This window comes from Lynx rufus, unplaced genomic scaffold (assembly GCF_022079265.1).
Source record: "Lynx rufus isolate CCGP_SWC_20201006 ecotype Redwood Valley unplaced genomic scaffold, mLynRuf1.p SCAF_26, whole genome shotgun sequence".
Classification (NCBI taxonomy): domain Eukaryota; kingdom Metazoa; phylum Chordata; class Mammalia; order Carnivora; family Felidae; genus Lynx; species Lynx rufus.
Window position 1 is genome coordinate 12,241,744 of NW_025814841.1, and position 144,179 is coordinate 12,385,922.

The 144,179-nt window shown below is 42.4% G+C and overlaps 1 protein-coding gene and 1 pseudogene across 1 annotated transcript; both read left to right on the top strand.

The window, feature by feature from the left end:
• Positions 1-11,130: 11,130 nt before the first annotated feature.
• Positions 11,131-73,482, top strand: CDH17 (cadherin 17). Its single transcript, XM_047089023.1, has 17 exons — positions 11,131-11,178; positions 16,430-16,528; positions 30,950-31,084; positions 32,011-32,149; positions 34,555-34,713; positions 34,817-35,016; positions 37,783-37,914; positions 38,223-38,373; positions 44,209-44,424; positions 48,224-48,300; positions 50,205-50,396; positions 59,955-60,199; positions 63,677-63,807; positions 66,681-66,920; positions 70,760-70,876; positions 71,014-71,127; positions 73,301-73,482. Exons 1-17 carry the CDS (start codon positions 11,131-11,133, stop codon positions 73,399-73,401), a joined length of 2,496 nt encoding a protein of 831 aa, XP_046944979.1. The 3' UTR covers positions 73,402-73,482.
• On the top strand, positions 21,988-22,084 carry LOC124519090 (uncharacterized; annotated as a pseudogene).
• Positions 73,483-144,179: the final 70,697 nt, after the last annotated feature.

The following is a 144,179-nucleotide window of genomic DNA, read 5'->3' on the forward strand; positions in this document are numbered from 1 at the left end:
TAACTATGTTGATAATGTACTTCTTCAAGAATGACAAAATAGATGGTGGAGGGAGAGTACTTAAGTTGCTGGACAAATTTATTCCTTGAAGAATGCTATGTAGCTGGGAAGGGAAGGGAAGCTTATTTCTGGTGTGACAAGTTTTGCTTAGGGAGCATAATTTCTTTCTCAGTTTCTTTTAATTAGCCTCTATTTTATAAATTTAATGAAATAGCTTTGGTTGAATCAAGCTTGGCAGTGTAAACAAAGAAAATATGGAGTTTCGGGATGTTTAAATGAGTATTATACCCATTCTTTCTGATTAAAATATAAGAGTGCCTAGACCTAAGATGCTCTGGAGCTCTTGTATTCCAGAAATTAGAATTGGAATCTCATTCTTAAAAAGTGTTCTCTCTCAGATGTGGTCTTCAAAAAATGAGCATTCTATCTACTTCTCAGAGACTGAGATTAAACTTAGGATTCTTGGGACTGTCTGGGACACAGTGGGGGACGGGAAATGCATAGGAGAAAAGAAACCCTTTTCTTAAAAGTATTGGATATAAGAATTGAAAACAACCAAAAAACAAAACAAAAACAAACAAATAAACAAACAAAGAGTTGGAAACAGACAGACCTGCAAGCAAGTCTTGGGAAAGCAAGACTTATTGTATGTGTTGGTCAGCTTTTGGTGTTTCTTTCCACCTCATTGGTAGATGTACCATCTGCTAACAAGTGATTATTTTGAGATGTCAAGTTGTGTACAGCCTATTGTGTCTTCAAAGGTCCAGTCTCTGCCTCTGTCTTGTTTTTTTCTTTATTATGGGTGACTTTTGCGGGACAGATGCTGTCTCTGATGGGGGATGCTGAACAGGAGATTAGAAGAGCAATACATTCTCTGATATTTTCTTGTTTTTACTTTTCTCCAAAAACTTAGATAGCAAGTGAAAAATCATTTCAAAGAGAAAGAAAGCACATGTTTAGGTGACAAGAAAAATGGATGACATTTAGCTCTCACCAGGAAAAAAAAGAACCACTGAGTAAGGGTTTATCGCAGATTGCAGGGTATATAGTTTATGAGTCTTCAGGGTTGGGCAGATGGGTTAGGCCAGTTTCATCATTTACCAGCCAGCAGGCATTGAGCACATTGCTTAAGCTCCCTGGACCTTAATTTTCTCATCTATAAAATGGAGATACTTGCCTAACCAAGCAGTTGTGAGAATAAATTAGATAAGCTTGTAAAGAATTTGGTACATTGCTTGCCATGTGGTAGCTGTTCAATGAAAGTTGGCTCTCCTGTCCATTAAAAAGGTCAAGTAGATGATTCAGGTCAAGCTGAAAAGTTGTTGTTTCATTTCCTAGGGAAAAACAACAGTAATGTTACAGTAATGGCATTTTGGGCAAGAGAGCAACAGATTCTATTCTAAGGACATGAAATCCAAAGATATAACAGAATGATGAAACAATTGGGCTTTGTTTTTTTGTTTGTATGTTTTTATGAGAGGCATTTAAAAGCCCCTCTGATGTTTTGTATATAGTTGACGCTTGAACAACATGGGTTTGAACTCTGTGGGTTCTCTTAGGAACAAATATTTTCAATAAATACAGCAGAGTCCTATAAATGTATTTTCTCTTCTTTACAAGTTTCTTTATATTTTCTTTCCCCAACTTATTTTGCTATAAGAGTACAGTATCTAATAAAACATAGAAAATATGTATTAATTGACTGGTTTTGTTATCATAAGGCTTCCAGTCAACAGTAGGCTATTAGTAGTTAAGGTTTTGGGGAGTCAGAAGTTGTATGCAGATTTTTGACTGCACGGGGGTTTAGTGCCCCTAACCCCTGAGTTGTTTAAGGGTCAACTGTGTGAGTTTTTCAGTGGGTGTGGCATCCTTTGAAACTTGCCTCAGTGACCCCTGGGAAAAGTCATTGTTGTTCAAGATGAAGGTTACCTTTCCTATGCCTCCTCCCTTCTTTTATGAAAAGCAAAATCTATGCTGGCAGGAACTCAACTTAGAAGTCCCTGGAAAGGAGAATGCACCCCCACTTTTCTTCCATGTTAAGAGAGGTGACTCTGAGAAGGAAAGCTGAGCACGAATCATCCTGCTTCTTTTTCCAAAGGCTCACAAATAAGTGCTTTTATGGGTGTTAGTTTACATGGATAAAAATCTATAGATTTAACTGTTGGCATAAAATTGCATTCATTCAGAAATCCTTGGTCTCCAGCCTAGACTGGGGCTCATTCTGTGGTCTACTCAATGATTCAACACGGAAAAAGTACTTCAGTTTGTTACGGGAGTATCTATCTACCTATTTGTTACTTGTGACAACAAATAGCAATGTTTACTGAGGTACAGTAAATATGAATGTAATAAAAACAGATATTTACTTAGTGGTTGAAGTAATAAAAAAAAAAGTTGATTTTTCACTTAAGCTTGTATAGCAGCCCAAGCTATCCTCGGTTAGTGTATGTGGCACAAAGAAAACTTAATTTTTCTTAAAAGATTCTCTAAGACTGACATATTGAATTTTCTCATCCATGATATTCTGAATCAATAATTTCTTACCATATTTTAATTATTTTTAAATATTAAGACTTGTGTTCTTGACAAAGAGATACAGAGAAGTCAAAATGGTAGATTTGTAGTTTTAAAGAATGTTCAAACTAAGGATGAACACCTCTTCTGTTCATCCTAGGGAGGGTTCTGTGCTTGATCTGTGGAACCAGATTGGTGCCCCTTCCTCAACCTCTCTGAGCTTAGTTTCCTTCCCTATAGGATGACAACAGGACCTACCTTATAGGATTGTTGTGCTATTTATTTTTTTAATTTATTATTACTATTTTTTAATATTTATTTATTTTTGAGAGACAGAGAACAAGTGGGGGAGGGGCAGAGAGAGAGGGAGACCCAGAATCAGAAGCAGCCTCCAGGCTCTGAGCTGTCAGCACAGAGCCTGACGTGGGGCTTGAACCTGTGAACCGTGAGATCATGACCTGAGCCAAAGTCCAACCCTTAACTGACAGAGCCACCCAGGTGCCCCGGATTGTTGTGCTATTTAAATGAAATAAGGTATCCAAAGTGTTTGACTTAGTAAATGCTCATAAAATGTTAGCTGATTAAAAAAAATTTTTTTTCAACTATAAAAAAATGAGAGATTTCACAGTGGCATGGTATTCTTTATTAAGATAGAATTAAATTCATTTTTCTTTTACTCTCTGACTCATCCCAGCTGCCAATTATGATTTAATTCAGGGATTGGAAAGTGAACCTGCTATAGTTGAGCATGTCTGTACATTTTTGTCGTGAGAACCCTTGCCTCGGGGCTACTTTATAAATGAGCTAGTATTACAAGTGTTTTAGGGATTTTTGTTTTGTTTTGTTTTGTTTTAATCTCTGTGTCCAAACCCATTGGGATGAAATCTAATTTAGATTTACCTCACAAGGAATTTCTAAGGCCAGAATGTGTGATTTTATTATACTGGCAAATGCTTGTCTGTGTCCTTTATAATACACAAGTCACTGTTGTATCATGAGAAAGCACTTTGTCAAAAGCAATTCAGCCATCTTTTATGAGAAATAATGATTCCTAGCCTCCTCTTTAGGCCAGGGAAGGCCCTTACGATGTTCTGACAGATACGGAGGAAAGCACATCTTTCCCTTGTGGCCTCCCAGGGTTTCTGAGGTGTCAACCTGCACATCGCAGGGAAAGCAACACTGACGTCTTACGGCCAACCTGCCTGACATGTCAGGCAAGCACCATGACTAGGCATCCATCTATGCCCATTGGGGCCCTCCCTTCCCTTTGACCTCCCCTGACCACCTTCTCATTCAGGGATGGGGCATCCTGTGCGACTCTGAGGAGAGGTCTCCTCACTCCTGCTGCCCTTCCCTTACTCCCTTCCTGGGAGTGTTGGGTGGAATAAAGCTAGGCAGGAATAGGCATAAGCACATGTCTCAAAATGTTTCTTAGAGCTCATTTCTTCTTTAATACGACTGATTCCAGTAGTCATTTGTATTTAAATTGATCACATAAATTAAAAACATTTTAAGTCCTGGGGGAGGCCGTCTATCTTTCGTGAGCCCATTTATCTTGACCACGAACCTATTGATACAAATAATCACTCTCAGTTTTGTAGATGTGTAAATCCAGATTTTCATACACTGAAATATTGGCATATCTACGTTACAAAGCTTAGCGAGAGAACAAAGTGCTTCTATTTGTGTGCCCGGGGGTGGGCGTCCATCCCTCATTTTCTTCTTTCCTTCCTCCTAAATCAGTCTGAAGGATGAGGCAGCGGCCCTGCTTTTATGCCTGCCTGTTTACTTCTAGCTTATTAATGGCCGCTTTAATTGGGTCCCTAATTTGTCAAGAGTGCAAATTGGTCAGATCTTCCTGTGATTTTTCTAGACCTTTAGAGATGTAATTGGTGCCAGAGATTTGTGAGCAAGACCGACAAGATGGGCATGATTGATCTGAACATCACTTGATGAACAATGGTGTGAGCAGGCTTTTAATCTGATCTTTATTCATATCTGGCCTTGCTTTATAATTTATGGGGCTCTTAGCAATATACAGTGCAGAGATGAAAGAAATGGTACACAGGATATATGGTGCTGTTGGGTCCTGGCAGTATTATGAAGTCCAGTCACATCCTTTCCTGCCCACATCACCTATGAAAACAAATTTTCTAGTCCTTCCCTCCTGCACCTCCTTTGTTCTTTAGAAATGCATAGTTCAACCTTTGAGCAGGGTAAATTATTTGAATTCAAAGCCCTTAATGCTTCTTTTTTTTTTTTTCTTTTTTTTCTGTGAAGGATGAGCGATGACTAACTCTATTTAAGGTTTGCCTTTCTAGCTTTTTGCAAGGGGGAGAAAATCAATGCTTGTGTGTTGAGTTACTTGAAGGTTTGGAGACTTGGGATCTAGAAATTCCACGTCCTTACTCAGATAAAGGGGGAAATGACAAGAGTGTCTAAAAATGCCTCTTGGAGGAATTGGCGCCCAGCAGGAGAATCAATCAAGATTCGAACGGAGCCCTGAGAGGCCTGCCAGGGGCACTGCATGTATAATAACTGAAGACAGCCCTTTCTGAGGCCACCTCTGTCCTGGAATGGCAGTGCCTTTCTTAGTCAAAAGCAGAGTTCCTTGGTATATTAGTTTGGTAGGACTGCCAAAGCAAAGCACCACGGATGGGGTGGCTTAAACAACAGACATTTATTATCTCACAGTTCTGGAGTCTGGACATCCAAAATCAAGGTGTCAGCAGGGGTTGGTTCCTTCAGAGGGCCATGAGAGTCTGTTTTTGGCCCCTCCTTTCTGCTTCTGGATGCTCATCTTCTTCTTATGTCTCTTCACATTGTCTTCCCTCTCTGTGTGTTTGTGTGTCCAAATTTCCCCTTTTTATGAGGACACCAGTCAGATTGGATGAAGGCCTACCCTAAAGACCTCATTTTAAGCGCATTACCTCTGTAAAGACCCTATCTCCAAATAACATCACATTCTGAGGTCCTTGGGAGATAGGACTCCAACATACGAATTGGGTGTGGGCACTATCCAACACGTAACACCTGGCTTGGCTAAAAAATGGGAGACTGCTGGGGCACCGGGGCGGCTCGGTCAGCTAAGTGCCGAGTTTGACTCAGGTCATGATCTCGCAGTTTGTGGGTTCAAGCCCGGCGTGAGGGTCTGTGCTGACAGCTCGGAGCCTGCAGCCTGCTTCAGATTGTCTCCCTCTCTCTGTCCCTCCCTCGCTCTTGCTCTGTCTCTCAAAAATAAATGTTAAAAAAAAATTTAATGGGGCGCCTGGGTGGCGCAGTCGGTTAAGCGTCCGACTTCAGCCAGGTCACGATCTCGCGGTCCGGGAGTTCGAGCCCCGCGTCAGGCTCTGGGCTGATGGCTCGGAGCCTGGAGCCTGTTTCCGATTCTGTGTCTCCCTCTCTCTCTCTGCCCCTCCCCCGTTCATGCTCTGTCTCTCTCTGTCCCAAAAATAAATAAACGTTGAAAAAAAAAATTTAAAAAAGGAGACTGCTAAGGCGAAGGTCAGCGGGGAAATGAGGAGAGATGGTATGATACGGAATACGTGTTCTGTAGGAACTAGATCTCCTAGGCTAATGTTCCTCTGAGCAGGGGGCATCATATCAGTTTCTGACAAGGAAGAGCAGCAGAGTTTAAAAAAAAAAAAGGAAAAAGAAAAAGTTTTTTGAATTTTTGGGAAGATGTGTAATGGATTAAGTGATACTAGATGTCTCATTATGTTTATGAAAAGAACATGGGTGTAGAATTAGCCAGGCAGTGTGATCTCGGGCATGTCTCTTAACCTCTTTAACCCTCACCTTTAGATTTTTGATCTTTAAAAGGCAGATTTTAACAGTACCTGCTTCAGAGGGTTCCTATGAGAAATCAATAAGGTAACGCATATAGAAGTCTTAGCCTGTGCATGGCAAATGGTTTTCAGTAAGTGTTAGCTGCCTTCGTGCTATTCTTCCGGCTGGACACAGATTCAGGACGCAGAGGGATTTGTGTTTTGTGGGCTGTGGTGAATCAAGGCATTAGCCGTAAACAGCAAGGCCAGCAGCCCTGATTCTGTATTTGCCGATGGTCCATGGTTAAAGCAAGTGGTGGTGGCTTTTCAAAATCCCCCTTTCCCACAAAACCTTTGACCTGTGTTGCTAAGGATGTGCTTGGCCTCACAGATAGTTGCCATAGAAACTGTCTGAATTTAGTCTTTGTGCCTGAGGGGAACCCCAACAAATAGCAAAAATTCTAAGCAGATCTTTGGATCAACCATTTCAGGTAGGGCAGCTAAAATGTCATTGAATTATCTAGAAATACACTCCAATCCTTTTCTAAGGAGCGTTTGTGAGGAAATCTACCAAGTGTGTGTGGCGTGGTGGTTTTAGGCAGTTGCGGTTATAAACTATGGTTTCCCTCCAGCAATATTATGATCCAGGATGTGATATTCATTAGTGGAATTACGTCCATGCACAGAGGAAATATAGGCAAGATTTGTTTGAGGGGCTAAAGTCCTCCTCTGGCATAATCCCAGCATTAGTGCCTTTTGCCTTGATGCATTCAGATAAAGGCTTTGTCTCACGGCTTCGCTTGGTTGTGAAGGCTGCTTCTTGAGTATTATGGGGGCCTCCAAACGCCAGGGATGATGAAAGGAGACGTTCTACAGGACAGTGCTGAAAGCTCTGACTAAGGGAACGAAGTGGCAGAATGAATTTTTATGTGACGAACACTGTTCAAACTATTAACTCATTGAACCCCATAAATCTCAAAGGTAAGTACTATGATCATCCCTGCTTTACAGAGGAATACAGACAGGTTGCTGGAGGAGCCAGGATCCAAACCAACCAGTCTAACTCCGGGGTCCGTGTTCCCAACAACCGCACTGTGGGGTATATTTGTCTGCAAATAAATCATGGAACCCTAGGCACGGCAGCAGAGAGCAATTACTTCTCTTGCTCACTGGAAACCTTTCTGTGCTGTGACTGACAAAATAAGGGATAAGTGCATTGCTACTTTTACGTTTTAGATTCCTTAAAGCATCCCAGATGGTGGCCTGTCTGAGCAACTGACTAAAATAAGGCATTTATTTTATTTTCATTTGCTTTTCTATCATTCAATTTATATGTCTTTGGGAGATTAAAAGCACTAAAGAAATCAGTTCAAGGAAGAGGTGATGTGTATTGGCCAGTCCTTAACCTATTTACTGAGCAGAAATCTGTTAGTGTATTTAAAAGAGAAGCAAGCCTTTTCACCAACAATAAAAATGTATTACTTTGCATCAAAACAAATCTTTAAATTCCAAATTAACTTCCTTTAACAATTTGTGTTTATTCTGAAAGCTCTTATAGATTGGACAAAATTCATAGGATATCAGTGTTAGACAATTAAAATGTTTTAGAATTTAACAAACATCTGTTGAGGGCTTAATATATGCAAGGCATAGTATGACAAGCTGTGAGAGGTAAAAAAAAAAAAAAAATTTTTTTTAATTAGGCCTCATGGCGCCTGGGTGACTCAGTTGGTTGAGCGTCAGACTTCGGCTCAGGTCACGATCTGGCCGCTTGTGGATTCGAGCCCCGCCTCGGGCTATATGCCAACAGCTCAGAGCCTGGAGCCTGCTTTGGATCTGTGTCTCCCTCTCTCTCTGCCCCTCCCCTGCTTGCGCGCACTTTCTCTCTCTCTCTCTCTCTTAAAATAAATAAACATAATAAAATTTTTTTAAATAAAAAAATAAAATTAGGCCTCTGTCTTGAAAGATTGTGCTTCCTAGTAGAGGAAATAACACGGATATATAAATAAATGATAAAAAAATAAAATGCAGGAGGGTTTTCAAGAGGAAGATACATCTGGCTGGAAATCACTGACGATCTCATGAAGGAAGTAGGATTTTGGTTCTAGCTCCGTGAGGTACCCCTTATTTGCGTATCTCAGTTCTTAGCATGGTATCTGGCATATGAGAAGCTTTTTATAATAATTCAGTGCTTTTGAAATAAATGAACAAGTTGAACTAGAGGTAAGGTATGACAAGTAGTATGAATAGAGGTCAGGAAGGACAATCTTAATCCAACTTCCTGATGCAAATATTATCTGTCCCTTTATTGCAGCTGGCCTTGTGCTGGGTGGGGAGGACAGCAAGCCCCGAAGCATGGAGACAGGAAATCTCAGGTGCAGAGTCCATCCTGGTAGACAGCTTTACTGAGGGTGGGAAGGGAGTTGGAGATAAGGCTGGAAGAGTAAGTTGGGACCAGTATTTGAAAGCTCTTGAATGCTGTGGAGCTTGAGGAGAATGATCCCCAAGTGTGCCATTATCATGTATATTTTCACTTCTCTTACAAGTATTTTTTATAATAATTATTATTTTTTGTTACTTTTTTTTTGAGAGAGAGAGCGAGCGAGCGAGAGAGAGAGCGCACGCACACAAGTGGGCAAGGAGCAGAGAGAAAGGAAAAGAGAGAGAATCTCAAGCAGGCTCCACACTGTCAGTCTGGAGTGCAACGTGGGGCTTGAACCGACAAACCATGAGATCATGATCTGAGCTGAAACCAAGAGTTGGACACTCAACTGAATGAGCCACCCAGGCACCCCTTCTCTTAAAAACATTGGTGACAGCTGATCATGTGAATTTTTCCAATGTGAAAAAAACAAACAAACCTAGTTAGATTTAATAATTGATATATATATATATATATATTTAATATTGCAATATGCTTCAGCCTGGCATTGTTATTTATTTCCATGTGTTTCCAAACCACATAAGCAGTCTAAAGCAGTAGAAAAATGTCTTGTTTGTGTTTAAGATAATGAGCCAATTCTAAAATGATGTTTGAACACAACGACCAAATTAATTCTGTTGCAAAAGCTCATTTCTAAACATTCATAGAATTTATGAATCTGATTTTCCTGAAGGGTTTTGATTCTAGCTCTTCCTTAACATAGCTGTAGAACCTTGGGAATAGTTGCTTCATTGATTTAGCATGTAGAAACAATATATACATTTTATATATCTCCATACCTCTATTCCTAGTTCTGTATCTCTGCAGCTCCCACATTATATACAGTACAGTAGAAAGAGTTGAAAGAGGTTTAGGTCTTTGGGATCTGACAGATCTGGCTGGAAGCAATGCAATGTCCCTTTCTAGCTATGTGTTAGGCAAATCACTTAACTTTGAACTTCCATTTCCTCATATATAAAACAAGTATAACATTTCCTAACTCATTATGTCTGTGAGAAACTCACAGGCTTTCTGACTCGGAATCCACTGTCTACATCACTGTTACACTGTTTGTAAAGGCTCCTCCCAAATCTACCTCCTAGATGTTGCTTAATAAATGCTTATTTCCATCTTTATCTCCTAAGGCATTTGCGAGGCTAAAATTGTGTAGTACATTTACCTTTTTATTTAAAAAAAAAATTTTTTTTTTCAACATTTATTTATTTTTGGGACAGAGAGAGACAGAGCATGAACGGGGGAGGGGCAGAGAGAGAGGGAGACACAGAATCGGAAACAGGCTCCAGGCTCCGAGCCATCAGCCCAGAGCCTGACGCGGGGCTCGAACCCCTGGACCGCGAGATCGTGACCTGGCTGAAGTCGGACGCTTAACCGACTGCGCCACCCAGGCGCCCCACATTTACCTTTTTCAAGTTCAAATATGGGAGCTCCAGTGGCACAATCGGTTAGCGTGTGGTACTTATAAAGTTCAAATATAAGCTATCCAAATGTAAGAAATTTAAAATGTCAGGGACTACATTTTTAGAGTGGTTAGAATTTCAATAACCATATTTTCATGGTGACTATATTAGTGATATAAGTTCATTGGAATTTTGGTGAAATGGGTACATGTTCCATTTTACCAATTTTTTTGGTTTTGTTTTAGCAGTCCAGTATTATGATAGGCAACAACCCTGCTTTATAGTCCATGTGGAAAATTTATATCAGATCTTAAAAATCAGTTCGTCATGATGTGTCTCAGAGTGAAAGTTATAATGTTGAAAAAATGTGAAGCCACAAGAAAGAAAGGAATAATGCTGAACAGAAGAGAGTAAGGGCAGAGTTTGGATTCTTATTTGGTTGCTTTTGGAGTAATAAGAAATATACTCTTCCCTTAGGCATATTGCCTAGTTAGCAACAGTGTTTAGAAGACCGAAGTGTGGCTGGTGAAGTCTTTGAATGAAGGATGATGAACGTTCTTGGGTTCTTTCTGCTCGAGGAAGCTCATGTCTTTGCAACTTTGAATCAGAATCACTAAAATTTTAGTATCTGTTATCCTGGCATTTGCCAAAACATATCTTTCCCATGCATACAATAAAAGTGAAAACTATACTTATTTTCTACCATTTATGACCCTTAAATGGAGAAGATTATAATAAAGTGAAACAGGTAAAGAAATGGAATTACTATGAGCTTCTTTGGGGATTTTGACTTGTGTGTTGCTATGGATGAGGCATCATAAAGCTTCTGGAAGGCTGGGTGGTTCCGAAACGAGAAGAAGCTGGCCTTTAGAAATCCCATTCTACTAGGTTTATAATTGGATATTGTTCCATGATCCTTTCTGGTTGGAAATACGTGATTTTAACCGACTGGTAACTAATCACTTTTATCTCTGGTTTATTCACAGAAGTTTCAGTACAGAAAACCACAATGATGCGAGCCCAACTCCATGGCTTGTGTCTCCTTACACTTTATTTGGTAAGAGAAGAGGATGTTCTTTATTTATTTGCCAGAATATTTTCTGCCATTTTCTACCTCATACCAAGGAAACGATGATTATCATCACCTAAAAAAAAAAATCTATCAAAATTAAATTGTATACAAAGGACACGTAGTTTGCCCCACTGTGATATTTTTGATGAAATGGCTACAAGTCAAATGTCTACTCTTCAACCAGGGAGGTACTTTCTCCTCAACTCTTAAGAACCAATACCACTTAACAGGCAAGGTTTAAAACAAATCTGTCTATTCATGTTTAGATCTCCATGTATAGCTCAGGGACTCTGGAAAGAAAAGTATACTGTACATATATTAATGTCTATATATACTAAATATATTTATGTGTATGTAGTGTGTGTGTGTGTATATGTGTGTATATATATATATATATATATATATATATATGTATACTTTAGTCTATGTCCCTTAATCTTGACTTTATTTTTTTACTTTGACCATGAAAAATTACCATGGGAATACTAAGGAAAGCAATTTCTCTATTTTCAACCCTGCTCTGTTTTGTACTTTTATCCCCTATATATGGTTTGTAGTTTTCTGATCAAAGTTGTCTTTAGCCATTTGTTGAGTCAACCCTGTTGACTAACAGGCTTCTAGAAATTAGAGCTGGATGGACTCTGGAGAGACCCAGCCCTCAATCTTGGGTAGATAGTGGGGTGTCATCGTTGTTTTATTCATGAGTCTCATAAAGGTCATACACTTGCCCAACAGTCTGTTGTATTAGGAGGCAAGATTATGGGGAAGCATCTGTTTTCTCTTTAGAAGGAAGTTGCTAGACCCTCACATTTCAAATCTTGTTTTTTTTTCTTCTGGGACCCAAAAATAGCATCAAATTCTAAGTTCCTGAGAGCCTCCTAGAGTCCTCAAAGTTCAGAATATTGACATAATGAAACAGAGCCAAACTTGTAAACCTACCAGAGCCTTCCTCCTGGGGGAGGGAAGGAAGCTGCGGTTCCAACTTTAGGAGCAATGTGCCTCCTCATAGACTGGGAGCTCAAAGCCAGACACAAGGGCTGCTTGGAGTATGTCAAACATCCCCTCTTAACCTGTCTCCTCTTCTTACCCTATTGAATGCCCTTTGCTATCTGTCTTATCACAGGGTGGTAGTGAAGTCAGACCTAGGTACAAAAGTGGCAGTGCCACTTACTAATGATAGGAGCTTGGGTGAGATAGTTAAGTTCTGAACCTCAGTTTCCTGCCCCATGAAATGGGTCTTAAAAGAGTACTTGCCTTATTGGTTGTTGTGGCCATTAAATGAGTTAGTGCATTTATATAAAGCCCGTTGGTCAGTGACCGGCCCAGTCTAAGTACTAGATAAATATTGGCTATTATTATTACTACAGCATTTTAAATATTCAGTGTCTACATTCATATGGACCTTGACTTCCATGAGGAGAACTATCTTTTAGTCATCTTTGCAACCTCAGCACGCAGCACTATGCCAGGAACAGGGTAGAAAGTAAGTACATAATCATGGACTTATATTAGGAGACAGCAAGATCTAAGACAAGATTCTATCATGATAACTTGATAATAGTGGGCTTATCTTGTCTGAGAAGGAGACATGCATTTTTTTTTCCTGGATAAAACGTTGGATATAAGTTTTCCTTCTCTCTACTCTCAGGCCAGTGGGATTTCTACCTAGAGTAAGAAATAGTGCCCAAACCATTGCTGGCAGCAAGAGCCTTGCCCAGGAGATAGACACATGCACAGCTGTGTCAGGTGAAGGAAGGGAGTTGCTACCATCCACCCCACCACCCCCTGTCATTTAAAAAAATTTTTTAATGCTTATTTATTTTATTGAGAGAGAGAGAGAGAATGAATAAGTGGGGGAAGAACAGAGAGAGAGAGAGAAAAAAAAGAGAATCGTAAGCAGGCTTCATGTTCAGCCTGAGGTGGGGCTTGATCTCCCAACTGTGAGATCATGACCTGAGCCAAAATCAAGAATCAGACGCTTGACTGACTGAGCCCCCCAGGCGCCCCTCACCCTCAGTCATTTGTTCAGCAAGTGGCTCTCCTGTTCTCTCCTGAGCACTGGTTTCCGTCGGGGGCACGAAACATTGCATGAATATATTGCAAGGGCCCTGAAGAGAAAGCAAGTAAGTGACCAGGGTTTGGGAAGGGGTGCTGCATAGTTAGGTAGGGAAATCAAGGAGAAGCCACCTGTTTTAGAGTTTTGCCTGGGATTGTACTTCTTCTAGAAGTAAGGAGGGTTTGGCATAAATACTATGTAATTACTGCAGAAAACTCTTGCTGGGAAGTACAAGGAGGGTGGCTACACGGTAGGCAGACCTAGCAGTCCCATGTATCCTTTGCTGGTCTGGAAGGGTGTGGCAACGTGGCTCAGAGTTGGGGCTCGGTGGTGCCACAGAGCTGGCTTCATCCCCCATTATCTGTGTCTCCGCTGTGGCACTTTTCTGGACGTACTTTCCTGATCTTGTTGAGGAACAGAAAAAATGATACGTGTGGAGGGTCTAGTCCCACAGCTGCTGCACAGGAAACATTTAAAAAATGACAGTTCTATTCTCTTCCCTTCCTTTTACTTCGTGCAGGATGGTAGGTGTTACCTCTCCAACTCCTGCATGAACCCTCTTTTCTTTCTCGTTTCCCCCACACCACCTTTCCCAGTTCGGGCAATGTGGCTTGATGACTCAGAACACACACACGCATTTTGAAATCTTTATAGCCCAAATAGAAATGTTAATGGGCATGTAGGGAGATTTGCTGCCCTGTTATGAGAACCCAACTTTGAACCTTGCAACTGAGATATACCCTCCTGTCCCGATAGGTGAGCCAGCTTGTCCTCGCAGGAAGAACACAGTCTTGTTTGTGAGGTTTGCTCGACTAATGGGAGTTTCTTCTGGATGCCATTACTAGTGTGAGCTGCTGAAAGACTGGCCACTTGCTGACATGAGCAGAAAGTTGATGAAGGCAGTTTGCTGTTAAATCATGATCCCACAGAAACCACTGCTCTTCTCTTGTACCAACCATGGTGGTGCCTGGACATTTGCACCCAGTTCTTGTGTCCTGCCCTCCAGAGGATATGTGGAAAAGGAGTGCAGGGGAGAAAGAGCCCCCAGAGGAAGATATTCCCTTAAAGGAATTGATGAGCTAGAAGTCTATAACGTTATTGTGTCAGTTAAGGATGCTTTTAGTATAGGCAATAGAAAGTTCAACTTTGGAGTGGCTCTAGTAAGTCGAGGTTTATTTCCTCAGATAACGAGAAGCCTGAAGTGGACAGCCCAAGGCAGGTTTTGCATTTCTGTGATATTATCAGAGACTTGGGCATCATTCTCTTCGCTCCACCATTATTTGAGCTGATTTGTTCCCTTGTGGTTTCATGATGGCCACCACAGCCATAGACATGCGGTGCATGGTCTGAGCAAGAACAACGGGGAAGGGAGGTGACAATGCTGGCCACATCTGTCCTTTTTCATTGGAAAATAAAAGCTTGACCAGAAACCCTCCAGTAGACTTCACCTTTTGTTTCAGGAGCCAGAACTAAGTCACTCAGCTCCCTGCTAGCTGCAGAGGAGTCTGGGAAAGAGACCTCTTGGCTTCCCGAAAGAGAGAGGTTGCTGATGGCTGGGGGCAGCTAGTCCATGGGCCTTCCACAATCTGAGGGAGTGGAGACCAAATTCCAAAGCCCTCTGTGTTTTCATCTGACAGACAACCAGTATCAAGTTAATCGAAATTCAGTGAACCAAGGGATATAGTGGAAGGCCTTCCCCCAAACTCTCATACTGATTGTTCTCGGTTTATTCTCAGCATGTCCATCCCAAGAGTGTACTTGCTCTCCCTGAAGAAGTGGCAAACAATTCTCTTCCCCCGAGTTCTTCACCTCTCCAGCTCCCCAACCATCAACTCCTCATATTATACTTCTGATCCTAACCTATCCCACCCATGATTTCTACACAAGTAGACCTGAAGAACCACACAAGAAGCATTGGGTACGGGTGCTAAATCCCTCATTCCAGAGGGCGCCCTCTGTGGATGGGTTGATGGCTGGCTGTCCCCCTGTGTGCCACCTGTCATGCTCTGTCTCACTTTAGAAGGATAGTTGTGGTGGGACATGGAGGGATGGCAGGGGTTGCCACTGGATGTTCCCCATCCTCCTGGGTTGGGAATGGTGGGAGTCATACCCTCCTGTACATCCTTGATGTCACCTGTTTTCCTGTCAGATTGTCTTGGTCCTTTTTTGTTTGCTCTGGTAGGTAGTGGGGCATAGCAGCTGAGGGCAGCCATTGCAGAGTTGCAATGGGTTAGAATCCTGCTTCCCGTCAGCACCTGGGCAAGCTGCTTACCCTCTCAGCATCTTAGTCTCATTGCCCGTAGAACGGAGCTGGCAGTAATAATTTGTCCCCAGGTGGTTGTCAGGATTAACTGTTTTTAGGGCTGAGTTCGGCACATAACTAATTTCTCTTCTTACTGTCCCAGCCACCACATACTGCTATTCCAGCCTGAATTTGGGTGTCTGCAGAGGTTTCTTGCCTGTCAAATTCAAGGTCTTTTGGCTTTAGAAATGTCTTAGTTACTTGAAGTAAACATTTTGTTCTTTTTTTTTTCCTGTATGAGCATGGATTGCTAATCAAACGTTAAAATAGTAAGCTTTTCTTGAAGTTACAGTTGTACCAAGTAAGCACTGTACTCAACACATCTAAATATTTTTTTCCCTTATAAATTTAGTTGTCCTTGAAGTGACCATGAACTCTAGGGTGCTGGGAATCTTCCATAAATGTCCTTCTAAATGAATAGGAGTGGAGGAAAGGTGTTTTAAGAAGCTGATTTAACACTGTGTTGTGTTTAGAAGACAGAGTGGCATTGTGGGCAGATAGAAGCTTTTGTTCAGTTAGATCTTAGTGTGTGTGCCCTGACAACCACTTAAGGCATTTACTCTGGGCAAGTAGCTTCACCTCTGTGAGCCTCATTTGTAACATGGGAGTGTTAATATTCTCTCTACAGGGGGATTGCTTGAATGGTTAAAGGAGAAAAATAGCACAAGACTCATGGCAAGCCATTTTGATATAGTGAAACTCAACAATATCAGATCTCTTTCCATCTGTTTTGACTATACTTTGCATTGTTTTGACTAGGTTAGAATGTTGTGTCTTCTATATCAGTCCTAGAAGCCATAATAAAATTAGCAAGTGGCATGTATGTATTCATAATGATGGGTATGCCAATTTTCTTTTTTTATTTCCTTTTTTAACAGACAGCTGGATATGGCCAGGAGAGGAAGTTTAGTGGACCCCTGAAACCCATGACATTTTCTATTTTTGAAGGCCAAGAACCAAGTCAAGTCATATTCCAGGTAATGGCTACTCTTGATTACTGTCACCTTCATTTTACAGGCTCTCACAGTGGACTTTACTCCTTAATCTACTGTACAGCAGGAAATAAAATAGAGGCATGGCAGATCTCATTATCAAGAATGATTTCAGAAGCTAAGTTAAACAGAGAGATGGGTGGCCTCAGTATTGTAAGGGGTTGTACGTGACATTCTCATTCAGACTTCTTCAACCATGTCTGGGGGAAATGCTCCCATCCCTGGGGGTGCGCAGCTTGGTGCCTATAGGCACTGCCTCTTCCTCAAGGTGGGAAGGGAACAAGTCCCTGGAGTGGGATGGCCATCTGACTATCCATCCAATGAGCATGCTGCTTGAAGCATTTGAAGATGCAGATTCTCTGGAGTAGCACTGGCATGGTGTGCTTTTCCTTACTATCTTCTCTGAACCCATCCCTGGGCCCTGGCCGGTGGGTTGGCCGTGCTGGGAGGTGGTCATCTCATGTAGTTAGATAACTGAGAAAAGCATCAGATTGAGGGTGGACTGTAGATGGAAGTAAGAGACTCCAGCTATAAAGGGGACCGAAAAAAGGCAGCAGCATGGACACCTGCCCTTTGCTGCCAGAGGAAAAAGCATGTACCGAGGACTGGCAGTAGAGAGTAGGTATTCCGTGGGCATCTATTGAACTTTCTATTGAACAGAATCAGGACCCCATAGAGGCAATCCCCAACTTACAAACTTCACAGACCTGGAAACTGGCTTGGTAAGATGATTCTAGTCTCTGAGTATCCCAGTCAGTGGAATCATTTCTTGGGTTGCTCCACCTCTTTTTCTGTTCTTTTTCCATTAGCCAGCCACCCTACAAAGCCCATCTCTTCTTGGCCAGAAATGATAGTCCAGTTGTCATGGCTGAATGTTTCTTACTTATGGGTGAGTGTGTTGGAGGAGAGGAGTAGGAGATGAAGGGGATTTCCTTCCTGGGATCTCAGAATCTTTGTGTTAGAAAAGACCTTGGAGACTTTTGGTACCAACCACTTGTTTTACAGATAAGGAAACTGAGGCTTAAATAAGTTATTGGCAGAGTTGAGATTAGAAAACAGATCTCCTGATACCTGTTTGGAGATGGAGATACCCTAGTCTCTCCATTTTGTATAAATTTAAGTAAGTTAACAACAACACTGAGATTAGAAAACAGGTCTCCTGATACCTGTTTGGAGATGGAGATACCATACTCTCTCCATCTTTGTATATGGAGAGAATGCAGCAAACCCAGTTATGGTAGGATGTGCTTTGAACTCTTTATTGCAGTGGTGTGGAGGTGTTGCACAGATACTTTTATTTGGTACCACTGGAAATATTCTTGCCTGGAGTTTGGGAGACACAAAGCGAGCTCAGTGCCCCATGAGGCTGATCCTTGGGTTGGTAACATATCTCAAAACAAAAAAGAACTAAACAGCCACAGACTTCTTTCACTGAGGATTTTCAACTAGCTCCAGTTCAGTACTCGAGGGGCTTCTAGAACATCAGATAATGTAATACAAATCTAAGATAGGTCATTTTTTTCCTTGTAATGAGATTTAGCTTACACACCATAAAACCTACCATTTAGAATGTGCAAATCATTGATTTTTAATATATCACAGAGATGTGCAACCATCACCACTAATTCCAGAACATTTTCATCAGCCTCAAAATGAACCCTGTACTCATTAGTAGTCCTCATTCTCTTCTCTTCCGAGCTCCTGGCAAACACACATCTACTTGCCGTCTCTATTTGCCTATGTAGACATTTAATATAAATAGAATCATACGTGTGGCCTTTTGCATATGGTTTCTTTTACTTAGCATGTTTTCCAAATTTATCCATACTCTAGCAGATATTAATACTTATTCCCTTTTTATAGCTGATTAATATTCCACTGTATGGATATATACCACATTTTGAATGTCCATTTTTCAACTGATGGACATTTATGCCTATTATGAATAATGCTATTATGGACAGTCATATACAACTTTTTGTGAGGACATGTATTTTCAATTTTCTTGGATATATACCTAGGAGTAGAATTGCTGGATCATAGTTAATTCAATGTTTAACTTCTGAGGAACTGTAAAACTATTCTCAAACCAACTGAACTATTTTACATTCTTACCAGCATTGCTTATAGGTTCTGATTTCTCCACATCCTTGCCAATGCATGTATTTATCTGTTTTTATTACAGCTATCCTCATGGGGGTGGAATGGTACTTTTTGTGGTTTGGGTCTACATTTCCATAATGACTAATGATGTTGAATATCTTCTCATGTGCTTATTGGCTGTTTGTATATCTTCTTTTTTTTTAAATGTTTTTTTTTTTTTTTTTTTTTTCCTGAGAGAGAGAGAGAGAGAGAGAAACAGAGCACGTGTAGGGGAGGGGCAGAGAGAGAGGGAGACAGAATCCAAAGCAGGCTCTGGGCTCTAAGCTGTCAGCACAGAGCCTGATGCGGGGCTCAAACTCATAAGCTGTGAGATCATGAATTGAGCCAAAGTCGGACGCTTAACTGACTGAGCCACCCAGGCGCCCCTGTATATCTTCCTTGGAGAAATATTTTGCCTATTTTTAAACTGGGTTATCTTGTATTGTTCTAAGAGCTCTTTATATATTCTATATTACAAGTTCCTTATCAGATATATGATTTGCAAATATTTTCTCACATTCTATGGGTTATTGTCTCACTTTTTGATAGTGTCATTTGAAGCACAAAAGCCTTTAATTTGATGGGATGTTTTCCATTTATTCAGATCTTCTTTAATTTCTTTCTTTTTAAAAAAAATTTTTTTTAACGTTTATTTATTTTTTTGAGACAGAGAGAGACAGAGCATGAACGGGGGAGGGTCAGAGAGAGGGAGACACAGAATCGGAAACAGGCTCCAGGCTCTGAGCTGTCAGCACAGAGCCCGACGTGGGGCTCGAGCTCATGGACCGCGAGATCATGACCTGAGCCGAAGTCGGCCGCCCAACCGACTGAGCCACCCAGGCGCCCCTTCTTTAATTTCTTTCAACCGTGTTTTATAGTTTTCACTTTACCAATATTGTATTTCTTTTTTAAATTTATCTTGAAGTATGTTATTCTTTTTGCTCCTATTGTAGATGTAATTATTTTCTTAATATCCTTTTCAGATTATGCTTTGCTAGCATGTAGATATACAATTGATTTTTTTATACTGATATTTTATTCGGCAACCTTATTGGACTTGTTTATTAGCTGTAATACGTTTTTCAGATTCTGTATGATTTTCCATATATAAGATCATGCCGTCTTTGATTAGTTTTACTTCTTTCTTTCCAATCTGGATGTTTTTTTATTTCTTTTTCTTGCCTAGACCTTGAATAAAGCCTAAATAGAAGTGGCAAGATTGGGCATTTTTTTTTTCTTGTTTCTAATATTTTGGGGAAAGCTTTTAGTCTTTCATCATTAGTTATAAGGTTAGCTGTGGGTTTTTCTTAGATGGCCTTTATCAGGTTGAGGAAATTACCTTCTATTCCTGGTTTGTTGAGTATTTTTTTTTTCATGAAAGAATATTGGATTTTGTCAAATGATTTTCTGCCTCTGTTGAGATATTAATTTGGATTTGTCCTTTATTCTATGAACATGGGGTATTAAATTAATTGATTTTCATATTTTGAACTAGTCTTATATTCTGGTATAAATTCCACTTGATCATGGTATATAATCATGTCAGGATGATACTGTCCTCTTAGAATGAGTTGGGAAGTATTCCTTACTCTACTTTTGGGCTGCATTTGTGAAGATTTGGTTTTATTTTTTCTTTATGTGTCAGGTAGAATTTACCAGTGAAGTCAACTGGTCCTGGGGTTTCCTTTGTGGGAAGTTTTTTGATTACAAATTCAGTCTCTTTACTTGCTATAGGTTTATTCAGATTTCCTGTTTATTTTTTAGTCAGTTTTGATAGTTTTCATCTAAGAATTCATCCATTTCACCAAGGTTGTCTAATTGATGGGTAAATAATTACTTATCATATTCTCATTAATCCTTGTTATCTCTGAAGGTTGGTAGTGATGTCTGCTTTTACATTCCTGATTTCAGTTATTTGAATCTTGTTTTTTTTTTTTCTTGATAAGCCCAGCTAAAGATTTCCCAATTTTGTTGATCTTTAAAAAAAACCAAATTCCAATTTTGTTGCTTTTTTTTCTCCTTTGCTTTGTTTGGTATTCTCCATTTTATTAATTTCCATTCTAAAAAAATTTTTTTTTAATGCTTATTTATTTTTGAGAGAGAAATAGACAGAGGACAAGCAGGGGAGGTGAAGAGAGAGTGGGAGACACAGAATCCAAAGCAGACTCCAGGCTCTGAGCTATCAGCACAGAGCTCAAGGTGTGGCTCGAACCCATGAACTGTGAGATCATGACCTGAGCTAAAGTTGGATGCCCAACTGACTGAGCCACCCAGGCGCCCCTCACTAATTTCCATTCTAATCTTTATTTTCTTCTGCTTGCTTTGGGGTTAGTTTATTTATCTTTTCCTAGTTTCCCTTTATTCATCTTTTTCTAGTTTCTCAAAGTAAAAGATGACTGACTTGAGATCTTTCTTCTTTTATAAACATTTACAGCTAAAGATTTAGCTCGAAGTACTGCTTAATCTGCATCTCATGAGGTTTGGTCTGCTCTGTCTTCATTTTAATTCATCTAAAAGTATTTTATAATTTCCTTAAAAAATTTTTTTATGTTTTTATTTTATTTTATTATTTTATTTTATTTTAGTTTTTAACTTTACATTCAAGTTAGTTATCATATAGTGCAACAATGATTTTAGGAGTAGATTCCTTAATGCCCTTTACCCATTTAGCCCATCCCCCCTCCCACAACCCCTTCAGTAATCCTTTGTTTGTTTTCCATATTTAAGAGTCTCTTATGTTTCTGTCCCCCTCTCTGTTTTTATATTATTTTTGTTTCCCTTCCCTTATGTTCATCTGTTTTGTATCTTAAAGTTCTCATATGAGTGAAGACATATGATATTTGTCTTTCTCTGACTAATTTCACTTAGCATAATACCCTCTAGTTCCATCCACGTAGTTGCAAATGGCAAGATGTCATTCTCTTTGATTGTCTAGTAATACTCCATTGTATATATATATACCACATCTTCTTTATCCATTCATCCATCGATGGACATTTGGGCTCTTTCCATACTTTGGCTATTGTTGATAATGCTGCTGTAAACATTGGGGTGCTTGTTTCCCTTTGAAACAGCACACCTGTATACCTTGGATAAATACGTAGTAGTGCAATGGCTGGGTTGGGGGGTATTTATAATTTCCTTTTTGATTTCCTCTTTGACCTGTTGGTTATAGGGTGTGTTATTTCCACATATTTGTGATTTCTCCAAATTTCCTACTGTTTGGTTTCTAATTTTCTTCTGTTGTGGTCAGAGAATATATTTTGTATGATTTCAGTGTTTAAAAATGTATTGAGATGTGGTTGCTTCAGCAGCACATATACTAAAATTGGAACGATACAGAGAAGATTGGCCCCTGCACAAGATGGCATGCAAATCCACAAAGCGTTCCATACTTAAAAATAAAAAAATAAAAATGTATTGAGACTTGTTTTATGGCCTAACATATGGTCTATCCTGGAGAATTTCCATGTGCATTTGAGAAGAATGTGTATTAGGGTTTTGTTGGATGGAGTGTATTTTGAGTGTATTTTGGGGTCTGTCGGTAGGTGATCTTTGTCTGTAATTGTTATAGTTTCTTGATGGATTGGCCCTTTATAGAATGTCCTCCTTTGTCTCAACTAACAATTTATGTTTTAAAGTCTGTTTTTCTTCTAAAAGCAGTCAGGCTTAATTTCACTCGCATTTAGAAATGTAGTTTTGTTGGATATACAATTTTTAATTGGCAGGTTTTTTTCTTTCAGCATAGTCTCCATGAGAAACCAGGTGTTCATTTCATTGAGGATGCCCTTATGTAATGAGTCTTTGCATTTTCAGCATTCTCCCTTTGTCTTTCACATGTTTGATGATGTGTCTAATTTTGAGTCTCTTTGAGTTTGCTGTAGTTGGACTTAATCCAACTTTGTGGATGTATCATATTTTTCTTGAACTTGGGAGGCTTTTGGTCATTCTTTCTTCAAATAATCTTTTGGCCTCTTTTGTTCTTTCGTTTCCTTTTTTGACTTTCACTACGCATGTGTTTGCTTGATGGTTCTTCATTGGTCTCTAGGATTCTGTTAATATTTCTTCATTCCTTTTTTTCTCTCTGTTTTTCACAGTAGATAATCTCAATTGATCGAATATCGAGTTCACTTATTTTTTCTTCTGCTATGTCAGATCTACTGTTGAACTTTCTATGAATTTTTTATTTCAGTTCTTATACTTGTCAACTCCAGAATTCCTATTTTTAAAAAATAATTTCTATGGGGTGCCTGGGTGGCTCAGTCAGTTAAGCATCTGACTTCAGCTCAGGTCATGATCTCACAGTCCGTGAGTTTGAGTCCCACATTGGGCTCTGTGCTGACAGCTTGGAGCCTGGAGCCTGCTTTGGATTCTGTGTCTCCCTCTCTCTCTGCCCCTCCCCTGCTCATGCTCTGTCTCTCTCTGTCTCAAAAATAAATAAAACATTAAAAAAATTTTTAAAAAATAATCTCGGGGCGCCTGGGTGGCGCAGTCGGTTAAGCGTCCGACTTCAGCCAGGTCACGATCTCGCGGTCTGTGAGTTCGAGCCCCGCGTCGGGCTCTGGGCTGATGGCTCGGAGCCTGGAGCCTGTTTCCGATTCTGTGTCTCCCTCTCTCTCTGTCCCTCCCCCGTTCATGCTCTGTCTCTCTCTGTCCCAAAAATAAATAAAAAACATTGAAAAAAATTTTAAAAAAATGATTAAAAAAAATAAAAATAAAAATAATCTCTATGTCTTTACTGATATTCTCTCTTTGGTGAGATATCATTTTAATACTTCCCTTCAGTTCTTTAGAAATAGTTTTATTTAGTTTTTGAGCCTATTTAAAATAATTTAAAATCTTTATCTAGTAAATGTAACATCTAGCCTTCCTCAGAGGCTATTTCTACTGACTGCTTCTTTTCCTGTATATGGGCCTTACATTCTTTTTATTAGCATGTCTCATAATCATTTGTTGAAAATTAGACATTTTAAAGAATATGATATGGAAATTCTAGAAATTGTATATCCTCCTCTTTCCAGTGTTTGTTGCTATTTGTTTGTTTAATGACTTTCCTGAATTAATTTTGTAAAGTGTATATTTTTTGTCATGTGTGGCCATTGATATCACGAAGTGATTGAACTGAAATTTCATTTGCCAGGGAGTTCTGTGTGCATGTTGGACACACCTTCAAGAATGTGGTAAACAGTTTACAACTCTGCCTTAGCCTTCACTTTTTGCTTGCACAAAGCCTCAAGGTCAGCCAGAGGTGAGATATTAGGGCCTTCTCAGGTCTTTCTTGAGTAGGTACACAGCCCTACTTGTGAATGTGGCTTTCTACACTCCCAGGAATATATGGAAGATTTTCAATGCCCCCTAGGGTCATCTTATTTCCCAGATTAACCTTTTAAGTATTTTGGTCAGCTTCTTGTTTATATTAACTATTATCACTGCCTCAGGTAGCTGCAAAGTTGAATAATTGCTGATAATTATTTTTGACAAATTCCCCAAGAGAAAAATTGTTTGCAGTGAGTGAACTCCCAAATTCCTCACACTATATTTCCAGGAAACTTCCAGATAGGTCAGATAACAGCATTTCTCTGGGGGTGGGGCTTTTGGGAAACTCCAAACGCTTTCTCCCTTCTCCATGGTACTGTGGTTGTGAGGCTGTTGGATTTCAAGACTACTGTATATCTTTTTTTTTTAATTTTATTTTTTTAAATTTACATCCAAATTAGTTAGCATATAGTGCAACAATGATTTCAGGAGTAGATTCCTTAGTGCCCCTTACCCATTTAACCCATCCCCCCTCCCACAACCCCTCCAGTAACCCTCAGTTTGTTCTCCATATTTATGAGTCTCTTCTGTTTTGTCCCCCTCCCTGTTTTTCTTGAATAAGGGACAATGGAATTTGGGCAATTCAATGTAATCACAAAGCTTGGTTCTTATTGACAGTAATTTTCTTAAATAAACACTCCTTGGATTTTGCAAGTTTTTGGTTAATTTCCAAGGTTCTGATAAAGTTTATATTTATTTACATTTTTTTTCCAGTTTCTCATTGCTTTTATGGAGGAAAAGTTTTGTTTTTTTTCCAGATCATTACTCTACCTTTCCCATTGACATCTAAGACTTTTCCTTAAAACACAAAATAGTAACACTTTCATTTAGTAGGTAAATAGCATAATATCAACAAGCAAACACTCACAGAAAAGTATTCACCCACAGTTCTACCCACTTAACACATCAAATATATATTTTTTCCATTTCTTGCCCAGTGACATGAATACTTTTGGTACTATTACAACCATAGTCTAGATTTACTCTTATATTCTCCTTTTGTTATTTTTCATAAATCCACTTTTTCCTTGTGCTGCTTCATACTTTATAGAATGAACATTTTAATTATTAACATTCTATCAACTTTATTATGTACAGTAGTAATTTTATCATCTTTAGTTTTTGATCATTTAGGAATTTTCAACTTTCCAATATTGTCAATAAGGCTACTTATACTATAAACATGTAGCTTACTGTTTAAAAAATATTTCTTTATGATAAATTCTGTTTGGTGATGTTTTCTATCAAAGGCTACATTTTATGCCTCAAGTTATTTTCAAAAAGATTGTGCTAACTTAAATTTCCACCAATAATATATGTGTTTCTTTACATCCTTTACAACATTGGCCGTTATTAGTTTTTAATGTTAATAAATAATATAAAAATGTATTAAAATTATTAATGAGGTTGAACAAACTTTTATGTTTGCTTCATTTTATGTGAATTTTCTTTTTTTTTAATTTTATTTAAATCCAAGTTAGTTAATATATAGTGTAATAATGGTTTCAGGAGTAGAATTTAGTGATTCATCACTTACATTTAGCACCCTGTGCTCATCCCATCAGGTGCCTTCCTTAATGCCTGTCACCCATTTAGTCCATGCCACAACCCAACACCCCTCCAGCAACCCTCAGTTTGTTTTCTGTATTTAAGAGCTCCTTCTCTGTTTTTATCTTATTCTTCCTTTTCTTGCACTATGTTCATCTGTTTTGTTTCTTAAATTTTATACAGGAGTGAAATCATAGGATGCATCTTTCTCTGACTTATTTTGCTTAGCATAAGACATTCTACTTTGATCCACATTGTTGAAAATGGCAAGATTTCATTCTTTTTGATCCTTGAGTAATATTCCAGTGTGTGTGTGTGTGTGTGTGTGTGTATCTTTATCCATTTATCAGTCAATGGACATTTTGGCTCTTTCCATAATTTGGCTATTGTTGATAGCACTGCTCTACACATTGGGGTGCATGTGCCCCTTTGAATCAGCATTTTTGTATCCTTTGGATAAATACCTAGTAGTACAATTACTGGGTTGTAGGTTAGCTCTATTTTTAACTTTTTGAGGAAACTCCATACTGTTTTCCAGAGTGGTCGTACCTGTTTGCATTCCCAGCAGCAGTGCAAAAGTGTTCCCTTTTCTCCGAATCCTCACCAATATCTGTTGTTTCCTGTGTTGTTAATTTTAGCCATCTGACAGGTGTGAGGTGGTATCTCAATTGTGGTTTTGATTTGTATTTCCCTGATGATGAATGATGTTGAGCATCTTTTCATGTGTTTGTTGGCCATCTGGATGTCTTCTTTGGAAAACTGTTCATGTCTTCTGCCCATGTTTTCACTGGATTATGTGTTTTTTGGATGTTGAGTTTGATAAGTTCTTTATGGATTTTGGATACTAATCCTTTATCTGATATGTCATTTGCAAATATTTTCTCCCATTCTGTCGGTTGCCTTTTAGTTTTGTTGGTTGTTTCCTTCACCTTGCAGAAGCTTTTTATCTTGATGAGGTCTCAGTAGTTCATTTTTGCTTTTGTTTCCCTTGCCTCGGGAGACATGTCTAGTAAGAAGTTGCTGTAACCAAGGTCAAAGAGCTTGCTGCTGGTTTTCTCTTCCAGGATTTTGGTGGCTTCCTGTCTTGCATTTAGGTCTTTCATCCATTTTGAGTTTATTTTGTGTATGGTGTAAGAAAGTGGTCCGGGTTCATTTTTCTGTATGTTGCTGTCCAGTTCTCCCAACACCATTTGCTGGAGAGACTGTCTTTATTCCATTGGATATTCTTCCCTGCTTTGTCAGAGAAGAGTTGGCTATAGATTTGTGGGTCCTTTTATGGCTTCTGTATTCTATTACTTTGATCTATGTGTCTGTTTTTGTGCCAGTACCACACTGTCTTGATGATTACAGCTTTGTACTACAGTTTGAAGTCTGGAACTGTGATGCCGCCAGCTTTGGTTTTCTTTTTCAACATTACTTTTGCTATTTGGGGTATTTTCTGGTTCCATACAAATTTTAGAATGGTTTGTTCTAGCTCTGCTAAGAATGTTAGTGTTATTTTGACAGGGATTTCATTGAATGTGTGATTGCTTTGGGTGGTATCAACATTTTAACAATATTTGTTCTTTTGATCCATGAGCATGGAATGTTTTTCCATTTCTTTGTGTCTTCTTTATTTCTTTCATAAGCTTTCTATAGTTTTCAGTGTATAGTTCTTTTATCTCTTTGGTTAGGTTTATTCCTGAGTATTTTATGGTTTTAGGTGCAATTGTAAATGGGATGGATTCCTTGATTTTCTGCCGCTTCATTATTGGTGTATGGAAATGCAACTGATTTCTGTACATTGATTTTATATCCCGCAGCTTTGCTGAACTCATGGATCAGTTCTAGCAGCTTTGGGCAGAGCCTTTCAGGTTTTCCATGTAGTGTATCATCATATCATCTGCGAAGAGTGAAAGTTTGACTTCTTCCTTGCCAATTTGGATGATGCCTTATTTCTTTATGTTGTTTGATTTACTGAGGCTAGAACATCCAACACTATGTTGAGTAACAGTGGTAATAGTGGACACCCTTTTCATGTTCCTGACCTTAAGGGGAAAGCTCTCAGTTTTTCCCCATTGAGGATAATATTAGCTGTGGGTTTTCATATATGGCCTTTGTGATCTTGAGGTGTGTTCCTTCTACCCTGACTTTCTTGAGGGTTTTTATCAAGAAAGGATGCTATATTTTGTCAAATGCTTTTTCTGCATCTATTGAGAGGATCATGTGGTTCTTACCCTTTCTTTTATTAATGTGATGTATCATGTTAATTGATTTGTGGATATTGAACCACCACCACAGCCAAGGAATAAATCCCACTTGATCATGGTGAATAATGCTTTTAATGTGTTGTTGGATTTGGTGGGCTAGTATCATGTTGAGAATTTTTGCATCCATGTTCATCAGGGAGATTGGTCTGTAATTCTTCTTTTTAGTGGGGTCTTTGTTGGGTTTTGGAATACCAAGGTAATGCTGGCCTCATAGAATGAGTTTGGAAGTTTTCCTTCCATTTCTTTTCTTTTCTTTTTTTTTTTTTTTTTTAGAATAGCTTCAAAAGAATAGGTATTAACTCTTCCTTGAATGTTCGGTAGAATTCCCCTGGGAAGTCATCCAGCCCTGGACTCTTGTTTGTTGGGAGATTTTTAATTACTGGTTCAGTTAGTTTACTGATTATGGGTCTGTTCAAATTTTCTTTAAATTTTTTTTAATGTTTATTTATTTTTGAGAGAAAGAGAGATAGAGAGGGAGACAGAGGATCTGAAGCAGGCTCTGTGCTGACAGCAGACAGTCTGATGCTGGGCTCGAACTCACAAACCATGAGATCATGACATGTGCCAAAGTTAGGCGCTTAACTGACTGAGTCACCTAAGTGCCCCCTCAAATTTTCTACTTCTTCCTGTTTCAGTTTTGGTAGTTTATGTTTCTAGGAATATGTCCGTTTCTTCCATATTGACAATTTGTTGGCATATTAATTGCTCATAATGTTCTTTTTTATTGTTTGTATTTCTACAGTGTTGATTGTAATCCTTCCTCTTTCATTCATTATTTGGGTCCTTTTTCTTTTTGATAAATCTGGCTAGAGGTTTATCAATTCTGTTAATTTTTTCAAGGAAACAGCTCCTAGTTTTGTTGATCTGTTCTATTGTTTTTTCGATTTCCATATCATTGATTTCTGCTCTAATCTTTATTATTTCCCTTCTTCTGCTGGTTTTGGGCTTCATTTGCTATTGTTTTCCCAGATCTTTCAGTTGTGTGGCTAGGTTGTGTTTTTGAGACCTTTCTTCCTTCTTTAGGAAGGCCTGGATTGCTATATACTTCCTCCTTAGACTGCCTTTGCTGCTTCCAGAGGTTTTGGACTGTTGTGTTTTCATTTTCATTGGCTTCCATATACTTTTTAATTTCCTTTTTAATTTCTTGGTTAAGCCATTCATTCTTCAGTAGGATGTTCTTTAACCTCCAAGAATTTGTGGTCTTTCCAAATTTTTTCTTGTGATTGATTTCAAGTTTCATAGTTTTGTGGTCTGAAAATATGCGTGATATGATATTGATCTTTCTGTACTTGTTGGGGGCTGATTTGTGACCTAGTATGTGATCTATTCTGGAGAGTATTCCATGTGTACTGGGAAGAATGTGAATTCTACTTTAGGATGAAATGTTCTGAATATATCTACTAAGTCCATCAGGTGCAGTGTGTCATTAAAAGCCATTGTTTCCTTGTTGATTTTCTGCTTAGATGATCTGTCCATTGCTATAAGTGGGATGTTAAAGTCCCCTGCTGTTATGGTATTATTATCAATGAGTTTCTTTCTGTTTGTGATAATTAATTTATATATTTGGGTGTTCCAAGTTGGGGTCATATATATTTACAATTGTTAGATCTTCTTGGTGGAGAGACCCCTTAATTATGACATAATACACTTCATCTCTTGTTACAGGCTTTGTTTTAATATCTAGTTTGTCTGATGAAATATGGCTCCTCTGGCTTTCCTTTGACATCCATTATATTATACGTGAATTTTCAATTTTTTTAAATTTAATTCTTTAAAAAAATTTTTATTTATTTATTTTTTTTAATGTTTATTTATTTTTGAGACAGAGAGAGACAGAGCATGCGCTGAGCATGGGAGGGGCAGAGAGAGAGGGAGACACAGAATCGGAAGCGGGCTCCAGGCTCTGAGCTGTCAGCACAGTCTGATGTGGGGCTCAAACCCATGAATCATAAGATCATGACCTGAACCAAAGGTGGACTCCTAACTGACTGAGCAACCCAGGGATCCCATGAAATTTCTATTCTTGTGGTCCTAAAAGTGCTATAACTATTCCATGAGTAATTACTGATATTTTCTTCATTTCTGAAAAATCAATTAAGATTGTCATATAGAATTTTATCAAGTTGAAGCCACTTTTAAATTGCTTTCTTAACATTAAAATGTCTCTTAATCTTTGTCATAATGTTTAGAAGAACCAAATGACATCTTTTTTTTATCTTAGAAATCACGTTATCCCTTTTAATGTTTCTTTTCTTTTTTTAGTATAATTTATCGCCAAATTGGCTAACATACAGTGTGTGCAGTGTGCTCTTGGTTTTGGGGGTAGATTCCCGTGGTTCACCGCTTACATACAACACCCAGTGCTCATCCCAACAAGTGCTCTCCTCAGTGCCCATCACCCATTTAGAAGCCGATAATGTTAGGGCACCTGGGTGGCTCAGTTGGTTAAGTGTCTGACTTTGGCTCAGGTCATGATCTCACAGTTTGTGGGTTTGAGCCCTGTGTCAGGCTCTGCACTGGTGGTGAAAAGTCTGCTTGGGATTTTCTCTCTCTCCCTCTCTCTGCCCCTTACCCACTTGTGCTCTCTCTCCCTCTCAAAAAAATGAATAAACTTAAAAAAAAAAGAAGCTGGTAATGTTATAGCTTTCAGATATTCTCAGAAAAATCTCATCTAACTACAGCCACAATTTAAAGCATCAATTTGCTTTTATCAATGTGTTAAATTATATTATACATTGTTTCTTGAGGAAATGTATTTTAAAAGATAAATAGTTAATATTCAAGCGGACATTTATTTATTTATTTATTTATTTTAATGTTTATTTTTGAGAGAGAGAGAGAGAGAAACAGAGTGTAAGCCAGGAAGGCACAGAGAGTGAGGGAGACACGGAACTGGAAGCAGGCTCTAGGCTCTGAGCTCTCAGCGCAGAACCTAACATGGGGCTCAAACCCATGAACCACAAGATCATGACTTGATCCCAAGTTTGATGCCTAACCAACTGAGCCACCCAGAGCAAACTTTTGGAATGCACCACTTTAAAAGCTCAGATCTTATTTAGTGATTGTACAAATGAAAACGTTACCTTTTCTACAAATTCTACAACATTGTTTTTTCCTTACAACCTAATCTGATTTTTGCTTTCTTCCCCAGTTTAAGGCCAGTCCTCCTGCTGTGACTTTCAAACTAACTGGAGAGACAGATGGCATATTTCAGATACAACCAGATGGACTTTTGTATCATAACAAAGCCCTGGATAGAGAAACAAGAGCTGTTCACAAACTCCAGGTGAATTGAAACCAGATAAAGGAATCTAACTCCAACCTCTCTGAACATCTTTTATCTTAGAAGAATCACTGGCACCTGCATTTCTTTCACAGAATCCTGTTACGGCTCTCTTGACATTAATGTCATGCTTTGCAAACCTCATTTGTCAATTTTTTACCAACTACAAAGGGATACCCCTTTGGGTATGGCAAAGATACCCTTTTCTTCAGGCTTTTTAACCAGAGTAACCCAATTTAAATTGCCAAGGCCCTCAGAAAGCATTGCTTGCCCAAGCATGGCCATGCTCAAGTACCTGGATCAAAACCAAGCCAACCCTTCTCTGATATTCCACTGGTATCTTCCTTTGGTTGTTGTGTGGGTTCTGGATCCACAGAGAAGGCAGCATCGGTGCTAGGACAGACCTCCTGTGGGCCTTGCAAGAAGCAGAAGTAACCAGTGGTCAGAGGATCTGACTAAAGATAACTTCTCCCTCTTTGTCCTCCTTAGTTTTTCATGGTTTGTAGCTGAATACATGGGAATGGCAGAGAGCTAATTGTAGGAAAAAAAAGAACAAGCAAAAGCTTCCTGTCTGGTAACTTCTATTGGCTTTGCAGGTTGACCACTAAAGTGCTCTGTAAGAGGACATGGCACTTCCACAGCCTTAAGGGTCAAAGTGTTCTTATCTAACTGACTCCAACTATTTAGAAAAGAAGCACGTCCAGTGTCCAGTATACCCTACTGCTGGAAGAACAGTCATGATTAGCCAGATTTAACTGATAGGGTCCCTGTTTTAGTACCTCCCAATATAGGGCTTTTATGGGTGTCTTTCACCCCTATAGTCACAAGGCTATTGGATCTTTGACGTCCAATTTCCTTCAACTGACTTTTGAGTGTGTCATATGAAGTTCAGACTCATCGCGGTGGTTTCCTTTTCCTTTCTACATCAGGTCTCCACCCTGGATGCTTATGGAGCCACAGTGGAGGGCCCAGTTCCCATCACCATAGAAGTGAAGGACATCAATGACAATCGACCCACGTTTCTCCAGCCAAACTATGAAGGCTCAGTAAGACAGAATTCTCGTCCAGGTAAAAGGCAGGCGTCTGGAGATATTTATGGAAAGGTAGAAGAATACCAGGCAGAAGGAGCAGATTTGTATGGCTAACAGCTGCGGCTATCACTCATTAAGCACTTCCTGTCATATTTAAATTTCACAACAGTCATCTAGGAGTTAGTTTATTATCTCCATTGCTCTAAGACATGGTTTCTCAGCTTCGGCACTACTGACATCTTGGACCTGACAATTCTCTTTTTGTCAGGGGCTGTTCTGTCCATGTTAGGATGTTTAGCAGCATCCCTGCCATCTACTCACCAGATGCTGTTAGCAACCCCTCTCCCCAAGCTGTGACAATAAAGATGCCTTCAGACATTGCCAAATGTCACCTGGGGGACAAAATCTCTCCAGTTGAGAACTATGATTCTAGAATGAGCTTTAGAACACCTTAGAGCTGGAAGCACCTGGGTGACTCAGTTGGTTGAGCATCTGACTCCTGGTTTTGGCTCGGGTCATGAGTTCATGGTTCGTGGGTTCAAGCCCCATGTTGGGTTCTGCACTGGCAGTGCAGGAGCCTGCTTGGGACTCTCTCTCTGCCCCTTTCTGTCTACCCCTCCCCCACTTGCTAGAGAGCAAAATAAATAAATAAATAAACAAACAAAAAACTATATAAAAAAAACAATACCTTAGAGCTCTAAGACACTCAAGAATACTCTAGGGAAGTGAGCTCAGTCTCTTACATTCTCCCAGAAATCTACACGCTTATGGTCACTACTGGCTCCCAGTTCTTTTTCTTCTCTTACTTGCAACTCCTGCTTACAGTCCATCCCTTCACTATGCTTCTACCCTTCATTTACGTTAAAGCCCCTCATCAAGGCATTATTGAAGATTTGGGGAGATGAAGGAGCATTATATCATAATATGAATATGAAGAAAACAAATGTGAATATTAGACTTCTGAGTTTTCATAAAGACTCTTGGCCATTTCCACCAACTCAATGTCAAGTTTCCCTCTGTGTTACTTAATCTTGTATCTCTTTCTTCAGTGCCACTTCTAGTAACTCAGGTAGAACATTTCTTCCACTTTATCATGTGCAGCAATTTCACTTTCTGTCCCTGAGACCACAACCAAAGACTCACTTATGAATTCTGCTAAGTAAGAATCTTCTTTTTTTTTAATTAAAAAAATTTTTTTTAATGTTTTATTTATTTTTGAGACAGAGAGAGACAGAGCATGAGCAGGGGAGGGACAGAGAGAGAGGGAGACACAGAATCGGAAGCAGGCTCCAGGCTCTGAGCTGTCAGCACAGAGCCCGATGCGGGGCTTGAACCCACAAACTGTGAGATCATGACCTGAGCCAAAGTCGGACGCTTAACCAAATGAGCCACCCAGGCACCCCAAGAATCTTCTAAGTCTTACCCTTTCTCTCTTCACCAATAGGGTCTTCTAGATCAGTGGTTCCCAAACTTTTTGGTCTCAGGGCTCCTGTGTTCTTTTAAAAATTATTAACAACTCCAAAAATCTTTTGAATATGTGGATTATATCCAGTGATGTGCCGGTAAATGTTTAATAGCTATCTTTCTGAGGGGAGAAGCCCTGATTTGTAACATTTTCCAATTTCTGTGGTATAAATACTCCCAACATGGCTTATTTTAAGCTACCAGTGGTGTTAATAATTGGTTCACAAAGTTTCTGGAAATTCAACCATTGGCTTTCAAGAGCTGGCTCTAGGACATCACTGATTATCAATATTTACCATATTAGAAATTTAAAAAATTAATTCATTGTAAGTAATAATAAACACATTTTAATGAAAGTATTTTTAAGGACAAAAGGAATTATTAAGAATAGCTTTGTTTTAATCTTTGCACATCTTTTTAATAACTGGATTAATTAACTGAAAGCAGTTGGATTCTTGTGTCCTTTTCTGCACCCATTCTGTTGCTATAGGCTGTTTTAGTTGAAGCATATGAAGAAAAACTGGCCCCACACAGATATGCAGTTGGAGAAGGGAGGAGTATTGTAATAGCATCCTCAGATAACTGTGGATATTCTTTGATACTACACCAGAACTCAACAAGTGGTGGTTTCTTAAAGGCTGGTGACAATGTGAAATCTGAAACTATACCAAAGCCTTTTTTTTGATACTCCTTTATGCTAAAATCCATCAAATTATCTTGTGCTTGACTGGATCTTTTACATGTGTATGACTCCATCAAACCTAAAATAATCTCAAAGACCCCTACAAGTCCCTGGACCATACTTCAAGAAACCCCATCCTAGGGGAAGGAAGCAGAGTAAAGATTTATTTCCCCACTGGTATAAATTATGGTACCTTCCCCCATCCTATCTCTGCCTCTTAGAAGATAAAAGTGGCTATGGTTGGTTTGGATTTCAATTAACATGTTTTTCCTCTCTGGATATGTTTTGTTAAACAGGAAAACCCTTCATGTATGTCAATGCTACAGACCTGGATGACCCAACTACTCCCAATGGTCAGCTTATTTATGAAATTATCATCCAGCTTCCCAAGATCAATGATGTCATGTACTTTCAGATCAACAACAAAACAGGGGCAATTTCCCTTACCCTAGAAGGTAAGTCAAATGATGCCCTCATAAGACTGAGTCAGGAAGAGGGACCTAGAGCTATGTTACCCTTGGAGACATTTCCTTTTCTCTTCTCTCCTACTTCTTATAGGATCTCGGGAATTGGATCCCATTAAGAATCCTTCCTACAGACTGGTGGTCTCAGTGAAGGACATGGGAGGCCAGAATGATCATTCCTTCAGTGACAGCACATCTGTGAACATTATGGTGAAGGAGAATATTTGGAAAGCACCAGAGCCTGTGGAGATTGTAGAAAACTCAACTGATCCTCACCCCATCAAAATCACTCAGGTAGTGCCCAAGGAATGTCTCCAGACTACGAGATAACTTTTTTTTTTAGTTTATTTATTTATTTTTGAGAGGGAGAGGGAGAGAGGGAGAGAGAGAGAGCACAAGCAAGGGACACAGACACAGACACGGACACAGAATCTGAAGCAGGCTCCAGGCTCTGAGCTGTCAGCGCAGAGCCTGACACAGGGCTTGAACCCACAAACTGCAAGATCATGACTTGAGCCGAAGTCGGATGCTCAACCAACTGAGCCACCCAGGCGCCCCTCAAGACAATGAGATAAATGGCCTCACTTTGTAGAGACCCTCTGTCATGGTCTTCACTGATATATTTATTGGGTACATTTTTACATAGCATAATTATAAAACAAACTAAATAGACAAAGTCTCTGGCCCTGAGTCTCTGGAGTTTATTAGTTTATTATCATGGGTAAACCCTGGACTTTACCAACTTGGATTCAGATACACACACATACACACACACACACAAGCTTTAAAAAAGAATTGTACTCACCTTCCCTTCCAAGTAGATACTACTAATATACATGATTTGAATAACAGTTGCAAATATTTTTGAAAGACTGCTTCTTATTCTTGTGAGAAAATCTCTATCCAATAGACTCATCCCATCAGAGACTGAGGGAAAGACACAGGACTGGCCAAGAGTAGGAGTCAAGTAGGCAACCTGTACTCTTGGAGACCACCCTCCTGCGACTCCATCTCCTATATGTGCCTCTACTCTTCATTCAAATGTCCCCCCTCTTCCCACCTCTGTGGTTGGTGCTCTTACCCTGGGTCCCCTCCTACCTTAGATCCTGGAAATCTACCTTCAGGTCCACCCAGATCTGATATTTTCTGTAAGATCAGGGGGTTCCTTGACGTGAAAACTGTGGGTTAGTGAGAGAGCACTAGATTTTGAAGCAGATAACCAAAACCACATGCCTCCTCCATTATTTTAATGACTGATCACGAATAAGCCATTTAACTCCTCTGAGCCCCAGCTCCTCTTCAATAAAATGGGGATAATAATACCTCTCTTGTTGTTGTGAAGAGTAACTCAGCAACAGTATTTGTGAACATGGATAAAAGGTTTTAATATTATGAGTCTCAGTCTGTAGTTCCCCTAAGATATTTTTCTGAATGATGTTGTTAAGAGGTCCTGGAATGGCCCATCCCATCATACCTATTGTCAATCTTTTTTAAAATTTTTTTTTCAACGTTTATTTATTTTTGGGACAGAGAGAGACAGAGCATGAATGGGGGAGGGGCAGAGAGAGAGGGAGACACAGAATCGGAAACAGGCTCCAGGCTCTGAGCCATCAGCCCAGAGCCTGACGCGGGGCTCGAACTCACGGACCGCGAGATCGTGACCTGGCTGAAGTCGGACGCTTAACCGACTGCGCCACCCAGGCACCCCATACCTATTGTCAATCTTAAAAGGATTTTTATTTATTGAAATACTGAATTAATGAACTTCACCTTCGGGATGAAAAAAAAGAATGAAAGCAAGAGATATTCTGCTTTATCAGCTAAGAAAATGTGTCAGGACTCACAGCCATGCAAATTTCAGACTTGGGGCCTTTACTAAAGTCTTATTTATTATGTAGGTTATCCCCACAAGGACTTAGAAATGCTAAAAAGAGCACACGTGTTTGTTCATTCTCAGGGCTGTCAATGTAAAGAAATTCGAGGTGCTGCACCTAATACCCAGGCCTGGGGAAAGTGCTTTGGGTGTCTTGAGACCCAGGAAGAAGAGTAGAGGGAACAGCTCAAGAGAAAAGAAGTCAGACTGAATTTTTAGGACACGAGGGGAGCTCTCTTAGAACCAAGAACATGGTCTTTGGCTTGACAGGAGGGTGGTGTTTAAACAGCTAACAAGGGGCAAGGGTGGTTCCTTGATACCCTTCCCAAGCTGGTCTGAGAGGATAGTTTAGTCTGGAAATTTCTCATAGCCATAGAGAAATTTCTCATAGCCATAGACATTGTGCCCTGGTTTCCTCACTTATAAAATGGGTATAATAGTCTCTACCTCTCCACCTCATGGGGCTCTTTGAAAATTTAATGAAATCGTACATAAGAGTGTTTAGAATTGTGTCTGGCATGTGGCAGATCCTCTGTAGGTGTTATTATAAGTATTAGAATGTCAGAGAGGCCAGGCTGTGTCTCTAGCAAGTTGACTGATCTTACCATTCAGTTTATTTTTTGCCAAGTTGTTTACGAACAACACTAGGAGTTGGCAGTTATTCTTGTCTTTGGAGTCTCTAAGACTAAATATTTAGGGGATGAATGTGCTTTATTTATGTACTATTTGTCTTACTTAAATAATGGCATGGAGAAGAGTTTAGAGTGTCTCCTACTGCTTTTATCATTGCCATTGTTGAGTTTCAGAAACTTGTCCTATGTCATGGATTTGTTCTCAGATAGTACCAGCTGCAAAGTACTTTTTGTTTCTTGAACTAATGTTTCATGGATATGAAGTCTCCATGGTCAGACCTCCAAAGGAGCAACCCACAAATTCTTTAAAGATTCACAAAGACCTGCTTTAGAGAAGAAAAACACCCCTGTGTGCTTTTTTTGAGCAATGTAACTTGGTAAAACAAGAAAACAAAAGGCTTAATTTTGGTTGAGTATGAAGTAGTTCTAGGAAAACACAGACATAAAAACAAGATCGTCAGAAATTTCAAATTGAAAACCGGAAAATTGTTTATTCCTTTCCGGTTCTCTTGGTCCTGATCTATCTTTTCTCGCAATTCACCCTGGGCCCTGTAGGTGCAGTGGAATGAGCCAGGTGCACAATACTCCTTAGTTGAAAAGGAGAAGCCGTCAACTTTACCGTTTTCAATTGACCAGGAAGGAGGTATTTATGTGACTCAGCCCTTGGACCGTGAAGAAAAGGATTCGGTGAGTAAGTCTGGGAGGAGTTTCACAGATAGCAAGACGGAGTCCAGTGCCTACAGACAACTAAATGCAGAATCGATTCTACATAAAAACAACAACGACAACCAGAGCCCCAAACCGTGTTCTGGACCCCAGTATATTATTTCTCTCAAAGACATGAGAGCACGCCCACAGATCCAACTCATTTCATTTTTTCTCGTCTTCCAGCTCTAAGTAAATTGAAAATAAAGGGGTAAATCCAAGCTGTTTCCTCTGCCTTTTAAAGGGGATGATGGAGGAGTCCTGTCTTAACACTGATCTTCCTGTTGTAGTATGTTTTTTATGCCGTGGCAAAGGATGAGATTGGAAAACTGCTTGCCCTCCCACTGCAAATTCGTGTAAAAGTGAAAGACATTAATGATAATCCACCTACATGTCCATCTGCGGTGACCGTATTTGAGGTCCAGGAGAATGAAGATATAGGTAAGAAAAGAGAGCTGTTCGAAGCTGTGTAACTCTCCACCATATATTACCTCTGTAAGCCCTTTCTCCTCTCTACCAGGTGGTGGGTGGGCAGGTAAGCCTGGTCGGGGATCGGTTGTCCGTGTCTAGCACAGCGCAGAGATTGAATACACTTTGGACTCCCATAGGTACAGTATTTTGGCTCAAACGTATGTGGGTGGTGCTCTGAAACTGGAGCTTTTATGACTACGACCACCACTATATTGCTACTACTACTACCCATTTACTACTACCAACTACCCCGATTATCATAACCATTTATGGATGCCAGGATCCTGTATACATATATAAGGTTATCTCATGTACAAGGTTGTCCCATCAATTCTTATTTGCCCTTCTAACAATCCGATAAAATCTCGTCAAACTTGCTAAATGATTTAAATGATCATTTACATCCAATGTCAGATACCTTACAATAAGTAAGCACTATGAATGCAAGTTGGCTTTTGACCCTTGATTCTCCCTCTCTAGGAATCAAATAATTGTTGAGGAAGATGGTAGATGAAGCTCAAGTCCTACCTATTTTTGTCCTTTCGTTCTCAATTTGCTTTGTTTCTTTTCACTGTGTTGAATGATGGCTTTGGTTCTGTACAGAGGACAACTGCTAGGAGAACATTATGATGTCTGGGAGGTTTTTTTTAGCTTTATTTATTTTTAGAGAGGAAGAGAAAGAGCACATGCATGGGAGGGGCAGAGAAAGAGGGGGAGAGAATCCCAAGCAGGCTCTGTGCTGTCAGCATGGAACCCAATGCAGAGCTCAAATTCACAAACCACAAGATCATGACCTGAGCTGAAACCAAGAGTTGGATGCTTAACTGACTGAGCCACCCCGGTACCCCTGATTTCTAGGAGTTTTAGGACTTCCCTGGATTTGGCACAATGCTTGTCTATTACCCCTTGGTAATGAGCCCATTGGTTGAACAGGCTGGCATTTCTTCCTTCCTTCCTTCCTTCCTTCCTTCCTTCCTTCCTTCCTTTCTCTCTCTTTCTTTCTTTCTTTCTTTCTTTCTTTCTTTCTTTCTTTCTTTCTTTTTCTTTCTTCCTTTCTTTTTAATTTTATTTTTTTAATTTACATGCAAATTAGTTAGCATCTAGTGCAACAATGATTTCAGGAGTAGATTCCTTAATGCCCCTTACCCATTTAGCCCATCCCCCCTCCCCCAACCCATCCAGTAACCCACAGTTTGTTCTCCATATTTAAAAGTCTCTTATGTTTTTGTCCCCCTCCCTGTTTTTATATTATTTTTGCTCCCCTTCCCTTATGTTCATCTGTTCTGTGTCTTAAAGTCCTCATATGAGTGAAGTCATATGATTTTTATCTTTCTCTGACTAATTTCACTTAGCATAATACCCTCTAGTTTCATCCACATAGTTGCAAATGGCAATATTTCATTCTTTTTGATTGCTGAGTAATACTCCATTGTATATATATACCACATCTTCTTTATCCACTCATCCATCAATGGACATTTGGGCTCTTTCCATACTTTGGCTATTGTTGATAGTGCTGCCATAAACATTGGGGTGCCTGTGTCCCTTCGAAACAGCACACCTGTATCCCTTGGATAAATACCTAGTAGTGCAATTGCTGGGTCAGAGGGTAGTTCTATGTTTAATTTTTTGAGGAACCTTCACTGTTTTCCAGAGTGAGTGCACCAGTTTGCATTCCCACCAGCAGTGCAAAAGAGATCCTCTTTCTCGCATCTTTGCCAAAATCTGTTGTTGCCTGAGTTGTTAATGTTAGCCATTCTGACAGATGTAAGGTGGTATCTCATTGTGGTTTTGAATTGTATTTCCCTAAAAGATACTTTCTTTAAATTTTATTTATTGAAATAAAATTGTTGTTGCCTGAGTTGTTAATGTTAGCCATTCTGACAGGTGTAAGGTTTTATCTCATGGTGGTTTTGATTTGTATTTCCCTGATGATGAATGATGTTGAGCAGTTTTTCATGTGTTGGTTGCCATCTGGATGTCTTCTTTGGAGAAGTGTCTATTCATGTCTTTTGCCCGTTTCTTCACTAGATTATTTGTTTTTTGGGTGTTGAGTTTGATAAGTTCTGTATAGATTTTGGATACTAACCCTTTATCCAATATGTCGTTTGCAAATATCTTCTCCCATTCCATCAGTTGCCTTTTGATTTTGCTGATTGTTTCCTTTGCCGTGCAGAAGGTTTTTATTTTGATGAAGTCCCAATAGTTCATTTTTGCTTTTGTTCCCCTGCCTCTGGAGAAATGTTGAGTAAGAAGTTGCTGCAGCCGAGGTCAAAGACGTTTTTGCTTGCTTTCTTCTTGAGGATTTGGATGACTTCTTGTCTTACGTTTAGGTCTTTCATCCATTTTGAGTTTATTTTTGTGTATGGTGTAAGATAGTGGTCCAGGTTCATTTTTCTGCATGTCGCTCTCCAGTTTTCCCAGCACCATTTGCTGAAGAGACCATCTTTATCCCATTGGATATTCTTTCCTGCTTTGTCAAAGATTAGTTGGCCATACGTTTGTGGGTCCATTTCTGGGTTCTCTATTCTGTTCCATTGATCTGAGTGTCTATTTTTTGTGCCACAGGCTGGCATTTCTTGAAATGTCTTTGTCTGTTGTTTTGTGCAAGATTAGACTGCCCCTCCTAGGGCCTTGCTGTCCTTGTAAGCAGACCCTCCTATACCTTGTGGACCTTCTTACCATTTTCTTTTGATCTCTCTACTCTTCTTGCTACACATTTTTGGCACAGTGGGTGCCGTTCTGGCAGCTTGATGAGTACTGCTCCTGTGGCTCATTTGCTCAATGCTCACAGTTTTGTTTTGTTTTTTTCTTTTCTTGCTGTCAGGAGTCCTATACAGGTTACCTATTGTCTGCGTGTTCTGCTCAGGTCCTCTTTTTTTCATTTATTCTAATTCTTGCTGCAGTAGGAAAGGTCAAATGACAGCTTGAAGGATTGTAGTTGATTATAAGGAAGAATCTTCCAACAGTGACAGTTGTGTAAGAACGAAATGTATTACAATAGCCAAGAAATACTTGTGGCATCACCCTTTTTGAAAACCTCCCAAATTTCTGGTCTGTGATGCTAAATGAAGGTAGAGGATCTTTGAAGAACTTTCCAGCTGATCACTCAAGTTTTTTTGTTTAGGGCCTAACATTTAGTGTATTAGTTGTCTATTGCTACATAACAAATGTCCCCCAAACTTCACAGTTTCAAACAAATATTTATTATATCAAAGTTTCTGTGAGTCAGGAATCAGAGTGTAGCTCAGTTGGGTACCTTTGATTCAGAGGGGAAGCTTGGGTGTGGGGGGCAGTGAGAGCTCGAAAAATGGTGACCAAGATGAAAGTCAGTATTTTTATAATCTAATCCCTGAGGTGCCATCCATCATTTTACCATATTCCATTCATTAGAAGTGAGTCACTAGGCCCAACCCACATTCAAGAGGTGGGGGTTATTCCAGGGCATTAATATGGGAGAGGTCATTGGGAACAATTTTAAAAGCTGCCTACCTTTGGGAAGAGGATAGTACTAGCTTTCTGAGACTGGTGAAGAACTCATTGTTGGTAGAATAAACTGTTCAGGGACCCAGGGGATATTTGCTTCTCTAAAGGTGAGAATTTATTTTGTAGCTATATTTCACAAGGTGTCAAATGGTGGATGTAATGGGCCAGGAATTCTTATAAATCAGCACAGATTGAGTCTGTTCTCTATATTTAGCCTAAACAAAGATTTAGTATCTTTAGTGTCTTTTATTAGCCAAAATCTCGTAGGACTCATGTCCCCAAGTTTTAGCAATGCCAATATTAATTCTGAAATCCCACTCGTTACCAAGTTCTATGTGCTCATACAGGAAATTTCGTTTCTCGTAAAAGGCCCACCTCCCTGCCCCACCTGCCTAAACTATTTCTGAGTGTCCCAAGATATGCTGTATATACCTCTGAATCAATTCAGGCTGCCACCTGCTCCTGGCCTTTGTCACTCAGAGACATGGCCCTCCGTTTACTTCTGGCCCACCCAAAACATTCTCTGCTCCCACTAAGTAGCATCCTCTACTGGAATTTCCCCAGCCATTGATGTTGATAGTCCTCATGGTGACTCTGACAGCTGGAATTTTCCTGTGGGGTGGGAGAAGAACAGTGTCCTCTGTGTTACACTTACTTGCTGAGAGGAAAGGTCCAAGGGCTGCTCAGACCACAAAGGATCACAGAATTTAGTAAGATACTCTTTCATTCCAACACACATATTTTTAAGGGCAGATGTATGCCACAGAGGTGACTTGGTTATAATGGACTCAGAACCATATTAGATAAATATTTGCCTATGCCCTGTAGATCATAATGCCCCCTCCCCAGCCCATGAGACACATCTACATGTGTCTGGTTCCATTATAGACAAAACATGCATACTTCTCTACCTCTCCTGTCAAAAAAAAAAAATCTCTAAATTTCCATGTAAGTCAGTTGATGCAAATTGATTGGGGAAGGGGTGAAACTTAACTCCACAACTGGGATGTATTCAAATTTTAGCCCCAAGGTGGAACTTTTACTGCATGTTGAGAAACCCACAGTTCTCGTTTCACAGAGCAAGACGATCCAGAACCTATTAGAACTCACTCAGAACTAGAGGGAGCAGTGAGTCATAGCCTCTGACTTCTGGAACTCCCTGGACCAAAACACTTACCAGCATAAAATACATGGGGCTATAAACTGCACCAAGGTGGGGGATGTGTGCCTGTTCTTTGCCCTGTGTTATCTTTGGGGTGGGGTCAGTCTCTGCAACCAGTGCATAAAGTTGCTTAGAAGCAAGCCACAGTTGGCTCAGCCTTGTTTCGTTACACCATTTGTCTTGTCTATCAGTGTCCAAGGGGGGCCATAACAAATGACCACAAAGTTGGTGCCTTCAAACAACAGAAATGTATTCTCTCTCAGTCCCGGAGGCTAGAAGTCTAAAATCAAGGTGCCAGCCATGAGAGAATTCTTTCTTGCCTCTTCTAGCTTCTGGTGGTTCCTGGCATTCCTTGACTGCTTAAGGCGTCACTCTAGTCTTTGCCTCCTCCTTCACGTGGCCACCTCCTCTGTGTGTGTCTTGTGTCTTCCCTTCTTCTAATAAGAACAGCAATCACTGGATTTAGCCTACTCTAAATTTAGGATGATTTCATCTCAAGATCCCTAACTAATTACATCTGCAAAGACTCTATTTCCAAATAAGGTCACATTTTAGGTTTCAGGTGGACATGAATTTTGTAGGACACTATTTGCTATGGGCTGAATTGTGTCCCCTCTAAAACACATATGGTGAAATCCTCAGTATGTCAAAGGAGAAATATTATTTAGAACTAGGTTCGTTAAAGAGGTAGTTAAGTTGAAATGCTTCCATTAGTGTGGGTCTTAATCTAATATGAATGGTGTCATTCTAAGAAGAGAAAATCTGGACTCGGACATGTACAGAGGACTGGCTATGTGAAGACATGGGAAGACAGCCATCTGGAAACCAAGGAGAGAAGTCTTAGAACCAACCAACACTGCTAACATCTTGATCTCAGATCTTTAGCTTTCAGAAACTGTGAGAAAATAAAGTTCTGTTGCTAAATCTATCCAACCTGTGGTACTTTGTTATGCTGGCCCTGTCAGACTAATATACTGCTCGATGTACTACACTATGGAAAGAGTGAGAAGAACCAAATAAATCTAAGAACTTTAGTCTGCTACTCAAAGTTATTTACAGCACTTTCTAGGAAACTGCTTATCCAGTGAAACCCTTTTTAATACAGTAGATTAAATAGAGCCTGTAATGGATGGATTCCCTTTATTCCTTCTCCACAGGTAGCAATATTGGGACTTTTATTGGCCATGACATGGATGAAGAAAATACTGCCAACAGTGTTTTAGTATACAAAATTGTGGATCAAATTCCCAAACTTCCCAAGGAAGGACTCTTCCTGGTCCAAACCTACTCGGGAGTGGTCCAGTTGGCTGGGCAGTCCTTGAAGAAGCAAGACACTCCGCAGTACAATTTGACAATAGAGGTGTCTGACAAAGGTTAGTGTCATGTTCACTGTCAAAAGTGAAATACTGTTTTACTTCCAGTTGCGATTTGTTAAGCTGCTCTAATGCCTGGGTGTATTACAGAATGCCATTTGAGAGTTCTTCCTTCCTTTATTAAAACACACATGGAACATAGAGGGAGTTGGCCCAACATGGTAAAGGCCAGAGTTACATACAGTTCAGGCATCAGAACCATTAGACCACAATACAAACCTAACCTTGAATGGAGGAGAGAAGGAAAGAAGGCTGGTGGGAGTACCATAGATCATTAAGAGAAAAAAAAAAAAAAAGGAAAAAATGAAAAGTTGGCCAAGGTCATTGAGGAGTCCAAGGTTAGCCATCAAAAGAGTCTATGATCTCCTTGAACATGCCTGCCTTGGCATGCCTGCCTTCCTCGGTCACTGGCTGGGGCAGCCCATGGGAAGTGAGGCCTCAGTGCAAATGTGCTGATGGATTTCAAAGCACAGCAGCGGGGCCATTGTCAATTAAGTTCCCTGTTGTTGGAAGTCAGCAAGGCACGTTCTCATGGCTGCTGTGATCACGAACCAGCCTGTTAATTGTATTTTTCTATTCTCCCTTTCAGACTCCAAGGACTCTATTGTATGAAAGTGGGGGAGCAATACACTTGGGGGAGTTCTGTTTTCTCTCAGCTTCCAGTTGGCCATGTAACATCACCAGGAGACATTGTTCCTTATTCCCGTACAATTTCAAAGCAAGTGGTTCTTAATCTTTGTCGGTCCCAGGACCCTTTGAAACTCTGATGAAAACGGTGCATTCTCTAAGAAACGCACACATTTTCAGACAAGTGTGCATAGACATACAAAAACACATGTATTCATAGCCAGATTTATTTGAGGGGCACACACACTCCTAGGTTAAGAATCTTTCTTTGAGTTAACTAGCACCGAATGTCACACGACCAATAGTTCAGTAACTGTTGAGCTAGGAGTCATAGATTATATAGGTACAGAGAAGAAGAGAGCATCATTTGACACCACTCTTCACCTTTCCCCCTTTATATGGATATTGATATACTGAAGAGAATTAGGGTTTAATAGGCCTCTACTACAGACTTTTTGGAAGTTAGTAATTTGGCAAATATTGAGGGCCTGATATATGCCTAGCATTACGTTAAGAGGTACAACAGAAGTCAGTATAATAAATCATCCCTTCCTATGATGAATTAACAGTTTCATGCCTTTAGCCATCCGTTCTTTTGGCAAATAGTTATTGAGCGCTTACCTTGCATAAGATACCATTCAAGGTACTGAAGATACATAGATGAATAAGACCCAGTGTCTGTCCTCAAGGAGCATTTCATGATAAAGGAGATGGACATGTGAATAAATAAATTACAAGAAACATGTACAAGGTAGCCCATGAAGGAAATGAGTGACTCAGTGGAGGGAGAGGGCAGGTAAGGCTTTCTGGAAGGGGTTTCATTGAACTGAGTTTTGAAGGATGAATATGACAAGTTATAAAATAGTGCAGGGCTTATAGAGAAGAAATTCCATCTGCAAATGCATTGAGACCTGAAGCAATTTGAGACTACAAGAGCATAAGGTGGAAATCAGATTACAAATTCTCTATGTTCGTGAGTACATCTATATAGAAAATGTGGACCAGATCATGAAATATATTTATTCATAAATATATACGTGTGTATGTGTATTGTTGGAATGAAACATTCAATTGTACACTACTCTAGCCTAGAGACTAGGCTTAATTAACATAGTTGTACATAAAATCCTGGCTCACTGTTGGCCCAACTTGAGGTTTGTGCAGAGCGAGGAGCCAGCAAGTTCAGGTCCTGAGACCACCTCTCCTCCATCCTCCCTGCACCAGCCCCGCCCCCCACCACAATGTTAGCTATTCTTGTTGTCTGCAAATATTCCAGGGACTGACCCCAGCTTTAATCAGCATCCATTATTATAATTCGAATGTTATTAGATCACAAGCCTGGCCTCATGTCCGGTGCTTTGAACACCATTCATGCCTGAGTATGTTTGTCAGGATCCTAGCAGCAAACAGTTCCTCAAAAGGAATAACCAAGAAGAGTTTAAAGAAGGGGTTATTTGCAAAGGTTGAAGGCAAGGTTAAGGGAAAGCAATGGGAGGTGTGAAGCATAATAGACGGCCTGCCTTCCACGGAGGCGGAGGCGGGGTGGGAAGGGGCAAGGGAAGGGAACATTCCCGGAAGGAGCAAGACCTGTACTTGTACCTATAGGAGAGGCTGCTGGCAAAGGGGAACTGCCCCCGACTTCTGTCCTCCCACCCCTCCTCCCATCTCCTGTCACTGCTGCCATTGGCAGCACCCAGGGTGTCCGCCATGTAGTTAGTTTCTGAGGTCAGCCTCCCAGGGCACAGAGCAGGGTGAAGGGTGGAGAGCAGACAGAGAGAGCAAAGGGAGCACATGGATTTGAATCCTGGCTCAACCACTAGTTAGTGTGTGACCTCGGTAAGCTTATCTAGCATTTCTATCCTGTGGTGTCCTCATTCGTGAACTAAATGAGAATGATGATAGTACTTACGTCATGAAATTAGCCTGAAGATGAAATGAGTAATGCTGGTAAAGCACTGATACAATGCTGAAGATTTGCGTTGGGATAAGAACCTCAGTTCTGTTGTTATTGACATTTCATTCATTCGTTCATTCATTCATTCATTCATTCGTTTATATTTAAGAGAGAGAGTGCTCTCTAGTGCAAGTGGGGGAGAGGGGCAGAGGAAGAGAGAGAATCCCAAGCAGCCTCCATGCTCAGTGCAGAGCCTGACACGTGGCTCGATCCCATAACCCTGGGATCATGACTTGAGCCAAAATCAAGTTGGATGTTCAACTGACTGAGCCACTCAGGTGCCCAGTTATCAACATTTTATAGAAAACCTAACTGAGGCACAGAGTCCTTGAGTGACACACACCAAGCTCTTACACATCTGGTAAGTGACAGAGTCAGATTTTAACAGTGGGACTCCAGAGCCCTGAGTCTTAGCCATTATACAACATAATATATCATGGCTTAGAACCATGGGGACCCCAGAAAAGAAACTGTCACGTTGTTCCTCACTCTGGATATTTCCCTGGGCACCCCATTCCCATCTGTATTCTGTGTCCCTCTTGGACCTAGGTTGAACCTGCTCTCTCTTGACCAGATATTTGAATAGTCAAACCCACCCTCAAAGCCTGTGTTATTTCCCAAAGGGTTCCAAAGGGTCAGCTACCTCTGACCCCCTCTCACCTCCTACAGGCTGGATAGCCAGGCTTTTTGAAGAGGGCTAACTGTAACACTTCCTCCCTCATTTGGAGGAAAGGGAACAGGTACCTGACTTTCCCACCATAGAGGACAGAGAAGCAGGATGGTAAGTACTGGAAGTGTTCAGAGAAGGAAAGACAGCTAGCTGGGCTATTCAGGGAAGGCTTTCTGGAAAGATAGTTTTGCACTAGGCTTTGAAGGCTACAAAAGTTTCACTAGTTAGAAAAGAGAGGTTGGTTGCTTCACAGGAAAAAAACCCAAACTGCCTTGATCAGGACAAGCCTTACCGAGGAAGGGGCATGTGTTCCATGTGCCTGGAGCGCCCAGAGGAATTTCTTCCAGGGCTTTCTCCAGCCTCCTTTTGGTGACCTGCTTGTGGGTACAGGTGGCGAGCAGAGAATTCTGTTTCCCCAAAAACTGCATGTCAGTAGCAGAATTCTGGCTGTGGCTGTCACTTGCCTTGCCAATGTTTTTCTTGCAGATTTCTAATTTTAATGCATGATTTCTAACGAAAAATTATTGTCATATGACTTTGCCTTTCAGATTTCAAAACCCTCTGTCACGTGGAGATCAATGTTATTGATATCAATGATCAGATCCCCATCTTTGAAAAATCAGATGTGAGTAGTTTTCATCTGTTTTTTTCTTTATTTTGTTCATATTACTTGACCCTTACTTCTGCGATAAAGACACTGTAAGTAGTTAGGAAAAATTCCAGACTTTAAAGGTAGCTTTAGGCAAACTGGTAACAAACCCAGACACCATCTTCAGTGGAAATCTTCAGGGAACAATAGCATTCACTGTTATAGTATATAACCGCGTTTATAAACAGAATTTTATAAACTTCTACCAATGGCTCATTTCTTCCAAGGGCTTGCTTAAAAGCTGCACCCGCAATCTTTGTCAAATGGAATGGAGTTGAATGGCTAATTGCAATTTGTCATTATATATTGTGTGACAATAAATGGTCTCAGACCAGCATTTTTAGTAAAAAATGTGATGTTTGGAATATTGGCACTTTCCACTCCTTTTGCAATAATTGGGTAAGAGAAAGGAGAAGAAAAACTAACCTCTCGGTTAAGCTCAAGAAGGATGTGCTTAAGACATTTGCAAGAATTACGAAAATTGGTCAGAAAAAGCAGGAGAAAAAGGATCAGTAGAGAACGTCAAGAAAAATATTTCACATATTTTGATTTGGGCTTTAAACTTGGGGTGGTTTTACCACTGCTTCCCTTAAAAGGGATGTCTCTCTTTATTCTAGAGCAGAGGGAAGCCCATTTGACTAGATTGTTAGGTCATGTTTGAAGTCAGTTATGGGACGGTCCAGAGCCCTGTGATGATGATCACAAATCAAAATAGGGACAAGGCTGTGACAAGGAAAGGGAATTGATGTATGAGAGGGTTTGGGGCGGCAAGAGGTGTGACTGAATATAACTTGTGTAGCAGGCACTGGGGCTACACAAGCATGGGGTAAGGAACCCCTTCCTTCTCAGTCTCCAGGAGCCCTTCCTTGTGTTGTGGTTTCCTTCTGGTCCATCTGGACAGTGCTTTCACACTGAGGACAAGAACACCCTTCTTTGAGAGTTGGAAATACAAACTGGGCTCTTGAGAGAGTGAGTGGGCTTCTGTCATTGCCCCAGTCCTCCTCCTGGGCTCTGCCTATTACCATCTTTAAGATCATGATGCCGAGAGAGATGATCGGGGGATTTTCAGTGGAGATGGTCTAGGACAGTGAATAAGAACACAGGCTTTGGAACTGGACAAGCATGGGCTTGAGTCCCAATTCTGTGACTCACTAGCTGTGTGCTCTTGGGTGGGGTTTACCCTTCCAATCTTTTGTTTTTCTGTCAAATGGAAATGATAATATAGCTACTCAATGGAGTGTTTTATTGCTTATCTTTATTGAGTACTTATGTGCCAGGCATTCAGGGGGTTTACATGCTTTATCTCTCTCAATCCCCACAGCAAGCAGGAAGTAGGTCCTACTATTATTTTCATTAGACAGATGATCACCTGAGACGTAAGGAAATTAGATGACTTGCTTCCAGTCACCTGGCTCCTGAGTGGCAAGCCTAGGATTCATCCCCAGGCTGTTTGACTCCAAAGTTCAGGCTCTTACCCTCTATTCCTTGGTGGATTACAGATGAACTAAAATAATGTATGTAAAGTGCCTGCCACAATTTAGGTACTCAACACATAGTAGCTATTTATTTATATGATCACTAGTATAATAATTTCAGTTAGTAAACATATTGGATGTGAGAAGGGGAATCTATTTTAGAGTCCTACCAGTAGCTCTGAGACCTGTTTCTTGGTGCAGTGGATATCAGTCTACAAGTATGAATGAAGTCAAAATCAACCGCACCAAATTTATCAGTAGGAAAACATGCTCGGTAAGTATTGATACAAACTATGACGTGTGTTCATTGTGAAACCAAAGAGACAAATTTGCCCTTTGGCAATTGTGCTTGATGACAGAGGACGTTCTTGTTTTCTTCTCCTATTTTTTTTTTGTTGTTGTTAGTATGGAAACCTGACTCTTGCTGAAGACACAGCCGTTGGGTCCACCATCTTGACCATCCGGGCCACAGACACTGATGAGCCATTTACTGGGAGTTCTAAAATCCTGTATCGTATTATACAGGGAGACAGTGAGGGGCGACTGGGGATTGACACAGATCCCCATACCAACGCTGGATATGTCATAATTAAAAAGGTAAATAGCCCCATTAGTGGAAGTTTTCTTTTTGATAAATCAAGTTACTTGGGACGGTGTAAGGATCTATGAGCAGAGGTAATGGATTAGCAGTGACCTTGCAGGTGTAGTGAGGGACTCCTAGAGCACTCAGTCATTCTCATCCACCGGAAAGACAGAAGGCCAAGATTCTAGTTCTGCGTCTGTCACTAACTCAGCAAGTAACCTTTGTGGAGGGAGGGAGGGTTGCCATAGAAGATATATAAAATATAGGATAAATAATATTTTAGAATAAGGGTATCCCATGCAATATTTGGGACCTATTCATACTAAAAATAATGTTTGTTGTTTACCTGATATTCGAATTTAACTAGGTGTTCTATATGTTTATTTATTAAATCTTGGGAGTGGGGAGGTTTTGCTTAGGGTTTTACTTTGCAAGTGTGAGATGTTAGACTGGATGAGCCCTATGAGCCCTTTAGTCCGTAGACCCTCTATTCTAATGTGTCATCCATAGATTCTTCTTTTTTTTTTTTTTTTTTTTTCAACGTTTATTTATTTTTGGGACAGAGAGAGACAGAGCATGAACGGGGGAGGGGCAGAGAGAGAGGGAGTCACAGAGTCGGAAACAGGCTCCAGGCTCTGAGCCATCAGCCCAGAGCCCGACGCGGGGCTCGAACTCACGGACCGCGAGATCGTGACCTGGCTGAAGTCGGACGCTTAACCGACTGCGCCACCCAGGCGCCCTGATTCTTCTTTAATAATGACTGAAAATTGGTATATCTCCTTCCAAGGTTTAATAGACAAGTTTATCCTTTCCTCCTATCCTTCCTGCCAACCCCCTACTTTCATCTTTTATGATATTGCTGAACTCAGTGGCTCTCACTTTATCCTTCCTTCTGTAAGGACTGGGAAGTCTAGAGCCAAAGTCTAATTACCATAGTAGCTACTTCCTTGCACAGGATCTTCCCATCCCTTCTTCATTCTATTCCCATCTCACAACTGACCTTTTTTCTCTATGGCTGCCTCATCTATGCTTTAGAGCATGTAAATAGTCTACCAGATGACTCAATAGGAAGCAGTACTCAGTGTCATCCAATATATTTGGAAATAAAAGGGATAAGAGTTACAGTGATAGTCTCTGTAGGTGTGGTTGAGTGTTGAAGGTTTGCAGTGCAGTGTGCTAGAGGCTGCAAAAAAAAAAGGTGCTGGAGGAAAGTTTTGGACCAGAATAAAGGAAAGCTGAAGAGGAGGACAGAATAGAATGATGTCACAGAAAATGGATAGAAGCATGGGGAAGAAAGTGCTAGTGTTGAAGGGAGCCCTAGGGCAGAGTGTCAGGATTCTGATCCTATTATTACCATATACTTCACTTCTGACAAAGGGCCTCGTTGGGATCGAGCGGCGAGGTTTGTGTTTGGACCAACTCAAACCATTAGCATCCTGTATCAGTCTGACATTTGGAAAAGATGATGTTATAACTACCCACCCCCCTCCTTCTTCATGGCTGTCTATGTGGAGAAGAACCACAGAAGGAACAGGCAAATGAAAGGACAGTTTTCAGAGTTGGCAGTGGGTGCTCCAGGAAGCATGCTGACAGGGACAAACAGCTCCCAGTTTGTCCAGGACCAGAGCTCTTTGGAGATCTATGAGAAGATAGAGGCCTGTCCATCTCAGTACGGATAATTTCCACGTGTCAACATTTCTTTGTGGTGGCTTTTGTGAACCAGCTTAAGTTAACTTGACCATTTGTGGCTATTGGGCACCTTTAGGGAGGTGTTGGTGACCCTGAATGATCAGTGGTGGGTGCAAGCTGTGAGTATCCTCCCACACAACCCTGGCGTGAGGAGGTACGTTACAATCACGCAGGCCTCTGACCTAAATCTTTGTCACATCCTTATTGTGTTTGTGGTTGTATTCCAAGTGTCTGGAATATTGCATGGCGCATCGTAGAGTCTGATAAATATTGGTTGACTGAATAAATAACTGAATTCTGCACTATATACACAAAAAGAATCATCCAGCTTGTGCTGTAGTCCTGTGAAGTCCCAGCTCTCCGTCCCTCAGGCACTGTGATGACAGTATTCTCGTGAGAGGATTTGTCTGACTGTCCAAAGAAAGAGGATCCTAGACAGAACAGAACTGGAGTTCTAGAACTCGGAAGGGTATAGGCTGCTAGCCTAGCCAGATGCTCGCACTGTTGTTCATGTGATCACTGAGAGATTATACCACATCTTAAACCAGACTACATGTCTTGGAGACCACTAATATCACCCCATCTCTTTGTAAGATCACTCTGCCAATTAACGAACCTTCTAGGGCTGCTTGAGGTAGTTGTGGCTCAAGGCCTGCAGTAGCTGCAGCGTGTATCTCTGATTAAGATCTTTTAAATGCTAAGCAACAGCTCACCCTAAGGTGTAGATTCTGGGTTTAGGATACACCAAATGTTAACCAATAGCCCTTAGGATGTATGTATTCACTATGACAGATGTGTGTATTTATACTGTTCTTAGTGTTTTAAGTAAATTAGACCCTGTAATGTGGTTACTTGTGTGTGTCTTAGGCTTCTAATTCCATATCCGTTAAGCTGCTAGGGGAGTACCATTGCTTTTGAACCATCGTGTCAATCATCTTTCAACGTTTAAAACTAGTTGAAAAAACGGGGCGCCTGGGTGGCTCAGTCAGTTAAGCGTCCGGCTTCAGCTCAGGTCACGATCTCGCGGTCCGTGAGTTCGAGCCCCGCGTCGGGCTCTGGGCTGATGGCTCAGAGCCTGGAGCCTGCTTCCAATTCTGTGTCTCCCTCTCTCTCTGCCCCTTCCCCTATTCATGCTCTGTCTCTCTCTGTCTCAAAAATAAATAAACTTAAAAAAAAAAAAAGCTGCTGAGGATTCAACTCAGTTAAAAAAAAAAACTAGTTGAAAAAATTATGGTCAAAAATACATCGCATAAAATCTATCCTTTAAAATTTTATAGTGCACCTTACCTATATGCACACGGTTGTATAGCATATCTCTAGATCTCTTTCATCGTGCGTGAATGGAACTGTGCATTCCTTGAACAGGAGCTCCCCATTTCCCCAACCCTCTGGCTCCTGGCAACCACCATTCTACTTTCCATTTCTGTAAATTTGACTATTCCAGGTAGCTCCTTTAAGCGAAATCATATAGTATGTGTCCTTCTGTGACTGGCTTAGTTCCCTTAGCTTAATGTTCTCAGGGTTCTTCCATGCTGTAGCATATGACAGGATTTTCCTCTTTTTTAAAAAGGCTGCATAATTTTTCATTGTATGTATATACATTTTCTTTATCCATTCACTTGTCAGTCCACATTTTGGTTATGTCCCGTCCGTAGCTAGTGTGAATGATGCGTCATGATCATGGGAATGCAAATTTCCTGCTTTCAGTTCTTTTGGGTAAATGTCCAGAAGTGGATTCCTGGATTATATAGCTGCTCTAGTGTTAATTTTTTGAGGAAACTCCATGCTATTTTCCATAGCAGTTGTACCATTTTACATTCCCACCAACAGTGCGTGAGGGTTCCAATTTCTCCACATCCTCACCAACACTCGTTACTTTCTTTTCTTTTTTTAAAGTTTTTAAAAAATGTTTGATCTATTTATGAGAGACAGAGAGACAGAGTGCAGCGAGGGAGGGGCAGAGAGAGGGAGGCACAGAATTTGAAGCAGGCTCCAGGCTCTCATCTGTCAGCACAGAGCCTGACGCGGGGCTTGAACTCACGAACTGTGAGATCATGACTTGAGCCGAAGTCAGATGCTTAACTCACTGAGCCACCCAGGTGCCCCTTGTTATTTTCTTTTCTTAAATTTTATAATGGCCATTCTAACAGATGTGGTTTTGATTTGCATTTCCTTGATGATTTGCGATGTTGGCCATCTTTCAATATACCTGTTGGCTACCTGTATATCTTCTTTGGAGAAATGTCTATTTTAAGTCCTTTGCCCGTCTCAAAATCGGATTATTTTAATTTTTTCAGTTTTTTGCTGTTGAACTGCAGAAGTTTCTTCTTACATGATGCATATAACCTCTCATCAGAGATGCAGTTTGTAAAGTCTTTTATTCTGTAGGTAGGTAGGTAGGCTTTTCATGCTGTTGCTGGTTTCCTTTGCTCTGCAGAAGCTTTTCACTTTGATGTAGTCCCACTGGTGTATTTTTGCTTTTATTGCCTGTGCTTTTGGTGTCATATCCGAAAACTAAGTTCTTAATCACATTTCTATCAGCACCTGTTCATCTGAATGGCAAATGTGCTAATGTCTCACACGGACTCCAGTGGACTGGAACTAAGCTCCACTGCATGCATGTGGTTCAGGTCCCCCAGTGATGGCAGAGCTGGGAACTCGACCCCCAACCTCTGGCTCCTCTAACAAAACGTTTCTGTTGAGGCCTGGTATTGCCACTTACCAGCTCTGTGACTTCAACCAACTGCTGTCAGCTCCCACAGTCTTGGTTTTCTAATCTGTAGAGATCGGTAAAATGGAGGTACCTTCTTGTTGAGGCTGTTGGAGGATTAAATGAGAAAATACATTTATAGCTCTTAGTACAGCACCCAGCACATAGTAAACTTAATACATGTCCGGCATTATTTTAATTCTGATGAATTCAATCTACGGCAGAAGCCAGGATTCTGCCCGTGAGCAGATGTGTTTTCGCTCTTGCTGCGGGGGCCAAACCTGCCTACTCCAAGAGTGCAGTGGTGCGAACCAGGGATCTGCTGACTCAGCCTCTCCAGCAGAAGGCCTGGAAATCAGTTGTTTTATTTATTTACTTTTTTAAGATAACATTTGCTATTTATTAAAGTAGTTCTTACAGAGCTTACATTCTGCAGAAGGGAGCAGAGCACTCTTAGTGGTTTTATCTTTTTGGAGGTAAAAAGGACTACCAAATGTAATTTCGTCGAAGAAAGGCAACTTGATGTTGGCTGGGTTCATGTACCAGGTCTTTGTAAGCAGTGCAAGATCCCGAGGTTCCTGTCTGGGGCAAAAATTCATTAATTCATTCAATAAATATTTATTGAACGTCTAATGTGGAATTTCTGTTCCGAAATCAGTCATTTTAATAACTGCCCTGCAAAGAGGAGAAACCCTCCTAGTTTTTTCCTTTACTCTCCTACTAATATCACACTTCACTTCACTTTGGACGCTACGTGTGTGGGTCTTCCCCACCAAGCAATTCTTTGACACCAGCCTGAAGTCCTACAACTTAACGAAATTCTGACACTACCTACCTGGAGATAGTGCTGACTCCACAGGTTAAGGGCTCAGTTCCATGTGACCACCCCAACTTCAGAAGCCAATTGCAAACCCCAGGTTGTCACCTGCACTTCAGAGAGACTGGCTATAAACTGGCTATATGATTCCCTTCTCAGGTTCCACCCCTTGCTAGAACAGCTCACAGAACTCAGAGAAACACTTACATTCACTAATTTTATCAAGGATATGATAGAGGATATAGGTGGACAGCCAGAAGAAAAGACCCATGGGACAAGGTCTGGAAGTGTCCCCAGTGCAGGAGTTCCTGTCCCCACTGTGTTGGGGTGCACCACTCTCTCAAAGCACCGGATATGTTCACCAACCTGCAAGCTCTGTGAGCTTGTGGGATTTTTACGGAGGCTTGTCCTGCAGACAGGACTGATCGGTGATTCAATCTCTAGCTTTCTTTCCCCTTCCTAGGGGGTGGGGCCACAAGTGCTAAGCTTCTAATTATGGCTTGCTCTTTCTGGTGAGCAGCCCCCATCCTGAAGCAATCCAGGACCCCACCAAGAATTGCTTCATTAGAACAAAAGGTACTTCTCACCCCGGAAATTCCAGGGGGCTTATTAGGAGTTCAGTGTCAGGAGCCAGGGGCAGGGAACAATATATATATTTTCTATTATTTCACATGCCAAAGTGATGCTTAGGATGAATCAAGTTTTAGGAATGCTGTCCTGCTCAATATTTACTGCCACCCAGAGTGCTGGCCTATTGTATGATGGAACATGATAGTCTTGGGGCCAAGTGGGTATCAGGAGCAGGAAGTCTATTCCTTTGAGTCCTGCTCAGCTTATCAATAACTCCCCTGGACCCCCTTTTTAAAATTCAGGGTTTTGTTTTAGCTTGAAAATTTTTAGGTCATCTTTTTGTTTTTTTAAGTTTATTTATTTATTTTGAGAGAGAGTGGGGGAGGGGCAGAGAGAGAGAATCCCAAGCAGGCTCCACACTGTCAGCGCAGAGCCCCGATGCGGGGCTTGAACTCATGAACCATGAGGTCATGACCTGACCCAAAACCAAGAGTGGGACACTTAACCAACTGAGTCACCCAGGTGCCCCTAGCTTTAACTTTTTCAGTGCAAATTTGTCACTTCTCTATTGTGGCTGGGCTTTTTGAGTTCTCAATATGTGGCCTATTTTTAACCAGCTCAAGCATCATTTGGAAAAATAACGCACACACTTTTTTCTCGTCACCAGTCATTGGTAAAAATGTGAAATAACCCCAGTCTCAACTCCTCTCTCTCAACACTTCTATCTCTGCCTCCAGGTTGAATCTAAATCACCGAGTTTGCCCCTTCAAGTAGTTGTATGAAGAGGAATTGAGGCCTGAACATGTTTTTTTCAGCTTATTTGATGAATATATCTCGTTAGAGGGACCCAAGACCATCCCAAAAGGCCACAATGGGTCTCTTGACTTGGCTTTGCAGGCACCTCCCTGTGTTATGGAAGATGATACAGAGGGTTTGATAAGGCTTGTCTCTGATTAAGTTCTGCTGATTATCATTTGCTAATTTAGCATCTTTCATTTCTAATTTTTCCCTGGAAGATGTGGGTCAGTGTTTTTCCTGGTGTGAAAGTTAAGCACACTGATCCTTTCTCATTTGGTCTTCCATTCAGTAAGTGTTTAAATTTTTTTTTTTTTTTAGCGTTTATTTATTTTTTTTGAGACAGAGAGAGACAAAGCATGAACGGGGGAGGGTCAGAGAGAGGGAGACACAGAATCTGAAACAGGCTCCAGGCTCTGAGCTGTTAGCACAGAGCCCGACGCGGGGCTCGAACTCACGGACCGCAAGATCATGACCTGGGCCGAAGTCGGCCGCTTAACCCACTGAGCCACCCAGGCGCCCCATTCAGTAAGTGTTTAAGGAGCACTGACATCCTCTCGTTACCGGTCTCCCTGTTGGGTGTGGGTACCCTCACATGGCTGCTTCTGCAGTTATTTTCCTAAAACACAAATCTGACCTTGTCAGTCTTGTGTGTAATGCTTCTCTTTGCTCCTCAAGGATAAAGTTCCAGCTCTTTAGCTGGACACACAGTCTCCCCTCTCATCTTTTTCTACTCTCAGTCTCACATGTTCTGTCGGGATAACACAGGCTTCTTCCCATTTGCAGACATGGTGTCTCATGTTTTTATCCCCCACCACTGGGGGCGGCAGTGATGGGGTGGGAAATCCAGGGAGGCCATGTAGGACCCATTTGGTGAGAGGATAGGATGCCCCTCCTCTGTCTGAGCACATGGAGAGCTGAGCTGCCTGCATGAGCTTGGACTTGGCTGGACCAGCAAGGAACAGAGTACATCCTTTGTCCACATTGTAGGCTTGCTCTGGGGCTGTTCTATCTGCCAGGATTTCTCTGTTTGATGCCCCTGTCTTCATCCCCTGAGATAAGGAGTGGGTCCCTGGGAGTCAGAAGCTCTAGCTTGCACCCCACCCTCAGGTGGGGAGCTCTATCAGATCACTTGGAGGCGATCAAAAAATCATTATGGGGCCATGGCCTGCAGATAGGGGGTGCTTATCTCTGTAAACATCCTCTCTTTTACATCTTGTCTAGCTTACAAAATTTTATATCCTGTATGTTATATCCTGTCAATTGCTTCTTATTTTCTATCTCAAATGACCTTGAGTCTTCAGACATAATCCTTTCTCTTCATATGAACAATCTATCATCCTTTCTATTGAACTAGAAATTGTGTTGTGATGTTGTGTGTGTTTGTGTGTGCATGGAGGAGAGGGGTTTCTGAAGAGGGGGAATTTTCCCCAGAATCTCTTTTCCACTGGGGCTCTCAAGAGCCCAAGAAGGACCAAGTCCTTCTCATCTTTATATTTCTTGACTGATAACACAATGGATACTGCATGCCAAGGAAGAGTGGAGAAACAGAGATGAATATAACACAATTCCTCCTCTCAGAGAGCTTATGCTCAGTAAAGATCTAAAATAGATAACCAAACAATGAGATTCCTGAGTCAGGTACTGTGAGACTACAGAGGATGTGGAGCCCGTCCATCTGGGGATAGCTGGTGGGGATTGGGAAAGCTGATGTGGAGAGGACAACAATGACATTGAGCCAAGTCCTGACTGAGGGAGAGAACTTTTTCGGATGTTAGGGAAGGGCAGGCCAAGCTAATGCAATGGTGTGTCAAATCCTCCATGAGTTTTTCTCTTCCTTGATCTTAGCCAAAAGGCCAAGAAGCGATGAGTTTGTCTCTTCCTGAATGGATATTACCATTTCTGTTTAACTGATGAGCAACTGACATAAACCAAAGTTAAAAGACTGACAACTCACCAGAGGTCCTGGGTCCTACAGGCCTGGGAGAGTGAACAAAACAGTGTGGTTTCCACAATCCATAATGTACCTTTTGGGCTTTGCTTTGGTTCCTTTGTTTTTGAGGTCCTGGGTGCCACTGAGACTGTGACTGTATCCTCTCCCTGGAAAAAAATTCACATGTACACAAATATAAATATTTCAATTTTGGTTTCTAGGGCTTCACAGCTTCCTAGAAGCCTTTTAATCCCAGATGAGAAGCCCAACTTTAGGGGCTATCACTCTTCAGCAGGCCTTTAAAGTTAGGATTCCTCCCCCACCCCCAGAATCATGGACTCTGTGCCTTGAGAGAGACCTTAGAAGTCACACAGAACCAGTCACTTAAATGATATGTAAGTTTCTAGGCTAGCCTATTATATCTTGTTTAACCCTATTCTTGAAAGCTACCAGAGTTGGGAATTTACTGGTTTTTGAAGCAACTCCTTGTCTTGGGTAGCTCTGTTATGTGCTTCCTCTTATTACACTCAAATTAGTTTCTTGATTCTTGATTCCTGGCTCTGTCCAGGATGGTCTGGAACAAGAGTGGATCCTCTATCTTTTGATTTTCTCTGCTAACCTCTGCCACCCTCTATGAGGTTAAGTCCTTTATCTTGGGGTTTGGATCCCGAGGTCTCTGGGAAATCATTCTCCATACAATGTGAACATCTCAATATGACCCTTTCCCCATCTGTCTTCTGGGAATTTTCTTGATAGAATTAATAAATTTCTGCTGAACGAATGGAGTATCCCAGGGTTAAATAAATTTGAAGAATGCTATATTGATTTCCTCTTTTAGGAGAGTCAGAATGCATATAGCATATTAAAAGCTCTGATAAGTCCTTTAGCAAAGTCTTTTTTATGGTTCTGTTATCATTCTGAGAAGTAGGTTTTTGCTGACACCAAATTGGGAACTGCTGCTCTGTAAGAAAGTTTTTAAAGGACTTTTGGGACCGAATCTTTTAAGAGAGCTAATCGTCCTCCAAATTAATTTTTCCTCTTTTTTTCCCCCTACACAGCCTCTTGATTTTGAAACAGTAGCCGTTCACAACATTGTGTTCCAAGCGGAGAATCCTGAGCCTCTGGTGTCTGGTGTAAATTATAACACCAGCTCTTCTGCGAAGTTCAAGCTTATTGTGACAGATGTGAATGAAGCACCCCAATTTTCCCAGCGCATATACCAAGCAAAAGTCAGGGAAGATGTGGCTGTAGGCACTAAAGTGGGCAACGTGACTGCCAAGGATCCGGAAAATCTGGACATAAGGTAGAGGAGAGCAACGCTGGGCAGGCCTAGCTGTGCTGTGACCATGGCCAGTGGGGAAGAAGAAGGGCTGGGAGGGGCAGAGAGGCTGGCCTGACTCCAGGGCTCTCCCCTAAGAAAGGAGCCAGTGATCTGACGCTCTATCCTAGGGTCCATGGTGAGCTCAATCTTGGTCCCAACAGTCATCCAGTACCCTCTGGGCATCAGTGAGAATCCAGGCCCAGGCAAGTGGGAAGCATGTCAGCTTCCATCCCAGCCCACTAACTGCAAGTTGTGGCTGAGAGCTGGTGAGTTCAGCAGATGGGGTCCAGAAATTGGGTGACCCAAAGCCAGACTCTGTGTCTGTACCAGCCACGGGGGCCAGGGTTTGGGAGAGAGTTCTAGTCCAGTCCCTAAAATGGACTGAAGCTCTAGACAGAGAGAATGAAGCAAAAGCCCGGTTGGACAGACTCAGCCACCTGATATAAGGGAATCTTCTGGATGCAGAGTGCCTACATTTCTTGGATCTCTGGACAATAGTTCTGGGGTGACAAGACTCATTCCAGAGCCTACCTCTGGAGAGGTCAGTGCCCAGGCTGAGGCGGTTAGAAAAAAAAGATGTAAATCTTTCCATTCTTAGTCATTTTTTCCCAGTGCGACAGGACTTACACAGATTTGCCTTAGAAGTGAACAATGATAATTTGCCCAAGATATATATATGTGTGTGTGTGTATCCATATCTGTATCAATATTTATAACTTCTTTAAGATTGTATAGTTAACAAGCACATAGATAGGATTTGAGCCCAAATCTTTTGCTTCTGCGGCATGACAAATACTTTAGCATGCCTTAAACCATTGCATGTGGTTATGAATGACCTTAAATTCCTTAAATTTCTTGAAACATTTGAGGGGAGTCTTGCCTCCCAGTGAGCTGTCATTTAGGTACTTGGGATCACTTCTAAGACCTTTTTCTGATTGTCTATCAAGGAATAAAGTTCCCATCTACAATTTCACTCTCTACATCCTTCTCTGGTTCCATAAAAACAAACATAAGGGGCGCCTGGATGGCTCAGTTGGTTAAGCGTCTGACTTCAGGTCAGGTCATGATCTCACGGGACTGTGCTCTGTGCTGACAGCTCAGAGCCTGGAGCCTGCTTTGGATTCTGTGTCTCTTTCTGTCTCTTCCCCTCCCCTGCTTGTGCTCTGTTTCTCTCTCTCAAAAATAAGTAAACATTTTTTTTTTAAAGGCAAACATAAGAAAGAAAGAAGAGTGGGGGCTGTACTGTGTGGTTTAGTGTAGGTACTAATATATACATCAGAGCCACAAATTATGATGGGGCACAAAATATTTGTAATTTACGGCCATTTATTGTTTAACAAATACTTCTGCCTTCTTCATGAGAATGCTATAAAGATTATTAGTCAAAGATAAGTGAAAAAAAATTTGAGTTTATGAGTAGGGAAAACAAAGTCATTTAAGAACATTTCTTGGATCAAGGAAAAGATATACATGCTATTAAATTGAGATCAGGAAGATGAGGAAGAAGACCGAGAAGGGGAGTGTCCTGTAAGAAGACAAATGAAAAAAGGCATTTCAAGAACGAGGAATAATCAATATTTCTGAGGCTAGTAATAGGTCAGTTTAGAATTAAGGATGGCTCCAAAGTTTTTGGCCTGAGTGGATTCTTTTTCTCTCGGCCCCCAAAATTTATAATCCATCAGCACCCATTGGGTCCTAATCCGACCCACCAGCAAAAATTAGAGATCCTTTCCTTGAACTATATCCAGAATACAAGTGCTTCTCACCATGTCCACCATGGTCCAGACCACCATCCTCTCTTTCCTGGGTCCATCCCTGCCCACTTCTCAAGCCCACCCTGCGTCCACCTGCCACAATCACAGTGGTCCTTTTAAAAAGTGGATCAGCTCAAAGGACTTCACTGAACACCTTCCAAAGAGTTCCCATCTTACTCAGAATGAAATCCCAAGTACATAGGATTTCTTCTTCATCAGCTGTACATGCAGCCTAACAGTGCTTGGCATATAGAACATACTAATATTATAAAAAAAAAAATTAATTTGATGAACTAATACACCCTGGCTTTTTAATCATTCTCTTGCTTCTGGGCATATAGGTTGTTTCCAGTATTTTTTTATTATATAAAATATTTTGAATATATGCATGAATGGAATTCTTTTTTAACCTTGATTAAATTGTTTTTTATTTGGGGGAAAATTTCCAGAGGTGGTATTTTTTGGCCTAAAGATATGGACATCCTTATGGCTATGTTGTGTTGCCTCTCAAAAGGCAACACTAATCGGTTTTCCTGTGGTTCTAGTCTTGTCTCAGATTCATCTCTCACACACCTAACAACAAGTTCCATTGAAAACACAAATATGACTAGATCGCCTTCCTGCTTAACAGCGTTCCACGGCTGCCCATTGCTTCCCATTATCTGGCTCTTTCTACTTCCCTGGTTTCATCTTTTGCCATCCACTGCTTCCCGTTTTTATCCCAACACAGCTGGGATGTCTGACCCTCTCACACCACCAGGCTATTCCTTGGTCTCTTTGCATTAGCTCATGCAATCGCTTCTGCCTGAAGCATCCTGTTTCTTGCCTTAGTTAACATCTCCTGCTTCAGAAAAGCTTCTCTGGGGTGCCACAGGGCCCCTCTCATTGTATTTACCACATTTTATTGGAATTATCTATTTCTGTGTCTGTCTCCTCCATTGGCCTAAGAGCCTGTTTTTTTGGTTTTTTTTTTTTGTTTGTTTTTTTTGTTTGTTTGTTTTTTGATAATCTCCTCTCTTGTTCTACAGCCTGATGTTTGCTAAGCACTCAGTAGATGTTTGTAGAAGGAACAATTCACTGTGCCACCAGCAGCCCGAGTATCCACCCATTCCCTGGCATCTCCGCCCCTGGGTGTTCAAGTTTTCTTAGAGGGAGTGGTTTGCTAATCAGTTTTAAAAGATGTTTCCAGGGGGCACCTGGGTGGCTCGGTTGGTTAAGCATCTGGCTTCGGCTCAGGTCATGATCTCACCATTTGTGGGGTTGAGTCCCGAGTTGGGCTCTGTGCTGACAACTCAGAGCCTGGAGCCTGCTTCGGATTCTGTGTCTCCCTCTCTCTCTGCCCCTCCCCCGCTCACACTCTGTCTCTCTCAAAAATAAATAAACATTAAAAAAATTTTTTAAAGATGTTTCCAGGCTGTCTTAATTAGAAACCTTTGATTTGCAGAAAAGTTTAACTTCTTTCCTCCAGAATTTGTGACTATACCTTTTCTAATAAAACAAGTATAACTACAAATCCGTAAGGATGAGGACATCCTCCTTTTGAAGATAGATGAGATACAAATAAAGCATTAATAATATTAATTAATTATCCTTTAAATATGTTATAAGTGATATGCAAGGGATAAGGCATAATAATCCATAGACTCTCTTCACATTTTCACACAGACTAATGTGGGTTTTCTTTTGCTCTTTTTACTCTATGAAGTTATTCTCTGAGAGACAACACAAGAGGCTGGCTTAAAATTGACCCTGTCACTGGCGAGATCTTTACCACGGCTCCTCTGGACAGGGAAGCTGAAAGTCTGTATCGGGTGCAAGTGATGGCGACCGAAGTAGGTGAGAAAGAAAAAAGGAGCAAATTATTAGGTGGTACGTTAATAGACATGGGAGGGAAGATGGCACGGGTGGGAAACTTAACTGGGTCAAATTGTCAGCCTATCTTAGAGTGGAAGGTTGATAAGGGTGCAAAAGTGGAGTGAAGGGCCCACACCTTCCTGGTTCTGTGCAAGGTGCGGCCCACGGGTGCCCCTGAACTGGGCTCTTTCAGGCAGGGGTGCACCTGCAGGCTGGCTAGTGAGGAAGAGAGCTGCTGCCACTCGCTCTTGTTCCTGGAGGGACTACAGCTTCTGCGCAGGTGTCTGTGTCCCCGCTGAACTCCCTCCCCTTCCTCCAAAGTGCTTGTGGGTTTCTCTCGAGAGCAGGGCCAAACCACTGCTCTGCTGACCTAGACCATAACTTGCTCTTTCAGCCTGCGATTGCAGTGGTTCAGGTCTGATCCTTTCTGAAACAGAAAATATTTAAAAAAAAAATTTTTTTTTTAAGTTTATTTACTTATTTTGAGAAAGAGAGAGAGAGCACAAGCAGGGGAGGGGCAGAGAGAAGGAGAGACAGAATTCCAAGCAGGCTCAGTGCCATCGGTGCAGAACCCGATGCGGGGCTCAAACTCACAAACTGTGAGAGCGTGATCTGAATGGAGAGGAAGGGTCGGACGCTTAACCGACTGCACCACCCAGGTACCCCTGAGACAGAAAGTGTTTTATGCCATGTTGTCAACTTGGATATGTGCCAGAATCACCTGGGAGCCTGTTCAATAAGGTAGGAGGAGTTCACCCCTGGAGATTCTGATTCACTAGGTTTGGCTGGCCCTGGGTATCTCTGTTCTGATGAAATCAGGTGACCATTTGAAAGAAAAGACGTATACAGGGGCGCCTGGGTGGCGCAGTCGGTTAAGCGTCCGACTTCAGCCAGGTCACGATCTCGCGGTCCGTGAGTTCGAGCCCCGCGTCAGGCTCTGGGCTGATGGCTCGGAGCCTGGAGCCTGTTTCCGATTCTGTGTCTCCCTCTCTCTCTGCCCCTCTCCCGTTCATGCTCTGTCTCTCTCTGTCCCAAAAAATAAATGAAAAATGTTGAAAAAAAATTAAAAAAAAAAAAGAAAGAAAGAAAAGACGTATACAGATGAGCCCAGGATGTTTGAATCATCCTGCAGAATCTTTGCATGCCGTTGGATCCCGTTGTGGTGCTATATATCCCCACTGACTTTGAACGTAGAGTTCCAGGGAATTTAAAAAATTAAAATCAACATAAATCCACAGGAATAGCATGCTTACCAGTGATAAGGCTGGTGATTAAAACATGAGGCTTCTTTGCATTTAAATGGAGTTTTCTAACTTAGAGTAGAAATTCTGTTGTTCTTATGCTGGTTGAAGCCTCTAATTAAATAGTAAATATATCTGCCTGGTTTACCAGAAAATGAGAATTGAACAAATTGGGACTAAATAAATACAGTTTTAGACCAAAAATATATATATAAATAAATAAACTCTCAAAATGTGAGGCCCAGGGTTGGGAGGTGGAATGGGGAACATTCCAGTGGATGGAAATCATAAAAATGGCCCCTGCCTGTGAAAAGATTAAGAAAAACAAAAGCACCACAGTCAGATTAAGCCAATGAGGGTAGAAATGCCGAAGTGTGTGCCAAATTTGGAACGATTGTGTGCAAGCAGACGGGCCTTGCTGAAGTGGGGGCGGGGCGGGGGGGGGGACGGTCTTTCTCCCTTGCTTGTTTCCACAGATGCACATTCCATTATCACATTGTATACCTTTAACTCTTGATTTAAAAGCTCCCGAGTAATCAGGAAGTTTCTGGCTGAGCCTTTGTGCCACGCATTCCGCTACAACATACCATGGGGATTAACGCTTGACTTTGGATGTGTCCTAGGGGCCTCTCACATTTTAGAAGTTTCACAAATTAAAATCGGGATTCAATGCTCTGCACCCCTTGTTGGCTCTGAAATGATGCCTGAAACGACCTCAAGAGCACAGTGTCTTTCCCCCCTTTGGTTAAATGTGGTCAGGGCCCTAGAAGACAGTTGAAAAGCAAAGCAGGAAGACAGGGTTCACTGGAATTGAAACGGGATGGGGTCAGAAATTGTGGAAATGGTATCTGTGATTGATGTCAGGGAGAATGAGGAGAGTCAGTGTTTATGTTGTCCTGGCATCCTTGTTTCAAGCACTCAGTGTGACAACCTAATCCTCATACAACACTTTGGGTAAGTACTATTATTGGCCATATTTTATGGACGAGGGAATCAAGGCACTGAGAAGTTAAGTAACTTGCCCACCATCACACAGCTACCAACCATTAAGGCTACAGGGTCTAAATCTTTCACCACTACACCACAGAAAATCACATTCGCGCAGCCCTTTACTGTTTTCAACAAAAACGACACATGGGATCCTCACAAAGTCACATGTTGTACAGCTGAAGAAACGGGTGTAGAAACCCACAAACATGCCCGAGTCAGTGCTGAGGAGCGGTTGTGGGCTCTAGAGTCAGACTTCCTGGGATGGAAGCCTCTCTACTGCTGTGTGACCTTGAGCAAGTCACACGACTTCTCTGAACCTCAGTCTTGTCATCAGTAAATGCACATCGGAGTTGTTTTGAAGTAATACGTATAAAATATTAGTGTGTAAATCTTAGTTATTATTATCATCACTAAGACTTTTTAACCAGGAAACAAAAGCGGGTCTGATTCTAAAAGCTTGTTATCTTTCTACTACTTCAGCATACCCAACTGCTTTAAGAGTGTGTGTGTGTGTGTGTGTGTGTGTGTGTGTATTTTATTTATTTTAAAGAAAAGAAGGTATCTTGTCACATTATGAGGAAAATGAGAAAGCTGATATCACATTTCAATCCCTTACTTCCTTAGGCGGCTCCTCCCAGAGCTCCATAGCCAGTTTCCACCTGACCCTCTTGGATGTCAACGACAACCCCCCTCGGCTAGCCAAGGAGTACACGGGCTTGTTTCTGTGCCATCCCCTCCACCAAGAGGGGACTCTCATTTTTGAGGTCACTGATGATGATCAGCGGTCATTTCCGAGTCCACACTTTTCATATTCCCTCGTCAGTGAAAGCTCACGAAATGACTGGGAAGTTTCGAGAGTCAACGGTGAGTTGAACAAAACACTGACGGATGATAAAATTAGGTTTTATTTTCCTTGGTGTGCTTGCGGTGGCACTCAACACAGAGTTTTCCCCCATGCTGCAGGGAGGAAGCTCATGCTTTGAGAACCTGTAGAGGGGAGCTCTCCAGGGGGAAGAAAGCCCTGGGCTTCGGAGGGAGGAGAGATTAACATACAGCATCCCCCTTAGTGTATAGGGGCAGTTGGACAATCTGAACAGCATTTGCAAAATTTCCAATGGCCACCGAGGGACAGATTTCATAATGGTTTTTAAAAACACCTTCATGGAAAAATAATTGTCACACAATAAATGGCACATATTTAAAGTGCACAATTTTATAGAAATTGATAAATGTAGAGCCCATGAAGCCCTCATCACAATAAGGATAAGAATATTTTCACCACCCCCCAAGATTTTTCATGCTCTAGCTCTAGGTGCAGTCCTCATTTCCCACCCCACCCCCACCCTGCCAGTCCTCCACCCCCCATCCCTGGGAATGGCTGCTCTGCTTTTCATCACTATAGATTAGTTTGCATTTTCAAGAATTTTATCTAAATAAAATAATACAGTATGTGCTCTTTTTGGCTGGCTGTTTTTGCCTTAGCTTACTTATTCTGGAATTTCTCCATGTCGTTCTGTGTATCAATACTCATTCCTTTCGATTATGGAGTAGCATTCCATGGTAAGACGCTCTCACAGTTTGTTAGCCATTCACTTCTTGACTGTCACTTGGTTTGCTTCCAGTCTTTGCTGTTACAAATAAAGCTGCTATGAGCATTGTGACCAAGAATTCTGTAGGAGCATATGCTTTCATTTTTCTTGGTTAAATACCTAGAAGTGGAATGGCTGGGTCATATGGTAGCTGTATGGTTAAAGTTTTCAGAAAATGGCAAATGGCTTTCCAGTTTGTAACGTTCTACATCCGCAGCAGTCTATGAGGGTTCTGGTTGCTCAACATTCCTCCCAATACTTGCTCTGCTTGGTTTTTTTAATTGTAGCCATTTTAGTGGGAATGCAGTAGCATTTCGTTATGGTTTTAATGTAAGTTTCCCTAAAGACTAATGGTGTTGAGCATCTTTTCATGTGTTTATTTGCCACCCATATATCTTCACAGGTGGAGGGGCTGGTCAAATTTTGTGCCCATTTGAAAAATTTGGCTGTTGGCCTTCTATTGTTGACTTCTAGCATTCTTTCTATAATCGAGGTATCAGTTCTTTGTCAGATATATGTTTGCAAATATTTTCTCATGGGTTATGACTTGTGTTTGCATTTTGTAAGTGTCTTTTTTTTTTAAGTTTTTTTTTTTTAACATTTATTTATTATTGAGAGACAGAGAGAGACAGAGCATGAGCAGGGGAGGGGCCGAGAGACAGGGAGACACAGAATCCAAAGCAGGCTCCAGGCTCTGAGCTGTCAGCGCAGAGCCCGACACAGGGCTCAAACTCACTCACCATGAGATCATGACCTGAGTTGAAGTTGAGCTTAACTGACTGAGCCACCCAGGCGCCCCTCCAAAGATTTTCTACATGGACAATCATATTGTCTGCAAATAATAGCATTTTAATTTCCTTTCCAAACCAGATGACTTTTATTTCTTTATTTTTTTATTACTGGCTAAAACCATCAGAATGTTGAATCAAAGTAGTGAGAGTAGAAATAAACTGATCTTGGGAGAAAGCACTTAGGCTTTGACCATTAAGCATAAAGTTTGCTATGGTTTTTTTGTATCAGATCAAGGAGTTTATCTTCTGTTCCTAACTTGCACAGAGGTTTTTTGTTTTGTTTTGATTTTTGTTTTTGTTTTTTTTTTTTAACTAGGAATGGACGCTAACATTTTCATGTACTTCTTTTGCATCTATTGAGATGATTGTATGGTTGATTTTTTTGGTCTATTGATTTGGTGAATTGTGTCAATCAACTTTTGGAATCAACTTCTAGATCTTAAACCAATCTCTTCCTGGTATAATGCTTACTTGGTGGTGAAATATTAGCATTTTTATGTATTGCTGGATTTGATTTGCAAAAATTTTAAGGATTTCTCCATCTGTATTCATGAGGGATATTGGTCTGTATCTTTCTTTCCTTGTAATGTCTTTGTCAGGTTTTGATGTCAGAGTAATGCTGCTTCATCGAATGAGTTATGAAATATTCTACTTCTTCAATTATCTGGAAGAGTTTGTGTAAAATTGTTTTTTATTTCTCTCTTAATGTTTGGTAGAATCTACTATGAAGCCATTTGGACCCAGAGTTGTCTTTATAAAAAGTTTTAAGTAAAAATTCAACTTCTTGGGGCACCTGAGTGGCTCAGTTAAGTGACCAACTCTTGATTTCGGCTCAGGTCATGATCTCATGGTTCCTGAGATCGAGCCCCACGTTGGGTTGAGAGCTGATAGCATGGAGCCTGCTTGGGATTCTCTCTCTCTCTTCCTCTCTCTCTGCCGCTTCCCTGCTCGTGCTCTCTCTCCCTCAAAATAAATAAGCTTAAAAAATTCAATTTCATTAATAGATACAGGGCTATTTAAATTACAGATTTTTTCTTGGTTGAACTTATTAGTTTGCATCTTTTAAATAATTTGTCTGTTTCATTTGATTTGTCTAATTTATTGGCACAAAGTTATTTGTCATATGGTTTTATTATTCTCCTAAAATCTACAGACTCTGTAGTGATATCGTCACCTCATTCTGATATTGGAAAGTTGTCTCTTTTTTTTTCCTGATCAATCTGGCTAGAGGTCATTAATTTTACTGATAGTCTCAAAGAACCAGCTTTTGATTTCATAGATTTTTTTCCTGCATTTTTGTTTTGTATTTCAATGCTCAGATTTTTATTATTTCCTTTATTCTTCTTATGTTGAATTTAATTTGTTCTTCTTGTTTTATTTTTATTAAGGTGGAAGCTGAGGCAATTAATTTGGAAAGTTTTTCTTTGTTATTGTGGGCATTTGGTGCAATGATTTTATGTCTTAGTGTCATGTTAGCTGTAGCCCACAAAGTTTGACGTGTTGTGTTTCCATTTTCATTCCATTCCAGATACTTCCTAATTTCCCTTTAGATTTCTTCTGTGACCCATGGCTTACTTAGAAGTGTGTTATATAGTTCCCAAATATATGGGGATTTCCCACATCTTTGATTATGGATTTCTAACTTAATTGCTTAGCAACCAGGGGACAATTGGCTAAAATACTTTTAAATTTATTGAGACTCCTGTCTCTCAGTACTTTGAGGATGTTTTTCCCCCCGGTGTCTTGGATTGCACTGTTTCTTCTTTGTTCCCTTAAATGTAATTTATCCTTTTTCCTCTGGATGTTTTTAAGATTTTCTTTTTCACACACACACACACACACACACACACGCACAGGATGATCTTTCTCACTAGTTTTAAGCAATTTGATTATTATGTGCCTTAGTGTCACTTTGTTTTTCTTTTTCCTGGGATTTACTAATCTTGGATCTGAGGACTTAGAGTTTTTACCTAATTTGGAAAATCATTTAGCAGTTACGTCTTCAAATATTTTTTCTTTTTCTAATTCAGTGTTTCATTCAGTCTAATGTTATAAAACATAGCTACAGAGCTATGATAGTTAGTAGTATTTATTCTACAGAGCAATCATAAATTGAGAAATTAAAGGGTGCTTTGGCATCCTGTTTGATGTTATGGAAGGCAATGTTGAGTGGTGATACTTTGGGTAATTTAACTCATACTTATATCGAATAATTTCCTGGCCAACCTTAGTATTATATTGCAAAGGTGAGCTTTATTCCTGTTGATACATGGGTATGAGGTTGTGTTTTTATGTCATTCATTTTTTCCCCCTATTCTGACAGGAACTCATGCCAAACTTTCTACCAAGCACACGAACTTTGAAGAGGGACTTTACAGTGTCCCAATCCGCATCAGTGATGGTGGCCGGCCACCGCTGGAAGGGGTAGTCTCTTTACCAGGTGGGTACTTTGCCACAGGCAACTTGGGATAATGTCTGTCACCATGGGTAGTTTGAGAGAATTCCTGTCTTTGATATAGGATTTTGCAAACTTTTTGCTTGAAAATATATTTTACCAAATACTGTTTTGCGTTGTAGTTACTTTCTGCACGTGTGTGGAAGGACATTGTTTTCAGCCAGCAGGTCACCAGCCTGGGATGCCCACTGTGGGCATGGCAGTTGGTATACTCCTGACCACATTTTTGGTTATTGGTGAGTATAATTTCTCAGATTCAAGGATTCCTGTTCTGGGCCTTAGAAACCTTCACCTCAGGGTCTGTCTTCGGGGCTGGTCTGCTGGCTGCTTACTGACGTTCTAGGCAAACAGCCAGGAATATGCATTACCAGCAAACCATCAGACTCTCCTAGTTGAGATCTGCTGCCTTAATACCACCCATTACCTATCATTGGTTAGTTGGGAAATATCACGCAAGAGGCTTTAAAGCATAAATTGTTATGTTTTGTGCCTAGTGTCCAAACTTTTGTGATACAGGAGAGAGAGATGCAGTAGCTGTGCCCCTGCTATGTGGCAGGCACGGTGCTTGATGTGGGGGGTAGGTGATGGGCAAGATATACATGGATCCTACCCTCACAGAGCTTACAGGCCAGTCTACCGTTGTTGGAACAGGTAGAATTAGCCTTCCGGTGGAGACGCTTACATACCCAAAATGTTGCAGAACTTCCCTTTGAGTATTTTCGTGATGGTAGACTAATTCTTTGTTATCCCAGAACAAGTCGAGCTTATCATGGGCCTTATTCTGCTTTGGCCCTGGCCAGGCTAAACAGCAGGGTCCCCACTTCTAGCTGTCTTCTTTTTTTGTGAAACGCTCAGTGCTCAAAGAGGTCCTCTTTCAATTGTTGTCCTCACCATAAGTTAAATAGTAGAAATAGATACTTCACCAAGTCATATCCACTTGACTGAAGGGGTTTATACCATTTCACATCCTTTCTCTTTGAAAAGGAAGGCTGGGATTATTCTAAGAATTCTTACTCGTTCTCTTAGCATTTGGTCTTTTCTGCTGCTATCCAGTCTACCACATTAGACTCTGATTCGCAGCTCTAAAAGGGACCTCATTTCCTTATACCATTCCATCCAGATTCCTCATTATCATGACATGGAAGGGCCTTTGTGACATAGTCATTACTCATCCTAACATATGCATGGGGATCATCTTTTCCCCCGATCACAGGTTGGTGCATACCCTTTCATAATAATTGAGCTAGACTTTTGAGTTTTCACTCACTTAAGCTTCCTTCTACCTCTATGCCTTTTCTTATTCTATCCTCCCTCCCATCTTGAAAGGATTTTTTGAGTTTATGCACCAAATAGCAGTTTCTCAGATGACCATGTAAAGCCATAATTTTGCCACAAGTTAGACTGGGTAAGTCTGGGGATATCTGGAGATAGAAGTAATAGGATCTTACAGTTTCATGCCCTTACTTTTTTCAAAGTAGGGTTTGAATTAGTGCAAGATTCTTTTTTTTTTTATGTTTATTTTTTTCTTTTTGATAGAGGGAGCAAAAGCAGGGGAGGGGCAGAGAGAGAGGGGGACAGGGAATCTAAAGCAGGCTCTGCACTGACAGCTCGATGCAGGGCTTGAAACCGCGAATCATGAGATCATGACCTGAGTATGACCAGATGCTTAACCGAGTGAGCCACCCAGATACCCTGGAATTAGTGAAATATTCTTAATGGGTCTCTGAGTATCCAGTCTTTTCTGCCACGATTCCTCCTATAAATTTACTGCAGGTTAATTTCCTTAAAACAACTCCCCTTTTCCATATTGGTTTCTGGTTTATAGTACACATTTACTGCTAAAACGCACAATGTAATTTTGTAGGTGTTCAGAGATAGGAGAAACCAGAAAGATTAGGGAGTCTACTCAAGCTGGAGCTATGAGGAAGGCACCAAAGAAAATGTGATAACTGGTGTGGACACACCCGAGCTTTAGGTAGGTGAACAGGTCAGAGAACAGCTTTCTGGTTGTTCTCACTGAACTATTTCCTCTAGAGAAGAGGATGAAGGACTGGAATCAACGTTCACTGAGTACGTCCAAAGTTCAGGAAGTCTGCCAGATGCTCATGCACTTAGTCATCCACATACATTAGGTCCTATATTTCTTGGTAAAGACCCAGCAATAGCCACCAGCAGAGATATGCTTTGGGAGTTGATACGTACTTACCGAACAAGATAAATGATAAGCTTATGAACCCAAGAAAGCCAATGCCTAGAATCCCTTATTCACCAGGACAACGAAACTTTGTTGACCCACAAAAAGAAATGAAGTTACATGAGTCACTTTTTCCTACCAGGGTATTACTTCATAAACAATGTGATAGTACATTTTAAGATTCCACCTCTTTGACCTTGAATTTTCTCTTTTAGGTATAATTTTAGCAGTTGTGTTTATCCGAATAAAGAAGAATGAAGGCAAAGATACTGTCGAAAGTGCTCAGGCATCCGAAGCCCAACCTCTGAGAAACTGAATTTGAGCAGGAATGTTTGAGTTTATGTACCAAGTGCTATTTCAGTAACACAACCATTTAATCTCATAATTTTACTTTTTGTCCAACATGTGCTCTGTAATTTTTTACAGATATACCCTCTTGCCCTTTAATATTTTATTACTCTTTGATATTTCATGTGCTATAGACATTAGAGACATTTTCCATTTTCCCATGACACTTTCCCCTCTGCAAAAGCCTTCGCTATTTATCCAAAGCCAAAAATGTATGTGTTTTTTCCCTTTAGGGAAAGATGGACTGATGAACTCTTCTGTTCACTTTCTCCTTATCGAGATTTATCAGTCCTCCACCACAGAACTTCCTGGATTCCACTCATACTTTCTCCACTTCTATCCTATGTCTCCTCCCTCATGTCTCATTTGGTATTGTACCAATTTTAAGACCTTTGTTGGAGACCAGGACAAAGGGAAATCTCAGGAAAAAAATAAAATAGGAGTGCCGTCCCTTGGTGTGAACAGACACTCTCTTGTGTTAGTAGCCTTCTTTGGCTCACCGTGGCTCATAGTGCTCTTTGTTTGAGGTTCTTCCACTTGGGAATGGCACAAGCCACACAGGCCCCTTTCATCAGTCTTGGTGCAGAAACCAACCACTGACTAGACTTACTACCTACCATGCTTACGTGCTGCACGTGTTTTCTTTATGTGTATATTAATAGTTTTGGTTACTGTATATTTAACGGTAAAAGAAAATATGAACGCACGAAAGACGTAGTGACAAAAACCAAGAATAAATGTTGGCTATGGTTTTGTTTCTTGAGCTCTTTGGCTCTACTTGCCGGTTCTTTGCATTTGTTGAGGGAACACCTGGAGAGCCATGGTTACTTACGGTTTATCAGAACTGCCTCCCATGTAGAGTGGGTCCGTAAGGAGGAGTGTCCAATGAAATAAAAATTCACTGCTTTCAGGACCGTGGATTGGGTTCAAGACAGATATAGTTGGGATTTTAAAATTTTAAATAAGAGAACCTTAGACATTTGGAAGCATTTTTAGGTCTGATGCTATTGTCTTGCTCAGGCTTTGAGCCTTGAAAGCATTCAATATTACAAAACCTCTCAGAATTTCCAAGAATTTTTTAGAAGAGAACTTGTATTTGAAAAGGTGCTCTTAGAATGGCAGCTGAAGCAGGCCATGGAGTTCTGTTTTTCCTAAATAATCCTTTTTGTGGACTTCTATTATATTTTTTATGGGCAAAAAAGTAAAACAAAAGAAAATATCCAAACCCTAAGACCTCATTTTGCTTTCTTATTTAGTATCTTGTACTTCAAACTCTTACCTGTTTTTTTACATGAGGCTCATTGAAAGTCTTGTAATGGGTAAAGTTCTCCCTTGTCTCACTGTACATTAGAAGGCAAAACAAAAATCCCAAGAATGCCAAAAGAAAATTTACTTCACAAATTATACCCCAACCTAAAGAATAGTCTTCCTCAGCAACTTCTATAGGTATATTGTGTGTTTTGATCAAGAGTGACTATGATGTGACATTTAGGTCACATAAAATTACATCATTTCTTGCCCTGCTCATTTTCAAGAAATCCTATTATCATTGTTGAAAGACCAAAACCGTCCAAGGCAGTTTTCTGAATTGGGTTCAGGGATCTAACCTACCTCAATTCAGTGTTGTTCTCTCTGGACCAACTTGTCCCACCTAATAATAGACTGATCACACAGAATCTTCTCATCTAAAATCATTGATTAGTATTCATACTTTTCTTGCTGTTCTGTTTGTTTGTTTGTTTGTTTACCATGGTGGGCTCTTTCTTTCAACCTTTTCTTCCTTCCATGACCAGATCCTACCCATTTTTAAGGTCTTTAAGATCGATTTAAATACTGGTCCCTTTGAGAAGCCTTCTCTGATTTCCTCCAGGAGATCAGGCCTATTACCTCATCTAAACTTCCACAGTGTGGTGAGAAGAATTGTTCGGCCAGGTTCCATCCCCTCTTCTGGTTAGGGTAGCTCTATTTCCACTGGGAAACATTTCCTCCACCCCTCACCTCATCTATGTAGTTTGGGTAGAGCCAACCCCCTGTGTTTCCTCATCCTTCCAGTTTTAGAGATAGGTACTTTATCTCACTAAGACTTCTAAAATTCTAGTTGGCACTCTTAGAAAATAGCTCTCTTCAAGTGGAATTTGCTAATCGTGTAGGAAGTTAGCTTAGAGCATTCTGATCACCACTACAGTGAGCTTGTCCCTGAACAAAGACTATAGCGAGTTAAGAGGTAAGAGGAGAAATTCAAAAGATGTTGAGGACGAGCATCCAGCTTTGTTTGAAAGCAAACTTGCCTTGGACTTTTCTATCCTGTGAGCCAGTACATCCTTTTTAACTTAAGCCTTGATGTATTTCTGGCCCTTGCAAGAAAAAGAGTGGTCTTTGAACCTTGCTTATGGCCCTTCTCATGTTCTACAATTAGAGCCCATTTAATCTTTGCAACTGGTCGGGGACTTCTCGGAGTCCTTGCAATGCCACTATGACAAGTCTTGGCTCATCGTGGCTCCTCCATAGTTTTTTGAAGTATGCATAAATGAAAGAGCTGATTCATTTTGGCCACTTATGCTATTGTCATTTAAGTGCCATTCATTTGACAAACTTGGAACTAATTCGTTCTTTGTGTTCACTTACCCTATGCTCAAAGACATCTGAAGTCCCACTTTACCGCCCTTCTTTCCCTACATACAAACCCTGATGCTCCATTCAAACGTCCTCAGAGCCGGCTGTGATGGTTCGTGAGGCCTATGAATTAAAAAGCCCCTGAGAATTTCTGGATGGTTACGAATAGCTGTGAGATGAGGGTCTCGGTGGTGGAGGTGGGAGGAATAGGTGACAACTTTTGTGAGCAGCTCTGTTGAAAGTCTCAAAGGCTTCTGGGGAGCAATACATTTAGAGTGGAGATCTCTGGGTATTGGTCCCTAGTCTAAAGAACCCACAGGCAGGAAGCGGAGATTACCCCTGAAGTATCTAAGGGAAGAAGGAACTGATTTATTTCCAAGATTCGGTGCAATGCTATATGCATCATGGGAGCTTGTTAAACTTGGAACCTTAAAAGTTATCCAAAATGATACAACATCTTGTAACTCAACTGAAAAAATCAGTTTATCTAGTTTTTAAAATTTATTTTCAGAGAGAGAGAAAGACAATCCCAAGCAGGGTGTGCTATAAGCACAGAGTCCAATGCAGGGCTCGAACTCGTGAACAATGAGATCATGACCTGAGCCAAAATCAAGAGCCAGACATTTAACCGACTGAGCCACCCAGGCACCTCAGTTTAACTACTTTTAGGTATACAATTCATTTGCATTAAGTGAATACATATGGTTGTGCAACCATCACCAACATCCATCTCTAGAACACTTTCATCTTCCCAAATGAAATTCTACCCATTAAACAGTAATTCCCCATCCCCTTCCTTCCCCAAGCCTCTGAGAACCACTATTCTAACTTTCTGTCTCCGAATTTGATTATTCTTTGTACCTCATATAAATGGAATCCTACCATGTTTGTCCATAATATCAATGTTTTAAAATAGTAGCAGGAAAAAAAAATAGAATTCAAAACCTAAAAGTTGTCTCATGAGGAAACTCTCTCAAGACTAAGGCTATTTTTGGTTTTGCCTGCATCCATATGTATCACACACATTGTATACACTTAAATATACATTTTACACACATGTGAAGATGTCCATACAATGGATTTGTTTGTTCCCCAGACACCACACATGCTGTCATTGCTCCTAAATTTCTCTTCACAAAAGCCTGTCTCATTCTGACTGAGGCCCAAGAAGTGTGGTCAGGTGGTGGGTGACCAGCTATTTACTACAGGGGTTCTCGGTGGCTGCATGTTCAAATCACCTGGGGGAGTTTTTCAAAAACACTCATTCCCAGGGCCTCATCTCCAAATGAATTAGCATCTCTGGGCAGAGGACCGTGCCTTTAGCATTAAAAACAAAATCTCTCCGGCATGAATCTAATGTGTATCCCCAACTGAGAACTCTTCCTCCAGACGATCCCTGGAGGGCATAGTCAGCACCTAGGTGGGGTGGAATGTGATCCTTTTTAGGGTCTGAATCAACATGCTTCTTCAGAACCTTGGCTCCCCAGTCCTCTCAAATTTCTGGGCACCTTTAATCCTAACCAGCCCTGCCCAGACCCCTTCCAGGTGCAAACATGTCCCTGACCCAGAGCTCAGGGAAGGGGGGTTGGGGTGGGGTGGGTGCTGGCAGGAGAGCCATTCCTTGGTCCACAGAGATCCTTCAACTAAGAGCAGCCTGGTGCGTCCAGGCTCAAGTCACTTTGCCACCGCCTGGGAGCCTGTGAACTCCAACCTAGAAGCTGAGAAGAAAGAAGCCTTTGCAGCTGGAGAGGGAGCGTCGATGCCTAGCTTTTCACCATAGATAAGTCTCTCAAAAATTACTCTGAAAATGTGCATCCGTGTAAAGTCACCCTCCCGTGTCTGTGCTTGGAGAGTTGGCTATTTATTTATTTATGAAATGCTTTTGTTTATTTTTGAGAGAGGGTGTAAGAGAGAGAGAGAGCACAGGCAGGGGAGGGGCGGGGGGGGGGGGGACATACAGAATCCAAAGCAGGCTCCAGGCTCTGAGCCATCAGTACAGAGCCCGATGCAGGGCTCGAACTCACAAACCATGAGATCATGACCTGAGCCGAAGTCGGATGCTTAAACCAACTGAGCCACCCAGGTGCAAAGAGAGTTGGCTATTTAAAGAAATATCATGCATGCAAAACCATGCAAAACACAACATTTTTTTAAAAATACAGTTACCTTCCATTTTATTGGTTTTCCATTTTTACATACTAACATGGTACAGAATCCATTTGGCATTTCAAAATGATTTCCTGAGTACGTGTTATGTGTTAGTCATTTGTAAGCTATCTGGGCCTTTCCGGCAGGGAGGCCTCCTGAGATGGTAGATACTTCTCACGGGTAAAGGGCTGTCCTGGAATTCAGGTCTGGTAATGGTGGTGGCAAAAGCATAAGCCAATCTTGAGGCCTCTATGAGTTGTCTCCAGTAGTCATTGGTTTCTCTGGACAGAAACCAAAGCCTCCTTTTTTCATGTGGTCCTTGTCCTGAGAGAGGCAGTGAGACAGGAAGGCCAGGTGAGGAAGGGGCAGGCCATAGAAACAAGTGCCCATCTGATTAAGAGAAAGCATCATTTTCATTTTTTCCATGGCAACAACTGGGCTGATGTGTAACTCCAGGATTTGAAAGGCTACCGTTTCGAAGCGGAGAAGGGTGTGCACATGGGAGGTGGGAATAAAAATAGCATGTGTGTTGACCTAGCATTTTTAGCTACTCTTGAATTAAGCACAGGATTGGGAGGAAACAGAATCTATTCTTGGTAACAGAGTATAAAACGGGGCTTTTTTGGCTCCTGGCCAAGAAAAGATCCCAATGACAGAATTTCTGGCGGCTCTGCTCAGACACAACCCAAGTGAGGCATGGTCTGGTTGGCGGAGGGCACAAAGAACCGAGGAAATGTTCTCAAGGTTTCCAGGTCCACCACAGGGCAGGAGGGGAGAGACCGTGGCTCAGGTTCCCCGCTTAGTTTTGCCTTTTACAGCGGGGTTTCAGACAGCCTTTCTGGGGCCTCCAAGGGAGAAGGGGTTTTCCTCAGTAAGCAAATATGGCTTTGTGCATGCTTGCTGAAATCCTGACATGGTCGTGCCCAATGGCACTGGGTTTTCAGTGGGTTTGAGCTCTTCCTGGGCTGTTCCACATCCTCTTATCTCTGCTGCTTCTCCTCTGGCAGCATTACGCTTGACGAGGCAGGAGACGCAGAAGCACTGCTTGGGTCCAGGTAGGCATTACTGTGTCCTTCAGGAGGGGCCCTCTGAGAAGCAGAGGCCAAGGTGGAATTAGGCAAGGAAGAGACTGAGGGGAGGAAAGGTCTGTGAGGGATTTAGGGGAGGAACAGGAGAAGGCGGTGGGGGGGGGGTTCCCCCACACCACATAGAAGTTCGATAGCTGTTGAAGAAGAGAAGGAAGGAAGGAAGATGGATAGGAAGAATCTCAGGCCTCTGTGTGGTCCAGCTCTGAGAGTCTGGGTGGGGTTGATGTTGGGCCCCGGAGCAAAGATTGTCTGTCTGTCGGAGCCCATATTGGACTGAAACCACCTGTCCTTGGAACCCCTATTGTCTGGGTGGCTGACTGGGGGTGTGATCCCGGAGGCGGAGGTGGGAGCAAGCAGCTGGGTGCAGGAGCCTTCAGAGGAAGAGCGGAGCCTCTTCTCCTATGGCTGTCAAGGTTAGTGAGTTCTTTTGCTCTTTTACTTATTTGTCACGTATTTATTAAGCCCCCAGTCTGGCCAGTTACCACCCTAGCCACCAGGAACACAAAGAACAGTAGCCAATAATTCTACAACGTTAAAGTGTGCCAGGCACTATCCTAAATGCCTTACAATATATTAAGTCAGTGACGCCTTACAACTACTGGCTGAGGGAGATACAATTGTTATGTCTAGTGCACAGATCAGAAACCGCAGTAGAGAGAGGTTAAGTATGTAACTCACTCAAGGTCACGTACCAAATAGGAGACCCCAGCAGTGTCTCTGAAGCCGGTCCCCAGAGCTATCATATTTATCTAAGGTAAGATGCCATCTGTTGTAAGACACGTTATTATTTCATATGATGCTAAGAAAGAAAAGAGAACTGTCAGTTGACTGCACCATGCCATTGTTCGTAAGATGCATCCTCGAGTTCAGAGATGTTAAAATGTGAAAAAATGTGAACCTTGATTCGACAGTTATTGCACAAAGTCACTGCCTTTGTTCTCACGGACTCCACAGTCACACAGGGGAGACAGACCATTGCCACGCACCGCGGTGAGTATCAAATGTCACCGAAGCAGAGCACACGGATCACTGCAGTGGCCGAGAGAGGAGTGAGTCAGTGCTTTTCCCCCCCGCGGTGTCTAAGAAGCCATCACAGGGGAAGAGGCATCCAGCTGCGTCCCAGGGTTTCTCCAAATAGAAAAGGGAAGGGTGGAATTGGAAATTTGGGGTATTTTAAGGGCCATGGTTGATAATGCTAATGCTAATAATAAAACACCAATAGCGAATCGTTGATTAAGAGCTCATGATGTGCCAGGCTCTGTGTGAAGGGCTTTTCATGCATCATACATTTTAATCCTCACGGAAACCCTAGGCGAAAGCACTCTTAATAGTCCCATTTTACAGGAAAGGAATCTGAGGCTCAGGAGGTGGACTGATTTACCCCACAGTGCACAGCTTGGAGGAGAATGAACCAGGGTAAGAATCTCCAGAAACCTGGCTCCCAAGTCTCAGACTTTCATTGCACTGCTGGACCACCTCTGAGAAGCAAATTGGTTTGATAACGCTATATGGTATAATTGAAATTTGCTAAGAGAGAAGAACTGAAATATTCTCACTAAATAAATAAGTAAATAGGTAAATCCATGAGGTGATGGATGTGCTAATTAACTTGATGGGGGAATCCCTTCATAATGCATACTTATATCAAATCATCACATTGTACACTTTAACTATCTTACCATTTTATTTGTCAATTACACCTCAATAAAGCTGAAAGAAAAAGAAAGCTGATCAGCGATGAGATGTGCTCACCAAAGTCATTCTCATCCACTGAGCTCCCCATTTCCTGGGAAAAGCATGGATGAGGGCTGGACGTGATCAAACACAAGGATTGAGGAGCGGCTGTCCCGAGTCCTGACTCTGAAGTTGGTCAGATAATGAATGATGGGTGGGGGGGTGCTGGGGGTGGGGGTGGTGCAAGACCGGAGCCTCTCAATCATTTCAGCTGTCTAGTATTTGCTGAAAGTTTACCCTGAGCAAAGGTCTGTGCTGGGCATTAAGGGGATCACTGAAGGGAGGCATGGACTGGGCACCAAAGTTGAATGAATATAAATGTAACGTTGGGGTCCAGCTGCAGCCCTTCTCACCTCCAGCCTCAGCAATTGCTTCCTCCCGCCTTGCTCGCTTTAGTCACGCTGGCCATCTGCATTTCCCTGAGGAGCCCAAAGTCCTTCCACTTCTGTTCCTTTACAGTGCCTCTGTCTGGAATGTCCTCTAACCTCTTCCCTTTTTGTGTGGCTCACCTTTGCTCTTGTTTTAGGTCTCGGTGTCCAGGTTGCCTCCTTGAGATGTCCTGCCTATTATTTTCTATCATAACACCTGCTAATTTCCTCCCTCACACTTTTCATAGTGTATAATTGTGTTCTTTATTAGTCTGCATCTTTAGGGCAGAGACCTTGTTCACCACTGTGTCCCAGCACTGGGCATGATGCCTGGCATATAGTAGGTGCTCCAGTTTTGGATGGATGAGTGTCTTAGCTTAGAATATGATTGAGGAGCCAAGATCTATGTCTAGGACACAGAAAAGAGTTAGCTGCTCAACTGCTCAAAGAATGGAAAGTTTGATGTATGCGTTGAACAGGATGGGCAGAATTCAGAGACTTAGGGATGGCCAGGGAGGAAAAATCAGTGGAAGGGGGTAGGAGCAAAATTCAGTCTGTGGGAGGACAAAAAATAGTTTTCTCTTTCTGCAGGTTTGAAGCACCTTCATTTTCAGTGTCTGGAATCATCCTAGCCTTCCTTAACCCCTGGGCTCTCCTTCTACTTGTTGGAACATGGGCTAAGGCCCCAATGGCCAGTTGTCCAGGCTTCTGTCCCTGGAGTGCTTTGTGGGCTCCCTAGGGAGACTGAACACAATATTGGGACTGAATTCTCATGGCTTCTCAGCCTAGGAATGGGCACAATTTGGGGAAAACCATCATGGATGCTATCCTCATTTTTACTATGCATCGTGGACCAAATGACTCCCAATGTCCGGAAAGGACCTCAGATGCCCATATTTTAGAATTCCTTTGAGGATTTTAGAAGTAGAGCTAGGTCTCCCCAATTACAATATCTTTAGTCAGCTATTCCTGGTTGGGTTTTTTTTCCCCACACAAAGATAAAATAGAGTACATAATTTGATTCACTCACTGAATTATGTACTTGCAGAGTTTGAATTTCATTGATTTCCATACCATATATTTTGAAGGTCAAGACATGTTGCCCTTTTATGGATTAAAGACCTAAATGTGAGGGGCACCAGGGTGTCTCAGTCAGTTGAGTGTTCAACTCTTGATTTCAGCTCAGATCACGATCTCACAGTTTGTGGGTTCCAGCCCCATGTGGGGCTCTGTGCCGATAGCATGACGCCTGCTTGGGATTCTCTCTCTCCTTCTGTCCCTCCCCTGCTTGTGTGCTCTCTCTGTCTCTCTCTGTCTTTCTCCCTCTTTCAAAATAAATAAGTAAAGACCTAAATGTGAGCCCTGAAACCATAAAAATCCTAGAGGAGAACACAGGCAGTATGTAACCTCTTTGACATCAGCCATAGCAACTTCTTTCTATATATGCCTCCTGAGGCAAGGGAAACAAAAGTGAAAATAAACTATTGGGACTTCATCAAAAAAAAAGCTTCTGCACAGTGAAGAAAACAATCAACAAAGCTAAAAGGCAACCTACAGAATGGAAGAAGACATGTGCAAATGACATATCTGATGAAGGATTAGTATCCAAAGTATATAAAGAATGTATAAAACTCAACACCTCAAAACCAAATATCCAATTTAAAAAAAGGGCAGAAGACATGCATAGACATTTTTCCAAAGAAGACATCCAGATGGTCAACAAACACATGAAAAGATGCTCAACAGCACTGATCATCAGGGAAATGTGAATCAAAACTACAATGAGGTACCACCTCCCACCTGTCAGAATGGCTAAAATCAACAACACAAGAAACAACAGGTGTTGGTGAGGATTCAGAGAAAGGGGAACCCTCTTGCCCTGTTGGTGGGAATGCAAACTGGTGCAGCCACTCTGCAAAACTGTATGGAGAGTCCTCAAGAAGTTAAAAACAGAACTACCCTACAATCCAGCAATTGCACTACTAGGTATTTACCCAAAGAATACAAAAATACTAATTCGAAGGGGTACATCCACCCTGATGCTTATAGCAGCATTATCTACAATAGCCAAACTATGGAAACAGCTCAAGTGTCCACTGACTGATGAATGGATAAAGAAGATATATATATATATATATATATATATATATATATATATATATATATAAAATTGAATATTACTCAGGCATAAAAAAAGAATGAAATTTTGCCACCAGCAATGACGTGGATGGAGCTAGAGAGTATTATGCTAAATGAAAAGCAGTCTGAGAAAGACAAAACCATATGATTTCACTCATCTGTGGAATTTAAGAAACAAAACAAATGAGCAAAGGGGCAAAAAAGAGAGAGAGAAAGAGAAACCAAGAAACAGATTGTTAACTATAGAAACAAACACTGGTGGCTACCAGAGGGGAATTGGGGGGTGGGGTAATGGGTGAAATAGGTGATTGGGGTTAAGGAGTGCACTTGTGATGAGCACAGAGTGATGTATGGAAATGTTAAGTTACTATATTGTACGCCTGAAACGAATATATATATTGTATTATATTCATCTATACATATGAAACTAATATATATATTAGTAACATAATATATGTGGGTTACATAACTGGAATTAAAATAAACACTTAAGAAAAGAGAGTGTTTAGGTAGAATTAATAGAAGATGGAAGGAACAATAGAAAAAGTAACATAGAAATAAGAATTATTATGATATTATTGTGAAAATAAAGGGAAAAATAAAAAGTATAATTTAAGAAAGGAGACTCACTACCATGTTATACATGTTCTGCCTGATGTTAAACAGACATTTATTTATCTTACTTGTCTAGTATCAAGTCTTATTATTTATTCATGTGTTTGCCTCCCTGGACCCCACCCCCATCAAGCACACACTCTGAGCTCCTTTAGGGCAAGAAATCATGTCTTATTATCATCGTAGTTCTGCTGACAGCAAAGAATCCTCAATAAAACAACTTCTTGGTAAATGTTGAATTAAACTGAAGAGTTCCAAGACCTTCTAGAAGTTTGGTTCTCTGCTCTTTTTAGCAGAGCACATTGCCTCAGTTTACCTGAGTCCAAAGTTGTCGCCTGTTAACTATATAAACCAGAATTTCTGTCCTCCTTGTCAAAGACTATTAAAGAGCAGAAATCTCACTTTAGCCTTAACTGATCTGTGACTTAATTTGGGAAGCCTCTCCTTGCTCAAGATTAGACATTATTGAACAAAGAATACAGAAGAATGAACTAAAAATAACTTTCTGCTATAATGGAAAAACAATTTAAAAATTTAAGCAAAACTCTCTGCCACAAACCTCAACCCTTTAAGAAGCTTCTAGCTGTTTCAGAATTTGAAGGGAATATTAATCGCCACATTTCAGCCAAGGACAACACCATGTGATTGAGCTAGGAATGAAATCATTTGGTATGTATTTTCTGGAACCCTGCCCTGAATAGTTTTCTTCTTGACATATGTCCAGCTCTTTAAAACGGCTTAACGTTAGTAAGGCTCATAGCTTTTGAGATAAAATCCTGTCTAGAATACAAAAGAAGCATAGAGAATGCTCCAAGTGAGGGAGAGAAAAGAAAGGAAGACAGCATTTGTTGAGGGTGAGAGAGCATTCACCCTGATAGTGCGTGATGAAGACTGCTTTGTTAACGAGAGCCTCACCAAAAGAGTCATCGTGGTGGCTGACGTGGTATTTACTCCCAGAATTAGGACACTTTGGATTTAGCTAAGAATCATCTTCAAATTCACGCATTATTCACATAATCCACAAATTACTATGTATTATTTTTTCATTCCTAATAAGCAGGCAGAAAGTAGCGGTAACATCCACTGCAGCCATCATTCTGGCAGCTTCCTTTCCATTAATAATCTTGCTCAACAGAATCCTGTCAGACCTTCGGAAAGAGTTTTGGATGCTCCCAGACCCCAGGTTCAAGGGTTCTTCCGCCAAATGATTAGTAAGTAATGTTTATAGTAATATCTACCCACCTAGGAACATTTCTGTCTCCGTTATTTTACCATGATCAGAGCCCGATCCTAAAAACCAAGTGGAAAACATTTTAAGAAAACAAAAGGGATGAAAACCCCTTTGTGAGGCCAGATCTGTGGAATTACAGAGACTTGGTAAAGGCTCTGCAGCAGCTGGGAACAGTCAGCCAGAGAGTGCTGCAGAATTCATAAACCAAGTTAAGAGTTTTGGTGCCCTGGAAAAAGCTCTAAAATGTTCCAATCATTAAATTACTCGACTGAAATCATTTTCAGATGAGCAAATTCGGGACAAACATTACCAACTTTTTGAAACTACATCATATGTTCCAAAAGCAAAATGGAAAACAATAAAGCGGAATGGTCTGTTCTTACCCCACCTGTTTATACAGGTAATGTCAGATTTAATACAGAAGTGGTGGCAAAAGAAATCTCTGATATGTGTGTCCTCAGAGCCAATAATATGACTCTAGACACCCGGGGTCACTGATTCAAAGGAATTTAATCGGTAAACGATTCTGCCAAGCAGAATGGTTAATGTCAGGACATCTAATACATGGTGGCTACTCAGAAAATGTTCATCTCAGTGATACACAAATCCAGGGGAAAGTGACACTTGGTGAAGAGAATAAGGTGAAAACCTGAAGTTTGGCAGGGTAACGAGGGCCTGTGGCAGACGAGAAAAACAGCAGCCAAATAAAGGTAAGGCAAACACTCGCAAACTGAGGTGTTGACAAAAAATTAGAGAAGACCATTGTAAAAAGGAGTGAGTGGCTGATGAGGTCCAATGGAGTCATACGCCTCGGAAACCGGACCAGTAAGTGTCAGGAACATTTAACAACGAGGTGGTGACCTGGATGCTAATAGTTAACAGTTTGCATCCGAGACTCGTTCAGGAGGCAGCTTCTACAATTGCCCCCAACTCCTCGCATCGCATGCTTGTGTGCCCTGACCCTGAGGGGGGGCTGGAGTTAGTGCCACAATCCTGGTGAATGGAATCTGGCAGATGGGATGGATGTCACTTGTGATAGTGGGTAACAGAGAGACTGTGGCTCTTCTCTCAGGCTGTCCTCTGACTTTCTTTCTCTCATTTGCTTGTTCTGGAGGAAGCCGCCTTGTGAGCCACCCTGAAGGGAGAGTCACCTGACAAAAAAAAACCCCTGATGTTTCTGGCCAACAGCCAGTGTAGACCTGAGGCCGGCCGCAGCCATGTGTATCCAAGGGCATTCCTGCAATCATTTACCATGTTAGGGATATGTATTACTAGACATAGATTTCTTCCATTTGTCTCGAGAAGTACCATGACATTATTGCTGAAGATCGCTTTGTAGCCATTCTCTCACCTACCAGCAACGAGTGGTGGCCCTAGGGACTTGAGAATGGACACAGAAGACATCTTCCCTAAATCACTGGCTGACTTAGCTCTCTTTCTCAAAGCTTGGAGTCAGCTCACTATTCTAACCAGTTTCTTGTATAAAAAGAAGGACTCTGGCCTCATTCAGGTCCACCTCTTACCAGCTGGCTGTGTTAACATTGGGGAAATGAGTTAAACAAGCTTTGCCTCAGTTTCCTCACAAATAAAATAAAGATGATAATGGCCCCTCCGTAATAATAACAGTGAACATTTATTGGGAGCTTACTGCATACCAAACACTATTTAAGCACACTAAGTGTGTCAAACTCATTTAATCTTCTCAACTCTATGACATAGACTTTATTATTATTATTGCATTTTATGATAAAGAAACTGAAGAAAGGGTAAGAAGCTTTCCTGAGGTCACACAGCTGGTAAGGGGGCAGACACTGGATAGAGGGTTACTGTCATGATGGACCGCCATAATGGTTGTATGTGAGGCCCAGCCTGGCACATAGTAGGTATGTGCCGTGACAAATGCTAGGTGTTATTTCTAGGTCACCTTCTGCCCATGATATTGCCTCAGAAACAATCACAGAAATCTGTCGGAGGCCACGAGCGAGGTAAGTAGCACAAGTTAAAGCACTGAGTCTTGTTATTAAAACCAAGTTAGTGGGATAGTGACATGCCAGAGAGGCAGTTGTGGGTTTTCTAGGAAGCCGTCAAGTAGAAGCAGCCAGCGGAAGCCAGGCACGGAGCCAGTGTGGATGGACAACTAGAGGCACGCTCCGGAGAGGAACGAATGCCGAGCTCTCACAATGGCTGGAAGAGGTCTAAGAATGGAAAAGGGGCGACTGTGCCACCGACCCCACTCCTTTCTAAGATAATCTCCAGTGGTCTAATCCTTCTGTTTTTCCGTTTCATAACTGCAGAGTCATTGGCTTTCTTTCTTCCCCACAGATAACCCCACTCTATTCATGTGGATTCTTAGAACATTTTTTCCATTCCCCAAGACGCACTTAGGCTAACCCTGCTCTTGATTCCATCTGCAGCCAAGCTGAATTTTATGGATCTTCACTTGTGTTGCCTCCAACCCTATTTAAAACTTGTCACTGAGTTCCTATTTTCTCAAAGATGTTTCCTGCAATCAAAAAGATTTATTATTTAATTGGACTTCCATGGAAATAATTTTAAGTGTTCCCCCGCCTTCTTTACAACTCTTCAGCACAGATTTCTGTTCTGATGTTTCAGAAACAGGACTTCTGGGGACTGTGTTGTGATTTGTGATATCCTCAGAGCGACGACTCCTTCCTTTTACAGAGGCTTTCCTTCTCTGACCGAGGTTAACCCCCTACCTATACCCTTGATGCCATCTCCTTCTTCCTTCCTTGAATCTACACTTTGTCTCTGCCTCACCATCACCCATGTCTCCCTCTCCTATGTCCCCCCCTCCCCAATTTCACTGGCTTCCTGTCTCTTCCAGTCTCGCTAATCCCTTAGCTCTCTTCCTCTTTCCTTCCTGCAGTGGTCAAGTCTCTCCAACAACTGGTATCACTTATAATTTCACTTGCTTGGTCCTATTACCCTCTAAAATTACCCTTTCCTCCATGGCCGATGGCCTCCTGATTGTCAACGTCCATAACCATCCCTGATTTTGTCCTCTGTAATCGCTGGGTAGCACTTGGTGTTGTTGACCCACCTCACCCTTCCTAAATTTCATCTCTCCTGGCTTCTCTTTCTGGAAGTGGTGATTCCTTCCAGCAGCTATCTCTGATTTCCCAAAATAAGATGTGACTTCCTCCTCTCTGCGATTGTATGTGTCTATGTCATATCTTCATATCTGCCCTTATAACTTATAAATTCCTTGAGAACAGTGACCTTGTTTTTATAACTCTCTCCATGCACATGTATACACATTCCACCTGGAGCTAATACAATGGCCTGCTCAAAGCAAGTATTTAACAAACATTAAGTACAGATACAAACATGGTCTCAAAATTCAGGATGCAGGCTGAATGTGGTCCAAAAATGAATTTAATTTGGCCCACTGAAGTGATTTAAAAAGATTTGAGTTAAGGATCAGCATTTAAACATGGGATATTTCCAAAAAAGTATTTAAGAAATAAGAATTGGGATCGTTCACATAAAAAACTAGGATGTCTTGCTCATTTGCTTTGGCAAGTCTGACTTAATCTGGTCTGGGTCCCCATTCCTACATGGCAACAGTTAGCAGCATCTGAGTATACACTGTCACCTTGGGTGGGACACCTGTGTCCCAGGTTTTCACTTCACTCATTGACATTTTCTTTATGGTCCCTCTAGGCACTTTTGTATTATGAACTCTTGATAAATGAACCAAAACAACTGGATTAAGGAAAAACAGACTCTTCAGTTTGTCAGTTTTCCTATTCACTTTGTTATCTGGCTACCTATTAAGAATTTGGAGTGGATGGGAAGCTGGAAGTCTCTCTGAGCTCCATATAACTGACTTGGATCTGGAGATAATGCTTCTTTCGTGAAGCCTTTCATGGTTACTCCTGCTGCTACAGAATCCTCAACGTCAACACACAATACACACACACACACACACACACACACACACACACACGTCTTTAGCTACATATATGGTTTAACTTCAGCTGCCTGTTGTCAGTGTTTCCCCTACACACACCTTCAATGCATCTTGAGGTCTATTTCTCTTTATGCACATGTTAGTGAGCTTTTGGTTGGTGAGCAATGGAGGAGGAAGAGCCTTGGTGGTGACAGAAAGAAGAGAAGGAGGAGTTTGGAAGGGATGTTCCCCTGGGCTGGCCCTATGGATGGAGTGTGCCCTTTGGTGAAGAGGGAGAATCCAAAACTAACACAAGCATCTGGAGGGGCTCTGGGTAGAGCTGCCCAGATGCACCAGGAGGCACAGAGTGGCTAGAATTGTAAAGGGGTCCCTTTTGGCCTTTGCAAAGAGATTTTGGCCCTCTCTTCACCCGGAAGTCTGGAGGGTTTGGAAGTGGAAGAGATAGTACTCTTGGCCTTCCTGTGATGGGCTGTGAAGGCAACAAGGCTCGCCACACTGAGGGCAATGTCGATGACAGAGAGCAGAAAGGGAAGAACAGAGCAAGTGTGCAAGTTAATAAACTGGTTGTAGGTCACTTGTGAAGCATCTTCTCGTAGCTTGCTGGAGTAAATGGAGGACATCTTGCTGGGGTCCTGCCATTACACAGATGGGGGCTACTGAGCTGTTCGACATTGGTTTACAGGGATTTGTGTGTTCATCTATATTCGTTGGGATATAAAGTCGGCCTCTTCAACAAAGAGACCTAAATAGTAGTGATTTAAATGAAAAGTTAACTTCTTTTGTGGGTCAAAGTTCAGGGAGATGGTCCAGGGGTGGTATGGCAGCTCCATAATCATCAGGGCCTTAGTTCCTCCTATGTTGCTGCTCTTCTGTCCTTACGATGTGGCTTCCACCTCATGGTTCTAGATGGTACCTCCCGCTCCTGCCATCACGTCTGTATTTCAAGCAGCAGGAAGGAAAAGAAGGGGGAAAGGCGAGGTCTTTGCTTCTTTTTAAAGGTACAACAGGGAAGGTGCACAGAACATTTCTAAAGTCCCACTGACCAGAACTTTGTTACAGGGCCACCCCTAGCTGCAGTGGGAGGCTGAGAAGTACAGTGTTTGGCTCGGTAATCATGCACCCACTTAAAAATTCTCTCTCTCTAGGAGAAGGGAAGAATGAATATTGGATTTCAAATAGAAGTCTCGGCTACAACAGCTGTCTCTACTAGACTGGAAACTCACTAATGACCAGGTCTTTGGCAACATTGATTCTACCGAGCGCTAGCATAATATGTGTGCATAGTTGACGGCTCATTAACCAGATCCGCCATGAAATCTGCTCTTGCTACCTTTGTCCTACAGGCTAGTCATGGAGTTAGTGCCATCCCATGGCAATGTCAGGGAGGGGCTCTACACAGAATCCCCCAATGCACACAGCTGCTAATGAAGACAACAGAAAAGTTCTGGGTAGGTGTGTGTTTGCTCGAAGAAACACTATTTATTTATTTATTTATTTATTTAAAATGTTTATTTTTGAGGTGCGGGGGGAGGCAGGGGGAGAGGCAGAGAAAGAGGGAGACACAGAATCTGAAGCAGGCTCCAGGCTCCAAGCTGTCAGCACAGCTGACTATGTGGGGCTCAAATTCACGAACCGTGAGATGGTGACCTGAGCCGAAGTCAGGGGCTTAACTGACTGAGCCACCCAGGTGCCTCTGGGGAAACCCAATTTCTAATCATCTTTATAAAAACCAAAGAGAAACCTCAGCCGGTAAAATCAAGAGACAAACAGCTTGCGTTTCTCCACTGATTTATGACACAGGTTTCCTCAGCGTGGCTCCTTTGCCACTTACCAACAGATAGATACTGGGAATGTCTTCTTCCATGGCCTAAGGCTATTAGTGGAGAGCAAAGAGCTTTTTCACTAAAGATTGTGCACTGCAAAATTCCAAACCTACAGGAGATTTGGCTGAAAGGCTCATTGCTTGAGGGTTTCCAGCCTTCCTTGAGGGCCTAGTTTCTAGACAATAAGGATTCCTGGCCCCAGGGCTGAGGTGTGTTTGGGGACTTTAGAAGGGTGAGTGTACTGACCTCTCAGTCCTCACTTTAACTGTGCAGCCCGCCATTCCCCGAGGTGTTGCCAAGAATTTTTTTCTGAAGTACATGGTTTCGAGCATATCTTCTGTAAGAACAAGGGTCCTATTGACAAACGCAGCGACGTGGAAAGAGCATGGATTTAGAATAAGACTTTGTTTTTTGTTTTTTAAGTTTATTTATTTGTTTATGTTGAGAGAGAGAGAGTGGGTGAGGGGCAGAGAGACTGGGAGAGAGAATCTCAAGCAGGCTCCACACTGTCAGTGCAGAGCCCAACACAGGGTTCAAAACCAGGAACCGTGAGCTGAGCTGAAGTGAAGAGTCAGACCCTTAACTCACTGAGCCACCCAGGCACCCCAGATTCACTTTGTAGCAAGCCCCTGCTCGACCACATAGGTAGGGGACTTCGGGCAAGTCCTGTAACTTTATAGACCCTCAGTTTCCTCACCTATAAAGTTGGATGCATGCCTCAGCAGGATCGTTAAAAGAATGAGATCAGCTAAAATCATCTATCAGAAGAGTACCTTGTACATAGAAGAACTCTGTGATGATGTTATTTTTATGCTGCTTTGACTGATGAGGAGGCCGTGCCTCGGATCCCTCCCACTGTGTGGGAAGGAACATTTGAAGAAGAGTCGCATTAGCTCCCTTCTGATATTGCAGCCCCCACGTCTGGCTCGTTGTTTCCGTGGCTCTCCTCCACAGCCACGAATGGCCCATTCTCAGGTTAGTCAGCAGATTGGAGCTTGGCATTCGAGTCAGAGAGACCTCGCTTTGAAGTCTGCTCTGCAGTTCTTGAGTGAGTTACTTAGCTGTCTGCGTCAAGATTTCCAAGTGGGAAAATACAGCAGTGTATCAGTTAGGATGGTTTTGGCTGCAAGTAGCAAAACGATACGACTCACATTGGCTTAAGCAGTCAGGACACTGATCATCTCACATAATAGGATGTCCCAAAGAATGCAGATTTCAGGGCTCTTTGACTCAGCGGCTCAACTGTGCTAGCTAGGAAGCCAGTCTTTACCTCTCCTGGCCCCTTCCGCCCTCATGCTGGCTCTGCCCGGTTAGCTATATGCTTGCAGCTGATCCAAGCATCAAATATTAAGGAAACTTTTCTAAGAAGTGCTCCAGGAGCATTCTCCTCCCAACTCACTTTCTAGATGAGAGGTACACATGGCTGTGGTGTCTTTCTTGACTGGATGGGGGCCCCAAAACATGATGATCTGTGGAATCCAGTGGCGTGTGGCAGGTGGTGAAAGAATTCACCTGAGGCAGAACAAAGACGATAGAAGGGTATTGAATATACCACAAGGGAGTGGCTGGCAGGACAGCAAAGAAGAGACTGTGTGCAATGAGGCAGTGGGTGGGGCTGTTTTTAAAAGAGGAAGGTCAGGGGGTATGGGGACATATGGAATTTTTCCTTTTTTGGTAACTGCCTGGTTGTAAGTAGCCCATTGGTCAGCTAGGGCTTAGGGGTATTTTGAGGTGGGTTGCCCGATGGGTCTGACAGTATTCAGCCAGGGAGTCACTGTGGATCCTTCTCCCTTACTCAGGTTTCCATTGCTCAAGCCTGTTGCCTAAAAGTGGCCTCTACAGTGGCCATTCCTGAACCAAGTACTGGGAAGGGGATAGGCTTACCCTGAGATAGATCAGGCCCATCATTGGAGCAGGGATGCATGTGGTTTTCCGGAGGCTGCACTTGGGGAAAACAAAACTGACAGTGATAAAAGAGAGGGGAAAATGGATGTGGAGTGGTCCCTCTGCCAGGATTCCATCAGCCCATCAGGGTTATAAGAAATATGGTAATGAAAAGGAAAACACTTGCTCCCTTTATTCACTACTCACTGAATACTTCTGTACTCCAAGTGTGTGGGGTGATTTTTTTCCTTTATACCAAGCAATTCTCTGATTCTTAGTGGACACCAACTAGGTGTCCTACAAATTTAACTCAATTTCATTCTATTGGCACGATCTACCTGGAGACAGTATCAGATCTCACAGGTGAAGGGCACAGTCCCCCCCAGACTGTCCCCAGTTCCCATTTTGAATGCCAATCACCAGAGCAGGTTACCACCTGTGCTTCTGGGCTATAAATCTGGGGTTCTCATGACCCCCCTCTTGGGTTTGATAAGTTGCTAGAGTGATTCATTGAACTCAGAAAGACAGTTTACTTACTAGATTATTGGCTTATTATAAAAGGATACAACTCAGGAACAGCCATATGGGAGAGATGCACAGGTAAGGTATGGGGAAAGGAGTGTGGTTCCATGCCCTCTCAGGGCTCACCACCCTCCCAGCACCTCCATTTTCAGCAAACCGGAAGCTTTAGGGATTTTAACAGAGGCTTCATTACATAGGCATGATTGATGAAGTCATCGGCCATTGGTGATGAAACTCTGTCTCCAGCTCCTTTCCCCTCCTGGGAAGCGGAAGTAGTGTGGGTAGTGTGGGGCTAAAAGTTCCGACCCTCTAATCACATGGTTGGTTTCCCTGGCAACCAGCCCCCATCCTCTGGGCTTTCCAAAAATCACTTCATTAACATAAACTCAGATGTGGTTGAAAGGGGCTTGTGTGGAACAAAAGATTCCCTTCCAGCCTTTATAGCACTTATCACTTAGCAAATTACATGGATTTGAAGAGCTCTGTGCCAGGAACCCAAGACCAAATATGTATTTGCTTTTGTATCACAATATCACAGGTAGCGAGTGCTTAATAAAGAGTACTCATTAGTATTATTGCTCTCTTTTTTCCCTCTGCCATCAGGCTCTCTTTATTCTGGATCTAGCTGCTTCAAGATCCAGATATGTGCTCATATGGACATTCCTGAAACGTGGCAGTTCTGGTATCAAGCAGAACTATGGGCACTCTTTTTCTTTAAGTTTGTTTATTTTGAGAGAGAGAGAGAGAGAGAGAGAGAGAGAGACTCCCAAGCAGGCTCCACACGCTGTCAGTGCAGAGCCACGAACCACGAGATCATGACCTGAGCCGAAATCAAGAGTTAGATGCTCAACCAACTGAGCTACCCAGGTGCCCCAGAACTGTGGGGACTTTTAAACAGAGGGGACAAAACCCCTTCATGCATAACCATACAGAATTCTCCTTAGGACCTTTATGAGTCACACGTGTCCTTGAAGCAACCCCGTGGGCCTCTCGCTGTGCTTGCTGTGTTTGGGGAGCAGAGGGCCTGGCACAGTCCTCAGAGGTTGATCTATGGCTGCAAGAGCTTGGCCTAGCAGGTGACGCGCTCTCGGCCTTTATCACTAACCCCAAGGCCCTCACTCCTCTTTCTTTGCTAAATCCAGCGAATGAAACCATGTGCTTATGATTCACAACATCCTTTTTGGCAGTTATCCTGAGCAAAACTGACTGTAATAGGAACAATATTATGAAAATATTAATCTGATATAGTTTTCATTTGCCTGTAGTTCTTGAGTCATAAGTCTGAGCATTAAGCTTATTACTCAGAGAAAGAGGGCGTTTGCGTCTAAAAATAGTAAAATGCTGTTTCTCATAGTCCATTCTTGGGTATGGGTTTCCACTTTAGAACATTCCAAAGCATAGAATGGGTTATTTTTTACAAGGCCATCTGGCTCAAATGCCTGCTCTTAAGACACGTTCCTCACATTTCCTAGTTGGAGGTAAAGGAAAACAGCATCCCATAATAACTCCTTGGTGAGGGTCCTCTTACCCGCCCCCCCAAAGTAGGTTCCTTCACTCTTTTCTCTGGTCTTGTTGCTTTCATTGTACTATTCCCTCCACCTGGCTTTGCTTTCTCCTTGCCTACCACTTTTTTCACCCTTCCTTCAAAACACAGCTGAAAGTTCATCTTGAGGAAAACTTTCTTGAACAGCCTTGAATTATGCAGGTCATTTTATTGCCGGGTGGACTGCCGGGCCCTGAGACCTCTGCCCAGCCCACCCAGGGATGTCGCTGGAGGCTCCTGGTCGTCCTAAGAAAGAATTAGAGGACAGACCAGACACCAGGGGTGAATGGAGCAAGCAGGGACGTTTGCTAAAATGGAAGTACACCCTCGAGATGTGAGAGCGGGTGAGCTCAAGGGAGGTCTGAAAGATGTCTGGTGTGCAGTTGTTTACTTCTGCCATATGTATCTACTCCCAAGACAACGCTATAGTAATAGTACACGTGATGCATAGAAAAAAATGGAGGCGCGACCAACCTTGTTAATTGGACGTTTCATTCTAATCACGTAGATGGTATCCTAGTGAGGACAGAAGTGTCAGGTGACAGAGACAGAGGTATTCAGAAATTTGTTGCTTCCTTTCGAAATGTAGTAAAACCTGCCAACCAACCAAGAGAAATTCCAGCCGTTGCTTCCAGAGGTTCTCTTGTGGCCTTTGAAGTTGATGACTAGGTGATACACAGCCTCATCAGTGTTCTGACTTTGTATAACACTAGCCAGGAGTACTGGTCATAGAGGCAAGAATCTGCTTTCTTATCTAGCTCTAGTGTTAAGAACAAGCCCTCACATGGGTAGGAAAACAAAGAAACTGTCTATTAGAGGCAAGGCAGCACCCAGAACTCATCTTACTTGGCCCCAGAAGTCCTTGTCACAGATTCATTAGCCTCCCTTTGGAGTGTCTCCTTAGATGTAGCTAATGAACATTTTTAACCCAATAAATATAATTATACACACACACACACACACACACACACATACATATGTATGTATATTCCAATTATCCAATCTTTTCAACATGCTCAAAAATATACAGAGATTCCACAAAATTAAAACAAGACACCACCCATTTCTAAAGCAAACACTAAATATATATTGTGTTGAACTGATTAATTCACAGGATTTACCAAATCCAAAGAGGCAGAGGGGCACGTTAGAACAGCTGAGATCATGAGATACTGAAGTTATAGGATGATAGACTTTTGATTGAGGTTCAATATGGCTTCCACCCCAGATATTAGTAATCAGACTAGCATTTTTGGACTGGGTCCTTTGTTTTAGACAGACTTCATTTATCCTGCCTACAGGATTGTCCAAACCTTCTCCCATCTGCTGGGACTTTCTATCTAATATTTTAAGTTTCCTTTTCTTTTAACCAAATGCTTTACAGGAATATGACCTTCTCAAGGTTTAGCATTTGAGTTTCTTGTTTTGTATGCCTTTTTATGAGGAGTTGTTTTTTTTAAATATCAGTTCTGTAATGCTTTTCATTTCTTTACCTAAGCATTTAATGTAATTAATAATCAATAACTGCCTATTAGGTAAGTCAGTGACTACTTCATCCCCTCAAAACCCTCTTGTAAGTAGTTAAGTCTTAAGATATTGTTCCATGAATAATTCAGTGAAAATCTGTCCTTTTGTTAAATGTAGATAGATGAGCATGTTTAATAAGAGAATAACATGGGGCACCTAGGTGGCTCAGTCGGTTGAGCATCCGACTTTGGCTCAGGTCATGATCTCGCAGTTTGTGGGTTCAAGCCCCACATCGGGTTCTGTGCTGACAGCTCAGAGCCTGGAGCCTGTTTCAGATTCTGTCTCCCTCTCTCTCTGCCCCTCCCCCAATCGTGCTCTGTCTCTGTCTCAAAAATAAATAAACATTAAAAAAATTTTTTTTAAAAAGAAAGAGAATAATGTACGTGGTTTCATCCAGTTCTCTCCAAAGGTCCACATAGCAGCTCTCAGCCAAGTGACCTTTCCCTTTTGTCTCACCTTGGCTCCAGAAAAGGAGATGTGCCAGTGACAAATGATATAAGATTCTGATTTGCAAGTTTCCTAAACTTTCTGGAATGAAATGCTGACTCACCGTTAGAAATGACCATTTTTTTTAATGTTTATTTATTTTTGAGAGAGACAGAAACAGATCATGAGTGGGGGAGAGGCAGAGAGAGAGGGAGACAGAATCTGAAACAGGCTCCAGGCTCTGAGCTGTCAGCCCAGAGCCCAATGCGGGGCTGGAACTCACGAATCCCGAGATCATAACCTGAGCCGAAGTAGGATGCTCAACCGACTGAGCCACCTAGGCACCCCAAAATGACCATGTGTTTTTTGTTTGTTTGTTTTTGTTTTCTTTTAAATGTATGAAATTTATTGTCAAATTGGTTTCCATACAACACCCAGTGGTCATCCCAACAGGTGCCCTCCTCAATACCCATCACCCACCCTCCCCTCCCTCCCACCCCCCATCAGCCCTCAGTTTGTTCTCAGTTTTTAACAGTCTCTTATGCTTTGGGTCTCTCCCACTCTAACCTCTTTTTTTTTTTTCCTTCCCCTCCCCCATGGGTTCCTGTTAAGTTTCTCAGGATCCACATAAGAGTGAAAACATATGGTATCTGTCTTTCTCTGTATGGCTTATTTCACTTAGCACAACACTCTCCAGTTCCATCCATGTTGTTACAAAGGGCCATATTTCATTCTTTCTCATTGCCATGTAGTATTTCATTGTGTATATAAACCACAATTTCTTTATCCATTCATCAGTTGATGGACATTTAGGTTCTTTCCATAATTTGGCTATTGTTGAGAGTGCTGCTATAAACATTGGGGTACAAGTGCCCCTATGCATCAGTACTCCTGTATCCCTTGGGTAAATTCCCAGCAGTGCTACTGCTGGGTCCTAGGGTAGGTCTATCTGTAATTTTCTGAGGAACCTCCACACTGCTTTCCAGAGCAGCTGCACCAGTTTGCATTCCCACCAACAGTGCAAGAGGGTTCCCGTTTCTCCACATCCTCTCCAGCATCTATAGTCTCCTGATTTGTTCATTTTGGCCACTCTGACTGGCGTGAGGTGATATCTGAGTGTGGTTTTGATTTGCATTTCCCTGATGAGGAGCGACGTTGAGCATCTTTTCATGTGCCTGTTGGCCATCCGGATGTCTTCTTTAGAGAAGTGTCTATTCATGTTTTCTGCCTATTTCTTCACTGGATTATTTGTTTTTCAGGTGTGGAGTTTGGTGAGCTCTTTATAGATTTTGGATACTAGCCCTTTGTCCGATATGTCATTTGCAAATATCTTTTCCCATTCCGCTAGTTGCCTTTTAGTTTTGTTGATTGTTTCCTTTGCTGTGCAGAAGCTTTTCATCTTCATGATGACCATGTGTTTTGATCCAGGGTCCAATAAACAGGCAGGGATCAGTTGGATTTCAACAACTACCTAGTATGTCTGCAAATAACTGACACTATCTGAGATTGCAAGAGAGGTCTGAGGCAGAAATAGTGGAATATGGAGTTCTTCGGAAAATAATTCCCCAATCCAAATTGTATTCTGTTAATCTACCTCAAAGTACTCTATCTTTTTTTAATCATATATAGCATTTATAATAATTTTAATAACATGTTTGAGTCTTTAATTTGTTAATGGGCATCTCCCCTGCCCATCACGAAGCTCCAAGAGAGCAGAAACTGTTATTGTTATTATTTTTGAGGTATCACTTACATATATAAAAATACACAAATCCTAAGTACGTAGGTTGATGGAAATTTTTATGTGCATATACACTCACATATCTACTACCCATGTTAAGATATAGACCATTTTCACCACTCCAAGAAGTTCTTTTTTTTTTTAATTTTTTTTATGTTTATTTATTTTTGAGAGAGAGAGAGCACAAGCAGGGGAGGGGCAGAAAGAGAGGGAGACACAGGATCTGCAGAAGGCTCCAGGCTCTGAGCTGTAGGCACAGAGCCCAAGGCGGGGCTCGAACCCATGAACCGTGGGATCATGACCTGAGCTGAAGTCAGACTCTTAACCGACTGAGCCACCCAGGTGCCCCAGCCAAGAAGTTCTTTTATGTAAGCTCCCAGTCAATATTTCTATTTTGTATCACTGTAGGTTAATTTTGTCCGTTCTTGAATTTCATGTAAATGGAAACATATAGTATGTTTATTCTCTTTTATGTCTGGCTTTTAAAAATTTAATATAAATGGTTTAAGATTCATCCATATTTTTCTATGTCTTTAGCTTTATTTTTCCTATTAGCATATAATATTCCATTCCACTATGTATCACAATTTACATACCATTCTCCTGTTGATAAACTTGGGAGTCATTTCTCACTTTAGCCACAATGAATAAAGCTGCTATGAAAAAGCCTTGGAGAAGTCTTTTTGTGATGTACACATTCATTTCTCTGAGGTATATGCCTCGGGTAGACATGCTGGGTCATAGGGTAAACACATAGGGTAAACACATAGGGTAAACACATAGGGTAAACTGTGCATACTGCTAAGGAGTCTTCCAAGATAGCTGTGTCATTACACGCCTCCCCAGTCACAACTGAGAGTTCTCATTGCCCCACATCCTTGGCAGCACTTGGTATTGTCATTCTTTCGGTTTTAGCCGTTCTGTTTGGCACACAGAGGTATCTCATTGGGGTTCCAATTTGTATTTCCCTAATGGGTAATTACGTTGAATGAACATCTCTCTCAGGATTATACTTTCTTTCCCACAGTCCGTAAACACAACTATGTGTTGGTTGAGCAGCAACTACTTTGACTAAATATAAATGCAGGTATAATGGAGTTTATACTTCTTAGGTTCTGCTGGCCCAGTTTGTAAGAGCTGTCTACTCTAAAAGCACAGAATTTCTATTAGAAGTTTTACCTTTCGGGGTGCCTGGGTGGCTCAGTTGGTTGAGCATCCAACTTCAGGTCAGGTTATGATCTCACGGGTTCGTGGGTTCAAGCCCCGTGTCGGGCTCTGTGTTGACAGCTCAGAGCCTAGAGCCTGCTTTGGTTTCTGTGTCTCCCTCTCTGCCCCTCCCCTGCTTGTGCTCTGTCTCTGTCTCTCAAAAAGTAAATAAACATTAATATATATATATATATATATATATTATATAAGAAAAAGAAGTTTTACCTTTAATTTCTGTGACATGTGGAGAGATAATCTCACCAGAAGGGATTTTCCTTGTGCCATTGTATCTGAAAGTTTGGTTCCACAGAGAGGTTTTGTAGGATGGTACACTGGGTTGAAGTGTTTCCTCTTCAAGTTCATGCCCACTTGGAACCTCAGAATGTAATTTTCTTTGGAAATTGAATCTTTGAGGATATAATTAGTTAAGATGAGGTTATACTGATTCAAGGATGGGCCTTAAATCGAGTGATGTTATGTATATAAGAAGGCCGTGTGAAGACAGAGAAGCACACACAGGGGAAAGAAGACCATGGAGCAAAGACTGGAGCGATGCATCAGCAGCCCAAGAAACACCAAGGATTCTGGAGCTGCCAGAAGCTAGGAAGAGGCTAGGACGGGTGCTTCTCCAGAGCCTTCAGAAGGAACATGGCTCTGCAGACATCTTGATTTCAGACTTGCAGCCTTCGGAACTGTGAGAGATTAAATTTCTGTTCTCTTGAGTCGCCTGGCTTGTGCTAATTTGGTATGGCAGGCCTAGGAAGCTAATACACATGGATTTATGGAGAATTTCATATTCAAGATGATGGAGCAGGTTCAGCTGAGAATTCTTAAAAGTACCACACTATGGTGCACTGATATAGAAGCTCTGCACTGGAAAGAGTAATGCTTCGGATGTGTATTTCTTTTTTGGTTAAACCAAACAATATGATGGGTGCATCATGGAAAGTATATCCTTGATGTGTCAAGATTCACTGACTGTCCAGGAATTCAGTCAAGCAATATTTCTGCATTCCGTGGGCTCTTAGAAGCTGACTCATGACTGTTGAAGACTTTCCATTTCATTTGCCTCAAAGTAGAATGAAATTTCCTCAAGATAGGGCACAGCACAATGCCTGGCACAAAGATGGATATCAATAAATGTTACTCAATAGACTGTAGTAATTAGGTCTCTTTCAGTTGTAAAGCAGCAGAAACTAACTCAGACTTACTTTTCTGGGCTCATATAACTATAAAGACCAGGACACAGATTGTTTCTGTAGGGCTGGATCTGGGGGCTTATACGGTTCTCTTTCCATTTCTCAGTTCTGTGTTAGCATCATTCTTAATTGCCTTTCCCCCACCACTCCTTGTAAAGGCAAAGAGAGCCACCAACCGTTCTAGGCTTACATAACTTTCACAGTTAAGGATCTTAATGAAAAAAGAAAGGAGTGCTTCTTTTGTTGCTAGTTCCAGAAAAAGTCCAGGGTGCTCTGATTTCTCCTGCTTGGGTTACAATGACTGTGACCAGGGGAGTGGAGAACTCTGGACAGGCCCAGGTCACGTGTGGCTGAACCACAAGGATTGAGAATGGGGAGGGTTGTTTCTCCCAAGAGACCTCTGTAAACAAAAAACATATCCATCACTTGCCTGAGCTGTCATTAAGAGTCATCTTTGGAATGGAATGCCACTGCTGGTAATTGCTCAGCCTTCTTATTTATAGACTTCCCTGGTGTCTCTAGAAGTTTCATTCCTGTATCACTCAGCAGGCAGGAGAAAGCAGACGATCTGTGACAGTCTTTTTCTGGAGCAAACTTTCCTGGGCCACCCCATCCAAAATCGAAGTAGGCTACAACAGCAGGATCTCAAAAGGTAGAAAGACGTGAATGGAAGTTGAAAGGAACAAAGCATTAACATTGAGCCTCATTCACTGCTAGCACCCAAAGACCCACTTTAAGATTGGCAGAGCCAAAGTAGCCTTGCAAGGACTCTCCAAACTTCTGAGCTCAGATAGGGCGATCAGTTTGAAACAGAAAGGAATTCATGCCTGAGGAATCAAATTAAGCATGACCGAGATGCTTAGCCTTCGTCTCTTTGATGATTGAGAATTTTCTTTCTCTGTCTCCAAAGGACAAGAAGCAATGAAACTAACATTTTAACTCTTCAATGTAAGTAGGATTTAGAATATAAGTAAGTTTACGTTGTATTTTTTAAGGAGAAACAACTGAGTTAGACATTATTAGCAGTGTTGAAATAAGTTTCTAGGCTCCAGGTGGAGTCACTCACCACATCAGCAAACCAAAACTTAGACAATTTCCATGTCCCTGTAAATGCTCTGCTTGACCAGAAACTCCGCATATACATCTGGTCAGCCAACCCCTAAATGCTAAGCCAGTTCTGAGCTGGCTTTATCCTCATTTCCTTGTTCCTTCATTTTCTATTTTTTTCTTTCTTATTCCTTATTCTTTATTCTGTAAAAGCTTCTTGCTTTCTGCCCCATTTTGCAGTTCTCTGAACCCCTGGGAACTGAGACTGCTTCATGAGGTGTTAAATAAAGTTTGTTTGTAACCCCTAAAGGTCATGATCCCGCGGTTTCTAAGTTCAAGCCCCAGTGGGGCTCTGTGTTGACAGCTCAGAGCTTAGAGCCTGCTTTGGTTTCTGTGTCTCCCTCTCTATCTACCCCAACCCAGCTCGCACTCTGTCTCTCTCAAAAATAAATAAACACGAAAAAAGTTTAAAAAAAAATAATTTTCAACAGCAGCAAAAATAAACTCTAAAAGATTTTTTTAAAATAATTTTTAACAGCAGCTAGCATTTATAATATGATTTATATGTCAAGCGCTATGCTAATTTTAATAGTTAATATTCCCAACATTCCTGTAAGATAGTTACTCATACCATCTCCGAGATACTTCTAGGATTTTCCATGCAGCAGTTTACAAGGTATTTTTTTAATACATTACAATTTTAAAATTCTATCTCTAAGGTTCTTTGAGTATAGAATGGGGAAGGAAAAGCCAGGTGGCTCCACATGGATCACAAAAGGATGAAACCTAATTACACACATAAGGAGAGGAGCCTTGTCCAGGGCCCCACGCAGCACCTTGGCGCGACCCCCCAATTCCGTGTCCACTTTTGTCTCCACGTCTGGTCTACCGGTCTAGTGACAGACCCCTAAGAACAGTGCGGGTGAGCAGCCGCAGTGATTCAGGAACAGACCAAAACGAAGATACTCTCTGAAAGGGCACTTCCTGGGAACCCTGTCACTGTGGGCTCCAGAGAGTGACAGGAAACAGGCAGTGCCGGTGGCTTCCGGGTGTCCTCCTGTGCCATCTTGTTGACATTTCTCAGAGGGCATGTGCCCTGTCTGACTTGTTTCAAAACATACGCTCTCTCTCAAATGCTTCTCAGGGATCCTTGAGCCTCTGGCTTATTACAAGAAGTGTTCCTGCTATTCCAGAAATAATTTTTTCAGATCTGAGTGCCTGCTAATAGTTGAGACTTGGCCTGTGAAGCCATGTTGGACTATGTCACGACTCTGGAAAATTCTGTTACAGCGGCCCTTTCTCTGATGCTATTACTGTTTTTAAAATGTTATTTTTTGTTAACTGTACCAAAGGATATATAGTCATTTTATAAATATTAGAAGTCAACAAGTAAAAGGGGAAAAAAAAACAAGAAACACAGTGCCACCTACTTAATTGATACACTAGCTCATGTCCTTGTAAATATTTTTGCCTTTCCCTGCAAAGGGTTCACACAATGCAAACTATTTTGTGATTTGCTTTTTGCATCTAATAATATTCAACTAAGTGTTTTCCCATGTCTGCAAATGCACTGCTATAACCCATATAACAGCATAGTATTCCACTCGCGGATACAGCTACTCTTACATTTAAGCAAAACAAAGTAAACCCGGTAGGTGCCATATCTTCTGATAACTCCGTACCAAAGCAGACATTCAAACACTTGCTTGGAAAAACTAAGAAAATCATGTTTAATGGTTGTTTGATAACAGTACATCAAAGAATCGGTTTGGTTACTTTGTCCCCTGAGACCAGTGCCTTTTTTTTCCTACTGCATTAACTTAATCGGTCAGGAGCTCCGAGGTTCTGCGTCTAGATCCTAAACGTCCCCGGAAAGCTAAACAAAAATGTGAGATAAACATTTGAGGTAGGTTTTCCTGACGACAGTCAGAGCTGTCTGCTTTGTACTCCCCTCGCAGTGCGGGTGCTGACAGGGACCCTTCGGCCTTGTTGACTGTTCCATCCCCCATGTGACGTCATTGGACGTGGGAGGGAGGCGTGGAGGGGCGCTTACAGCCTGCTGCTCTTCAGAGGGCTCGCTCCTTGAACACACTTTATCTTGTCGCCGAAATAATCTTCTGTCATTTGTAAGGAGACTTCCTGGCAGTAATAGACGCAGTGCCTTCCTCGGTTTTCTTTCTTGTTTTACCGCGTCATGTGTAAGATGATGTTCCCTTGCTTGCCGCAGTATTAGGCTGTTGGGGAGGGTGGGAAAGAAAGACAGGAGACAGTTTGCTAGAGCTTTCGGCACAAGAATTATCGTCTTCCCTTTCAGGAGATGTAAATGGCCGTTGCTGCTGGAGGTGTGACAGGCAGCTTCACAACCCATCACCCTGCAGGGCAGCAACACATCTACACAAGGATGTCTTTTGTGAGCTTTCTCCCCGGCCTTCCAAGTGTGTGCTGTTGACCCCTGCGCCACCATCCTGGAGAGCTCAAACAGCAGGGCGACAGGTTCCCTGGAGGTGTCTCCTCTCATCTTGACCCCAAAGGCAGATCCCATGCTGCCGTCTCTGCCTGGCGCTGGCTGTCACAGAGGAGCCTCTGTCTGATGTGGGTACCTCTGTTTCAGATCTGCTTAAGAGCTTTGCCTCTCTGGTCTTTTTTTTTTTTTAACGTTTATTTATTTATTTTGAGAGAGAGACAGAGAGATAGCAGGGGAGGGGCAGAGAGAGAGAGTGTGTATGTTTGAGAGGGAGAAAGAAAGAATCCCAAGCAGGCTCCAGGCTCTGAGCTGTCAGTGCAGAGCCCGACGTGGGGCTCGAACCCACGAACTGTGAGATCAGGACCTGAGCCAAAGTCGGACGCGTAACTGACTGAACCACCCAGGCGCCCCTTGCCTCACTAGTCTTTAGACTCCTTGTGGTGAAGTAGATGAGTTGGCAGTGGGAACAGAGCTGACTGTCAGGGACAAAACTGATGGATAAATTCAGAGGCAGAGGCCATGCGAGGAATGGAACATGCCCTTACAGCAAGCTTTCCCCGACACCTTCCCCTGGGGCACACGGCCCATCATCAGGAATGGGAATTAGCTTGTCACTTCTGGTCTGGACCTCCCTCTGGCTGATGGCTCTAACCTCTCCCTCTAGGTCTAAGCTCCATTCTGGCTTCTCTTAGCTCGGAGACTTTTGCTCTGGACTCTAAAATTTCCCCCAAGTGATATTTCAGCAACTGCCCTGGACTCTTTCCTGTGTTTTGACTGCGTCATATTCGGCCTGTTTGTCATTGCCACCTTTTCTGACCTTGCCACCTTGGGCTGCAACTCCTTGCTCCCTAGGGAGGGTCCTCCACCTCCAGGCCACCGGCTAGACACCCGATTCTCTGCTGCTCTCTAGCTGTCCCAGAGGGAACTGCAGCGTCTGGGTGCAGAATTCCTGGTGGGCTGGACCCCCTTCTAAAGACCTACCAGGATCCAGGTTCTGTGCAGGCCCAAAGCCCACTAGGTTTGCTTAAAAGCAGCACCCTGGTCTGAGACAGCAGTGCCCGGGCCTAGGGTTTTTCTGCACACGTGTTGCATAAGCCCTGGATAAGTTCCGATTACCGGCAACCCTTTGCCACACGGGATTCTGTAGGACAGAAATAGAAGGGTAGAAAGGCAAATGAATAATCATGGGAGCATAATCTTCTCTCTGAATAACTGAAAACCACTGGATTATATCTGACCTCCTTTTCCTGTATCAGCTTTTGTCCTGAGGGAGACAATTACACAGAAGGGAGGGAAAGATCCTTTGTTTATTGCATTTACCGTGTGGAATCAATTATTGAAAAGTGGTACATTTCTTGACGGTCATTAACGAGTAGCACTGTAGTAATCCTCATCGCAAATGATTCAGAATTTTCCATGAGAAGAGCACGAGACTCTTTGAACCACCAAATTGGAATGAGGGTCCATCTATAATCTCAGTGAAAACGAACAAGTCCCCGGTTCCACCGATAATATGGAAATTATCCACTTAATTATGTCAGCCAGAGAGAAGTGGCTTTTCCTTAGCCAAATTTGCATTTTATTTTGTGCTCTGATGACTGTGGCGGAGGTCATGGAATGCCTAAGAAGCATTCTGTTCTCTGTGTGCGGATGTTGTGACGGAATCACTTTTAGTTATTCACAAAACGATCTTTAAAAGTAATAAAGAACATAAGACTGCCACCCTCATCCAAAAAATAGACAACGATGTAAATGGTCTTGTGTTCGGATTCTGGGTCAGACTGCACTGTTAGCTGATGACTTGGGATGGCTATTACATCTTGTTAAGAATTAAAAGGAATAATGCAAGTAAAGTGAGCACAGAGAGACACGGGGGGCACAGCAAGACCTCAACAAAGAATGAGTTGAGGCAAGTATATTAGCTTCCTATTGTTGCTGTAACCTTAGTGGCTTAAAACAACACAAATGTATTGGCTTATAGTTCTGGAGGCCAGAAGTCTTAAAATCAAGATGTTCTTCTAGGGGCGCCTGGGTGGTTCAATTGGTTAAACGTCCAACTCTTGAATTTGGCTCAGGATTCCAGGGTTGTGGGATCGAGCCCTGAGTTGGGCTCTGTGCTGAGTGTGGAGCCTGCTTAAGATTCTCTCTCTCTCTCTCTCTCTCTCTCTCTCTCTGCTCCCTACCTCCTGCTTGAGCATGAGTTCTCTCTCTCTCAAACAACAAAAATTCTTCTGGAGGTTCTGGGGGAGACTTTATTTCCTTGCTCCTCATAGCTTCCAGAGGCTGCCCGCATTCCTACCCCTGGACCTATGTCATTCTGACTGTGCTTCCACTCTCACATCTCCTCTGACTCTCCTGTCTCCTTTTTTCACTTAGAAGAACACTTTTGGGGCACCTGGGTGGCTCAGTCTGTTAAGCATCTGACTTTTGATTTGGGGTCAGGTCATGATCTCACAGTTCATGAGATCAAGCCCTGCATCAGGCTCTGTGCTGTCGGCGTGGAGTCTGCTTGGAATTCTCTTTCCCCCTTTCTCTCTACCCCTCCCCCGTTCTCATGAGTGTGCTCTCTCTTTCAAAACAAACAAACAAACAAACAAACAATCTAAAAGTAATTTAAAAAAGAAGAACACTTGTGATTGCCTTGGGCCCATGCAGAGAAGCCAGGATAATCTCCTATCTCAAAATCCTTGATTTAACCATACATGCGAAGTCTCTTTTGCATGTTAAGGTAACAAATTTACAGGTTCCAGGGACTGGGACAGGACATCTTTTGGGGCGGGAGTGAAGGCACTATTCTGCTCATCTAGCAACTTATTTCACTCTTAGGTCTTTGAGGATATTTTGACAGCACAGACAATGGCACAGCTTGGATAAAACATAGGTTGGAAATGTACAAATGCTCAAGGGTTTTTGAGTTTGGGAGCATAAATGAGAAGCTGTTACCGGCATGCAGGTTGACCACTTAATTCAAAAATGGTTATTTCCCAGACTCCAATTGCGAAAGAACAATGGGGGTGAGCAGATAGGTACAGAATAAAGCTTTTTTGATCTGTATCACAGTCACTGGATTGAAAATGCTGAAAAGTTAGTGGTTGGGCTTGACATGTAAGTGTTACAGTCCTTGGCCAGGTTCAGCCCTCAAGCATATCCTTCCATGGCCAGTGGTGGCTGTAACAGTCCTGACTCCACTCCTGTGATGTCAACCTCTCATGCACTCCTGTATTGTCAAGAGGCACCAGCCAGAGTGGAAGTCAATCAACAACATTAGCCTCCTATCTTTGTAATCGGCACCAAAAAGAAATAGTCATATTTGAAGAGCTGTCTCATTGGTTACTAAGACTATAATGAATGATCAGAATCCTGGGTGATGAGGCTGGGAGGAACCTTGGAAATACTCTGCTCCAAATGCTGGTTTTCTAGGTATGAAAACAGGATTTGGAAAGGTTATGCAACCTGCCCAAGTCACTCAGGATTCTAGGAACCTGGGTTTCCATTGAGGTGTTCCTTCCATTGCTACAAAGAGTTGCCAACCTCTCCTAATTTGCATAATTAATGTATTCTTCTCCTTTGCATTTTTTAGTATAGTACAAGCCCTATACGCTGGTCCAGTGTTTCTCAAACTTTAGTGGGTATCAAAATCTCTCAGAAGAATTGTAAAACTGGAGATTCCTGGGCTCTACCCCCAAAGATCTGATTCAGTAGGTCTGGGGTAAGGTCTGAAAATGTGCGTTTCTACAAGCTTGCAGGTAATCCAGATGCTGGACTAGCACTCCTCTAGTCCCTCCTCCACATCCTAGGAGAGAGGGTGGCAGAAATTAAACAGGGAGAAAGATCACGGTCAGTTTCCACCATGCAAAGTACAATTATGCAATAGGACAGCAGTCTTACAAGCCATGCTATTGTCCTGAGAAATAATTTTCAATAAATTTCAATATCTGGAAATCTCTTCTTTTAGCACATAAAAAACACTTAGCAGATATACCTGTCTATAGAGTAGAGGGAATTGCTCTCCCCACCATTATGACTTAGATGGAACACAGAGCAAGGAGGATATGATATAAGGAAGCCTTGTCTGTTTCCAGGCCCAGTCATTGCCGGAAGAAGATGGAAAATGAGAACTAATTAATGAATGCCACCCAAGGGACTACCTTCTCCAGTCCTAGAACATCCTGGGCCTTTGCTAGCTTATGTGGTGTCTTTGCGCATGTGAGAATAAGGTGTCTTTTGGATAAGGGGAAGACAACGGGTACCCCTCTGGGATGATCAGTTGGAAAGAGGAGCCCCTTCTCCAAGCTGATGCAGCTCTAGCCAGGTCATGGCTTGGCGAGCAAGGCATGGGCTAGAATGAAACCCCTACTCCAACCACACTGAGGCACCTTGTTCAAGATACAAACAGACTAACCACAGCAGCTTACCGTGCCTCTTCTCTGCCACATCCCTCCCCGTGGATACCGTCTTAGAATTAGGAAGCGTTGAGGCTATCTATGAGCATTATGATTCCAGAGAGACTCAATATACCTAAATGGACTATTTAAATGATGAGAATGCACTAAGCTTTAAGCTGAGATAGGCCTATGATTAAAATTTTTATTCCTCCTGCTTAAAGAATAGGAACTTGGGGAAAAACCAGGCTGGCGATAGACTGAAATCTTTGGGAGATTGTTTGCAAAGATGGCCGCAAGGACTCCTTCCACCCCTGTATGGAGGCCCCTCTGCCTTGTGACTTAGCTTCTCCTCCCCTCTAGAGAAGGAGCCTGTTTTCTACCCCTTGAATCCGGGGTTGGCCATCTGACTTTCTTTGGCCAAGTTAGCAAACATGAAGCAAGCAGAAGCTCAAAATGTACTCGAGCCCTGGGGCTTACCTTCTCTTTCACCTGTGGACTTTGAACACCATGTGAACAAACCAGATGAGCCTGTTGGAGGATGAGGTACTAGGTGCAGGGACCGCTGAGAACTGCAAAAACTCTCCACACAACTGACTCAGTCCAAACCCCTGCCCGAGTTGACTCGACCAAATACTAGCATGGCTTCTAGAAGGATCCTGCTCCTCTTGAGTTTCTATCTAGAAAAGCTCAAGGCTGCCAAAGGAATTGATGCTTTGTTCCAGCCAACACCCAAAGATAGGTCCCTGACTTCCCCTTCTCAGAGCATTTATTTAAAAAAGCTGATGATTATGAATCCTTCCACTGTCCCTTGCAGATGTACAGACATCTGGCCAACTCTAGAGTATCTTTCTCAAGGATCTGAAAGTCATTCCTTTACATTAAAAACATTTCTTTTTTAAATGTTTATTTATTTTTGAGAGGGAAAGAGACAGAGCATGAGCAGGGGAGGGGCAGAGAGAAAGGGAGACACAGAATCTGAGCTGTTAGCACACAGCCTGACCTGGGGCTCGAACCCACAAACCGTGAGATCATGACCTGAGCCGAAGTCAGACACTTAACTGACTGAGCCACCCAGGAGCCCCTAAATTTTTTGGGGGGAGGTTTGTTTATTTTGAGAGAGAGAGAGATAGAGAGCAAGTAGGGGAGGGGCAGAGGTCAGGAGAGAGGGAGAGAGTCCCAAGGAGGCTGGGTGCTGTCAGCCCAGAGCCCGACCTGGGGCTCGAACTCACAAACCGTGAGGTCATGAACTGAGCCGAAATCAAGTCAGACGCTTTACCAACTCAGCCACCCAGGTGCCCCTAAAAGTCATTCCTTTAAAATGTAATTATCGGGGCGCCTGGGTGGCGCAGTCGGTTGAGCGTCCGACTTCGGCCAGGTCACGATCTCGCGGTCCGTGAGTTCGAGCCCCGCGTCAGGCTCTGGGCTGATGGCTCAGAGCCTGGAGCCTGTTTCCGATTCTGTGTCTCCCTCTCTCTCTGCCCCTCCCCCGTTCATTCTCTGTCTCTCTCTGTCCCAAAAATAAATAAACGTTGAAAAAAAAAATTTAAAATGTAATTATCAAGAAGAATAGGACCTCTGTCTCCCAGTCTGTGGAGGGTGGGAGGCTAACTTTGCTAAACCCAGTTAGCAGACACAGGACCTAACCGCCTTTGCACGAACCACCCTTCCTACCCACTTTTGGTAATTTTTTACTTCCCTGACTCTACCTTAATCCCTGCTCGCTTCCCCTCCCAATTTCCTCATTTTCCCTTTCATATGCAAACCAGAATTGAAAGCTCTGCTCTTTTCCCTACTGCAGTAGTTATTTCAAAAAAAAAAAAAATGTTTTTACTGCTTTTAACCAATGTCTGGTTTTGTTTCTCTCTGATGGGCCCACGCTGTCCTGCAACCCTACCCTTCCCAGCTGAGATCCCAGACACGAGAAAAGCTATCTTAGACCATATAACTCCAAGGGATCCAGCCCAGATGAGAAGAACCACTCAACCAGTAATAAATATTCGAGAAACAATAAATATTTGCTCTTTGAATCTAAATTTTGGGGTGGTCTGTTGCATAAGAAGAGCTAACTGATACGATTTAAATTTTTTTTTTTTTTTTTGGTGCAAACTCAAATTTTAGAGTAGGTTAAATTCATGACTTCATTCCACTTGTTATAATATCTTGTATGCCAATCCTAAGAACGCAGGTAAAAGTATGCAAACTAAGTCCCTTAGCGTGGCTGGATTGCATAACAAAATACAAGGCAGATGGATTTTTTACAACCGTTAATTTAACCTATACTCTGAGTTAAAACAGGCAGACAATGGGGCGCCTGGGTGGCGCAGTCGGTTAAGCGTCCGACTTCAGCCAGGTCACGATCTCGCGGTCCGTGAGTTCGAGCCCCGCGTCAGGCTCTGGGCGGATGGCTCGGAGCCTGGAGCCTGTTTCCGATTCTGTGTCTCCCTCTCTCTCTGCCCGTCCCCCGTTCATGCTCTGTCTCTCTCTGTCCCAAAAATAAATAAAAACGTTGAAAAAAAAATTAAAAAAAAAAAAAAAAAAACAGGCAGACAAGTTCACTAGGGGAGATAAATATCCACCCTCCAGGCAGGTGAAATGGACTGGCAGCAGGCTGAGCGCTCCAGGAGCCTATCTATTCTATTCAATTACCTCAACATTTCTTGAAGATTCTTACAGAGATATGACACCTGAGTGGGTTGCCGCGGAGTGCAGGATGGATGGTAAGGAATTAATTACTATCAACTTGTTCCTAGTATATGCTAATATTGCCAATGGCTAACTTGCAAATTAGAGTGGTCCCCAGGTTCTCCCACTAGAATGACTATTCTGACCCACTTGCAGAGTCAGTGCGTTCAGGAGTGGGGAAAGAGTGGGGCTGCCAAGATGGCAACAGGACCTGCATGCTATTTCATGTCACAATGAAAAAAAAAAAAAAAGATTCAGAACTTTGGTCTGGTTGGACTGATAGCCATCTACAAATCGACTGATTTACCAACAGTGAGGCAGGAATCTCTGTCTTAGTCTCCTTGACTCTGAGCTGATCCATGCCTGAGCATGTCATTTTCTACAGGGCTGGTATAGTCTTATTCCTTTATTTTTTTTAAAATATTTTTAACATTTATTTACTTTTGAGAGACAGAGAGACAGAGCGTGAGTGGGGAAGGGGCGGAGAGTGAGGGAGACACAAAATCTGAAGCAGGCTCCAGGCTCTGAGCCATTAGCACAGAGCCCGACGTGCAGCTCAAACCCACGAACTGTGAGATGATAAACTGAGCTGAAGTCAGACGCCCGGCCGACTGAGCCGCCCAGGCACCCCTAGTCTTATTCCTTTTAATGTATGCCTTTTACTGTCGGTGGGAGGACCTTAGTGGTTTTTGGTTTTTTGTTTTGTTTGTTTGTTTTAGCAAAATTCACAAATGCTATAAGTTAGATGTATCTTGTTCCATACAGATTTTTGGAACGTTCACTCATAAAACGGGTTCAGCTAAAAATGTTACGGGACCTGGTGACCATTTGGAGGGGAAGAGGTGACGGGGATGGGTAGTTACCAACTTGACGTGCTTAGTAGGTGCCGGTGAGGGAAACCCCTTTATTTATGACCCAGAAGACCAGTGCGCTAATTTATGAAGTTAACCAAATTTGGAAATATTTGTGACAAAGGTGAAATAATTCAAATGATATTGACAATGGAAGAATCCTGGAAAAAAAAAAATAAAAATTATTTTCTACCTCAGGAAACATAGGAACCAATACCTGGAAGACACAGCAATCTAAAATGCTGACTCTGTAGATGGGAAAACCCCCAGAAATTGGCAAGTACGGGAAAATATTAATAAATGTATACATTGGCATAAAGTATGCAATTTGTAAGCCACTTGCTTTCTGCTTATGAAGATTCTTTACAGCATTACTGGAATGTTCACTACATTGAAAATGGAAAATCATATCTGTAGAGTGTCATTTTTTGTGATTAGGCTGCTATGTATTGCAAAACCTATCAACCTAGCACACATTTATTAAGCACCTACTATTTTCCAGTTCCTGTGCTGAGGAAGCAACTGGAAACCGGCCATCGTCATACAGCAAAATTAGTGCTATAAGAAAGGTAAATACTTATGTGAGAGGAAAAGAACACTTTTGCATTCATTCCATCCTTAATTCCTTATACACATGTGACCTGCCAAACAATTTTTGCAGCCAAGGAGGCACAAAAAAAGCTGATTTTACATCACTATCGTCATTACCATTGTCACCTTCCTACTCCTACTTCCTACTTCCTACTCCTGTGGCGTGTGGTCTCACCGGGTTCAGAGGCACCACTCCAAAATGGACGACGCTTTCCAGGTCTGACTGACCACAGCCCCTCCCCCCTGCCGGAAAGGAATGCTCCCTTCGTCCCTCATCCTTGGCTTCTTTTCCCTGGGCTGCCTGCAAGACTCCAGAGACTTAAGATAGGTTTTATTTATTCTTGTCTCCTTGAGGTTTTGCTTATGTGTACTTTCCAGTTTCTAAAGTGCTGAAAGATATATTGTCTTTTTTTTTTTTTTTAAACCGGGCAGCTGATTGCCGAGCTCCTCACCGAAGAACACATCTTAAAAAGAGATTGCTGCACATGTAGCATCTGCTTCAGTTTAGGCTTGTTCTTGTTCTGCTGTTAGAGCAATCGATCTTGACCTCCAGGATTTGTCTCACCTAATGAAGGTTGCGGCAAATGTGATTTTCGCCTCAATTTTTACATTTTTAGAAGGAGGTGTAGGATTGCTTCAATACAGGTTAAATCCATTTAATTGAGCAAGCAAGCATTTTAAGGTCCACTGCATCAATAATGAAATCTCCCAGGTTGGAGGCCGAGGGGATAGCAAGGATGAATAAGGCAGTCTGTGCCCTCTGGGAGACTTTGATTTAATTGGAAGGTAGGTTGTTTCGTGTATGATCGAGAGCAGCGTTCGGCAACCTTTTTCTGAAAAGAGTCAGAAAGTAAACATTTTAGGCTTTGTGGGCCATAGGGTCTGTCACAACTACTCAACCCTGCTTTTGTAGCATGAGAAGAGCCATAGACAATAGTTGAAAAAAAAATGGGTGTGGCTATGCTCAAATAATATTTATTTACAGGGGTACCTGGGTGGCTCAGTTGGTTGAGCGACCGACTCTTGATCTCAGCTCAGGTCTTGATTTCAGGGGGTCGTGAGTTCAAGACCTGAATTGGGCTCTCCATTGGGGGGTGAAGTCTACTTAAAAAAAAAAAAAAGTTTATTTACAAAAATAAGCAGCATGCCAGATCTGGCTAACCAGTCAGAGTTTGCTGGTTCCTAGCTTAGAGCAAGGTCTTTGCCATCAGAATGCTCATTTTATAGCCCTCTGCCTCTAACTGTGGGACGGTGGGCATTCCGCTTAACCCCCCCCAAGTCTTGGATTTCATATCTATGAGTGGGGATGGGAATAAAAGCTGCCTCGTGGGATTGTTCTAAGGTTTAATGAGATAGGGCTCATCGGCTCCAGGTTGGTTCCCAGTAAGAACTCAATACATGTTGACACTGCTAAGCCAGGAGCCCAATCAGAAGCCTCTTTGGCAAGGACATGTAGCAGTGATGACAGCTACAGGAGTAGAGAAGCGGACTCTAAGCCATTAAATGTTGTAAACAAATTCTCTTTGAAGTGGGAGACTGATACAAGGCCCTACCGGAGAGGGGTATGAGGACCAGACAGCCTTCTGAGATGGTCTCAGATCTTTCCAGGCAAATATGGCTGGCTTTTGCTCTGTTCTTATTATATTTTGTGCAGGCCTCCATTAGAGTCTTTGGAGGTACCCCTGAGGTCACCGACAGCCAATGTCTGTCCCCACTCCATTGGGAACCCCTCCTTCTGGGATCCCAGGACAGAGAACAGGGCCGGGCTCAGTTAGGTGATTAGTAAGTATCGCTCACATATATTTTTCAGTGTTTAGGATTCCATACAGGTATAGAAACAGCTCTGCTGTAACAACCCTGAGCTCTGCAAAGCCGGTCCAGTTTCCAGGGAGTTTTGGACGGACCCTCCAAAAATGCTGCTGTCATCCTTCTTTTCACTGCCGTTCCTAAGCTGGATCTTCACCATTCCAAGGAATGTCTGTTTCCTTTCTTTCTCAGGGTCAAGGACCGATCCCTGTAATGCTTACAGGATGTTCTTGAATAGCCAATTGTCCTCTGATTATTAAGTGAATAATCTTCTTTTCATTTCACAGAAATGAAAAACAAGTTAAAATGCCAAAGTCAAACAGTCTGAGCACGGCAATTTTCTACGGTGGATGGAGGCCATGCCACCGTGCAGAGACCCAGATAAACAAAGTGAGTGCAAGCCAGACAGCCAGCTTTCCATCATATATATATCCAGTAGGCATTCTCCAGCGCCTTCCTGGCACAGTCTGGAAGGAAAGTGCCAAATGGGGACACGGCTGACATCCACCTCAATTCTAACAGACATAGATCAATGGACCCTGGCACCTGGTTCATCTCTTATTTGAATTGCTTTTGAAAGCTCAGGCTAAGGAAAGCCAACAAAGTCTGTGACACAATGTGCTATTGGTCTTTGCCAAATGCACTTCAGCTGTCTGTCTCTCCGTTATGGTGAGTCATTCTAGACTGGGGTGGGGTGGGATGGGAGGGGGAGGAGAGGAGGCTTCTTTACAAAGAGTGCAGAGGAACTGGGGTCAAGACATCCCAGTTCTTTGTGCAAGCTGGGCATTGTTGCACGCTTCTATCTGAATCACAGAGTCAGGAATGGAGCAGAAGGGAAGAATGGGGGCCTGGGAGAGGAGGAACAAAACTAGCATATGTCAGCACATGGGCAAGGTTAGTGCTTGATGCTGATACACACGATTGTAGTAAAGTCCCACAAAAAAGCCCAGGTTCTTCATACCAGAGCACTTCTCTACCCCAAATCCTAGATGTGAAGGCAATGACCAGGTTTTAACCAATCTGCACAAACTTCATTGCCTCATGCTGTCCCCAGCGTCAGTCAGCACTTGCTATGTCGGCTTTCCTCAGACTTGGCATTCTCTCTTTTGCCACAGGACCTTTGCACATGCTATTCTCATGATCTGGAACTCTCTTCTGACCTTCCAGCTTTTTTATCTAAGTAACTCAATATTTAAATTTTTTTAATGTTTATTCATTTTTGAGAGAGAGACAGACAGACAGAGTGTGATCAGGGGAGGGGCAGAGAGAGAGGGAGACACAGAATCCCAAACAGACCCCAGGCTCTGAGCTATCAGCACAGAACCTGACGTGGGGCTCAAACCCCTGAACCAAGATCATGGCCTGAGCCGAAGTCGGACGCCTAACCGATGGAATCACGCAGGCGCCCCTAAGTAACTCGATATTTAGATCTCAGTTCCAGTTTTTCTTCACCAGGAAAGCCTTAGCTAACTCTGAGGTATAGGTCAAGTATCATAGTTTTGGGCTGCATTTCTTCTCTTCAAACCACAGTTTGTGATTACATGTTTATTAGTGGTAAGTAAGTAGTTAATGTAGTGTTTTATTCCTATCATTAACACAGTTCCTGGCTCCAGAGCTGAACTACTAGGATTTGGATCCTACCTCCAACACCTACCAGTTTTGTGACATGGGCAAATCACCGCGTCTCTGGACGCCTAGTTTCTGCATCTATAAAATGGGGGTTAGAGTGGTGTCAATGTCATAGAGTTGTTGGGACGATTAAGTGAGTAACACCTTCTTAGGTGTTCATGCTGCTCTTCTCCTTGGTGTTGTTGACCTTGCTTGGATTTCTGCATTCACAGATGTAGCAGGACTTTGGCTTTAACTGCTCCCGACTCCCTGCTTTGACCAACTGGATTTGCTGTTACATTGGTTCATTTTGGCCTGGTCAGTCTATGATTTTTTTCTCTTCTGCCCCTGAGCCCATCTCCAGCCCCAAAACTCAACTGAACTGGCGCTGGCTTGAGTCCAGATTGTGACCACTGCTCTGGAAGGAAGGGAGGGAGAGGGGATGGCCAAGCAGAACTGGACAGACTCAAGCTCTGACCTGCAGCTGCCTCCACCATGGGCTGCAGTGAGGGATGGGGAGCTGACAGGCAGACGGGACGCAGAGACTCTCCAAAACGCTGCCCTCGTGTCTTGTCTCACTCCCCTCCCTGACCTGGCAGTGTTCTGTCACTGCTCTTGGTGGATGGCCTGAACCTTGTGGTCCTGAAAGCAGCACTGAGGGGAATTATGTTGGTGGAGGGTTTTCCACTATAATCACTCTTCTATTACCATGTTATGATTGCATGTTTACATGATGCAATTATTTCATTTCAAATTAGTTTGTAATAAATAATTTTTTTATTAAAAAAATTTTTTTATGTTTATTCATTTTTGAAAGACAGAGAAAGGACAGAGCACAAGCAGGGGTGGGGTGGAGAGAGAGGGGGACACAGAATTGGAAGCAGGCTCCAGGCTCTGAGCTGTCAGCACAGAGCCTGACGCGGGGCTCAAAATTAAGGACCGTGAGATCATGACCTGAGCCGAAGTCAGATGCTCAACCGACTGAGCCACCCAGGCGCCCCTGTAATAAATACATTTTAAAAAAATTTTTAAAAAGGGGTGCCTAGGTGGCCTCAGTTGGTTAAGCATCTGACTCTTGATTTCGTCTCAGGTCATGATCTCACAGTTCCTGGATTGAGCCCTGTGTTGGGGTCTACACAGCACCGAGCTTGCTTGGGATTCTTTCCCTCTTTCTGCCTCCCCTGCACTCACTTGTATGCTCTCTCTCTCTCTCTCTCTCTGTCTCTGTCTCTGTGTATCTGTCTCTCAAAATAAATAAATAAACTTAAAAAATTTTTAATTAAAAAAATTAGTTTTTAATTATAAAAGCAATAGAAATGTCCATGGTTTAAAAGTTCACAGTGATTAGATGCACAGAAAAGTTATTTAAAAAACTCTCCTCCAACTTACATGTAAGTGCATATCCCATCCCTCCTTGGGGGTGTCCACGGTGTATTGTGTGTTCTAAAAAAGTATTTGCTAAACATGCAATTTATGCAAAAATACGTATTAATACATCCCTTTCTATACAAATGATATACATATTGCCCTGCACAAGGTATAACTTTGTTTCATTTTATTTATTTTATTTGAGAGAGAGCGAGCATGCAAATGGGGGAGAGGGGCAGAGGGAGAGAGAGAGAGAGAGAGAGAGAGAACGAAACCCAAGCAGGTTCCAGGCTCAGCACAGAGCCTGACACAGGGCTCAATCCCACAACCCCGAGGTCATGACCTGAGATGAGGTCAAGAGTTAGACGCTCAACTAACTGAGCCACCCAGGTGCCCCAACTTTGTTTCATTTTAAAAGATGAATACAGATTGAAGAAAAAACAGACATTCAGAATACCACTTGTAAACCTGTGTTGATCCTTCACATATTATTGATATATGACACATTCTTTTCAAGGTAATAAAATTCTGTTTGGAAAATTCAGAAAAGTTGTCACTTTAAAACCAAAAGAAGTTTTGGCCTTAAATGGGTATTAAATAGTACTTGTACAGGGTAGGGATTTACCAAATGTTAGGTATCGTCACTGCCACTACTGTTATCATCGTTAGTATAGTCTAGAAGGGAAGGCTGTGTGAGAGCAGCTGATTACTCCTTCCTACGTGTCACTACTAACCCTTGTATATATTCTGCAGTCACATCAGCAGTTCTAGATTTATAATTGTGTGTTTGTATTTATTCCTTTGGAGTCTTATTTCTCTTTCAAGCCCCAAGGGCTTAGTAGTGCCTGGGATATAATACACGATCAGTCTTTTCACTGTCAATCCCTTTGTAAACATTTGGCTTCCACTCTTAAATATAAATAGGCAGCCAAGGATCATCAGTTTGAAGAGAGCTAAGTCATGGGCTCCAGGAAACAGGGAACCCAACACAGGAAAGAGATGCAGAGAATAACCAGTATGATGGTGGAAGTTAGTTCTGCTGTTCTACAGCAGGCCTAGAACGAAACCAGGGGAGATAGAGCAAAAGAACAGAGGATTGTCTCCCAGGGAAAAGTGTAATTAACAGGTCAAGATGAGCTTGACCATATTGCGGGGAATTTTACAGTGTTGTAAGTGAATCTGGCTATAAATGAATGGTAAGTACTTAAAAAAAAACCCTAAGGGAATAAAAAATAGCACAAGCTTGAACTCCAGGAAAAACAAGATCTATAGGAAAGCAAATTAAATAAACAATGCTTGCAGAGTAAAAAACATATAAACACACAGTAGTAATTTAATCAAAACTTGGGATATAAATATACTTGGAAGATAGTAAGAAGGGGAAATCGAGATGGGAGAGAATAAAGCTTTTTTTCCCAGAGTGTGTAAAGTCAGTAGATAATGTCCATAAAATTGAAAGGAAAAAAAAAGTAAGAAATATTTGTAAAAGCATATTACTTAGCATGAATTTTCCTCAAAAAATTAAAAATAGAATGAACATATGATCCAGTAACTCTACTTTTGGGTATAATCTCAAAAGAATTGAATGGATCTCAAAAAGATATTTGCACACCTATGTTCACTGCAGCATTATTCACAATAACCAAGAAATGGAAATAAACCAAATGCCCATCAATGAATGAATGGATAAAGAAACTGTAGTCTATACATACAATGGAATAATAGGTAGCCTTAACAAAAGAAGGAAATTCTGCCATTTACATCAATATGAATAAGCCTGGAGGACTTTATGCTAAGTGAAATAAACCAGTTACAAAAAGACAAATATTGTATGATCCTACTTATATGAGATATCTGGTCAAAGTCATAGAAAGAAGTAGAATTATGGTTGCCAGGGGGCTGTCAAGGCACGGGGGCGGCAGGGCAGAAATGGAGAGTTGTTCAAAGGGTATAAAGCTTTAGTTTTGCAAGGTGAAAAAGTTCTTACGTATCTGTTGCACAGCAATGTAAGTATAGTTAACACCACTGAACTGTACTTAAAAATGGTTAAGAGGATGAATTTTATGTTGTTTTTTTTTTTTATACTCAATTAAAAAACCTCATTGACAGTTAAAATTTAACAGCACAGGTAAAATATGTACATTTTATTATGTGTAAATTATAGTTTTATTTACTTGAAAAAGCCAGAAAAAAAAATCTCGTTACTTAGAGAAAGCACTAGAAAAAACAGCTCTTTAAAGAAAGCTCTTAAAGAGGCATTCTCTGGTGATGGGTAGGGGTAGGGCAGGAACTACCTGTTCATATTACAATTAACTATGTTATGTTCATACATTACACCCCACCCCCAAATAATAAACATTAAATTTAAAAAAATCATTCAAGGAAATGAGTCAACACCAAGCTTTCAATGGAAAAATGGATCAAGGTTGAGTCAGGAAAGAAATACAAAAAAACTAATGAAAATAAGGAAAAGTGTTCAAACTTATCAGTAACCGGAGAAACTCAGCAACATACTATTTTTCTATGAAAATAGCAGATATAATAAAAAATTCACATAAAGGCATGGATGGCCTCTAATAGGACAACAGTTCCATACATTGTTGGTATAACCCTCAAGACAGCACGTTGAGAATGTGTAGTGAAATTGTTATGGAAATTGGTTTGGATCACCAGAAAGAAGAACCAAGCGGTACTCAGAGACCTTGGGAGGAAGGAGGTTTTGGAAGGAAGGAGGTTTATTTTACACCGGTGGGCCCAGAGGAGATCATTCTCCAGAGATGTGAGCCCAGAGCATCCACGGAGGGGACAATTTATAGGCTGTTACTTCCGTATTCCTCATTAGTAGTAATTTGGCACCTGAGGCAAGTAGGGTGGGAACAAGAACCTGGAAGGGAAGTTTTCAGGCAGGGACTGAAATTCCCTTATCAGTTCTGTCGGCCACCATATAACAGGTTATTCCCTAACAAAACCTTTAAAGATATTCATGACTTTTGACCCAGTGCCTCCTTTTTAAGAATTTGGTATAAACGCAAAATTGAAGGGTTAGATCAGAGAAATGGACAAAAATATCATGTACGAAAGTGTTCGTCACGGCACTATTATTTACAATGTTTTATTATGAAAATTTCAAACCCAGAAAAGTTGAAAGAAAAGTACAATGACCTCTCATATACTATCTACCTGGATTCAACTAGTGACAGCATTTTGTCCTGTTTGAAAGTAAGTTGCCAATATCCTGACACTTCATCCTCAATATCTTATGCCAGTGATATTTATAATGGTAAAGTGTTAGAAAGAACCAAAAGTATAACGACAAAGGAATGCTATATAGGTTATAGGATATTATGCAGACATTAAAATGATTTTCATGATGCATTTGCGATTATCTTGAAAATACTCAGAGCTTGTGGCTACATAAGTAAAGCAGAAGTCAAATTGTATGACCCCAAATAGAAAACACCAATAGTTAACAGTGGGTATGTCTGGGTATTGGGATTGATGAGGGAACTTGGGGCCAGCTGAGGGCAAAGTACAGGCTAACAGCACCCCACCCTGAGGTGGGATATATGTGGTAATCCCCAGATACTCCTGGCTACCCAAGAAAAAAGGAATGGTGCTTGCCACGGTGATGTGGGAAACAAACGAAAAACTAAAGGCAAATGAAAAATTAAATTCCCTTACTGCCTACGGCCCATTGACAACCCCTTGAAGCAGGCAGAGTGATGCTCTAGGAGCTCAGATGCCTCAATGATGACACTTTACTAGGCGCAAAAGGGAATTGTGGCTTAACTTTATCCTGACCCCAGGATCCTTTAAGTCTACTTTAACATATAAAAATACCTTTGGAAACTTCCTTTATCTCAACTCCCCCAAGATATATGCTGGCAATCATACTCCAAGCTTATGGCCCCTTGATATACATCTGAAGGGTCTCGTGTCTGAGGTTTTACTAAACGGTAATAAATGACCTTTTCCTAATAGCAGCTAGCCTTTCAAGGTCCTGGAAACCTTGCTTCCAAAATTCCTTAGAGACTTACTGAGGGTATATAATCAGTTACCTGCCACAACCCTAGTGCAGCTCTTTCTGCCCACGGGTCCTGTCCCCGTGTTCTAATAAAATCACCTTTTTGCACCAAAGGCGTCTTTAAGAATTCTTTCTTGGCTGTCAGCTCCGGACCACCCAACCATCACCCCAAAACCCCATCAGGCAATTTTTACTATGTATATATATTTATTTATTTATTTAGTGTTTTATATATATATATACTTATATATATATAAACACTATATATATATATATATATACTTAGTGTTTTAGTGTTTAGACATTTTATTTTTGTTTTTAAATTAAATTTAATTAATTAAATTTACTTATTTTTAAATAAATTATTTAAATAAATTAAATGTAATTTAATTTAAAATTAAATTTTAAATAAATTATTAAATAAATTTACTTATTTTTAAATAAATTTAAATAAATATAAATATATATGTATATATATTTAGTGTTTAGTGTTTAGACATTTTATTTTATTTTTGTTTTTAAATTAAATTTAATTAACTAAATTTACTTATTTTTAAATAAATTCAAGTTAGTTAACATATAATGTAGTCTTGGCTTCAGGAGTAGAACATAATGAGGGAGCATAAGGGGAGCTGACAGGCCACAAACACCCCACCCCCACCCCAAGGTGGGATGTGTGTGATATTCCCCAGGCACTCCTGGCTGCCCAAAAACAAATGGAAAGGGAAAAAACAGAGATCACAGTCCTTCAGGACCTAAGTCTCCATCTTCCCTCCATAGTGATATGGGAAACAAAGGCAGAAGGAAATGGCAGATAGAACTAAATTTCTTTATAACCTGCAGCCCATTGGCAAATACTTGAGGCTGGCAGAGTAAAATGCTTCTCCAGGAACTCCCTACTGTCTTATGTTAATGCTTTGCTAGAGGGAAAAACAACCTGAGCTTGACAATAGTTAGGCCTCCAGTATCCTGTGAGTGTTCTTTAGCATATGAAAATCTCACTGGAAACTTTCCCTGGACTTTACCTCCCCCCTCCCCCCCCAACCCCATAGTATATAACCAGTTTCTCCTCATGGTCCCAGGGTAGCTCTTCGTGCCCATGGGTCTTGTCCCTGTGCTTTAATAAAATCACCTGTTTGCACCAAAGATGTCTTCAAGAATTCTTTCTTGGTCGTTGGCTCCGGACCCCACGAACCCCATGGTCACCCCACAAAACCTCATCAGAACCCAGTGATTCATCTCTTACATATGCAAAAGAGAAATTCCAGAGAAGCGATTTGTCCATTCAATGAATATTACATAGTGAGTTCTTTCCTATGTGTCCTGCCATATGAAATGTGTCATGCTGTCCCCATGACAAATCCCATTTCTGGCATCAAAACACCAGGGGCTGTCTGCAGGGGCGCCTGGGTGGCTCCATCGTTTAAGCGTCTGACTTCAGCTCAGATCATGATTTCATGGTGTGAGGGTTCGAGCCCCCGTGTGGGGCTCTATGCTGACAGCTCAGAGCCTGGAGTCTCCTCAGATTCTGGGTCTCCCTCTCTCCCTGCTCCTCTCCCGCTCACACTCTTTCTTTGTCTTTCAAAAATAAATAAATGTTAAAAAAATAAAAATAAAAAACAAAATCCAAACAGTAGTCTGCAGAGGCCGTAGTGAAGTCTGCAGTGAGTTCTTTCAGCCTTTTGTTGACTGCCCTTTAGAGAAGTTTGTAGGCTGCACATCGTGTATCAGAAGATACGAGGAAGTTCCTATCTGGGTCAATCTGAGACTGTGTTTATTACTATTTTTCTAATTTCTGATGATCCTGGAAATTATCCTGAATTCCAACTGCTTGTGTCTCTCTATTGGTCTTCCATTTTTTTTTTAATGTTTATTTATTGTTGAGAGAGAGAGACAGAGCTCAAGCAAGGGAGGGAGGGCAGAGAAAGAGAGGGAGACACAGAATCCAAAACAGGCTCCAGGCTCTGAGCTGTCAGCACAGAGCCCAATGTGGGGCTCCAACTGACAAACCATGAGATCATGACCAGAGCTGGAGTCAGACACTTGACCGACTGAGCCACCCAGGTGCCTCCACTGGTCTTGATAAGGGAGCATAAGGCAAGCTGAGGGCAAAGTACACATACCCACGCCCCCTCACCCAAGTGGGACGTGTGTGATATTCTCTGGACACTCCTGGCTGCCCAAGAACAAAGGAAAGGGAAGAAAACAAGTGGTTAACTGATAGCGATCACAGTCTTGCAGGACAGGAGAATCCTTCAGTTTACAAATATCTTAGTAAATTACAAAAAAAAAAAAAAGAAGACAATCTTATCAATAGCTTAATCTCTAGAAACCTATAGACTCAGTTTCCTGGAACCCCAACATCACCCTCCCCTCCATAGTGATGTGGGGAACAAAGGCGAGAAAGAAATGGCAGGTGAAATTAAATTTCCTCATAACCTGCAGCCCATTGGCAAATACTTGAGGCAAATACAGAGTATAATGTTCCTCTGGGAATCCCCTAGAGTCCTAATGTTAACACCTCACTAAGGGAAAACAGCCTGAGCTGGACAACAGCAAGGCCTCAGGTATCTTAGGATCACATCTCTTCACATCAAAGTCCTCCTGGAGGCCTCCCTTTTGACTTTACCTCCCCCAACTCCATAGTATACAAGTGTCACTCTCCACAACCCCAGTGCAGCTCTTCCTGCCCACAGGTCCTGTCCCCGTGCTCTGATAAAATCACCTTTTTGCACCAAAGACGTCTTCAAGAATTCTTTCTTGGCCGTCAGCTCTGAACCCCCACCATTCCAAAACCCCATCGAACTGAATCTCTCTCCCTTACTCCTGCCTGTCCAGCTCACACAGGCCCCCTGGAAGGTCTTGCCTGAATCCTGAGCACCTGATAACCCCTGGGGAATGGGAAAAGTGACTCTCTCACCTCAGGCCCCAAGTGCTGCATATGCTGTCCCAGTCTCCTTTCCTGCTTCCCACCCTGGACTCTTAGCTCTAAAGAACAGAGCCTGTCTGACCTCGGTGTCCCCAGGACCTAGAAGAGAGTGGGGCTCAGCCACCAGGAGTTTGAATGCCTACTCTGTCATTCTTTTTTTCCTGGAAAGTATTTACAATGACTCCAGAACATCCCCTAGCCCGTTAGGGTTCCTTAGCCTCACTGAGAGAAATTCTGGAAAAAGGGGTGTATTCCCATCTGACCAGTGAGCAAGAGCTCAGGATTTTGGTCCTGTCTCTGGTCACGGGCCTGGGTAGGGGCAGCATTTTGTCTGTCAGAGGGAGACAGTTTGGGACGACTCGGATGGTCTTCTGGGGGGAGGAACGCGACAGGGGAGGCATCTGAAATGCAAGCCCCTTCCCACTAACGGTGAGCTGAGTCCACTATCAGCAGGTTCACCTCCTCCCTGGGCTTGCTTCTTCATCTGTGAAATGTTAAGTCTGGACTGGGTGACTCCCCAGGTCCCTTCAGTGTGAGTCAGAGCGGGCACCCCACACCTGAGCCCACATGGGAGCACAGAGGATGCCCTCGGCCCAAAAGCCTCGGGAGCTCCCAACAAACCCGGAGAAGAGAAGTTCAGAGCGGGTCCCACCCTGGTGACGTCTCCTCCCACGTGGGCCGGGGGGGGGGGGGGGGGGAAGCTCCCTTCCAGAACATAGAAGGCCCCTCAGACTCCATCCCCCACCCCCCGTTTGGTGGTGTGACCGTGGCTGGAGGTTTCAGCGTGCAAGCCTGCAGGCCCAGTGTGCGCTCCCTGCCGCCGGGACGGCCAAGATCATTTGGGCGTTGTCTGCAGACCCCGACGGACACAACTGCCTAAGGAGGAAGGTTCAGGCCCCAGGCCTCTGTTAGCTGGGACCTGCTCTCCGGCCTTTGCCCCAGCCCCCCCACCGCAGCCCCCAGCCTGCCAGGCTGCTGGGTCCCTCGTGAAAGGACGACTTCACTTCAGCGGAGGCTGGTTTGGGGTTTGGTGCTTTTGAATCATTTTCAGAAACAGAAAATGGACATCGCTTCACCCTCCCCTCCCTCCCCTGGCACATCCTCTGCGTCTCAGCCCCCCCGTCGCGAATGAGTAGATGTAAAATCGGGCAGGAAGATCGGGCATCATTTAGAAGAGAGCAGATTTACGTAAAGGTCCCTCCAAATGTAGCTATTTTGAAACACTTAGGCTGCTGCGGGGTTTGAGAGGATGTCGTGTTGGAACGAGCACTTCCTGTGACAAAATGGGAGAAATAATTACCCTGCGGTTCTCCGGCCGACAGCGCTATGGAAACCAGTGACCTGCTGCACATGGCCTGTGACTAATGCCGACTGAATTCTAAAAGGCATCATTTTGCAAAAAAAAAAAAAAAAAAGCAGGATAATAATAAAATTCAGAAGCTTTCTAATATGACGTTTATGACTTTTCTCCTCATATGCCGAAAATATTTTTCATTGCTGAAACCCAGGGCTCAGAGACTGAGGACCCCAACTATTAAATATCCCAAACTTTGAATATTACTGATTTGTGAAAGAAAAAAACAAAACAAACAAACAAACAACAGAGGACTGGGGAGGGGAGGGAATAGAGTTCTAGCTTCATACTCTAGCGAAAAATAAAACCAAGAACATAATGCAGTGTCCTTACTAGTGGTTTTATGAAAACCCGCTCGCCTGGCTGGCACAGATGCACACTGGCCGACGCTTCCGGGGTGAAAGCCTGGGAGAGGGGCCAGCCCCGACCTGTGATATCAGTGTGTATCCCGTGTTGGTGCCCCTGCACTTTTTCACTGATTTCCTGTGACCCCTAGCGCCATTTGAAAACGGATGACGTTTTGCCCTGGAAAGTTCCGCTCTTGGAAATACGCCCAAACTTTTGACATGGGAAAATTTTTACATCTATTGCTTAACGATTCCCAGCACACACCATATAACCCCCTCACCAACACACACACACACACACAATTTAGGGTACTTTAGTTCACCCTACCGAAAATAAATTAATTAATGAAAAACAACAAAGGGGCTTTATTTCCCACAGTAAAGTGAGAGGAGGAGAAACCAGCAGAGCCCTAGTTCCCTGAGGAGGAGAGAGGTCTTTGCTCAGCTCTTTCCCCATAGGGGAAGCCCTTCCATTCACTCCCCTCCTCCCTCGCTCCCTGGGAGTGGCTAATCTGGTTGTGCAGCTCTTAAGACACCAACTGACTGGGTCATGTTCACCATTCATCAGGGACAAGGGTGCTGGGAATTAGCGGCTCTCTATTCTGTGTGTTGCTGAAGCGGTAAACAGATTCAGGGCAGGCCTGCTCATCCTCCCTTCTCAGTGGGGAGACTGCTGAGGTCTTGGCCAGCTCAGGGGGGAGCCTCGCGATCTCTCCTCATCTCATCCTCCAGGGGCCGCGTGGGGTGCTTCTCTCCTGTGCTGCCAGCGGAGGGTGATGAATACCTGAGAGCTGGATTTGCACTTAGGAGGAAACTGAGGGGCTGCCCCTCAGGACCCAGGTGGTGGCCACTTTCTCCCATCCTTTTCGTGGTCATTTTGCACAGAGTGATGCTTCTCCAACTTTCACAGCATCAGGATCACTAGGGGGCCTGTTAAAACACGTGCTGCTGGGCCCGAGCTGGAGTATCTGGTTCAATAGGTCTGGAGCAGGACCTTAGAATCTGCATTTCTATTACGTTCCCAGGTGACGCCCATGCCACTGGGCCAGCAACCACATTTTGACAATCACAGAGTGTCACAGACACGAGCCTGGCTTATGATAGGTAGTATTTTTTAAGTTATCATTTTAGAGAGAGAGAGGGAGAGAGCACGCATGAGCAGGGGAGAGGGGCAGAGGGAGAGAGAATGTTAAGTAGGCTCCTTGCTCAGCGCGGAGCCCAACATGGGGCTCCATCCTACGATCCTAGGATCATGACCTGGGGCAAAATCAAGAGTCAAACGCTCGGCTGACTGAGCCACCCACACACCCCTTGCTTTCTTTTACAAATTGTGTGTTCCTGGGTACCTAGCTGAATACCATCAAAACCTTCCTCTGACCACCTGAACCCTTTCCTCCACCAGCCATCACTTCTCTCCAGGACTCCGCTTAGACGTCAGGTCCTCCGGGAAGTCTGTTGGATCCTCGTCTAGTTCTGAACCTCTAGGGCTCTATGCCCCTTTTCTGCGTTCCTGTATCTGCCCCAGCAATCCTCCTTCACAGCACTCGTCATTCGTCTTATTTGCTTGAAGCCAGACACTGTCCTCATGCTGACTTGTCTCTAAAACCGGATCATAACACAATGCTTCATAAGTATATGTTGAGTCCACTTACAACTCCAAGAATCAAATTGAACTTGGCATCTCTCTCATGATGCACCTCACAAACCAGGACTGAACAGAGTAGAGTCAGGTCAAGGCCAAAGTCATTCCACAAACATTTGTTGCGCGCCTGCTCTGAGACTGGGAATGAGTTAGGTACGGAAGAGCAAGCCGCACACGCAGCTAAGAATTCTCACCAACGGATGAGCCCTGATGGCCGTCTCCCTCCCACAGGGAGTTCTTCCTCCTCCCAGGGCCTGGAGGTAATGCTTGTGAAAACCTAATGCCTGCATTGCACCCCAGCTCCCTCCTAGGTCTGTGTGGAGGACAGAAGGTGCACCGAGCAGCTGGCTTAAGAGAACACTCGGGTCTCTGCACTTCTCCCCACTGGTTCAGGTTTCGGCCTTGTCTCCTGAGAGGAGCATATGGGTTCCGTGTCTTGGCTCCATGCCTTTGAAGCATGTCAGGGCCTTTCATTCAGTTCCTCAATGATGGCATTAAATGCAAAGGAAAACCCCACCCAGCCATTCACAGATAAAGATGATGTCCTGACCCAGTTTAGATTTCTGTCTGGGGTGCCTGGGTGGCTCTGTCGGTTAAGTGTCTGACTTCGGCTCAGGTCACAATCTCACAGCTCGTGGGAGCCCCATGTGGGGCTCTATGCCGACAGCTCAGAGCCTGGAGCCTGCTTTGGATTCTGTGTCTCCCTTTCTCTCTGCCCCTCCCACACTTGCACACACACACACACACACACTCTCTCTCTCTCTCTTAAAAAGTAAATAAACATTAAAACAAAATTAGACAGATATATGTCTAAGTTCTTGTTTGTTTGTTTGTATTTTTGGGGTTTTTTTTGCCCCTTAGTATTCCTCAGGCACAGAAGAAAAATGTATCTCAGTTCTGGCAGGAGATCCAAATCTGTGTCCCGACATATCTGGACTCCAAAAACAAAAAACAAAAAAAGGTCACATTATTTGTTTCCATTATTTGCACAATCTAAGAACTAGGCTTCCTTGGCCGGGAAAGAGCTCTGCAGAGAGGAAGACCCCCTCAGAAGGGGACCAAGGATGGGACATTGATCCTTCATAGGGGCAGCTTGGCTTCCAGCCAGGCTCCACGTGTAGGCACGTCAGGGACAAAGATCCGTTGTGTCATGCTTTCACCAGCCAGGGCATGACACACGTACAAGGATGTAAACTGCAGCACAGATGACCGTAATGAAAGACTGCACACAACTTAAATGTCCATTGTTATCAGGCCACTTAGATAAATGATGGTCTCCCCATACCATGGAGTGTCAGGCAGCCATTAAAAAGAATGTGCTAATGAGCAGTGATGTCTAAGGTATGTTGTCAGGAGAAAAGAGAAGAGAAAAGGAAGGAAAAGAGATTTAGCTTCAATCAGCATAAAAAAAGAGGACCGATCTACTTATCTTTCTACTCATGCATATACAGGAACATGTATGGTCTTAAATACTTACTGGCTTAAATGTTCTGGGCAGGGGAACTAGACATTCGAAGGTGAGGGGAAGGCTTAACCTTCATGATATGTATTTCAAGGCACAAGCTTCCACCCACCTCCAGTATTCATAAAGGCTCCCGGAAGGTGGTCCTTCACAGTGGAACACTTGATTGCATTGATACCCATAGGCGGGCGGCTCAGCAATGCTCCTCGTGCGGGCTTTGCCTTCTTCCCCGCCTCTGTCCTCGGTCCCCTCACCCCTATTCCCTGCCATTTTATTCTCTGATAAAGTGGTAGCACATATGGCTTTGCCTCAGGCTCCGCCTTCTGCAGAACCCTGACGGAGACACCAAGAAATTCTTTCTTTTCTTTTGTTTTGATAAAGTGCTGTTTGAGGAAGACAAATTGTTCTGAGACAACATATAGTCAGTGCAGGTTGGGGTGGTTACAGAGGTTGACTTGCACGATGGATTTTTCGAAGGAGGCAAATTTAATACAGATTCAGTCGTAAGGCATCTAGGGATAATACAGATTTAGTCATAAATCTAGGGATATGACTTCACAGTAGCAAGTACTAGATATCATTGAAAACGGATTTTTTTTTTAAGGATCATTTTAGAAAGCAATAGTGATGGGGTTAGTTTATAGATATCACAAATACATATTTAGAGGATGGGTGAAAAAAACAACTGTACTAAATTTTTTTTTAAGTTTATTTATGTATTTTGATTGAGAGAGAGAGAGAGAGCACATGTGCACAAGTTGGGGAGGGGCACAGAGAGGGAGAGAGAAACCCAAGCAGGCTCCACACTGTCAGCACAGAGCCCAATGCGGGGCTCAGACTCATGAACTGTGAGATCATGACTTGAACTGAAATCAACAGATGCGTAATCAGCGGAGCCACCCAGGTGCCCCTCAACTGTACTAAATCTTATGGAAATGGATATTTGGAGCTTAGAGTAAACTTTCATTAATGGCATACTGTATGGATTAAAAAGCAATGTATCTCAAAGCAATATAGCTGGAAATCGGATCCATGCGCTTTGGAAAAGTCTTAGATGGCTCAACGGTGACTGTACTTGGGATAAAGACCCTGATGTCAGTGGGAACACGAAGAGTTTATGAAAGATTGTTTCCCTGAATGTGAGATTGGGAATGTTTAAAAGCAGCGTTTCTGAATTACTAGAACTTTTATAATAAATGTGTCTGCATAATTAAATTAATAAATGTAACAGACATCTGTGTATTGCATTTCAATTTCTAAAAGAGTGTATTCTCATTTTGGTCAAAATCTTTTTAACGATCTTCAGCCTTTCGAAAATGGAGACTCACCTCTCTTCCAGTTTGCTGTCTAGTCAGACACTTGTGGCTTGTAAGGGTTCGGCAGGAAGGAGGGAGCTAACAAACCCCAGACCCTTTGCCTTTCTCCTCCCTAAGTAATAGCTCAGTTCTGCTTGCTCTTTGCTGCTCAGGTTCCACCAGGAGCTTGCTTGTTTTGCTTTGCTTTGTTTCCTCTAACAAGAGAGCCAGCCTTGGGTCTAGATCAGCGCCTGGCTCTTCTTACCCTGATATGTCCTGGCTGGTTTTCTGCCATACAGCTGATAGGGTGGGCGGATCTAGTTTCTGTTGATGAAAATCATCTCAGTTTGCCCAAGAAAGAGTGCCTTTCAGGTTGTCCTGCAGGGGCCAAACACCTGCCAAACACAAGTCAGAGCCACACAGAGAAAGGGCGCAGGGAAATATTTTCTTGTGAATGTTTTCTCCCTGTCATGGAGGCAGTGGTGCTCAGTGGTGGCTAAAACCAGGTTGACGCTAATGTGGCTGCTTTGGGTAAATAGATCACTTGTCTTCGCTCTAATGAGGAAGGGATCTTAATAGGACAATAGGTCGATTCACGATTATTATTATCAGTATTAGCACTCCCACTCCTGGTCTTCTCCTACACCCTGGCTCCTCCACAGCTTGTCATCACAGACAGGACCTAGACATTGGTGCTACCGTGTTTTTAGGGGCCACCAGGCAGAAATTTGCCATTTGGGTATCTCCTAACAACTGGAGAAGGAGAGCTGTTGATAGTGCGAGCACTGGGACCAAGCTCGCAAATGGTCTCTGGGTTCCTGATCACCCAACAGACGGGCCTAGGGCAAGGCTCTGAAGCCAGCACCAAAAGGGAATCGAAAAATGGCTTCTTATTAGCCAATCAAGCGACCAGTGACAGCAGAGTGGTAAAGGGCTTGAGTGTGGGGAGTTAGACAGACCAGATAAGAATTTTAACTCCTCTATGTACTGGCCGTGTAAACTTGGATATATTTATTAACCGTTTTCTTTCCATTTCTTTCATTCAAAATGGGATAATAATGAACCCTCTCCCTTTCCCCATAATGTTGGGAGGATTAAGTAAGATAAATATGGAAAATGCCCGGCTTGTTGTCTGGCTTCAAGTAGTCCAAAGATGTGTTATTATTAATGAGTATATTACAGCCATTTCCTTTAACTAGCGTTTGATCATGTACTACCAATATGTCATTCGGTCCTTCTCTGACCTATCCTTGCTCTCAGTGCACTAAACACAGCATGACTATCCCTGACAAGTTCTTAGAAACTCCTCCCCGAATCACTGCCCATGAACAACAAGAAAAAGAAACACTAAGTCAGAGCTAAACGTCGAATACTTCACATGGGCTTAGGGAATGAATTAATCGATTGAAATAGGCTGACAAGAGATTAGATAAGAAGCTCTTGAGAGAAAAATAAAGGATGGGGTAAAAATAGGCAGACTTGTTTATTATTGTGGGTTGTTTTATAGTGATCTTGGTGGTAAGGAAATAAGGAGGCAAGGAGAAAAGTAGGCCCAATTCTTGGACAAGTAGAACACTTGTCTTCATTACCCTCAGCAACACAGATATCATTCCGGAGACTGTAGCAATAAAGTATTCTAGAATCTGAGTGAGGCATTGCAAAATGAAATACTACCCAAACAGGATAGCAAAAGCGAGTACTGTGTTACTCCCTTGGACTCTATTCCCCAGCCACCAATTCCTCTCCCTAGAAGCAACCAGAGTGAACCGATTTCTTTTTTTTCTTTTCATTTCATTTTTTATTTTTAAAATTTACATCCAAGTTAGTTAGCATATAGTGCAACAGTGATTTCAGGAGTAGATTCCTTAGTGCCCCTTACCCATTTAGCCCATCCCCCCCTCCCACAACCCCTCCAGTAATCCTCAGTTTGTTCTCCATATTTATGAGTCTCTTCTGTTTTGTCCCACTCCCTGTTTTTATATTATTTTTGTTTCCCTTCCCTTATGTTCATCTGTTTTGTCTCTTAAAGTCCTCATATGAGTGAAGTCATATGATTTTTGTCTTTTACTGACTAATTTCACTTAGCATAATACCCTCCAGTTCCATGCACATAGTTGCAAATGGCAAGATTTCATTCTTTTTGATTGCCAAGCAATACTCTATTGTATATATGTACCATATCTTCTTTATCCATTCATCCGTCGATGGACATTTGGGCTCTTCCCATACTTTGGCTATCGTTGATAGTGCTGCTGTAAACATGGGGGTGAGAGTGAACCGATTTCTCATGAATCTTTTTGGTGACATTCTCTACACAATCAAGTGAAAGCTTTTACCTTTTTTTTTTTTAATCTTTATTTATTTTTGAGAGAGAGAGACAGAGTGCAGGTGGGGGAGGGGTGGAGAGAGAATGAGACACAGAATCCCAAGCAGGCTCCAGACTCTGAGCGGTCAACACAGAGCCCTATGCAGGGCTCGAACTCACTAACGGAACCCACGAACCGAACCATGAGATCATGACCTGAGCTGAAGTCGGATGCTTCACCAACTGAGCCACCCAGGTGCCCCTTACCTTTTTTAATTCAAATGGTAACAAAGCAGATGCATTGTTCTTCATTCTAGTATTCCATTTGACACTGTATTCTGATAATCACTGTAACGTGAATACACGAGAGCCTCCTCATTCCCTTCTCATTCACACAGTATTCCATCCCGTGCATATGCCGTAATTTACTTAAGAAATGCCCTGTTGGTGGATAGTTAGGTTGTTCCTGGTCTTTTGTTGTTATAAAGAGTGCTGCAATAAATAACTTTAGACCCATAGCATTTCTCACCTGTAGAGACAGCATTTTACAAAGTGTATCAGGGCACCTGGGTGGCTCAGTCGATTAAGGGTCTGACTCTTGATTTCGGTTCAGGTCATGATCTCATGGTTCGTGGGTTCAAGCCCTGTGTTGGGCTCTGTGCTGACAATACAGAGCCTGCTTGGGATTCTCTCCCCTTCTCTTCCTCCCAACCCCCCCCCCCCCACACACACACACTGGTTTCAGCGCGTGCACACATGCGCTCTCTTTCTCTCTGTCTCGAAATAAATAAATAAAATGTAAAAAGAAGTCTATCAGTGTTTCTTCATCTTTTGCAAGCAGGAGTCACAGATACTGAGAGTCTTGTGGAAACGATGCTTCTATAAGTGATGTCCCTCTCAGATCCCTTTTACGAGGCCAGTTATAAGCCTCCAGCTACAGTGAATGTGGGCTGCTAATGGCGCATGGCTGCCCCTTTTTCCAGAGGTTTGGCATTCCTCTCACCCTCTGCAGCCCTGACTGACACAGGGGTACAAAACAAAGACCTACTCTGTGATGCAGTTATCTGCCAGAGTGTCCCGCAAGGTCAGATGAAAGCTGGACATCAGCTGAGACTACATCTTCTCTTGGTTTTTTCCTGTGCTCTACCCTACTTTCCTTAATCCTTTTTCCCTGAGGTAATTCTCTCATGCTCTTGAATCCCTGTTTTAGGCTCTGCTTCAAAGGAACACTACTTAAGACAGCTTTTGTCCTCAGAAAAACGTACACACAGATAGCCAAGAAAACTTCACAGACAATTTCAGGGAGTTCAATTACTCTCTGAGTTCCAGATTGAAAAACTTTGGGTGGAATAGCACAGGGCTCTACTTCTAAAATCCTAAAACACCCCTGGTCTCACAAATAGAAATAGCCCCTCACGTGTGGTTTTACATCATATCCAACCATTTCTTCTGTACTTTAATTTATCTATTTCCTTTTTGGTAGAAGATGTCAACCTGATTAATTTCCTTTAGAGCTTCAAATATCTTAATCAATAGTTGGACCGTTCACAATCTGTGGGTAAGAAGTGGAAATTTTTACTCCAAAATAGGCTCCAGTTTGCAAATGCACATCCAGGGTAAAGTGTTCACCTCTGGGAAATGGGGGAAATGAGAAATCTTTCCAAGTAGTTTGAATACCTGATATCCATTTGGGAGGAAATGTGGGGGCTATCTCCTCCATCTTTTTTTTTTTTAACCTTTATTCATTCTTGAGAGACAGAGAGAGACAGAGCATGAGCAGGGAAGGGGCAGAGAGAGGGAGACACAGAATCCGAAGCAGGCTCCAGGCTCTGAGCTGTCAGCATAGAGCCTGACGCAGGGCTCAAACTCAGGAGCCATGAGATCATGACCTAAGCTGAAGTCAGACACTCAACCAACTAAGCCACCCAGGCGCCCCTATCTCCTCCATCTTTTGAACCTAGATCTCCAATTTTCTTAGAAGTTTATAGAGTTCTGGGGGACACATTCTTCTGGAATTTACCAGTTTCTGTCACCCAGTTTTTGAAACCTCTAGGAAAACCTCTTCTTTAGTCATTGGTAAACTCAAATGCACAGATTCTTCCAGCTGGGCTTAGTGAATCAAATAGGTCACAAAGAATGACTTCAATAAAAATGGCGTCTAAATCCAGCAGTCCAAGTCTCCACAGACAATTATCAGAACCTCATTTTTTTGGCACTGCTACCTATGGGGGGAAGTGACAGATAGGGGGCTGAGTAATAATAATAACAACAATAACAGCAGCCACAGCATTCATAGCAGCTATTCTTCAATTCACCGAGCATCTGCTACTAGCACTATGCGAAGTGGGCATATTGTGCGAGCCAGCTTATATGCATCATCTGATTGAAATCTTCCCAACAACCCCATAAGATGTGGCTTACGTATGATGGGAATGAGGTACCAAAAGGTGTTCTTTTTCAACTTCAGCAATATTTATTTATATCAAATCAAGAATCTCCAAGAATTTCCTGATAAAAAGCAAACTGAAGCCCTATGATTGCCTACAGCAGGGGTGGGGTAGAATGGAAAAGAAATAAGAAGAGACGAAGTAGGGAGGACTGGCTGAAAATTAAAGTTGCCCACAAGTTTGCCACTAACCATGGAGAGGGCCTTGAGGTGGCTGGGGGTGGCTGACACAGGATCATCCTCATCTCTTGAATGGGATTTCTGAGGTGTGAATTAATCACAGCCTTCTTTCTTCTGCTCTCCAGATTCTGAACTCATTAAGAAGTAGGAGTTGTGTAGGGAGCAAGGTATCCACTTATTGATGGCTAAGGTGATTGGAGAGATGATTTGGACCCTTGGACAAATTAGTGGTTAAATCTGGGGTGGGGGGCATGGGAGAGCAGCATGGAGGACCAGGCCTGGCCTCACAGCTTGTGAGTTTACGAGCTTGAGAGATAGGAGCAGAGAGAGAGAGGCCTCTAACTCATTAACCTTCACCAAAATAGAACACAAACATCCAGGGACCAGTGGATGTCAAACTCTAGTCATCTCAGCAACCAGATGAATCACTCTGCCCACAGGAGGAGCATTGACAGGTTAGGAGAGGAAACCAGAAACATTATTCCAGAACTCTTTCCTCTGGGGGATAGAACGGATGTTCCCTCTCCTTTATAGAAATGTCAAGACAGGTTACTGAACCTCCTCTCTCAACCCTCCTGTTATCCCTATCCCCAGCATGAACCTCTGCCATAAAGCCCCATTTGCTAAATTTTAACTTGCTTTCCACTAAAGGATGCCACATATCATAGGAATATCAAGATCTAGACTTTAATAACAAATAGATAAAACAAGAACAGAAGCATAAAGAAACAAAATGCTTTAGGCAGATTCTTCACTACTGAAGAAAGAATAAACACACTTGGCATGATATGACACTACGATGGATTTCTCCTGCTCACTTCACTTTTGCTCCCCCTTCTGGATTAAAAAAATTAAGCCCCTGAGGAGGAAGAGCATTTTCATAATGCTATGTCACATCTTGGGTCCCATGGGAAAAGGTCCAAATGTCAAATAATAAAAAAAAAAAACAACAAAAAAAACCCAGGTAATGTCTGGAACACAACTGCTCTACTCATACTTGGTAAAAAACTCTCCATTCCTTTTTGAGATTTCCCCAGGCAGAAACTGAGAAGCAATGAGCATTGTCTTTTACATGCTTGTAAAACAAAACAAAACAAGACAAAAAACACATAAGACAAAGCATGGAAGTACATTACCTCCCCAAACTAAAATTTGACCCTTTGGGAGAAAAGAATCTGGAATCTGAATGTTGCTGCTCAAATATGTATGTATGAAAATGGTATGTAAACATGTATAGAACATATAGCCCTTTGCGGATAATAATGTTTTAAAGGAGAAAATCTAGATGACCTTGGGTATGGTGATGATTTTTTAGCTACAACACCAAAGGTACCATCCACGAAAGAAATAGCTGATAGGCTGAACTTCAGTGAGAAACACTGTTAAGAAAATGAAAAGATAAGCCATAGACTTGGAAAAAATATTTGCCAAAGACATAACTGATACAGGACTATTATTCAAAATATCCTAAGGACACTTAAAATTCAACAGTAAAAAAATAACCAACATGATCTTAAAAATGGGCAGAAGATTTGAACACATATCTCACTACAGAAGTCAGTAGTGTCTCTCAAAACAAAACAAAAAAAGCCAACAATGACAACAACAACATCTTTTAGGATGGCCAAAATCCAGGACACCGACAACACTAAATGCTGGTGAGGATGTGGAGCAACAGGAACGCTCATTCATCATCCATGGGAATGCAAAATGGTACAGCCACTTTGGAAGACAGTTTGATGGTTTCTTAAAAGAACTAAACATACTCTTACCATACAATCAAACAATCATCCTCCTTGGTATTTGCCCAAAGGAGCCGAACATTTATGTCTACACAAAAATCTGCACATAAATATTTATAATAGCTTTATTCTTAATCGCCACAACTTGGAAGCAACCAAGATGTCCTTCAGTAAGTGAAAAGTGTGTAAATAAAAGAAAACCAACCTGTGTGATTGGTGACGGGTGCATATTTGGCATTTTCTGCCTGGTCCTAAATTGGAAGCAGGGACAAAAATTAGGGAAACTGTCATTGTAAGTCCTAGCCACTTTGGGAAGATTGTTACAGAAGTTATGGTTTCACTCTGTAGATGGTCTTTGAAGATAGCTTCCCCAAGTCTATCATAGCAGGCTGGCTTCCTAGGTTATTTATTGTAGATATAGAGGTTGGCTTCTTGGGTAGGTTACAGTAGATTGTGGGCCAAAATTCTTTTTTTATATATGGTCTGGTCTGTTTTTATATATTTCCCATTTGTAGTCAGCCTCTCAATGGATTAACTGGTACATCTAAACAATGGGATGTTATTCAGCACTAAAAAGAAATGAGCTGTCAAGCTATGAAAAGACATGGAGGAAACTCACGTGCATATTACTCAGTGAAAACAACCAGTCTGAGAAGGCCACATACTGTAAGATGTCAACTGGATGACATTCTGAAAGGGGCAAATCTATGGAGGTAGTAAAAAATCATGGGGTGCCTGGGTAGCTCAGTTGGTTAAACATCTGACTCTTGATTTCAGCTCAGGCCACGATCTCACGGTTCATGAGTTTGAGGCCTATGTCAGGTTCTGTGCTGACAGCACCAAGATTGCTTGGGATTCTCTCTCCCTCTCTCTGTCGCTCCCACCCCTTCCCCCAAATAAATAAATAAACATTAAAAAAATCAGTGGTTGTTGGGAGTTAGGGGTGTTAATTAAACAAGGAGCCATTAGACTGAGGTGGCTGTAATGCCACGATGGCCTAAGTAAACAAAACAAAATCTAAGCCTGTAAGTGTCTTAAGTTTATGAAATCAAAGCTTAAGGACAACCAATCACAAATAGCCAGCTACGGCTTTAAGCCATAGCCAATCAAATACTTGCCTTTCTTTGTTTTACACCTTCTCTGTGTAAGTCTGTCCCCTGGCTCCTGATTACTTTGCAATTTGCCAAGAGCGAACCCTAATGCAAACCATGGACTCTGGGTGATGACGATGTGTCCACGTAGGTGCGTGGGTTGAAGCAAATGTACCACTCTGGCAAGGGATGATGGTAGTTGGGGAGGTTGTGCATGTGTGGGGGCAGGGTGTATATGGGAATTCTGCGGTTTCTGCTCAATTTTGATGCAAACTTAAAATTGATCTAGAGGGGTGCCTGGGTGGCTTAGTTGAGCATCTGACTCTTGATTTTGGCTCAGGTCATGATCTCACGGTTCGTGGGATCGAGCCCCCTGTCGGGCTGTGTGCTGAGCATGGATCCTGCTTGGGATTCTCTCTCTCCTTCTCTCTCTGCCCTTCCTCTGCTCACATTCACCCATGCGCATGCTCTCTCTCTCTCAAAATAAAGAAATAAACCTTAAAAAAACTACTCTTGGATACAAAGTCTATTTGAAATGAATAAAATGTCTTAGAACTAGACAGTAGTGATAGTTGCACAATGCTGTGAAGATACTAAATGCTACTGAATCACATTCTTTAAAACAGCTGGTTTTATATTCTGTGAATTCCGCCTCACTTTTTTTTTTTTTTTTTCTTAAAAAGGACATTTACTAGGGGCACCTGGGTGGCTCAGTAGGTTAAGCGTCCGACTTCAGCTCAGGTGACGATCTCACAGTCTGTGAGTTCAAGCCCCGCGTCGGGCTCTGGGCTGATGGCTCAGAGCCTGGAGCCTGTTTCCGATTCTGTGTCTCCCTCTCTCTCTGACCCTCCCCCGTTCGTGCTCTGTCTCTCTCTGTCTCAAAAATAAATAAAGGTTAAAAAAAAATTTTTTTAGGGGCGCCTGGGTGGCGCAGTCGGTTAAGCGTCCGACTTCAGCCAGGTCACGATCTCGCGGTCCGTGAGTTCGAGCCCCGCGTCGGGCTCTGGGCTGATGGCTCAGAGCCTGGAGCCTGTTTCCGATTCTGTGTCTCCCTCTCTCTCTGCCCCTCCCCCGTTCATGCTCTGTCTCTCTCTGTCCCAAAAATAAATAAACGTTGAAAAAAAAAAATTAAAAAAAAAAATTTTTTTAAAAAAGGACATATACTAAAAGCAAAACCTATAGTGAACATCCTACTTTTGCTGAAGCTGGTTCACTGCTGGGATTCAGACATGTCCAGGCCTGTCTGGAGACTCTGACCTGGCCTGCTTGAGGGACTGAGGCCCCACTTGGAAAAGGATCTGCTCCTACAGGCACAGAAAGAAGGCAGACTTTGGTAAGTCAGGGGAAGGGTGATTCAAAGGTTACATCTGTTTGTGAACTCTACCTTTCGCCCATATAACCATGTGTCTCTTTGTCCTGGTGACCTACTGGATGGGTGGTCTTTCTTTGGGCATCATGCACCGACTCTGCCTTGACAGTGGGATGTCCTGTATGCTACCTAATAGTGCTGGCAGTCCCAGGGGTTAGGGCCATTAACACATCCTGGTGGGGGGTGCCTCTCACCACTTATACCAAAATTGTGCTCTGGTTTTTCTCTACACCACCTCCAGCGAGCCCACAGCCTCTCCATGCCATACCATTTCTTCCAAACATGCTCATAAAACTTTCTGAAGTCTTTGGTAATAATGGAATTACATTATTAAGTAAAGAACATGGTTGGACCTGAGGCATCATTTTCCCTAAAGCCCTAGGTCAAATCTGCCCAAGACAGTTTCCTGACAGAGGCCTTCCTCTGGCCCTAGCCCATCACCGTGATGTTCCAGCCTGTTCTCTCAGAGCAGGGATCTATTGCCAATTTTCTCTCTCCCTAAAGTATAGAAATATCCCCACCTTGCCCCCTTCCCTTTCCTCCTGGACTGGCTGGAGAAAACCAAAAGTCAGTGATCACCAAATACAGGAGAAGCTAGAAGTAAAAACATAATATTCTTCCCAGAGAAGGAAATACTAAAAAACAATAACAACAAACTCCAAAAAGAGCTCACCTTATTAGCAATTGGAGAAATACCAACCACCACCTCCATTTCATACCTATCAGACTGGCAAACATAAGTCTCAAAATACCAGCTGTTGGCAAGTATATGGAAAAACAGGTGCTCTGTCATAGGCATGTTGGGAGAACTCAGTGAAATCATGGGGGTAATCACCCGGCACAAAGCAAACAGTGTTGCCGGCCTCAATCTCCCTCTACTCCTTTTACTTTACAAGGCAGAGCAGATTAGCCTCTCTTTGAAGCAACAGGAACAGGAAGGTCTGGCCTTCATATATTCTCTTTGACAAAGCAAAGTCTCCTTAGAATGGATCTGCCCCATCCCCTTGGGTAACCGGCATAAGATCAAGCCTGTACCTCTTTCTGTCTCTGCTCTACCTTGTGGATCTTTGTGCTCCTATCCTGGGTCAGAGTCACCAAGGTGGGTGAAGGATTTCCAGCCCCTTCTGCAGAGCTGCTGGAGGCTTTCCTGGGCCTTGCCAGCTCCAGGGCTGGCATTCTTCATGCTAGGGGTCAGCAGTAGCACCTCTGGCCTTGGGCACAGCAGGGTCACCAATGAAAACTGGAAGATTTAGAGATTCTCCAACATAAACGGTGCTTCAGTGTCAATGTTGGAGACAGATGGCCACCCATACCTTGACACCGTGCCTGTGATGGCCTTTAGGTGTCTCCCAGGGTTATGTCCCTGCAGGGAGCAGAATAGGAACAAGGACGTGCAGACCTCAGGTAGATCAGATGGATCATCTCAGGTAGATGAGGAGACCCTCTCCAGGACTCCTGGGAGCTCGAGGAAGGCTCCAGCACGGAGGGAAATAAATGCTAGAACCAGAGACCCTGATGGTGACGAAGATGATGATGGTCCCATGTTGATTCTCCTATTTTATCCCCCACTGGCATGGTTTGGGGGCCACCAACAAAATAGCAATAAATTAGGTAATCCTCTGTTTGGGGCCAATTCTGTAGAACTCACATAAAGCAGTGCTTCTCAAAAGGAGGTCTTCAAACCATCAGCATCAATATCAGTGGGAAATTTCTTTAAATGTGGAGGCTGAAGTCCTAACCTATGCCTCCTGAACCAGTATCTTTGAGGCAGGGACCCAAGAACCTGCATTTGAAGGAATTTCTCAGGTGACCGTGTTTCCCCACCCACGGAAAGGCAGGAACTTCTCTGTGAAGACAGCTGTGTCTCTGACAACAGAAGGCTCTGTGGTCTCGGCTCAGCCTTCTCACTGATGATCAGGGAGCCCCATGCACCAATGTGGCTCAAGAACTGTTTTCAGGCACATTCAGTCATCAAAACTCAAGCTCCTCGTGTCAAAATCCCTTTTAATGGGCTTTGCTTTGTAAAATGTCTTTCAGCAGTCCTTCAAGGGGGGGGGGGGTGGGGTGCGGGGTTCATATCCCTAAAGGGGCATCAACACCAATTTTTCCTTAACTGTGATTTTGTGAAACATGAGATTTGGGATGTATCTTAACACAATTTAGTCCATTTTATCCTGGAAGTCACTCTTGTTGACTTGTCCCCTTCGCATATGTATCCTATAGAGGAAGGGAGAGACCAGGGTCCTGTGCAGAGTTTCTGGCTCCTTCCCCCCACCCCAACCTCCTCCTTACACAGGGCTCTCACGGAGGTGGGCCCCAGGTCAGCTTGGCTTTTATAGTGGTACCTGGCTTTTCCCCACGGGTATTCTCTGTAGCTTCTTCTCTCATGTTCCTCCCTCAGCTTTTACCAAAGTGTCTCAAAAGGTACTAATGCAAAAGATAGACCCAAACCAGGATTTGACACATTGGCTGGAATCTCTTGTTACCCATGGTTTAGCAAGGTTGCCTGGTTACCAGGAAAGTCTGGCTTGAGCTCCGAGAAAATCAGTTTGACACTAAAAACTTAAAAACGCCAGGTGCGCTTAAATGTTTAGACGGGCTTGGCAGATGAAACGTTCCAGAACTGGAAAACGATACAAGCAGGAAACCCACCCCAAACGCACAGACCTCTGCACTTACACTTTCCCTCAATTCTCCTCTTGCCTTCCCCCCAGCCCTTCACTTGTCTGTGGGTGGGCAACAAATCTGCCTCCTGCCAAGCCTTCCTTCACCTGTCGTCAATGATGAAGCACGTCTCTTCAGTGCAAAAGAGGAAGGCGGAATCTAGATGGAGTCCCCCGTATTTCTATTTATAGAAAAGCATAGACAACGGTGTGTGGCAGTTTGTAAATACATACGGTGTGCCTCCCCCGCTAAACATGTTTTCCACCACCGATGGAAGTTTGAGCCAGTCTGCCTGGGGTGGGGCTGGAGAATTTGCATTTTTAACAAGTTTCCGGGTGGTGGTGCTGACGCTGCGGGACTGGGGACCGCACTTTGAGAACCACTGGTCAAAGCGATGATTCTCTCCACTGTGGCCACACACCAGAAACCCCTGGCGTGCTTTGAAAAAGTGCACAGGCCTACCTCAGAAGAACCAATGATTTCTAAGAGTCACAACAGCACTTTTTAATCAGTAGGTCTGTGGTTCTTAATCTTGGCTGCACATTTGATTACTTGGGGAGTTTAAAAAACCATGGTGCCCAGGCTTCCCCCAACCTCAGACTTACCGCCAGGCATCAGTGGTTTTTCAAAACTCTGCGGGTGATTCCCACATGCACCCTAATTTCGGGACTTTTATCATGAAGCAGATGCCTTAGCATTGGGAGGGGCTTGTGGGCCTCAGAGCAGACCCTAACAACCTCGGGAATGGTTTCTTTTTTTGTGTTTCTTCTCCTATTAAATGGGTTTTGAAATAGAGGCTCTAAATCCGCTTGCGTTAATGCTGGAGGGGTGTGGTGGCATTTTAATATTCACAAAAGCAAAGAGGATCACCATACTCTTTCAAGGTCAGGGAAGCCACCACGTTGAAGGAGAAAAGTCCATATGGTCTTGACCTGGCTATACCCTCCTTTGGAGGTGGGAGTGGAGGTTGACACTTTAATCAGAGTAGACTGTATGGCCTCCTTGGGAAGGAGACATTTGAGGGATGCTAGATGTGAGGGTGCCTGTTGGTGGGAGATTAATCCAAGGTTTGAACCGGCCCCACCCCTGTGGCTACAAGCTGGGAGAGGGGGAACAGGATGCCCAGCACCAGCAGAAACGAAACTGGGAGGGTCTGGGGAGGCCCAGGTGGGTGCTCAGGACAACTGAGGCATGGGGATGGCCAGGGTGGTTCAGGACAAGTCAGAAGGGGACTCAACAGGGACTCAGGGAAGTTTGGAAAACACCATGTGGCTTAGGCCTTGTGCTGGATGTGCCTTTTTTGATGAGGGACCCAAAGGGCACACTTTGCCTTCAAAGTAGGTGGTGTGGACT

What these genes read in the sequence shown, in the direction of transcription:
- CDH17 (XM_047089023.1), top strand. Translation starts at nt 11,131, where the DNA reads ATGATGCGAGCCCAACTCCATGGCTTGTGTCTCCTTACACTTTATTTG. An exon ending in AAGACAGAATTCTCGTCCAG is followed by an intron (nt 32,150 to 34,554) that starts GTAAAAGGCAGG and finishes TTTGTTAAACAG; the next exon opens with GAAAACCCTTCATGTATGTC. An exon ending in AGTGATGGCGACCGAAGTAG is followed by an intron (nt 63,808 to 66,680) that starts GTGAGAAAGAAA and finishes TTACTTCCTTAG; the next exon opens with GCGGCTCCTCCCAGAGCTCC.